Raw genomic sequence first — 144,179 nt, forward strand, 5'->3', positions numbered from 1 at the left:
AGTCATTTCTGAAAGTATTCGTATGGAGTGTAGCCATGTATGGAAGTGAAACATGGACGATAAATAGTTTGGACAAGAAGAGAATAGAAGCTTTCGAAATGTGGTGCTACAGAAGAATGCTGAAGATTAGATGGGTAGATCACATAACTAATGAGGAGGTATTGAATAGAATTGGGGAGCAGAGGTGTTTGTGGCACAACTTGACCAGAAGAAGGGATCGGTTGGTAGGACATGTTCTGAGGCATCAAGGGATCACCAATTTAGTATTGGAGGGCAGCGTGGAGGGTAAAAATCGTAGAGGGAGACCAAGAGATGAATACACTAAGCAGATTCAGAAGGATGTAGGTTGCAGTAGGTACTGGGAGATGAAAAAGCTTGCACAGGATAGAGTAGCATGGAGAGCTGCATCAAACCAGTCTCAGGACTGAAGACCACAACAACAACACATTTATTTACACGTCTAGTCCGTAGGACCAAATCGAGGAGCAAATCTCCAAGGTCATGGAACGTGGCAGTACATGAATTACAACATAAAGTAATAACAGGTAAAAATAAACTTATGGATTGACCTTTTTCGGGTTCAAAAAAATTTAAAGTAAACGCAATCAGCGATACAACAAAAATGAACTTAATTTTTTAAGGAACTCCTCGATAGAATAGGAGTGACCCATGAGGAAACTCTTCAGTTTAGATTTGAAAGCGCGTGGATTACTGCTACGGTTTTTGAATTCGATTGGTAGCTTACTAAAAATGGATGCAGCAGTATATTGCACACCTTTCTGCACAAGAGTTAAGGAAGTGCGATCCAAATGCAGGTTTGGTTACAGCCGAGTATTAACTGAGTGAAAGCTGCTTATTCTTGGGAATAAGCTAATATTGTTAACAAGAAGTCACAGGATTATGTCAAAATACCGAGACTCGTGAACAGGTGTACACAAGAGGTTCGTGAACTTACACCACTTACTGCCGGAACCGCCCGTTTCTGAGCCAAAAATATCCTTTTAGAATGGGAAAGGTACCCCAAAATATAATACCATACGACATAACCGAATGAAAATCACCAAAGTAGACTAATTTTCGTGTCGTGTCGCTCTCACTTCAGATGCCGTTAGTATAGTAAAAACGGCAATATTAAGTCTTTGCACAAGATCCTGAACGTGGGTTTTCCACGACTGTTTACTATCTTTCTAAACGCCTAGAAATTTGAAATGTTCAGTTTTACTAATCATATGGCCATTCTCTGAAATTAAAACGTAAGGTTTGTGTGTTAGAAACTGTAAAAACTGAGTCTTACTTTCATTTATCATTAGTTTATTCCCTATAAGCCATGAACTAACGTCATGAACTTCACTATTTGAAACAGAGCCAATGTTTCACACAACATCCTTTACTACCAAGCTAGTGTCATCTGCAAACAGAAATATTTTAGAAATACTCGTAATACTAGAGGGGATATCATTTATACGAATAAGGAACAGGAGTGGCCCCAACACCGATCGCTGGGACGCCCCCCCCCCCCCCCCCCAACCCATTTGACCATACCCCACCTAGACCCCACGTCACAGCCATTTTCAACATCGTGAGTAATGACCTTTTGCTGTCTGTTGCTAACGTAAGAGGTGAACCAGTTGTGAGCTACTCCTCATATTCCGTAATGGTGCAGCTTATGGAGCAATATTTTCTGATCAACACAATCAAACGCCTTAGTAAAATTTAAAAAAAAATATGCCTAGCGTTCGATACCATTTGTTTAACCCACCAAGTACTTCACAGAGAAAAGAGAATATAGCATTTTCAGTTGTTAAGCGACTTCTAAAGCCGAACTGTCCATTTGATAGCCAATCGGGTGATATAAAATGATTAATTATCCTGACATACACATCCTTTTCAATAATTTTAGCAAACACTGATGGCATAGAAATAGTTCTAAAATTATCTACATTATCCCTTTCTCCCTTTTTATGAAGCGGTTTTACTACTGAGTACTTTAATCCTTCAGGAAACTGACAATTCCTAAAGGAAAACTTACAAACATTGCTAAGTACAGGGCTAACATGTCCGGCTAGACGCTCCATCATAACCATGAGAGTCCTTAGCCTTCAGTGATTTAATTATTGACTCAATCTCCCCCTTGTCTGTATCACAGAGGAGTATTTCATACATCAATCTCGGAAAGGCATTTGCCAAGAGAGTTACATGATTCCCTGTAGAAACAAAATTTTTGTTTAATTCACCAGCAATGCTCAGAAAATCATCGTTAAATACTGTACACATATCTGATTTATAAGTAACAGAATTATTTTTACTACGAACTGACTTTATATTGTCAACCTTGTGCTGCTGACCAGATACTTCCTTCACAACTGACCGTGTGGTTTTAATTTCATCTTGTGAATTAGCTATTCTATTTGCATACCACATACTCCTTGCCTTCCTAGTAACATTTTAAGCACCTAAAAATACAGTTTGCAATGAGCTACTGTAGTTTGATTGTGACTACTTCTAACATTTTTATGTAATTGCCCTTTTGTTCCACATGATATCCTTACCCCACTAGTCAGCCACCCGGGCTGCTTATTACTGCTAGTACTCCGTTTAGAAAGTTCTAATGGAAAGCATCTCTCAAATAGCTTGAGAAATGTGTTAACGAAGGCATTATATTCATCATCTATGTTACCGGCACTGTAAACATCCTGCCACTCTTGTTCCTTGACAAGGTTTAAAGAACTTTCTATATCTGTTGGATTAACTTTCCTACACAGTGTGTAATTACATGTGACATTTGTTTGAGTACAAAAGCCTTTCAGTGTTAAAATTTGTGCATCATGGTCTGAAAGATCATTCACCCTTTTACTAACAGACTGACCATCTAGTAACGAAGAATGATTAAAAATATTGTCTATGACTGTGCTACTGTTCCCCTGCACCCTAGTTGGAAAAAAACACAGTCTGCACCAGATCACACGAATTTAGCAGATCTGCCAACATTCTTGCACCATCATATACAAAATTTATATTGAAGTCAACACATGTAACTAATTTCTGGTGTTTCCTACAAATTGAATCAAGAACCCTCTCTAGCTTGAGCAGAAATGCTCTGAAGTCAGAGTTAGGGGACCTATAAACAACAATAATTAGAAGTTTTGTTTCACTAAATTCAACTGCCCCTGCACAACAATCAAATATCTGTTCAGTAAAGTGCCGTGATACATCTATGGACACAGATGGAATAATTTTTTTTTTCTTTTTTGCTTACATAGCAGCTCCCCCACCCCACAAGGAACTCATTGAAAAACAGTCAGTAATCTGTATCCTGGTACAGGAAGCCTCTGAATTGTCAAATTATTAAGTGGTGCTCCGACATACGAATAATTTCAGAGTCAACATCTACAAACAGTTCACTAACTTTATCTCTAATACCTCTTATATTTTGATGAAATATGCTACTTCCTTCTCTACTTGGAAAAAATGGTTCAAATGGCTCTGAGCACTATGGGACGTAACTTTTGAGGTCATCAGTCCCCTAGAACTTAGAACTACTTAAACCTAACTAACCTAAGGACATCACACACATCCATGCCCGAGGCAGGATTCGAACCTGCGACCATAGCGTTCGCGCTGTTCCAGACTGTAGCGCCTAGAACCACTCGGCCACACGACCGGCCGACTCATAACAGTTTGAACTCCAGAGGGAAGCGCTGATTGGCACAAAGACCGTGCGCCATCTAATAATGTACTTCCAACCACGATGCAATTTCGATGCTTTGTGCAGCAATATTTTAGCGATACAGAAAAGATAAGATTCCAAAAGTGGATAGTACACCATCGGTAGAAACGTACTCGTCAGCAATCCAGTCCACTTTTGGCACTGTCCACTCTAACGACCCCAGCGCGTACGAGGAAAAGCAACTCCGGCACGGCATCGCACTATTTCCGCCCAATTTCAGTCTGACAACAGCCAGGTGAAGAAGTTTGCAGGCATCCGTTGGCTTCGCAAACGACACTCTGAGCCACGCACCGTGTAGTGGAACTCGTAAATCCATAAAATCGTATTCCACTGCTTCACACATATATTACATCGTCGTCAGCACTTAGCTATACAACTTCGCTCATTGATTCTTGTGATCATATGCTTCTAGGCAGAAACCTCGCCGAGAAAATCGTAGCCTTTCGCCTGTCAACTGTTTTGTTTCTGTCACTGACCTCTGTACCGGACTAGGAGGTTTCTGAAATTGCTGAGACAGATGTCCGACGATTGGTTCACATAATACGCTTTAGACATAAATTAGTTTCTATGACTAATTGACTTAATCCCTTTCATGATTCTCACACTTGTCAAGAAGGTTGGTAACGGTGGACCAATTTCTCGAACTTTATCCCTTCTGTTTATACATTTGGATAGGAAAGACACCTTCAACGCATTGTGCTTGTGCCACACAGATCACGATAAGCGGTGCGTCCAGAAACTTTTGGCTGCCTGGCACAGAATATCACATGTGACGGGTTCGCAGCTTTGATAAGTTATTTTATAAGACGTTATTTTCTTGTTTACAGCTGCAAATTTTTCTTCGTGTATATTTGCTACTGGTCAGTTTGGCCTTAGATCGTTGCAGAGCAGCAGTACACCGTACCAGAAAATAACATTGTTTCCACTGAATTATGTAAATGATATTATTTTCATAACATAAAGTCACAATGGTAATATTATTCCAATGTGCAATGCATTTCGAGTCCTGAGGGCCCATCTTCAGGTGCTTTCACTTTGCACATCAATTTCTTTTTTCTCAGTTTTAGGTTAATTAGGGACTCATAAGATTACAATGGTATATTACAAAGTGATACACTGTGAATATAAGTTCGCAAAACTAAAATAAATCGAAAAACAACTTACTGATTCCAATAGTAGCTACAAGGTTTTGAAGCACAGTATGAGTAAACATGTTTATGTGCGGTATATACGCTTTGCACTCAACAGCGCATTTGTAAACACAAATCAACACAAAAATAGACACAGCACAGCAGTCTAAATGTACTCGACACACAAAACGACTGTAAACAACTTGATCTACTAGAACAATTACAATTAATGTTACAAGAAGAAAACTCTTCCGAAAACTTCTTGAATGAACGAACGGGTCGAACAGCCACAGTTTTATGAGTAATTTCATAAGTTTATTTCTTCCAAAGGAATCAAATATTTAATAGTACAACAATTTGATAACTTACAGCCACGTTAGGTATATTCCCAAATATTTGTTTTAAAAATGAAATCCCTGTATAATTAATAATATAATAGCTTTGTATCTTCTTTGAAATAATAAAACCTATGTATTTGTGAAAATGCAGCATCTCTGTATTGAAATTCTTCGACTTGTTTCGATTTGTGTTTACAAATGAGCTGTGATGTGAAAAGTGTATAAATGTACATCAACAACTTTACTCATACTGTGCTTCAAAACCATATTTCCACTGTAGGAAACAATAAATTATTCTTCGATCTGTCTTAGTTTTGTAACCCTGTATTCACAAGGTACCATTCTGTAATATGCCATTGTAATCTTACGAGGACCAGACTCCCAATGCATCGTGCATTGAAATAAATCGCGATCGTGAGCGAAGATGATAATTTTTTATTTTTCCGAAGTAATACAGCCACAAAAGAAGCAATGACAATTATGGATAAAATTAAGACATTATTTTCACAACACAGTTGTATGACTTATAAGGGGCGTTCAAAAAGAAACGAGCTGGAGGCATAATTACAGAAACCAGCGCCTGTATGTTAGAAGTATTGACCCTGGCTGTTGAGTCACTTTTCCCACTGTGACACAACGGCGCTGAGTGGCTGTCTCATAAAACTCCCGGGGCTGCGACGTTAACCAGTTCCGCACAGACAGCTGGACGTCGTCGTCCGAGGTGAATCGTTTGCCCCTCAGAGCCTTTTTAAGGGGACCAAAAATGGCGTAATCACAGGGAGAGAGATTCGGTCTGTATGGAGGGTGGTCGAGAATCTCCAGTTTGAATTTCTGCAGGAGTGCCGCTACTGTGTTGGCCGTATGAGGCTTTGCTCTGTCGTGGAGCAGAATGACCCCACGGGTGAGATTGGCAGGTCGTTTTGATTTGATCGCTTGGCGAAGAGTGTTCAAGGTTTGCGAATAACGCTGGGCATTCACTATTGGCCCGTGCTGCTGGGAGTGGATCAGAAGGGGGCCATTTTTGGTCCCCTTAAATACGCTCTCGGTGGCAAACGGTTCACCTCGGACGACAACGTCCAGCTGTCTGTGCGGAACTGGTTAACATCGCGGTCCCGGGAGTTTTGTGAGACGGCCACTCACCGCCGTGTGTCACAGTGGGACAAGCGTCTCAACAACCAGGGTCAATACTTCTAACATACAGGCGCTGGTTTCTGTAATTATGCCTACAGCTCGTTTTTTTTTTGAACGCCCCTTATATTTTAGCGCTGTGTAATGTCTGAAAATGACGCTTACTTCGAAACCGTTAGTAAAGGACAAAGCAGAAAATTGGTGGCTATAGCGGAAAAGTTAACACCATTAATGGACTTGGGTAGATTATGAGTATGTAAGGTCGATTTGCACATTTAGCCCACACTCTAACCAGCAAAGGATAGAAGCAAACTCTAGGGGGTTTCGCTATAGTAATTATGAAGTTGTAAGTAGGCTGTTTAGGTTTTCTTATTGGTAACGCCACGTAGCGCTCTGTATGAAAATCACTGGCTGTGCTGTGTGCGGTCTGTGGCTAGTTTGCATTGTTGTCTGCCATTGTAGTGTTGGGCAGCTGGATGCGAACAGCGCGTAGCGTTGCGCAGTTGGAGGTGAGCCGCCAGCAGTGGTGGATGTGGTGAAAGAACTGGCGGAGTTTTTGAAATTTGTAAGACTGGATGTCATGAACTGTTATATATATATTATGACTTTTGATGATATTAAGGTAAATACATTGTTTGTTCTCTATTAAAATCTTTCATTTGCTAACTATCCCTATCAGTTGTTAGTGCCTTCCGTAGTTTGAATCTTTTATTTAGCTAACAGTAGTGGCGCTCGCTGTATTGCAGTAGTTCGAGCAACCAAGATTTTTGTGAGGTAGGTGATTTGTGAAACGTATAGCTTAATGTTAGTCAGGGCCATTTTTTTGTAGGGATTTTTGAAAGTCAGATTGCGTTGCGCTAAAAATATTGTGTGTCAGTTTAAGCACAGTCATGTATAATTTTTCTAAGGGGACCTTTCAAAGTGTGGAGGAACGTAAGACTAAGTTTCTTCAGTGTAAGCAATTTAACTAAGATGTAGTTTAAGAGCAGAAGTGCAGGATCTTTTCTTCATGTTTATCGTCTCTCCTTTATCAGCTTTTCCATTAACATAGTAGATAATTTTTTTTCCATCAATTTCTCGACTACTTTTTAAATTTAACTTCTGTTTTAACTTAAACCTCTTGTCTTACAAATGTAAGAACATTTATTTCCTACAATAATCTGCCATATGATTTATGATAGCTTATAGTGGCCTCCTTTATTTGTAACGATGGCTATTAAATTATGAATTTGGTATGATATTTCATTGTGTCTAAAGGAGGATCATATTTTAGGGCAGGAATTAATGTTTGAGAAACCTTCCGCTGAGGAACGTTCCCTCATGCCGTACTCGGGAGTTTGGGGCCCAGCGTTACCGACGGGCGGCACGTGAGACAACTCACACGAACATTCACTCTGGTGAATGACTGGAAAGCATTTGTCGGAGGAACCGGGTTAATTTTGGTCACTGCTACATCTCTGAAAACTGTCTTAATAAGAGTCATCAGCTTCGTTTTGATATGGAGGACTGTCACTTCTCAAACATATAATGTAATAAACGGTCTATAGCAATCCACTTTCACTCGGAGAATCTCGTACCCGGCTACTGTGCTGGAAAATCTACACAGCTAATCGTCAGTAGACTGCCTTCCACTGGGTCCTTTCAACGCCTTCATATTTTAAAAATATAATGAAAGCCCAGGTCACCCCGAATACTTCAGTTTCACACAAACAAAGTCGGCTTAAAGGAACTACAGCTTGTCAAGTCGGTCTGTTTGATAAAATACGCTGCCTGACAAAAAAGCATCCGGAAGATATAGTGGGTTGTCAATGTAACTTGATACACGTACGCATCATAGGAGGGGTGAGTATGTAAACGAGTAGTTGTGCAATTCTCAGTGACAAGTACAACGGGCACCAGAGTTCATTAATGTTGTCCGTGTTTAGTGTTGTCACCAGACAGACTTGGTGGGGTACATAAGGCGCGTGAAGACCGTAAGATCGTGGGCGATCACTATGAAGGCTACAGAATGCCACGCACACATGTGAGACAGCGTTATCAGCGCCTGACAGAGTTTCAAAGGAGCCTCATAACGGGTTTCGTTTCGGCCGACTGGTCGAATGGTGCAGTATCCAGGTTTGTGGCAGCGTACGTAAGAGAGGTGAAGAGCGTAAGATACTGAGTGATCCCTGTGAAGCACACGGAAATGCCGTGTACTCATCTGAGACAGTGTTTACCGCATCTAAAAGTTTGAAACGGGCCTCATTGTGGGTCTCCGTTTGGTCGTCTCGCCGAATTTGGCGTTTTTAGGGCATTCAGACGCGAGAGCGAGACGATGCTGGCCTTCAGGGGGTCGTGAGAGCAGACATACTCGTCGTCGACGTTACTGTCGAACACGTCTGACCACCACGAGGCAGGATCGCCGCACTGTGGACGAAGCCCATCCTAACCTCTTCACATCTGCACCTGCCATCTGAGAGCCACGTAACAGACTCCCTGTGTCACACCGTAGAAGTGGTCGGAGAAGAACGACAGCCAGACCAGGGAATTGGCGTCCCGTGCTTAGGCTGCCAGTAACACCGCAACACAAACGGCTGCGTTTGGAGTAGTATCTGGACTGCGAGGCACCGCCTGCTAAGGAACAGCGTCACGATGTGTTCGGCGACGTACAAAATGAGGATGGCCATCATCGGCGAGTTTGGTGGTGATCTGGAGTGTGGTCCCATTCTTCCAATGTTTTCGCGGGGCACAGCGGTATCAGTCGTTCCGCCATGGTGCGGGAAGTCATTGGGTATCACTTCAAGAGAAGGCTGGTGATGATGAAGAGAACTGTGACGGTACAATGCGCGTCATAGAAATCCTTCATTCTCATTCTCATGTGTTAGTTCTCATGTGACAATATCGTGTCATCACTTTTCGACATGTCAGCGCTCGTCCACACATGGCACGTTTCTCTATGAATTGTGTCGCGATGCTGACGTACTGCAGTGGCCAGCAAGACCCCTGGATCCGTCTCTCATAGCTCGGGCGTCAACTCTGCTCCAGTGCTCGTATCCAGCACATCGAGGGCCGGTTATAACAGTCGTGGCCCAGCTTGCCTAAGTGGAGGATAAAACGACAGTTCCAAAGAGCTGACGACTGTTACATTCACGGGGTTTCCAAACAATTACCGGATTACGCGATCTCCAAGAAACTCCAAAAAACTGTTTTAACATTCAGACCTTTCAACAAACAGGCCTGAGAAACGAAATGCAGGAAGTATTATTGGCAATTTCCTGCTGACACTAACAGCGCTTCTCTGGAAAGTGCAACTTCCTCCCAAGACTTTTCGCAAGTCTATATCCAACAGGTTCTGGAAAAACACCATGAGTCACAGGACAGTCACTTGGCCTTAATCCAGCCTAGGATGCCCCCACCTCGAGCACTTCAGAGGTACAGTAGGGAAAGACCGACGCAGTATCTCATGGCTGGACAAAGCTCTGCCGAGAGGATGACCTTACGGTGTGGTCACATTGTACTGACGTGGCAAAAGTCACGAGATACCTCCTAATCTCGTGTCGGACCTCCTCATGCTCGGCGTGTCGCAGCAACTCGACGTGGCGTGGACTCGACAAGTCGTTGGAAATTCTCCTGCAGGAATACTGAGCCATGCTCCCTCTGTAGCCGTCCATCATTGCGGAAGTGTTGCCGGTACAGGTTTTTATACACCAACTGATTTCTCGCTCGTGTCCCACGAATTCATGTCGCGCGATCTGGGAGGCCAAATCATTGGCTCCAACTGTCCCGAATATTCTTCAAACCAACTGTCAACAACTGTGGTACAATGACATGTGATCGTTTTTTCGGAACAAAGTCCACGAATGGCTCCAAATGATCTCCAAGTATCCGAACACGGCCATTTCCAGTCAATGATCGATTCAGTTGGATCAGAGTAACTACTCCATTCCATGCAAACGCAGCCCACACTCTTATGGAATCACCACCAACTTGCAGAGTGGTTGTTGACAACCTGGGTCCACGGTTTCGTGAGGACTGCGCCACACTCGAACCCTGCCATCAGCTCTTACCAACAGAAATCGGTACTCATCCGACGAGGTCAGTGTTTTGCAGTTGTCTAAGGTCCATCCGATATGGTCAGGAGACCAGGAGAGGCGCTGCGGGCGATGTGGCGCTGTCAGCACAGGCACTCGCGCCGGTCGTCTGCTGCCGTAGTCCATTAACGTCGAATTTCCCCGCACTCTCCTAACGTATACATTCGTCGTACATCCCACATTGATTTTTGCGATTATTTCACTCAGCTTGCTGGTCTGTTAGCACTGACAATTCTACGCAAACACCGGTCGTTAAGTTAAGGCCGTCGGCTACTACGTTGTTCAAGGTGAGAGGTAATGCCTGAAATGTGGTATTCTCGGCACACTCTTGACACTGCGGATCCGAAATAGAATCTCTCGTGCGGCTAGCTTCACCTACCATTCCGCGCTCAGAGTCTGTTAATTCCCGTCGTGCGGCTATACATTACGTCGGAAACCTTTTCATACGAATCACCTGAGTACAAATGACAGCTTCACCAATGCACTGCCCTTTTAGACCTTGTGTACGCCATCCTACCGCCATTTGCATGCGTGCACATCGCTACCCCACGACTTTCGTCACTTCAGTGTACGTTACACTAATTCGGAGTGTGTGTCGCCCGAATGACGTCACAAAGTGTTCCAAATTTCTCATTCCGGAATAGATGTGTTGCCCTAAATTCGATGATAAATCCTTAAAAAAGAAATGACTCTGGATTTCCTTCACCACATACTTATAAGGTGGCGCTAGTGGTGTGCCTGTAATGTTCCTTTATTTCCACAGTCCCCCTATCAGCATCGCCGCAGGGTGTCCGCGTCCGCACACCCCGGCGACGGGCAGCCGGCGTGGTGCGGTGCGACCGCGCGGGAATCCAGGCCAAGGAGCGGAGCGGTGGGACGGAACCTGCCGGCTGGCTGGCTGGCTGGCTGGCCGGGACTTTCACTGGCGGCCCGGGCTCTGCGCTGCGGAGCGGCGGCCAGCAGAAGGTGAAAGGCCGGCTCCGAGGCAGCCACCAAACACTCCCTGCTGCCGCGTCCGTGGCTGCCTGCCTGGCTCCCAGAACCCTGCCCGCCTCTGCCTGCTGGAGCAGCGCGTCTCGAAACACTGCGGCGGTCAAGGACGCCATGGGGCGTGGCTGGCTCTCCGGACTCTGCTGCTGCTCTGCCTGCAACGCTGCTAGCTGCTGACGTCGAGAGGTAAGCCCTTCTGCGGCACACAACCGCCGATATTCCGTACGCTTCCTGTTGTTTCTGCGCCCGTCTACACACGACCTCAATGTCTCCACTAATATGCTATTGATAATCATAGTTATCCTTAATCTAGGAGCCCTCAATTACGTCAGTTCCGACTGTTTACATTACGTTTGTCTTCACTGCAGTTTCTTTATACTTCTTTCATCCATCTGTTGTTCCCCGTCACTATTACTTACGCTGATTCTCTGTCCCCAGATGTAAACCTCTATTCAGTTACTTTCCATTTGATTTTACTTTCGACGGATAGCAGCATCCATTATGTATTTGCCTCGATCGGATCCGCAAAGGCAACGAGCAGGTCAGCAACCGTTTTCTAGCAATATTGCAGATTTCGCCAGTAAGCTGAGCGCTTTAAAATTTCCTTTTACCAAATGAACGTTCTGAACATTGCCTGCCGCCCCCCCCCCCTCCTCCCCCTACCAATTAGCAATCAAGGGTTGTTCTGTAGAGGATAATGAAGTCTGTAGAGCCGAAAAAAAAAGAAAACCCTCACGTTTTGAGTACACTGAAGCCATTTATCCTTAATTGCCATTATGAACGCAAGATGTGGCAAGACACACGATAATGCGATCTTCCACACCCGTGCACCGAGAAGACTAACCACGTTGAATTATCAAAGTGTTATTAATAAGTATTAATAACAAGAGCCTCACTACGCATCACCCTCTTCGATGCGGTATGCCTTGATTCTCTCCTGTTTCCAAGTGTCTTACTCAGCCAGTTAGTTATCGTGTTACCAAAAGTTTAGCGTGGCTTCTGAACCGTACTGCAACTTGGCGTCTTTGTAACACCAACAAATCATTCAAAGAAATGATTAACGACTCCTAGGATCGACTCGAGATTGAAATCTTCGCTGTAGAATTGTAGTCGGGCATTTACTCACAGTGTCGTAGAGCCACGCAGCATAATTAATAACATCTCCTGCGAGTGACTTGAGTACGTTACCGCAACGCGCACCTTCAGGGCATCTGTGATGTGTACGGATTAGAGTACTGCAGGATGACCCGCATATACGGCACGAAGCGTATTAATAACGGAAGGTTTGGCGTGCGACTGCAAAATGCCGGTTGACAACAACTGTGTCTTCACCCGCTCCTTTCTGCCATTTCAAGAAAAAAAACCAAGTTTACTACAATACCTAGAAATTTAGGCTATCACCAACCAGTGTGAAGCCTTTGTTAGAAGCAAATGACAAATAACAATGTCATGTTTAAAAGTATCGTACCCCTGATTTCAGAAGTCCTGTGTGTGTGTGTGTGTGTGTGTGTGTGTGTGTGTGTGTGTGTTTACGTTTCAGTAGATGTATGGCGTATTAGAACGTGTTTGTACTACAGTACTTAGCATGTTGTTTCCGAACTCCCTGAGTAAACGGATGATGTTCGGAGTTATACAAAATAAAAGTATGTGGCTGATTTGCGACTTGTAATAGATTATTTTATAACATCTACTTAAAACCTTTTGTCAGTTTTTTCCCTCGTACAACAGCCGTGCCGGTCATTGTGGCCGAGCGGTTCTAGGCGCTTCAGTCTGGAACCGCGCGACCGCTGCGGTCGCAGGTTCGAATCCTGTCTCGGGCATGGATGTGTGTGATGTCCTTAGGTTAGCTAGGTTTAAGTAGTTCTAAGTTCTAGGGGACTGATGACCTCAGATGTTAAGTCCCATAGTGCTCAGAGCCATTTGAACCATTTTTGAACAACAGCCGTTCTTGCTTCCTTCGTAACTACATAAACAAGTGTAATTATTTTATGCCTTTCTGTAAGCGTATTTCTAGTACGTCGCTATTAAAATCGTGACTACTGCCGCCTAGAGATTTAGGGCTAACTGTTCTCCTGTCAGTGACTGAGCTTTGGTTTCCTTCTAACTGCAGGAACTGCTCGTTCACGCTGACTCACAAGGCAACAGCCGTCTGCTCCCTTCCCCTTCGACTACCCACCACGCGTGCCATCAACGTCACATACATTAACGCTATCGTATTGGCTTCGTCTTGATTCCAACGAATCATTTTAATGCTATACTTTTCTCGTTAACAAATCTGAGATCTGTACTACTGCAACTATTTTTCACAACCAGTTTTCTTCAACTTGTTTCAATGGAAATTAAAATCTAGTATTTCAGCAGCATAGTTTCCCATGGATAGTGATTTTAATCATCCTCCGAAGCTTCTTGCTACGTTTTGAATGACTTCAAGATATTCTGGTGCATCCCTGACTCATGGACATGACGTGTTCCACACTCGTCCAGAGATTTTATTCTGTACCAAAATCAGTGCTGGGAAAAATTTGGAATCATAATTCGCTATTGCTTTTCAAAAATGTTCAAATGTGTGTGAAATCTTATGGGACTTAACTGCTAAGGTCATCAGTCCCTAAGCTTAGACAGTACATAACCTAAATTATCCTAAGTACAAACACACACACCCATGACCGAGGGAGGACTCGAACCTCCGCCGGGACCAGCCGCACAGTCATTGACTGCAGCCCCTTAGACCGCTGGGCTAATCCAGCGCGGCTATTGCTTTTCGATTCCCTTCCGAAATGCTTTAATTCCAATTCTGTACTTACAAGTAACTACTTGAGTGCGAGGTTGACGTTCAATGTTTAGTAAGGCTCCTTTGAAAGTTTTGTTTTAACAACTATGATAGGAAAAATACTAGCCGCTAATGACTAACCATCTCCATCAGGAGAGTGACAGAAAATGACGTGCTGAGAGATGCAGTGATCGACCTTATGTACGTATTACACTTCACAAAATGGACATCGTCGACACTGAAGAAATGTTCAAAACGAACCACTAACTTGCACCGTGCACACCAAAGGAAACATGGCACACCACAGTGATCACAAATGTTCGCATCATAAAATTCGAAGGCGATCTCCTCGGGAGTTATAAATCGTACAGAACGTTCAGCTAGGTATTCACTCTTACAGAATGCGTACAGAATCATATTTGCGTAACGGAGTGATGAGAACTGATGGAATGTGATGGCATGCAACCGAATGCGAAACTATAGTCTGTCGCGGAGCTTATCATGAAACTGGCCATCCCTAAAGGCTTACCTGCGCGGCGCCCCCCCCGTCGGAGGTTCGAGTCCTTCCTCGGGCGTGTGTGTGTGTGTGTGTGTGTGTGTGTGTGTGTGTGTGTGTGTGTGTGTGTGTGTGTGTGTGTGTGTTGTCCTTACCATAAGTTAGTTTAAGTTAGTATGTAGTTCGTAAGCTTAGGGGTCGATGACCTCAGCAGTTTGGTCCGATAATACCTTACCACAAATTTCCAAATAGAAATGTCGCACACTTTTCTGGAGGGATAGTTTGCTCTAAAGGAGAATGGTTTTTATACGCAGACCATGAATCAGAAGTTATTTTGATCAGTTACTGGCCCAAAGTAGTGCTCATACCATACTTGTAGTTCTCTTACGACCATTTTCCCACTCCTGCTTGCTGTGACGCAAATATTCCCTAATGCCCTTGCAAGATCACGCACACGAGAAAGAATTGTATGCAGTATAATTTCCAATGTTCTTTTCATATGCATGTCCTCTTTAAATCGCAACTGGTCGGAGCTGAAAACAAGTTCGTTACCGAACGATGGCACAAGTTTGTTTATCCGATGTACAAATTTTCGGGCTGATTCCGCTGTTCGCTACGCATCGTCAAGCTGCGCTTTGTTTGAAATTTCGTTATCTTACGTCTTCCAGGGCTGTAGCTCTGTTTAAGGTTATGTAACCAACCACTGCTTTCCTTGAAATCAATGTAACATATGTAAGTTTCATGTGCATAACGTAGTAAGTCACATCCTGTAAATTGTATCGAACATTCTTGAAAAGCGCAAACGCCAGCTTTTGTAAGAAGTGCGCCTTGTCTTCCCTTGAATATTCGTACTTTTTCTTACGCATTAGTCGATCATATTGCTACAGACTTATTCGAAATCTGTTTATAATTCTTTCTTATTATGCTGTGGATGATGTTCCATTTACGTAATTATGTTTAGTGCCCGCTCCTTGAATGACAATTGTCCTTTACCACGTTTCACTGGGGACGGGATTTTTGGCTACTTGGCTTCCGTTCGACAAGGATAGTGAACTGCATGGTTCGCCACCTCTTTCAATATCACTTTCAGTTGTTAAGCACGTATCGTCGTCGTTGTACTGCTCATGTACAGCGTCCGCACAGTCGAGCGTATACGGCCAGCACACATTGCACTGACTCATCTTGCAGAAACGCTAATATTTCGTCTGCCGCTTCTTTCTGACTCTTACAAATTCCTTGGGGTCTTTTCTGATGAAATGCCAACTTAGACAGCTGTTGTTGTAGATTTGCAGTGTTTACATTGTTTATCGTTGTCATTGCTTTGCTTTGTATCATCACCACTGACATTTTAGCACATTACTCGTCGATTAAGAAGCTCAAATCGCTCCAAGGCCTCATGCTGTGCTCTCCATTGGAATCTCCTGTCCTACCCCCTTTTGCCATTAGCAGCCCACATTGTGGTCGCATGGTGGACGATATGTGGGGCGTCGAATGCCGTAAACATCATTGGCCTTTTGCGACCTCGCACTGAAGAGATTCCTCGTGAGAGACAGAGAGTGCAAAACTCAACACAGAGTCCAACAACATACAGGCTAGCGTGCAGGCTTAAGTACGGGGCTCTGGCCTGTAACGTAGACGGTTATGGAATGCGGCGAGGGGGTTCTGCAGCCCCATAGCCGCCTTCTTCAGTCGCTGCATTTGCCTCTGAGCCGTTACAACGTCAACCATGCGTAGATACGATTACGTACCATCCAAGGCACACAAGTGTCAAAGAGCGGTTAACGAGAGTAGCGGTAAACATGGCACAAAAATGAAAGCATTCAACAGTTCCACAACTCTCGGCCAGCACCTGCTAGTTTTGGCATTGATGTCTATCCAATTTGCACGTTTATTCTTATTCTGAAATCATCTTTCATTTTCTGCATCATTATGATAAATTTCGACACTGTAGTTCACATCTCCACAACTTCGTGATACTTCTGTTCGCGAGTATTTCATCGGAAGTGTATGAATTCACAAACACTTTTGAATCTGTTCTGTCAAGCTACAAATGCCGCAGAAAATCTCCAGCCGCCAAATATAAGAGCGTTTTGGTGCTGGTTCTGCGCGCCACGCAAAACAGCATGCGGAGAAACCAGACGCGAAACCCGGTTGCTTTCTCCTTTACAGGCAGCGGAAAAACTGTGGCAGCTATGACGTTTACTAGACAAATATGACGTACAAATGTAGCTTTCACACCGGAGTGCTGGCGATCCAGCAACATACCAAATGTTTGCAGTTACCGGCTAACCTTATTCAGTAAAGGCAGACGGGCATTTCTAGTGCGTCACCAGTCGAGATTATATTCCAGCGTAGCTAAATATATATGGATACTCTGGAAATGACATTTAAGTACCTGGCTGAGGGTTCATCGAACCACTTTCACAATAATTCTCTATTATTCCAATCTCGTACAGCGCGCGGAAAAAACCAACACCTACATCTTTCGGTGCGAGCTCTGATTTCCCTACTTTATTCTGTTGATCGTTTCACCCTATGTAGGTCCGCGTCAACGAAATATTTTCACATTCGGCGGAGAATGTTGCTGATTGAAATTTTGCGAGACGATTCCGCCGCAACCAAAAACGCGTTTGTTTTAATAATGTCCACCCCAAATACAGTATTATTTCAGTGACACTCTCTTCCCTATTTCGCAATGATACAAAACGTGCTGTCCTTCTTTGAACTTTCCCGATGTTCTCCGTCAATCGTATCTGGTAAGTATCCCACACCGCGCAGGAGTATTCTAAAAGAGGGCGGACAAGCGTAGTGTAGGGAATCTCTTTAGTAGATCTGTTACATTTTCTAAGAGTCCTGCCAATAAAACGCAGTCTTTGGTTAGCCTTCCTCACAACATTTCCTGTGTGTTCCTTCCTATTTGAGTTGTTCTTAATTGTATTCCCTAGGTATTTATTTGAATTTACGGCCCTTAGATTTGACTAATTTATGGTGTAACCAAAGTTTAATGGATTTCTTTTAGCACTCATGTGGATAACATCACACATCTCGTTGTTCAGGGTCAATTTCCAATTTTCGCACTCTAGAGATATCTTTTCTAAATCATTTTGCAATTCGTTTTGATGTAGGTCCAAAACATGGTCTGTCTGTCCTGGGATGCAAGACGTGGATGTTCGAGCGTAATGGCGAGATAGCGTATGACGTACCATCACGGGTTTCGCCACATTTGTTTCCATTAAGCACCTCCTCATTAATGCAAATTCTTCTAAAGCAATGAAGAATAATCAAGATAAGATGAAAAGCAGCTGCCATCCAGTAAACTGGTGGCATAAAACATTTCACTAAACCAGTTTCGAAGATTTTGTTTGTAATGAGGTGGCTGCATTACATTGACAGGTGTTGAATATTTTGATCACCAATTTTCCATACTGATGAAAAAAATTTCAACTGAGAAATATTCGGAATGGTAACAAAATATCAAGGTCACATTCAATTTGAAAGCAGCAGGATAAATTTATGACTCGTGTACTTACAAACATAGTGACCATAGTGTCCCAGGTTTTTTTTAGTTTGCATTTTTTCTGCAACGCGGAACATGACACTGACATAGTTTTCATTGTTTCGCGTACTTTTCTCAGGATAATTGAAAATGTAGGATACTGAAAGACTTACCTCAAATTAACGCCAGGTGTTTCAATATGAACTTATATCATATGGAGACCACACGAGGAAAATATACACATTTGTTTACACTTGGCGTAGATACACGTTTATACAGAGGTGACAGTAATATCGATATGTAGCTGCCAATAAGAAATGCACTGGTTGGAAAAACGTAAGGACGAAGGTGATTTTCACATGATGTGTCATTGCCAAGTAACAAAGCTTCATGGAACTTGTACCATACATGGAAAGAACTGCTGTTGTATAGTACAGAAGGTGAATGAAAGAAATACACAGCGAGAAATGACACTTTCATTCAAAGACCGTAACTGTACCGAAGTGACCGCGATTTATGATGGTACCCCGGACACTGCAGATGGCGGGCCACGGCTCTTAGTGCGGTGTGTGATCACCGCGGTCGGCAGTGCAGGACCTGCACCGTGCCACCGTGCTCGCACGCTGGTGTCAAGTCTTGTGGCGGGACGTCCTGTCCCTCCAGCAGCGCGGCTGCCCTGCACTGGCTGGCCGATGGCACCTGCGGACGCCTCGTGTCCCCACCGCACCCCACACGTTCTCCGTGAGGTTTACCTCGGAGGGAACGGCCAGGACAGTCCAATGCCAAGTATCGCCTCGTTGCAGGAGCGCCTCCTGTTGCGCAGTTCGAGGCGGTGGCGCGTCGTCATCCGCGCAAATGAAGTCAGGGCCGAATGCACCACTGAAGAGACACACAGTCTCACAGTAACGTTGACTGGTGGATGTACTGTGTTCAAAGATCTGGCAGGTCAGTAGACCCGTGCACCGCCATGCCTCAACACATCACGATACCTGGATCACCAGAACGGTCATGTTCCACGACGTTCCTGGTTGCATTACGTGCTCTCAGCTCTCGGCACTTCCATCAATGTCAAACGTGATCGTTTTGGCAGTACAGATGTTTATGGTATCGGGAGTGGTAATTTTTCGTGCGCGTAATAACCTCCAAATCTTTGCTGAACGTAATTGAGTCACTGTACTCCTTCTCCAAGGGCGTTTTTTCGTGGGTACATTCTAACAGTAATCTGACGGATCCGTCAGGAGGGAGACAAAGCTCTGCTTTTGTCACTTCTCTGGGATATAGTAGCGGCCACACCACCGTCCAAATCGAAGCCACCTACGCCGCTGAATGCTCGCTAACATAGATGAACGGCATTTTGCAGAGGGCCACACCTTGCTTCATTTTCGCCAGAAACACTGTTCTTTTGGACGCAGCCTCCTTGTTCGCACCGGCAGGGCGCTGTCCCAGGGCAGTCGATGTGGGGCACACGCCCCTCCCCCACCCCCTCCCCTCATTCATCACCCCCCAAGTCAGTCACACGCGGTGCCCCACAATTTTCCGCTCTTTTTTTTTTTTTGGCTGTTTTGCCACCAGACCAGTCACGAGACACTTTCACCGCGCCCGCGTGTCAACTGTTTCACAAACTGCGATATTTCTTTCATAAATAGCCAACCAGTTCCTCAAAGAACTGCTTTATCTGTCCAGCTGAAAAAAATCCACCCCTTTCTCCATGAATGCAACGAGTGATGACACAGTAATCAATTATTGCAAACAAGGAAAACTCCAACATTGGTCGCATAAATTTGAAACCACTTTTTTATTGTTGCATATCGATTTCAATCACAGGCTGATCATCTTCAGTGTAAGACCTGGTCCAATAGACTCATTTAATCATGCACGAAATGTAACTTCAAACTTAGCTGCTCGTTGTGAAGAACATTCCAACTAACAGGTGAGAATCTTACCAGCTGGTTGACATGGTCTTTACAGTGAACGACTGTGTTTCAAATCGTATTTCGTGCCTGATTGTATGAGTCTACTGGACTTAGTCTTGCACTAAAGGTCATCGCTCTGCGATTGAAATCGATGCACAATAATAAAAAAAGTCTTCACGTTTTCGCGGTGCATTGAGCGCTCCAATAAATTTCGGGTGTTCCCAGTACTCCGGTTCGCAGAGCACACATCAGTGGTGACAGCAACAACCTGGAAGACGAGCTGCTAAACTTGGAGAGAGTGACTGTAGCCAACGGTACTCTCCACAGCAGTTACGTTAGGCACTACGAGTGAAACCAAACGTGGGCATAAGGAACGCAGAGGAAGACACGGAAAGTTTTATATCCATGGCTTTCCTACCGTATCTGGGGAGCGTATCGTCAAATATAGGATGGATTCTCAACAAGCACAAAGTATAAGCGATTTTTCGCCACCGAAGACAGCAGCATTTCTGGGTTCCATTAAAGATGATTTGATGCTTCGGAATCCTGGAATCCACAAGAACCCCTGTGAGTGTGGCCTTCCATACATCGGAAATAAGACACAAACAGTCCATGAAAGACGCACAGAACATCGTAAGTACAACCGGCTCTTACAGCCTAGTAAATCGGTGGGTGTACGAAGGAAATGGAATGGGAAATGAAGTCCCATGCTTCTCGACAGAAAAAGGGGAACGATGCGGGAAACCCGCACCGCCGTACTAGGCAAGGTCCTAATGTGGGTGGTTTGCCGTTGCCTTCCTCCGACCATAATGGGGATGAATGATGATGATGATGATGATGACACAACAAGTCAGTGCAAGTCAAAAACCCTGACCCCGTCGGGAATCGAACCCGGGACCCCGTGCTCGGGAAGCGAGAACGCTGCCGCGAGACCACGAGTTGCAGACATGGTGTACGAAACCGTCTAAATTTTATCCGCGACTTCATATTTCTGGGGCTCAAACAAGCAACTGAAGTTCTGTTGACGGTGAACTTAATTAACAGAGACAGAGGCTTCATCTTGGATAAACCGTGGAATCTGGCACTTTCTGTAATACACTTACAGCGACGTCGCCACAGTACCGTTCACAGTGACACATCGACATTCCAGCCTCGATCGACCGCGCAGCCACAGATGAAATTCATGTTGTACCTCTTTGCTGCCCATCAACATCTCTGGCGCCAGTCTGTGGCCGCATGCGCAGTGGCGTCGTCCGCGAATTTAGAAGGAAGAAGCGAGTGCTGAAGCGTCAGTCATTTGGCTCACTCTGGAGATGGCTGAGCGATAGACACCCCAAATATCAGAAAAAGAAGTGGAATTTATGCGGCTGCACCCCCGAAATTTAACGGAGCAATTAAAAAAAATGTTTCAGATTGATACTACCGATGTTGGAGTTTTCGTTGTTAGCAATACTTGTGTGGTAGTTGTGCACAGATTTCTCAATGGGCAGAAACAAAGGCTGGAAAAAGATTATCGTTGTCAGTTTATAACTACAAATAGTTTGGCTTAAGTTCTTCTATTCTTGTGTAAATTGAAAGGGGATGGGAGAGAAAGGAAAGGAACTAAAGATACCAGCTGGATCGGGATTTTGTACGAAATGAGCGGCGACAGTTACGTTTCATCTCCGGCGGGAATCGAAAATTAGCGAGCACAGACGACATGGACGGGGGGGGGGGGGGGGGGCTTCGGATAGGTGGGCATCGTGCCGAGGCAGTCAGCGCATTTGCGATAAACACTGCGTCCAGGTGGCTCTGCCGGTTCCCCGCGAAGTCCCTATGCAGCTTACATCGTCAGTCCCTCCCTTCTTCACCTCCCCCTTCAATTTACATAATATATATATCACAGCTATGCTATTCTTGTTCCGTTCTCGTAATAGCTACCTTGTGCTGCTGACATATGAGACACTGAAACATATTTGCCCTAAAGTTGCAAATCTTTTTAGAATGGAGTATTTTTTAACTTTGAAACCAGTCTTTCTCACACACAAACGGAATACTCACACACGCACTAGAAAATAATGTTTTTGTCTGGCATCTACTGTCGCAGAAATAAATTAAAAACATGTCGAAATTTCCCAGAACTGACCAGTGTTTTCAGGAGGTTCCCTTTGTCTTGGGGCAAATGCAAGAACTGGAAATCTCCTCCCAAATATTCCAAATTGAGACTTAGTGAGTCCCACTAATATCTCGTCTGGTATTTGTCTGAAACGAACACCTTCGGGTTAAAGATTCAGACATACATCAAAATAAAACCTCAAAACAATTGAATTTTCTGATGCGTCAAAATTGTGAACGTTAAATGTAACTGTAATAATCTAGCTTGATCCTTTAATTCGCATAAACATCGACACCTGTTACATGCGTGCAAAAAATATAAGTTTTGAGTCCCTAAAATTTTAAATTATTGAATGGCCTTAGGGGAAAATTGTTTTAAAATGAAAAAAAAAAGACTTCTTGTTACTTGTTTAGGGCGAAAAAGGGAAAAAACTCAAAGTTAATTATCGATGTAGTCTCGGATACTCACTTAAAACAGAGATTGCGATTAAACTACCTACTACATGAAGATTATGGCTAAATGGCTCTGAGCACTATGGGACTTAACATCTGAGGTCATCAGTCCCCTAGAACTTAGAACTACTTAAACCTAACTAACCTAAGGACATCACACACGTCCATGCCCCAGGCAGGATTCGAACCTACGACCGTAGCGGTTCCGGACTATAGCGCCTAGAACCGCTCGGCGACATCGGCCGGCCATTAAGATTACGTGAAGGGTCTAACACAAAAAATCGGTAATGTAACGGTTGTCCCGCAGTACGAAATCCGTTCCAAGAACAGAAATATAATACAAGCAACGGAACTTCTCTGGTGGGTTTGAGGGGTAGGGGGTGGGGAATGTCTGAAAGGCGTGACAGAGCGGGCACTACATGACAATATACTGAATCACGTTACCACCATCTTCTGACATACACTGGAGGGAGTCTTTAAAGTCCGCCTTATGCAAAACACAACGTATTTCGTTTTATTTGTACACAGGCATGTTTCTACACCTGTGTGTCATCTTTCCTCGGTCTCGATTTATTTCTGTAAAATATCGCAGAAATATCGGGGTTGTTCAGTTCTAAGCCTAAAAACAACAAAATGTGCATTTTGTTTCATTTGTTTCGATTACACACCAGAAACTACGGTATTTGTGAAAATGAATTCCTGCAGATTGACTTATTGTAAATCGTTTATCATTTTGAAAGCAAGTCGTCTGCAGACTACTCGTAAAGAAAGTTTCTTATTTTTGTAAATACTTTTTCGTGAGCAGTGGTTGTGTATGTTAAGGTGCTTGTGTTTTTCGCCCAGTTGTGAATGTCTGGCATGTTTTCTTTTTCAGTTTCGATTATACAGAATGTTTTTCACACCTTTCTATACTTCAGTCTCACCTGTTTCCACAAAATTTTTACACAAAAACGGGATGTGAGCAAACACTGAAGTCGCCATACCGAGAGAAAGGAGCTATGTTATAGTCGCCGCTCCTCGTTTTATTTCCGTTCAGTGTGTCACTAATATTGAACTTCCTAACATATTTCTGAGCCAGATTGCCATGCAGTCAGCAACCCTCGAGCCGTTTAAACATTATAGCCTTACAGCTGATTAGTCTCAGGAACAGAATGCAAGCATTCTCATAGACCATTTACTTCTCCCGTTAATACCACGGGTTCTGAAACTGCTGCTACTCTCAACAGGACTTTTCGCAAGTTTATCTCCAATAGGTGCACTTGCCGATATGGAAAGTCACTAGCTTTGTAGTCAGCGCAATACACCCCAACCGCAAACCACCCTTGGCAGATCAGGGGAAGAGTACCCCTGTAGTCACCTACAGCACGGCCTATGACCACCCTGACCGGATGTCGCCATTCACAGGCGAGAAGATGAATCCACGGGGTAACCACAAATAACACGTTACTGTGTCTATTCAACATTAGTTTCTGTTGCACTAAAAATCTCCCTCATGTCACGTCGTACTTGCCCACAAGCAGCATTATGTTTCCTACGTTTCGTGCTTCACTATGGAGCATTTCCTTAATTACTATTCACCTCAGACGTTTTCAGCCAACACGGAAACTGCAGACAGGAAGCGCATCTATTGTATGCAGAAGACGGGGAGCCCGTTCTCCATTCACGACCACTGGCTGTCTAACAAACTGAAAATGCAACACGAGCTGCTACATTGACATTCGTCGAGTACCGAATGCTGAAAGGCGATGTGTACTTAATGCATCATACATCGTTTCCTCTTTCTGGACAGTTGTAGCCCGAATGTAATGCGGTTCTTGGTTTCACGGACCATCTGAGAGTAAAAAATCTCAAGGTCCGTCTACGAACCTTCTCTTCCGTTCGTCAAATTTCATCAGGTCCCGATCTGATGAACAAAAGTCAAGAATAAATCATATGTAGATTTAGGAGACTGCCTCCTCCGAGGAAGAATTATACTCCCGCAGCATTCTGCCAACCAATATCGGTTCGCAAAGGCACGCAGGTTGATGGCGCGTTCCTGCAGTTCCGGAAGCCATTCGATATAGCTTCACACTATTTCTTACTAAGAAAAATAAGAACTTATTGCTTTGTAATTTAATTCAGAGCTTTCTAGAAAATAGAACATAACGCTTTCTTTCTAATGGGGCTAATTCGTCAGTTCATCACTTCCCTCACCAACTATGTTGTTTCCGTGGTTCCACAGTAGGATACCTTGTATAAACTGAAATAATTAGTACAAAAAGTTACGAATAAAATACTGTTCACCTCAATACGACACTTTAGCTTGCTTCTTGTCACACTACTTGTAAAATCTTGGCACCAAATGAGATACAGCTTCTCTCACTTCCATCTTCACACACAGTCCCCGAGCTGTATTTAGTTTTAATGGTAGCCACTTCCGAAGACCCATTCTCGCAAAGATAGGAGGTTGCAAAAGGAATTAAAACATTCAGTGCTTCCTTGCTGTTTAGTGAAGGGATTTTTAACCCCCGGACCTTTTCACAGGTTTCAGGAAAGTATTTTTCAAAATGAACATGGAGTACATATAAATAAATGTCCTTTAAATATAGAAAAAATATACGCGGAAAGGTATATCTCATTGTCGTTTATAAAATGCTGCAAACATGGAAAGTAGTCGATTTCTCCTCCATCGTTTATTTTTCTCTTCCAAAGAAGCAACTTTTTTTCAAGGCCGAAACTTTGTCATTAAGCTCAATGAAAATAGTTTCACATCCTTGCAGAAATTCATTCAGTGAGTTTAAATTCTCAAATATACCGCGTAAGTATGCGGTCTTTATTAGACAATCAGCGTCTACAAAGCGCTTCGCACTGATTTGAGATTCTTCTTCCAGGTGAGAACAGACTTCGCGCCTAAGTTCAAAATTGTGCAATGATAGTTTCTCCTGGACAGCCAAATAGTGCTGCTATAAAATACGAGAGATGTTAAGTTCAACCCCATATCTTGAAATTTTTGTCTAAAACATCTACCTTCCTCGGCACGAGTTTCAATGAAGTTCAACAGATTTATGACAATTTGCAGTACTTGATTCAGATCAACACTCAAATGTTGCAAAGCAAGTGATTCACGATGGGTCCATACAATATCAGGAGCTTTGCACTGGTAAGTACCTGTAGACTACTGTAACCGCCCCAACACGAGTCGCGCGCATCATTCCACACACCAGCACTGTGAGCCCGGTTCAACTGGTTTTCTGTCATGACGTCGTCCACTATTTGGAACAAATTTTTCCTGTCGTATCTGCATTTATTTCCTCACAAAAAAGATCTTCCATCATTTCATAATTTCTTTCATAAACTAATCGCATATAGGGAATTAAATGAGCGTCTCTAATGCTGTCAATGGCCTAATCAAGCTGCAACCAAAATCCCTTCTTCCAATTTTTGTATAACTTGTTCATCAAGATCTTCTCTTAAATCTTGAATTCGGCGACTAATTGCAGTGTCAGACAGAGGAAGGGGCAAAAGCTGTTTTTGACATGGACTCTAAATTGGAAATTTGTGGTAAGGACTATGGGACCAAACTGCTGAGGTCATCGGTCCTTAGGCTTACGCACTACGTAACCTAACTTAAACCAACTTACGTTAAGGACAACTCACAAACCCATGCCCGAGGGAGGATTCGAACCTCCGACGGGGGGAGCTGTGCGAACCGTGACAAGACGCCTGAGACCGGAGGACTGCCCCGCGCCGCCTGACATGGACTCTCCAACGATCGTGGACACCATGCCACCAGCAATCGGTAGAATTAATTCTTCTGCAATCGTATGGGCGTCCTTACATTTTGCTACTCGGCAAGCTACATTGCAGGACGCCAGAAGTAATTTATTCGATCATTTTCGCCTGCTTAGAAAATGATGATTATTGTTATTTCAGTTGACTGAATTTTCTACAAAATATTGACCTGGTTTCACCACGTAATTCTTATGAACACACTAAACAACGCTTTAATTTTCTAGGTAGCAAATATTCAACAGGAAGTACTTTGAAACACACAACACGCTGTGGACGCTCTTCACTGTTCATAGCAGTGCACGTGAAATATCTATATCTAAGCAGCTATCGTCGTACACTGAAGCGCCAAAGAAACTGGTATAGGCATGCGTATTCAAATAAAGAGACATGTAAACAGGCATCGTTATGTTGAACGTTGTGTTATAGTCAGCGCACGAGCGATGGGGCACAGCATCTCCGAGGCAGCGATGAAGTGGGTACCGTGAATGCCAGAAATCCGGTAAAACATGAAACCTCCGACATCGCTGCGGCCGGAAAAAAATACTGGAAGAACGGGACCAACGACGGGCGAAGAGAATCGTTCAACGTGACAGAAGTGCAACCGTTCCGCAGATTGCTGCAGATTTCAGTGTTGGGCCATCAACAAGTGTCAGCGAAACATTATCGATATGGGCTTTCGGAGCCGAAGGCCCACTCGTGTACCCTTGATGACTCCACGATACTAAGCCTTACTCCTCGCCTGGAGAGGATCTGGGCTTGAAGCAGGTATCTGCAACTGACCGTTAACGAGCATCTGCTGCTCCGAGTACGTACGCAGTCTTACCGGCAATCTTTCAACCCACGCCACACTCACGAATGGGACAGGGAAAAAGGGGCAAGAGGGGGAAAGATAAATGATAACGGCAGCAAAAGAGCCCTCCGCCAATTTTCGTTCCATTTCTGGCATACAGGGCACTAAACAAAGAACTGCAATGTATGTTCTTAATAGATAAACGTTAACATTAACTTAACATAAGGTATGTGAAAGTACAAAATACCGTATTATAACTCACAGTACATTTTCTGGGCGGGAACAGCGACATTTCGCAGGCTAACATCACTGGCTCATCCAGAGATAAAAAATAACGTCACACTTATAGGAAAAGTAAATCACACAACGTGACATATAATTAGTTGATATGCACTTTATGACGACACCAGAAAAGTATGTTCTGCATATTATATAACTTACATATTCCGGGTGCGCCCAAATGTGGCCCGTCCTCTTTCTTGTTAAAAATGCAATTAGAATACCATCTAAGCATGTTTCCACATACTTGTGTGTGTGTATGTGTGTGTGTGTGTGTGTGTGTGTGTGTGTGTGTGTGCGTGCGGAGGGAGAGTGGGAGGGGCGGGGGGGGGGGGGGGGGGGGAGAGAGAGAGAGAGAGAGAGAGAGAGAGGTTCTTCATGTGAAGCAATCCACACAGTGTCTTCATTGAAGGTTATTCGAACTTTATATTCTACGGCGGTAATGGAACATTAGCGCTTCGTTTGCTGTGTTACCTGTGACCAGTGAAAGTGTCCATAATAAGTTCACTTAGTGGTGTTAAGCACTGAATTCTGTGCTCAGCGTAAGAAATTCTTTCCCACGCGACCAGCTACGCCGGAGATACTGTACTGCCTCCGTTGTAATCTCGCCTTGTCACATAAATATACTTAGGCGGCGGTTACCTGGGTGTGACCCCACTGCGTCCCCGATGAGGTTCAAGGACCTTGATGACGGGACGAGTTCGTTCCCTCCGGCATTAGCATACACGTCACTAGCTAGTCTCCTATATCAGCCTCAGACGCCGTTTGTAAATAAACGACCGCTAACAGCTCCTCTCCTTGGTATGGCTGCAGGCTTACGACGGCTTAGCGAGAACTTTAAATACCTTCAGGCTGCCAGAGTGATAACAATGCCAGCTGTACGGAATACGTGATGAATGCAAAGAGCTTCAGAGTAAACGTTTCGGAAGTAGGAGAGTAACAATGCAGACCAGATCATCCAGAAGAGAAAGGAATTTTACGAGGACGGTAGGACAGGCTGGAATCTAACAGCCCCTTCAAGGTCAGAGTCAGAATACTAGCTTAAATGAAAGAATCCCGTAAGTGCAAGTATCACTCGCACACCGAGGGTTCCACGCAAATCTAACTACGTACACAGACAGTTCATCCGTCCCGGGAATCGAGAATTGCGACAAATTTTCCGTTATTGATATCGGTACTGACAAGGTTTAGGACATAAATTGCCGTATCTTTTGATTGCGTTGACTTAGAAGCTCAAATTTTCCACGTCTCCAAGGACCTTAGTATGCGATGTAAATTTCAACTTTATACACCTAACGGTAAAGTAGTAAAGGAGTTTTGCTATTTGGGGAGCAAAATAACTGATGATGGTCGAAGTAGAGAGGATATAAAATGTAGACTGGCAATGGTAAGGAAACCATTTCTGAAGAAGAGAAATTTGTTAACATCGAGTATAGATTTACGTGTCAGGAAGTCATTTCTGAAAGTATTTGTATGGAGTGTAGCCATGTATGGAAGTGAAACCTGGACGATAAATAGTTTGGACAAGAAGAGGATAGAAGCTTTCGAAATGTGGTGCTACAGAAGAATGCTGAAGATTAGATGGGTAGATCACATAACTAATGAGGTAGTATTGAATAGAATTGGGGAGATCTTGTGGCACAAATTGACCAGAAGAAGGGATCGGTTGATAGGACATGTTCTGAGGCATCAAGGGATCACCAATTTAGTATTGGAGGGCAGCGTGGAGGGTAAAAATCGTAGGGGGAGACCAAGAGATGAATACACTAAGCAGATTCAGAAGGATGTAAGTTGCATTAGGTACTGGGAGATGAAGAAGCTTGCACAGGATAGAGTAGCATGGAGAGCTGCATCAAACCAGTCTCAGGACTGATGACCACAACAACAACAGCTAACGGTTACTGAGACACAGGGTTCTTAAAAGTCGGACAGACAAACAGACAGACGACCAACAAAGTGATCATCTAAGGGTTCTGTTTTCACCGAATGAGGTATGGAACCCTAAAAAGAAAAAAAGAGGGGTAGCACTAACTGATTAAAGTAGCCAGCGCTCTCGAAAAAGATTTCTGGCATGCGCCTAAAAACCAGAATTAGGAAGAGAACGCCGTCCACCCTGAATAAGAATTCAATGTCTCAACAGCGATTCCTGCTCGCTGGGTAATCGCTGCAGTTATCACCTAAATAACAGCTTAATTACAAATAGTCTAAATCCACGTCCTAACCAGAATAACGAAGACGGTCTCAAGGTATCAACTTGACATGATTTCCAGAAATTCCGTGAAGTGGCAAGGCGTCGGTTGAGGTATAATAGGGCTGCACTGGAACTTCTCGACGTCGTTAATACCCAGTATTAAGAATCCCAAACCTTTTTACAGAGTGACTGAAAAAGAAAGAACAGATTTCAGTCGTTTATTACAAAGTATGAAAGATAGAAAAACATTGCGCATGTCACTAGATAGATGAAGGTTCAGGGTTTTAACACAGCTGCGCTGTTGTTTATTGGTAGCAAAATGGTGACTACACCACAAGAGAAGTTATTGTGTGTGCTGGAATTTGTGCGAAGTCAATCCATTGCTCATGTATTACGTGCATTCCGCCGTCGATTCAGCAATAAGCCGCCTCTGCACAAGTAGATTTACGACTGGCACACAAAATTCTTCGGGGCTGGTTGTGTATGCAAAGGGAAGAACACTGATCGCCCAGGCAAGTCTGGTGAAAATGTCGAGCGTATCAGAGATGCGATCATACGGAGCCCTCGGAAGTCCACAAGACGGGAAGGACAGGGACTTCAACTTCTCAAAGCAACGGCGTGGCGTCTTCTGGAACGCCGCGCGGTCTGGGGCGTCTTGCACGGTCCGCGCGGCTCCCTTCATCGGACGTTCGAGTCCTCCCTCGGGCATGTGTGTGTGTGTGTGTGTGTGTGTGAGTGTGTGTTGTCCTTAGTGTAAGTTAGATTAAGTAGTGTGTAAGCTTAGGGACCGATGACCTTAGCAGTTTGGTTCCATAAGATCTTAACACAAATTTCCAAATTTCTTCTGGAACGACGCCTGCAAATGAATCCTTGCAAGTTGCAGTCACTGCAGCAATTGCGAACCGGCCGCCATAACAGAAGGTATGAATTTTGAATTTTAGTTCTCCAGGATACGGCAGAGGAGGCATTTTCCGAAAGAGTTCTCTTTTTGGACGAATCGACGTTTCATGTATCGGGTAAAGCAAACTCCATAATGTAAGAAACTGGGGGTCACAAAATCCTGGGGTCGTCGTCTAAAATGAGAAGGACTCGTCGAAAGTGAATATGCATTGTACAGTTTCAGTTCACAAAGGTTATGCACCTTCATTCTTGAGGAGGGAGCTGTCACAGGAATGTCATATCTGGACATGGTGCAAAATTGGTTGTTTCCTCAGCTTCACGAAGATTCCACCGATTACATTTTTATGCACGACGGCGCACCTCGAGGAGCGATTTTATCTTAACAATACCATCCCAAAACGTTGGATTGGAAGAGGTGGACAACAAGATCTTTATCATTGCTTTTCGCGACCCAGATCACCAGGTCACACACCCTGCGATTTTTTTGTGTTGGGAGTATGTCTTTGCCCCACCTATGGCGCCTACTCTTCAACAGCTGAGAAATCGAATTGTTGAAGCTGTCAGTTCGATATACAGGGACCTGTTGAGTCGTGTGGAATGAAATGGACTGTCGTTTCTCGAGCAATGCATAGTGCTCATGTTGTGTGTATGATATCGTGCCTGTACAAACATACAACTTTGAAGCTTCTTCCATCCATTGACATGCACAATGTGTTTCTATGTTTCATAGTTCATCTGTAATAAATATTCAAAATCCTTTCTTTCTTTTTGAATCACCTTGTATTTCCTTCATAACTAAAATTCCAGTGATTCGTATTTCTTTCCATTTTATATTTACTGATAGATTTTTTAAATATATATTTGGGCTCGCATTCACATTAAATTTCTTAAAAGAAGTCATTTCACTGCTGGATGTTTTTTATTTGATATAGACGCTCCTTCATTTGCGACTGGATTATTTCGACCCCTTAGGCATTATCAAGCGAAATTGCACAAACATTAGGTTATTTGCTGCGTTTCAAGGCATGTCTCGATCGACACAGCAGTGTTGAAAAATCAACTTGTAATGGTGTCCCGCATAATGGTCAAATCACAGAGGTGAGGTTTTGTATCTATAACAAAGGAAGTGCGACGCATATGCGGATTAAGTCACCATACCACAACACATAACACATGAAAGTAGGTCAGTATACACCTTGAAATAAAAACGAACTTGGAGTGCTGCAGGCTTAAATTAATCATTCTAACACGCACAGAGTGAACCCGAGCTCCATAGAAGAAGTTTCATATGTTGTACAGAAAATATTTTTTGAGTATTTTGGTACAAAGGAACGGTGACATCGATGGCTCACTACAGAGTAATGCGCTTCGTCTGCTTTCTTACCCCCATTTATCTTTTTGTCAGTACTGCTCTGAAACTACCTATGCAACACTACATATGTCAACGGTATACGCTGTTTGTCTTGTTTGGAAACAAATCATTCCCTTGTTAGAATGACTGCATATTGCAGGCTTTTTCACTTCCGTGTGTTTTCACAGAGTTGTGATATTATACCTATAAATCAGAATTACAATATTCATCTTGCGCTTGGAGCTTTCTGTTTGTCCGGGTTCGCTCTCTAATACGTAGAAATGTGGTTATACCGAGAAGGATTTGTGTTTTCTCAATGCAAAATCACATTTCAGTGTTTTACAGTTACATTATTACTTCGAAACGAGCCTCCGAAAACCACGGGTCCCTTATGCCAAAATACTCGGGAAATACCCCTCTACAGCCCCCGATATTTCGTTGGTGGACTTCTGGTTCACCCCGTAAATCTTCGCTTTTGTAAGTTACTATGCCATTTCATAGGGATGAGTGCGTATGACTAATATCCCATACTAGCTGTACCCGGTGGACACGCTCTGCTGTGGCTCACTCTGCTTAAGTGGAAAAGCTGGATATATGTCCTGATCTCCTCCTCTCTCCTGCCTCTGTCCATCTGCCCCTCCCCCTTTCTTTCTCCACCTTCTCCTCCTTCCTCCAAGTCCATCACCTCCTCCCCCTCACTCTATCCATCCTTTTCTACCTCCCCTCTACTTCTCACTCCATTTCCACCTGTCCACTCTCTCTCCTTCTCTTTCAGTCCATCATCTCCTGCCTCTCTCTCTCTCTCTCTCTCTCTCTCTCTCTCTCTCTCTCCTCCAACCCCGTCTCTCTGCCCATCGCCTCCTTCCTGTTTTCTTGTCCATTTCTTCCCACTCCTCTGTCCATGTCCTGTTCCCCCCTCACTCTGAGTTTGAACCTTGTCTGTTACTATTGCAAATTCAGATTCTGTAGTACTATTCTAATCATAAACCAATAAGCCATAAATCAACTTTCCTATATCCTAACAACGTTTCTCTGTTAAATAGTGTACAGTCTGTATCTGTCTAATGTGTATTACAGTAGCATTAAAAAATTTGAAGTACGGTAAATGAGACAGATACGTTTTGAGATTTTTGATAACACTGTTTATATTAAAAATGTAGATATATTAAAGAATTAGTGTGCCTAAAAATACGCCCCTATTAGAATTCAACGATGTATCAAAATTTCAAAGCAGTCTGTCAAGAACCTTCTTCAACAACGAACCATTTAAGTTTTTATCGTATGTCATTTAGGGGAACAATTTCGAAGATTTTCATGACAACATAGCGTACGCTTTTCTTACATTGTAGTTCTTAATGACACTCTACACAACGTTCGATGCATAAAATTATATGGAAGAATGACCAGCATTGGCACGAAAATGTTTCAGTGCTTAACAAATAGTAATACCTTAATACACTGAAGAGGCAAAGAAACTGGTACACCTGCCTAATATCGTGTAGCACGTAGAAGTGCCGCAGCTGTACATGGCATGGACTCGAATGTCTGAAATACTGCTGGAGGGAAGTGACACCTTGAATCATGCAGGGCTGTCCATAAATCCGTAAGAGTAAGAGGTGTGGACATCTCTTCTTAGCAGCACATTGCAAGGCATCCCAGATATGCTCAATAACGTTCATATCTGGAGAGTTTGATGGCCAGCCGAACTTTAAACTCAGAAGTGTGTTCCTGGAGCCACTTTTTAGCAATTCTGGATGTGTTGGGTGTCGAATTTTCCTGCTGGAATTGCCCAAGTTCGTCGGAGTGCACACTGGACATGAATGGATGCAGGTGACCAGACAGGATGCTTACGTACGTGTCACCTGTAAAAGTCGTATCTAGACACATCAGAGGTCCCATATCACTCCAACTGGACACGCTCCACACCATTACAGAGCCTCCACCAGCTTTAACAGTCCCCTGTTGACATGCAGGGTCCATGGAGTCATGAGGTCGTCTCCATACCCGTACACGTCCATCCGATCGATATAATTTCAAACGAGACTCGTCCGACCAGACAACTAGTTTCCAATCACGAACAGTCCAATCTCGGTGCTGACGGGCCCAGGCGAGGCGTAAAGCTTTGTGTCGCGCAGTCATCAAGGGTACACGAGAGGGCCTCCGGCTTCTAAAGCCCATATCGCTAACGTTTTTTCGTTGAATAGTTCGCACGCTGACACTTCTTGATGGCCCAGCACTGAAATCTGCAGGAATTTGCGGAACGGTTGCACTTCTGTCACGTTGAACGAGAGACTTCAGTCGTCGTTGATCCAGTTCTTGCAGGATCTTTTTCCGGCCACAGCGAAGTCGGAGATTTTATGTTTTCCGGATTCCTGATATTCACGGTACACTCGTGGAATGATCGTAGGGGAAATTCCCAACTTCGTCGCTACCTCGGAGATGATGTGTTCCATCGCTCGTGCGCCGACTATAGCACCACGTTCACACTGACCTAAATCTTGAATACCTGCCATTGTAGTACCACTAACCGATCTAACAATTGCGCCAGACAATTGTTGTCTTACATAGTGTTGCTGACTGCAGCGCCGCAGTCCGCCCGTTCACATACCTCTGTATTGAAAACGTAAGCCTATTCCAGTTTCTTTGGCGCTTCAGAGTATGATCGCATACAAAGGTTGCAAGATTTATAGAACTTCTACTAGTCTACAAGCTCTGTGGGATACAGATAGGAGTAATACAAAAAAAAAATCTGTAAGAACTACAGCATTAGAAATGTACGTGAAGACCTCAGGAATTACGCTACATATGTCCCACCATTGCGCAAAGAGAGTGCCGACGTGTCAGTATAGAGTCCACGTGGAGAGTTTCGTACAGAGACAGCTGTGCTGCGGTGCGAATGACAGGTGCATCACGGTGTGCCATCGAAATGTCACGGCAACTGTAAACGTACTGCAAAGTTGAAGTACGCGGAACAGTAAGATTCTTGTGAACAAAACTTCTAAACTGCACACAGATTGATCGTGAAATTCTGACTGTATATGGACCACATGGAACGTAGAGAAATGTTGTCAACAATCTGAACAAGATTCCACAGAACTGGACTATGCTAATAGGGAACTCCAGATCTTGCTCCAAGAAACTGCCACATTTTCGGCAAGCTGAAAGACTACCTGACGGGAAAAAGATTTTCCAACGATGAAGACGTTCATACAGAGGTTCCCGAATAGCTCTGTGATCAATTAACGGATTTCTATCGTCGATAAACTAAGGGATTGGTAGAACGTTCCGAGCGTTGTTTGCAGAGACTTGATGACTGCGTGGAAAAACAGTGTCATGTATCTGTGTCACTTTGAAGGGTAACGCAGCATCCAGTAAAGCTTAATTGGCGTGCTATAATAATGTATAACTTTCTTTTTTCCCGTAATTTCACTCTTTTATTCTCTACATATTACAAAACGTTACGCTCCTTAGATCTCACTGCCTACTGCGGAAAATTGACGAAAATTCTGAACTGGTGTTTCAAGAGCTCCTATTAAGCTAATTAATGTGGAGCAGCAGAGAACTGGAGACGTGGCGAGAGAGAGTGCGGCATTTCACTGGGAAACGTTTTCGACGTCGGCAAGTTCTCGGCCGCGCGCCTGGATCCGCGGTTGCGTGAGGCGTTTCGCGACGGCGCTGAACCGTGGACTTAACAGCATACGCCACGATGGCCAGCCATTGCGAAACGCACTGCACCGGAGCCTGTTCGTACCCGCTGACCTCATACGCAACCGACGTAACCGGATAAGGAGCACGCAGCTAAAGCTGGGGGACAGAGGAGAAGGCCGTAGTAGGTCAGTGACATCGTAAAAATTTGAGAGTGAAAATTCGCCGCTGTAAAATTTTCAACTGGCAAGTTTTCTATATGAAACCCCTGTTTGCTATGAACGACACACAGCAGCCATGTCTATGGTGTTACTATTCATCGAGAGCCAGGTGCTCAATATTTACGACGCGCTTGACAGTTACGTTCTCTTCAGTTAGCGAGCATGGTACGGATGTTGGAAGAGTTAGTATTTATACATTGCGCAAAAAGTACAACTTTTCGAAACCTTGTAATTGTCTCCCACTGCGACGCATGAGACCGAAATTTTGCTCCAAGGCGCCTTCAACGTTCTTCTATAGTGATGCAAAAGCGTGCCGTCCTGTGACGTCACCCTCGGGCTCTGCGACGCTTCAGACAGCGAGGTGAGGACACGTGCGAAAAAAAAAAAAAGACCGAGGCTCAGAAGTTCATGTGAGCTGTGTTAACGGTGTCATATTGGCGCCAAATGTCGTCACAATTGCGCCCAACGTGGACGTGTTACACGATGGGAGCGGCGTCACAGCCTAGTCCTTATTTCACCATCTCTTTTGACGCGTCTCCGATGGAAGTCAGATTCGCGACACCCAGCGTAGAAATACAGCGGTTGATATAACGGTAATCAATGAAAACATTTCACACGCCCCGCCGCTCAGAATCTGGACGATAAGCCGTCAGGAGGCGACACAAAGGGCGTCAATGAAACCGTCGCTACCTTTGCGGCGTTGATTGCCACACACTTCGCGGTCAAAAACGACAGTGCGTAGTGCGATGAGCAACAGACCAGCATAACCGCCTTTCCTGCAACTTTATTTGTTACGAAGACGCGAACAACAGTACGTCTTTATTTAAACAGCATCCTACATTTCTTTTTATTCGGTAAACCATTTCCTCTCCTCTAAGACATCTTCAAAGAAATTATCACAGTCTACCACTCGCGAAAATATGATGTAACGCAAAACTGAGTTTGATTGTCTTGTATTAGTACATACTATAGCAACGCAGGGTATCGTAACTCGTCCACTTGTTGTAGATGACAGTAAATAACTGGAAACTCAAGGAAAATCCACACCGATTCTCACATGAAGGCAACAATCTAGTTTCTCCATATCGCTGGTATACATTGTACTTATACAAACTTGTTTAACGTCCCGTCGACAACGAGGTCATTAGAGACGGAGCGCAAGCTCGGGTTAGGGAAGGATTGGGAAGGAAATCGGCCGTGCCCTTTCAAAGGAACCATCCCGGCATTTGCCTGAAACGACTTAGAGAAATCACGGAAAACCTAAATCAGGATGGTTGGAGACGGGATCGAACCGTCGTCCTCCCGAATGCGAGTCCAGTGTGCTAAACACTGCGCCACCTCGCTCGGTACGCTACTCTGGGACGAAAAGGATGGCACAAGAGAGGAATCCGTGGCGGGCCGCATGAGGCCAGTCTGATGACTCAAAAGAAAAGTGTTTGCCAGAAATAGTCAGCATCATCACCTGGACGAACTAGTAGTTCACCAAATAATGCTAGGGACCTTCAACGTAAACGGCTAGGAGCCTCAGAAACCAACAGAGATTGTTAACAGGAACCAGATAGCTACACTGCACCACCAAATTGCATCTGTGAGATTCAGGATGGTCTGAGATTCACCGTTCCTTTGCACGTCCTCAGTACAGTTCATAGTCACTGCAGCGTGAACACTACTTCACGAAACTCACCAATATTTTCACGTAAGTACGGATCAATCTCACAAGAAGACATACATTCTGGAAATAAATTAAGAAGACAGTGGGAGTGAGGAAAAAAATATCTTACTGATCGTCATCATCTTACTTTTAAGTCAACCGGACAGCGGTAGACAAGTTTGCTCCCTTATTTCTTTGAGCTGGCTCCTCCGGCCCCGGCTTCCCTACCTCAAACTGTTCAGTGTTCAGTGGAGTATCCTCTATGTCCTGTTAAATTTTGGCAAGCTCTTACGGAAACAGACTGTTTAATACTGCAGAGCATCGTGGATCAAATACATCAATGTTTCGCGCAGAAACCTGCTGGAAGTTCGCCCTTAAAACTTGCAAACCACGGCGCAGCCCCCTCACCCCGATTTCTTTCCCCTTCGGAAGGGAGAAAATTAAGGGGCAGCCACCGCCGGCTCCTCCTCCAGGGAGCGTCTCATACATATCCCGTCGCGTCGGTCCCTCAAGTCATCTCGCCTCAGTTGACTGGGCACACTGCCGATAGCTGGGGGCCCAAACCGAACGTCAGGTTTATCGAGAAGGGTATATACCTACGGCAGGCGAAACCTTAACAGCGCGTAAGGGTTGGACAGAGACATGGAAATCCACGAGAAACGAATGCTTGAGCGTAAATGCAAATGCTAGCCAAGCCTTCAAGTTGCGCTTTTGTACAGTTTTTGACGACGTACAGACCTGCGCAGTGTCACCAGTCGTAGTGAGAACAGCGTTCTGAAGAGTCGTGAGTGCACTAGGTCTGTGCTAAGTGAATGCGAATGTGGGGAGACTGTTGGTGCTCGCGTAGTGCGCGCTTCCGTAAGTGACCGGTGTCTCGAGAGGCAGCGTGTCGAACACTCATAACGCATACAGAAGAAGCGGGAAAACGTCATCCGCCAAGTCACAACGCGGACGAAAGTCTGCACTGAGCGAAAGTGACACACGGTCATTGAAGAAGACTGCGCCGAAAGTCACTGCAGAACTGAACGTCGCACTCGTGAACCCTATCAGCGCCAAAACAACGGAAAGTGAGCTCCATAATCAGGCAACTGCAGGACATGCTGGAATTCCAAAGCCTCTCGCCACTGATGCAAATGTCCGCAACAGGAAACCGTACCGTGGTTCCAAGTCTTTAAACTTACACTACGGAGCAATGGAAGAATGCCATTTGGCCGAATGACTCTTGTTTCACACTGTTTCCAATTTCTGATCGAGTTTACGTCCAAAGAGTGTAACAAGGCGAGGATACGGTAATGATATGGCAACTATAGCGCGTTATTCCATGGGCCCCACGTTTACTCTACGTGGTCACTTTACTGTCAACGATTATGTGACCAATCTGGCTGATCAAGTCCATCCCATGGTACAGCGTTTCTTCCTCAACAGTAAAGCTGCGTTCCAAGACTACATGGCCCCGGTTCCCACAGCTCTCATCGTGCAGGACTGGTCTTGTGAGTACTACGATGAAAAGTCGCATCTTCCGTGTTTACCAGACTCACCAGATCTCAATATTATTGAGCCTCTGTCGTCTACTTTTGACAGAAGGATGAGTGATCGCTAGCCATCTCCATCGTCGTTACGTAAATTTGCCACTATTCTCTAGATGTAAGACTCCGCTGAAAACCGTATAAGAGCTGTATTTATCCATTTCGAGATGACTGGAAGCCGTTTTGAATGCCAATAGCTTTTCTACATCGTTAGAGGCATGCCAATGTGTTGTATTTTTGGTGTTTCCATATTTTCGTGCAGCCTCTATATTCGTTGCCTTTAAAGAGGCGAGTCGCAGTGAAGACGATATCCCCGCACCCCACCACCCTCCTTCACCTGCTGCAATTCATCTTCCTTTAAGTCTCTTCTGATGAGCGGATTCAGTTTCTTAAATTCGATTGTTCCAATTCTAACAGTGCTATGCACATGGGGTTTCACATCAGTGAGCAGTAAAGTTAACAAGTCAACGTCATTCGTTGAATATCGAAACATCCGCATACTGAAAACTGCAGATCATTTATAAACACCGTACACTAATTGGCACTAGTCATGATTACAACTCTGATAAAAAAGTTACAGAAAATTGAAAAAAGACATTTAGTACGAGAAAGATACGCTCCAAACTAATCACCACACGGTTGCTTAGCCTAACAATCATTCGCGTCTGACAGAAGCAAAAGTCTCCGTGTACGATGTTACTTTTCACAACTACGTATTTATAACTACATCTATAAAATATCTATAGTTTTAATAGACAAATCTGCCATACGAGTGATAAGGAGTGTTGAAATCCATTTCGTGTACTACTGCAGTTCCTTCTTGCAAAAATATACTTAAAGTTTTCCTGAAAATACCTTTGGTATCTCTACAAACTATTTTAATTTTTTATTTTTTTAAATTTTATTAATCTGAGACAATTATTTCCCATACTAAATATGATCCCTACAGCGTGTTACACTTTATTTCGGTGTTCGTCAACGCCATTCGATATTAGTACGAGATACTTCTTTTATTCCATATAACATAGTGTCTTTAGTGTGAGCTGTTACGCTTGGGAAAGCCTCAGGAAGAGTGTTTTCCTATATATGACGATGGGGCGGTACGAGCAGCTGAGAAATTTCCGCGGAGACTATTTTTCTCGCGGACTTACACTTGATAGTACAAAATTTTTGGCAGTCACGTAATGTTGCTATTCTGGGTCGCTAAATTCTAGATGGAATTCGACCTGTGAAAGATAAGAATTGTTGTAAGATTTTAATTAATCATATTAACAGATATTAATTAAATGCATTTAACAGACGGCTGATGTTTAATAATTCTGATACTGTAGGGTTGATACGTTCTATCGTCAACAGGTAGCAATTTCTTTTCCCGTCACTTTAATGATTCTTAAATGTTCATTTCAGTTGAATATGTACGTAATTTTAAGTAGATACTTTAATAATAATGGGTGCACTCTAAACAACTCGCTAAGATCTATAATCGCAACGACATTGGCTGCCTGCGAAGCTATAATTACAGATGCACATTCAGACCACTTTCCATCTCTTTACACGAAGTTCTCGCGAAGCTGATATTTTCTGTGGATCAATATAAGGCAACAAGTTACCGTATATGGAGGCAACGAACACGATGGTGTGCTAGCCTGATAACAGGTCATCGCTCAAATGCCCCTCAATTACAGTTAATTTAATTAAAATTACCAAACTGTAATTAACGTGCATACTCTCAATTCAGATGAAACCTGCAACCAACTCAGCCCAGAATACGATTAAATATATCCGAAACAGACACGCAAAGCAAATGTTACTTAATTTTAGATGTTGTTGTGGTCTTCAGTCCTGAGACTGTTTTGATGCAGTTCTCCGTGCTGCTCTATCCAGTGCAAGCTCCTTCATCTCCGAGTAACTACTGCAACCTACATGCTTCTGAATCTGCTTAGTGTATTCATCTCTTGGTCTCCCTCTACGATTTTTACCCTCCACGCTGCCCTACAATACTAAATTGGTGATCCTTCGATGATTCAGAATGTGTCCTACCAACCGATCCCTTCTTCTTGTCAAGTTTTGCCACAAATTCCTCCTCTCCGCAATTCTATTCAGTACTTCCCCATTAGTTACGTGATCTGCCCATCTAATCCTTAGCATTCTTCTGTAGCAACACATTTCGAAAGCTTCTATTCTCTTCTTGTCCAAACTATTTATCGTCCGTGTTTCATTCCCATACATGGATACACTCCATACAAATACCTTCAGGAAACACTTCCTGACACTTAAAACTACACTCGATGTTAAAAAATTTCTTTTCTTCAGAAACGCTTTCCTTGCCATAGCCAGTCTACATTTTTTTATTCTCTCCACTTCGACTATCATCAGTTATTTTGCTTCCCGAATAGCAAAACTCATTTCCTACTTTACGTGTCTCATTTCCAAATCTAATTCTCCCAGCATCACCTGATTAAATTCTACTACATTCCGTTATCCTCGTTTTCTTTTTGTTGATGTTAATCTTATATCCTCCTTTCGAGACGCTGTCCATTCCGTTCAGCAGCTCTTCCAGGTCCTTTGCTCTGTCTAGCAGAATTACGATGTCATCGACAAACCGCAAAGTTTTTATTTCTTCTCCATGGATTTTAATTCCTACTCCAGATTTTTCTTTCGTTTCATTTATTGCCTGCTCAATATACAGATTGAATAACATCGGGGATAGGCTACAGCCCTGTCTCACTCCCTTCTCAATCACTGCTTTCTCTAAGTCTACAAATGCTAAAACGTAGGTTTGCCTTTCCTTAACCTATCTTCTAAGATAAGTCGCAGGGTCAGTATTGCCTCGCGTTTTCGAACATTTCTACAGAATCCAAACTGATCTTCCCCGAACTCGGCTTCTACCAGTTTCCATTCGTTTGTAAAGAATACGTGTTCGTATCGATTTTAATACTGAAATTTTTCTGGCGGAAAAGCAGTATATTCCAGTTTTAGTTTTCTATAATATGATTTCTCCTACACAAAAATGAGCAGCATAAAACTTAATTTTGTAGTTTTTACATGAACAATATTGAATTTGTGTTTAGTCATGTAGGAACCAGCTATATCAAATTTTTAACAAAATCTCAGATGCCAAAATGTGGTAGGTACCGATATAGTCATGAATCATCAATTTACAAACACAGGTACAGACATCTTTTTAAAATATCAACTGCTGCAGAAAGCGCGCTGGACCGAGCCTACACTGAGTACCAGTTTATGTTGGCAACGCTAAAAGAACACATTTATACCGCACCATTTTGCTTTGATATCCCGGTTGTAGTCGACCGCGTGTGGAACTGCTTGCTTTGTCCTCTTGGTAGTTGTATCGAGATTAACAAAAAAGTACTAAAACAACGTTTTTTACTTAGCCTACAAACTTGTCACAGGTAGAAATTTCAACAAAAATTAAGCGTTACGCAGATCTGCGTTTTTTGAGGGACTTTGGTCGTAAGTGGCACTTATAATTTTTTTTTTAAATGAACAGATCACCTTACTTACTTGTTAGACCATTTTACCTGTACTATCCACACACGGAAGCATGTATGCAGGCTAATCCTGCCAGATTTCATTCATGTCCCACCTCTCTCTCTCTCTCTCTCTCTCTCTCACTCACTCACTCACTCACTCACTCCTCCTCTTCACTCTCGTTCTCTGACCAAGCCTGCCTGCCCTGTGGTATACGTATAGTCGTGTTAACTACATTACAATTCATATTTGCGAACTTTCAGTGATAAAAGCCACATGCAGAGATCGTATTATTTTGTGGTTTCGTGTACTGTACAGAGATATAATTTGTGAAGATTGTTACATAGTTTTGATTTTATTTTTTGGCATCGTGAAGTGATGAAAATTATCCTTTGTCTTTCAGGAAATCAATACAGTTTTCCAAATGTTTCTTGTGCTTTAGTTCTGTTTGTTCACTAAGAATTTCGTCTGGAAATGCGTCTGCGTGTATGTAAATTTCGAGTATTTCCAAAATATCATTTATGTTTGGTTTGGGTATACGATGTAGAACTTTCATTGCATTTTGTGTTCACACAAGTTGAACGAAACAAGGCAGTAAACTCTCTCGACTTAACAACAAGCAACAAGAACAACCGCCATAAATTTGAGAAGTGTAGAAAACCTACCATGACAGACATTACAGTTTTATTAACAGTCACTTCTACCACCCGTTTCCACGTAGACTTGCATTCCTTACATCAATGATTAACCGAATCTTGAACTTACCACTTGATATTGACGCACTACAGAAAGAAACAGAAACATTACCATAGATAGCACTACCGAATGCTTTTAATCCAACAGTAATCTTGAGACTATACAATCAGTACATACAACAAAACACAGGAAACATAAATACAGACAGAACTCTGATAAGAAAGTACAATGAGGAAAAACAAAAATCCCAATTTCCTCGTACCCAGACACTTATAAAATCACATGTGATGATTGTAACAAATTTTACATAGGACAGACAGGTAAGACGTTCTCAATTAGATTTAAAGAATACACGCGAAATTGTGAAAGTAATCAATCCACATTTTATACACATTTACGCGACTATAAACACGTATCACAACAAACAGAAAATGCAATAAAAATTCTACTTTGTGTACGGAAAGAAATCTAAATAATATTTTGGAAGAGCTCGAAATTTATATCCACGAAGACGCATTTCCAGACAAAATTCCCAACGAACAAACAGAACTGAAGCAGAAGCAACATTTACAAAACTATACTGATTTCCTAAAAGAGAAAGAATATTTTTCAGCACTTCACGATGCAAAGAAATACGAATATCTATTTCTTATGCAGGACTCTGAGAATCACTGATGTATGTTCGACACGCAAGTCGCCGAAGAGGCGTCAACTCTTTTTTTTTTTTTTTTTTTTTTTTGGACGAGTCATTTTTCCCGCCTACATGCCCACATGCCCACTAAGGTAACGTGGACAAGCTCCTGGCGAAAGAGAAAGCTGAAACGGTAGTAGTAACTCTGGACGCGCTCGCGCAGACGCACACAACGCACACATAATATGCGTGTTAGGCAGATGTGAACAATCGACTAACACATTAAAAATCATCTAGATTTTGTTCAAGTGCACCAGTTGACAAGGGGACCTTATGGACTGATATGCCTTCTTCGATTTTTCTTTTTTTTTTTTTTTTTTTCATTCTTACAGAATTTGCAACTGTGTATCCAGAGGCTCAGTTTCCTAAAAGATGTAAGACGCAGTTATCAAAAAAATCCAAAAAAGTAGCCTCATTCTGTCGAACAAGCTGTATTGAAGGTGTCCATGGTATTCTGCTAATTATTACATCATTGGGTACTTGAATTCCGAGTTTTGCTGCGATTTAGCACTGTTCTTAACATGCGTTAGTGCCGAATCCCGTCTTCACACACCGGTTGCGACCTACAAGGAGGAATCTCAGATACTCCCAATTTATAACAGGGGTGGGTATATATAAGCGTCTTTTATTGCTATCCTATGTTTTACAGTAACTGTTGTAGGACATGACCAAACGCTGAAATAAATTTTCGGAATTTCATGATACACACTCATTTGGATGGCAAATCTTTATTTTACAAGGAGTTTCAGTCTTACAAGTGCACAGAGTAAAAAGTAAATGTAATGTACGGAAAATGCAAGCTAAGTGAGTGGATTCCATGATATACGGGGACTGGAATTATCAACATGGAAAAACATTCACTTACTTAATATTTTGTTTCTTTGAAACGTCTGCAGTCCTGGAGGACTGAAATCCCTGCGCTCACAGTACCATAACACTTTGAAACAGCAACCAAAACAGCTGGCGCCGCCCTCAGATAAAATCAAGAATCGAGTGTTAACAGTAGAGTTGAGCCAAACCTATGGTAACAATGCATCGTCATATGACGCGGTAGTTAGGTGGTGCAAGCGCTTTCCAGAGCCGTCAAACGAGTCGGAATCGAGAAGAACAAACTATCTGATCAAATCTCTGTGGAGAACCAGCGATCGCAACGACAGGCCGTGATGCTCTAAAAGTGGTGTGTCACAATAGAGACGGCAGTGGAAAAGGTGAAAATAAGTCATGGATCACTTTACAGGATCCTGTACGACAATTAGAGCACGAAAAGGCTGCCGTCCGGTTAGTCCCAACTCGTTCTGGAAGGGACGCAAGTCACACATGCTCCTTATATGGGCTAGACAAATTTTGCTTCGTCCCCAAATTCTCCTGACGTGGTACCCTGTGCCTTTTTCTTCTTTCCATGGCAAAAGAAACCATTAAGTTCCCGGCATTTCTAAAATGACGGGAGTGATATTTTGCGGGTGGAATGGTTCCTGAACTTCCAGAATGCAGACTTCTACCCTTCGTTCACAATAAGAACAAAGCTATTGTAAACAAAAGCAGACTGGTAACAGGCCAGCTGAAGTAGCACACGCACACTCGTGTTGTTACGCTCTTGGAAGTAGGTCCTACTCATCTACTACATATCTTATTACCAAGTTAAAAACAGAATTTTAATATATTGTAGTGTATTAACAGTGGTCAATAGTTTCGTTGACCATACTTTAACTTTGTAGTATTTATTGCAAAAATCGTGTACGGTCGCAGTCTCTGTAACGATAATTGTGCTCTGATTATCGAACTGTTGATATATACTGCAAAAATCGCTGACGTTGCATCCTGCTCCGTAGCGGAAAACGCGCACGGAATACTGTTCTTAAAATGTTTTACACAGGTTTACAGAGAACAGCGTCTTTGAAGTTTTCTGAGGAATTTTATTTACCGAAGTTAATTCGATTCTGTAAACGAGATGCGTTGCTGAACCGGTAGTGTTGGAGCATTGTAATTGGGTATTCTATAGGGAGCATTGTAGTCATGTACTCTATGGATCGCTGGTTCTGATATAGTTTTGGTCTGTTTATTCGATTTTTTTGTTTTCATTCAGTTCAAATACCTACATCATTTAAACATAAAAATCATCTAATATATCATAACTAATCATATTTTATTAAAAATTCACGTCTTCCTATTTGTAATTACATATCGAATGCTAAATTACAGTTTTCATTGCAAATATAAATTCATTATCGCTATTTTATAAAAGATTTTTAAAAAAGAGTGTTTAATTAAGCAAACATAACAAAATTTAAAAATCAGATACTCTTTATTTGTACTATTTACACTGTTTTATACCAGAGATGTTGCCTCACTCTAGGCGTGGTGATAAGCGCAGTAGGAAAGCGGAAAACAATTTTCGCGGCCTCGGACGCACCGTACAGATGCTGCATTTTTGTAGTTGCCACTGTACCACTGCAATCTGAGCCCAGTAGAAATGATCCGGATCCTAAATAAGGCATTTGTCGAGAGAAATAATAAGACGTTTAAGCTGGAACACGTACTGGAACTGATGCACGGAAGTCTATAGCTCGTCACCAGATAAAGAGAAAATGCGGAGCTTAGATCGTTTCGTGGGTTCTATTCTTGATCACCTCGTCGTCAACGTAGCGTAGCACATCAAAATTCCAGTATTGAAACGCGTTTCTCTTATTCGGATGTGGAACGAGTCCAGACATTACCAAGCAACTGACTGTAAGTAATAGCCTCAGCGGCTTCCATATTTACTATATGGCGAAATCCCTGCAATAAGCTTTTACGTTACAAACAGCTCACACAGAATTTTTTGTTAGGAATTTCATCACTCTAGGTTCGAATTACGGTACTATGTCAGCAAAGGAACGAGAGCTGATGTTTTACATCTGGCTTCCTAAGAAGCGTATTGCTGGAGTTTTACCGTGTATTATGTCATTCCGTTTAGAAATTAAAGACATCTGAGGCTATGCTGTTTTTCTGTTGTCGTGTATTATCGCTGAGTCAATGTGCACATAACGTTAAATGCGAACATTTTTAGGTTAGGCTTTACCGTGACTGTTACTGACATTAAATGAAACAACAAGTTCACTGTTACCAGTCACCGTTTTATTTATTTCCACGACGCGTTTCGAAGGTTTAAACCTCCATCATCGGGTGGATTTACATTAGTAAGTATTACATTTGTGTGTGTGTGTGTTCTGTTATGATTTTTGGAGGAACTTGTGGCACTGCCTAGTGGATAAACAAGACACTATTTCAGCATACGGTTTAGGATTACTTTTGACAAAAAATTAAACTGATATCTAATGGTAAACATTAAATAAGTAAACAAGAGTACCTTCAGTGGTCACAGGTTCCTTTTGCTGTCGTAACACATCACACGTATACTGCCACATTTGTAAACAAATATGGCGTCTGGAATCAGCTGGGTGCAAGGTTCGTATAGCAGAAGAGAAGACATGATCGCAAAGTGCAAAGAATATACATTGTAACAACATTATTGCAGAATAATTGTTTTAAGCATTTGGCGGTGTTTGTTTTGAGGTGTCAAATATATGTGTGTGTACTTCAGGTGGTATATAAATCCAATTCTGACAAGTTAAAACAGCTAAACATTCATACTCGTTTATACAATCAGGTGAAATGTTAAAATGGCTTAAACTTCATACTTGTTGATAATAATTAGGTGAAATGTTACAGACTTTAATTACAATGATCATATTGCCTACAACAGTAAAATCATACATACATTACACTCTTTGATTGGGATTAATAAACAGATGTGAGGTGAGGGGCTGGAGGCAGAAGGAGAGGTAGAGAGAGGGAAAAAAAGTGTGTGTGTGTGTGTGTGTGTGTGTGTGTGAGAGAGAGAGAGAGAGAGAGAGAGGGAAGAGTGATTACATGAGAACAAACATTTACATGACAAGGGGTCTTAAGATTGCATGTTGCATATATTAGCTGCCTAAAGGTTGGGGTAATACATTGGTCAGTGCTATAAAATATGCAGATAGATATACATTTGTGCCAGTAGTTGATGTACATACAGTTTCAAGCTGACAAGGGGTACAAGCTGTTAGTGTGATGAATTATCTGTGAATGAGGTCAATCTCCTGTATTCTTTGCAGCTGTCAATATTTATGATAAATGTTAGGTGTGTGTGTGTGTGTGTGTGTGTGTGTGTGTGTGTGTGTGTGCGTGCGCGCATTTTTAAGAGTGTAGGCAGTTGTTGAAAACGGAGATGATACTATTGTAAATATTGTCATTTTTGTCATTTAAGATGGACTCTGGTTGTTTCATTTGATGTTTGTATATTTGGAGTGTTTCAAGGATGTCTAGTTTTCTGCCTTTTGGTAGGACATGTAGGATGCTAATACTTGTGTTGTTAACATGGTGTTTTGTTTCGTGCAGGTGGGTAGCTATTGCTGATGTGTGATATTTTTTGTTTTTTAGTGCTGCCATGTGTTCCTTGAACCTAATCTCAAATGATCTGCCTGTCTGGCCTTTGTAGAAGCAGTCACAGTCCAAACATTCAATTTTGTACACACCTGTGTGATGAAGTGGGTTTCGTGTGCCGATGTTGTGGGGTAACTTCTGTCCAATCTCGATGTCAGTTGTAAAGGATATGCTTATGCCTTTTCGTTTGAAGACATTGGCAATCTGGTATGAAATGTTACCCAGAAAGGGGATTGTATGGAAGATGTTATTTTCTTTTTGTTTTTTGCGTTGTGATTCCTTTGCCATTATTGAGTGTTTTAGGGTGTCCACTATGGAGCTGTTATAACCATTTTCAATAGCTGTTTGTTTTATTATTTCAATTTCTTGGTCACATTTATCTTCTGAGAGTGGTAGTTGGATAGCTCTATTAATCATGTACCGGAATGCTGCCATTTTGTGGGCTGTGGGGTGACAAGAGGAGTTGTGAATTGTGGTATGTGCTGTGGTAGGCTTCCGATAAATTTCAAACTGATGTCTGTTATTGTTTATTCTAATGGTAAGGTCTAGGAAATTTATACTGTCATCTTTTTTGTGTTCAACTGTGAATTTTATGTTTTAATGGGAGTTGCTGAAAAACTGATTCAACTCACTGATGTCATCTTCAGTGCCTTTGATTAAAATGATGGTATCATCTACATATCTGTAGTAGTAGATGATATTTTTGAGGAGGTGGTGATCGGAATTCAGGATTTTGTCTTCTAGGTTACTTATAAATATTTCTGCTAGCAATCCGGAAAGATTTGAGCCCATTGCCAGACCATCTGTTTGTTTGTAGATTTTATTGTTAAATTTAAAATAGTTGTGTGAAAGTGTGAATTCAAGCAGGTCCATTAGTTCATTAATGTGAGTTGAAGGGATTTTTTTTGTGTTTATGTAGGTTGGCATTAATTATCTGTAGTGTGGGATCTATTGGCACAGAGGAATATAGGTTTAGTATGTCAAATGAGGCAAGTGTGGCTCCATCAGGTACTTGTATGCTTTTGACATATTGTGTGAACTCTGTTGTGTTTTTAAGTGTTCTCTCATTACTGAATGTGTATGCTTGTTTGAGAATTCTGAAGGGTATTTTATTGAGCTTGAATGTTGGGCTGTTCCTACAGTTCACTATGGGCCTGATGGGGGTCCCATTTTTGTGGTTCTTTGGTTGTGATCTAAGGCAAGGTGCTTGTGGGCTTATTGTCACAATGTTAGTGCACATAACGCACAGCATAAAACGATCCTTATTCTGTTACTTGAGTGTTCTCGAGGCAGCAAGAGATCACTCACTGGCAAAATGTGCCGAACCGAAGAGTCGATATGTAGAGAAGGGCGACCCATCTCTATAATCGCAGCTGGATTATTTAGAGGTGCTAATAAAAACGTTGTGAGTATCACGTTCTCTATGATTATTTCACTAACATTGTCATTCACTGTGAATTAGTATTGTTACCTCATACATGACCTTAGGACCAGTTTACAATTAGGTGGATTAGCTGCGATAGAATCTAACGAAAATTATATAAAATATTCTTTCGTTGTCGTCCCGTCGGAAGTTCGAGTCCTGCATTGGGCATGGGTGTGTGTGCTGTCCATAGCGTAAGTTAGTTTAAGTTATATCAAGTAGTGTGTAGGCTTAGGGACCGATGACCTCAGCAGTTTGGTACCATAAGACCTTACAACAAATTTCCAATTCTTTCGTTGTTTGATGCACACTGAAGTTATATATCTACGATGAGTCGTGTTTCAGCAATTTTCCATTTGCAAATAATTCCGCAATATACAGATGTATCGTATAAAATTATAACAATGTAAGTGTGATGGGTTACGCCTATGTTGGTAGATATTTGCGTTTTTTTGGGTCAGAATTTGATGTCTTGGGGCGTCCGTTGATATTATTTCTTAGTTTCTGTGCTGTTTACGTTTATGAGACTTCTGTATATTGTGCGCACTTCTTTATTTGCACTTACGTTTGACAGCACAATACAGTCCAATGACACATATCGAGGGGCGTTCAACAAACAGAGCAACACTTTTCTTCTGAAAGCATATTGTTTTTATTCAGGATTTCGAGACACCATTTTATTCCCCCTCTTTTGGCTACAGAGCCCTGTTTTTCAACATAACCTCCGTTCAATGCGACGGCCCTACGCCACCTTACTGAGACGGCCCATATGCCTGTGTGGTACGACTGTACTGGCTCACATCGGAGCCGACGTCTTTCTGCGTCAGTAACCTCCCCGTCATTCACGCACTGCTCATCGCGGAGCACATCCTTCATTTGGCCAGATACATCGAAGTCTCAAGGTACGACATGCAGCTGAGCAGCGAGGTGTCTGACTGTGATCAGTCGATTACCGCGAATCAGAGTATTCGCACGTTCCAACATTGCAGGAGTCACAGCTGTGTACGGCCGACCGACAAGCGGTGGGTAAGGGGGGGGGGGGAGGGGGAGTGCGGCTGGAGAATTAAAATGGCCGTTTTTTTATTTATAGGATGCACAAAAGTCTTATTAGATCAGAGGGAACTGATAGCTATCCACTCACTTGTAGAAGTGTGTGAGAATTCTGTAATGAAGAGAAAACTGTGGGCAGGACGCTGTCTTGCCCTCCTCCACCGCACGCCTATGGTCGGACGCCTCTCTAGAAAGCGGTGGTCGCTGGCGTGCGGCTGCTTGCGAAACTAAACTAACTACACAAGCGGTCTCGCGCGCTGAGAGGTGTTGCATGTCGACACTCCAAACACGAAATATCGAGTGTAATTCGAAACAGCTGGCGTACCTAACAACAATAGGAGGTCCAGGGTAGTTGTACGTTGCAGCTCCTGCCGTGTCTCCAGCTTTCAGAGACGTCTTCGGTGGAAATCGTCAACTAATCAGAATGAGGCACGTGGCAATATTACCAAATAAACACCAGCTACCTGGTGTAGAAGTATGAAACACGAATTTGGTTGCAATAATTACGCGTCTGTTGTTTCAAACTGATAAACAATATTTTATTCAAAATAATCTCCATTGCTATTTATACATTTCTCCCACCTCTCCGACAGGCTATGTATGTCATGCCCAAAAAACAGTTCTTGTTTTGAGGCGAACCAGTTACCGAGCCATTTTCGTATATTTCATGCGAATTGAAGCATTGTTCAGCGAGAGAGTGTCCCAGTGCTGCAAATAGATGATAATCGGACGGACCCAAGTCTGGAGAATAAGCCGCATGTCCCAGTATTTCCCAACTGAACGCCTCGATGGTTTCCCTGACCTGTTTTGCTGTGTGTGATGGAGCGTTGTCAAGGAGCAATATGATTTAGCGTTGCACTTTTCCATATTCCGGTCGGTTTTCACTTAATTCTCAATTTAAATCGACCACTTGCTGTTGGTAGCGATCAGTGATAACGATTTCACCAGGTTTTAGCAGCTCACAATAGATGACATCCTTCCGATCCCACCAAACACAGAGCATTGTCTTCTTTCCAAAGCGATTTAATCTTTCAGTGGATGCCGATGGTTTGCCTGGATTCTTTCGATTTGCTTGCCGTCTTTCATTCAGTTCATTCGGAGCCCATTTTCCCACTTTCTGCACGTTTCCCATAGCTTTGAACCGAAGAGAAACGGCTTTCTGCGTCACACTCAATTGTTCAAATGGTTCAAATGGCTCTGAGCACTATGGGACTCAACATCTGAGGTCATCAGTCCCCTAGAACTTAGAACTACTTAAACCTAACTAACCTAAGGACATCACACACATCCATGCCCGAGGCAGGATTCGAACCTGCTACCGTAGCGGTCGCGCGGTTCCAGACTGTAGCGCCTTTAACCGCTTGGCCACTCCGGCCGGCCACTCAATTGTTCCGCGAGCTCTTATTGAGTTCGAGTATCATCTTCATCCAATAACGCCTGCCAATTCGTTGTCTTCAAACTTTTTCGGTGGTTTCCCGCGGTTGTCGTTTCTCACGTCAAAGTCACCACTTTTAAATTTTTTAAACCATTCGAAACACTGTGTTTTCCCTCGAGTATGTTCGCCGAAAGCTTCGACAGCATTCGATACGATTCTGCAGCAGTTTTCATCAAATGATAATAGAAAACCAATGCTATCTGCAGATCGTAGTCCGTAGGCACAAAACCTGACATGTTTACGGGTTTGCATCAGATACCGATGTATGGAACTTGGGTTACTGTGTGCTGACACTCTTTCTCAGCCGTTACAGGAAGCAGATGGCGCTGGAGACGCGCTCTCACGGGCCCTACACTGACGGCTAGCACCATCTATAGGGAAACTGCGGTTTCATACCTCTACACCTGTCAGTTACTCGTTTCTATTTCTATTTGCGAGAACAGTTTCATTCCGGTATGCCTGTTTTCAAGATAAAATCTGGGTTTGACACATCGAACGGAGTATCAAATGTACTCAAAGCTAACTTAGTGCATCATGTTCTTTGTTATGTTTGGGTCATGGCTCCAAGCGCGTTTTATCTGCTACTTATTTAACGACATATAAGTTATAACCGGTTACAAAACGTTTCTTTAATTATCTCGACCAGCTTCACGCTGTGCACAAAATTTGAAACTGACATCTCCGGTGCAATTGTCTGTAGCATCCACACAGTAACGTTTACAGCCTCAATTTAAAAACCACTTATGTTCGCCTATCATCCATACGGCTGTCATGGCAATTATATTCATAACTTTCAGTTTCGGATATTTGGGACTTAAATTTATAATTCCGCACTATACAAGAACAGTTTACATAATCGTTGACTAGGCAACGCTACAAAATGCAAGTACAACAAATTACCGTAAATTATGACCCCATGTCAAACCACCGGGCTACGCCAATCACAAACGTCCATAAACAACGCTCTCTCCAGGCAGTCATACCTCTTAGCGGGAGCTAATTTGGTCATGTGACTAGATAGTTAAAGGTAGTGCTCTCTCTTTCCTCACAGCGCAAGCATGGAAAGTGATCACGGAAAATGCTTGCTGTTAACATAATTAAATTTAATGAAGTAAGAAGTGGATGGCAATTACAGAGTTTACAGAAATATGGGGCGGAAGCTGCAAGGAAAATGTTGAAAGTTCGACAGGTCAACGGTATGAATATTACCCTGGAGGGAAAGATGCTTAGCGTATTGGTACTCAATAATTTGGTAGTAAAAGGCACACAATAAATATCCCACTCAGGATATGGACAAATGTGTATATTAGGCAGAATTTCTACGATATTATGCACAATACAAAGGAATACCAATTTTACAAAAACTTCACAGCTTTTGTAGGAAAGAACTGAACGTGGATACTGTGGACACTAAGAAAAAATTATTCTATCTATGACAATTAGGTGCGAGATTAACCGTGGCGTTATATGCAGCTTTAAAAAGGCACACTGAACTGAAGTTTTACGAAATCGTAAAGCATCAATTTTAAAGGAGACACTGTGAATACAGGTAGATAATGTATGTAACAACCCGAAATGCTGGTCATAAACCTCCATTGCAAAAACTTTATAGGTGTTATCTTTTTGACTGACAAACGTAAAAACATGGCAGGATAACTACGCAATCAAAAGACGTCGCAATACCTCTTAATAAAAGAACTAAGTTAAACTGCATTGTAGAACAGATCAAAATGAAAAAGTTGCGTATTAAAATTCGAACCGTTTAATTGACAACTAACACGATTACCTTCCGATGAAAAGAAATAATTACAAGATTAACAGCGTATTTTCACACAACAACAATATAGCTTAGATGGTTAATTTGTTGCAAACGCATAAAATATATTAGCTATACTGCCACATGTACCCATCTTCCGACGGATATGTAGCTTAATCAGAAAATCGTCACACGCTGCCTTGCTAATATCGCCCCCCTCCCCTCCACTCACTCTACGCAGAAGTCACATCAAGTCATATTTACGTGGAACCTCGTTGTAAAAAAAATGTTTCGGTAATGCGTGATGGGTGTATAATAATTTATCGCGTGGAGATCGCTTGGTTCACATTACCAGTTTCGGTAATTCATTGCTATCATCAGATGTGATACATAACCCACATTCAGTTTCGTCATGAAATGCAGACTCAAGTTATATGTATTCTGAATACCATGAAATGTTATAAACTATGTCAATGAAAAGAAATTCTGTACCTATTTTCTCAATGACCCAAGTGTTTCAACAAGTATTTGATTGTGGTTCGTTTAATCGTTTATAAATTATACAAATATAAGGGTTTTTAATACGGTTGCTTATATTGTGGTGGACTTAGCATACTAATTGTTTAAAGAATTTAACTTTTAGTATTAGCTTAGACCAAAAAGGAAGGATCTTGGGATATGACAGCCTTTGCAGTTTGCATTGATAGGCGGTGTAGATGATTTCATGGGCGTTTCTCTGGTAGTTGGATGAACGCGTATGCTTCTTTCTATGCGCGCAGTGTCATCAGAGATGCTCTGTCGTCTGGACGATTGCTGGGGCCATCTCTGCGACATGCGCGGGCGACGATGCTTGCTGTCAATCGTGAGAGGAGGAGTCACGGTAGTCGGAAGTGGTGACATGGGTAGTAAGTAATACGGCATAGGCCGAGTGGTACGGTTGCAGTTATATTCTGAGGAAGTGGAACATGCTGACTTACTGATTAATTATTTGAGTTGAGGAAAGAGATTGGAGAGTTTTGAGATGAATATTTTATTATGATTATTTAAATGACTAGTAGAAGAGGATTTAATATAACGTATGTTGTACTTTGTACTGTATTGCAGTAGCTTGTAGTTATGCATTCTTGGTTCAGACATGATACGTTCAAATATGTGTGAATTCAAAAAATGGCTCTGAACACTATGGGACTTAACATCTGAGGTCATCAGTCCCCTAGAACTTAGAACTACTTAAACCTAACTAACCTAAGGACATCACACACATCCATGCCCGAGGCAGGATTCGAACCTGCGACCGTAGCGGTCGCGCGATATGTGAATACGTAAGGGACCAAACTGCTGAGGTCAACGGTCCCTTGACTTACACACTACTTAAACTCACTTATACTAACCTATGCTAAGACAACACTCACATCGATGCCCGAGGCAGGACTCGAACTTCCGGCGGGAGGGGACGCGCAATCCGAGACGTGGCGCCTCTAACCGCGCGGCCACTCCGTGCGGCGGTTCAGGCATCCAGAGACTTGCGTATAGGGGAAGATAAACAGCCATGCGTAATTTTCAATTTGTTGAAATATATAATGTCATTCTTTTTTTTGTTGAAACGATCTCATTTGATGTTAAAGATTACTTACCTTTGTCCACTCGAAAACTGTATTTTTTTGTATATTAATGTTTGTGAAGCAAAGAAAGAGATAATTTTTCCACGCGGAACTTTTGTAATAAGAAAACTAAGTATATCTGATGTTATAATTTATCCCAAGTCATTGTCCGCCCGAGTCCATACCAAAATATGATTTATCAATTTTATTTTTTCAACGTTGTTATGGAAAAAAAAGAGAGAACGCATTGCACGAGGCGCGTCTCAGTAGTTAGCTGTAGCTCAGCAAATGCGACGCGCGTTTCAAGACACGAGCAGTATCGTGGTGTTTCCATTCTGCAACTGGTAAGCCAATAATAATAATAATAATAAAACGGAACATTGAGTTTTTCAGAGCCAATTTATCAGTTTAAAAGTTTACCGATTCACAGTGTTAAATTCAGACATTATTCTTGCCATTACGAATGTTTAAATAAACAGGGAACCAGATAAGCACTTTCAAGTTATTTTCTCGAACTCAGATTTTACAGCACTTTCTCGCAGTCGAATTCTGACGTGAAAAATATACGAATTCCTACGTTTAAAATCAACGTAAGCTTTTATTTATTTTACTCTTGCTTGTGCTTATAAGGAACTACCTTTAAAAATCGCATACGGCAAACGTAAGTCCGTACAGAGTGCGCTCATATTCACCTTGCTTCGCCTATGGCCTGAGACGTAGCACTGGGTATGCCATCTCACTGCGCTCGCGGTGGATGATTACAAGATTATGGCGAGGATTCAGGAAGAAACTTACGTAGGCAGATGTGAAGTTTTATTTAAAATGAAAACTGCATGGGATCACGAGCTATATGAATTTTGATTGAGCGTAATGATCAGAATTGACGTTAACCGGCAGTGGCCGTGAGAAGCTGTTGTCTTGCAGGAGGGAGAGGGCGCACAAAAAGCGTGCGCCATCTTGTGGGGGGATCTGAGTGTGGCGTCGGGACGTGTCTGGAGGCTGGCCGACAAAAATAAAGACAGGGCGTAGTTTGCAGGGGCGAGCACCCCCTCAGCTACGACTAGCTGGAACAGTCCAAGGCGGTGCAGAACGAAAAGGAAAATGAGTCCATCATAAAACTAGGTCTTATCAAAGCTAGGAAGAGGGGGAAATTATTTCATGCATCATTCTGAGTGTCCCTCCAGTGGATTTAAGCCGTTATAGTATGAGAAGTATTAATTTTCCTAATGTGGATCGTCTGACGTCACGGCAGCAGTGCGGTGTCGACCCAGTGTTCTTGGAGGATATGCTGGTTGTTGGAAGAGGTCGGACGGGGGACGAACGGCAGCTCCGCTTCTACAGCGTAGTAAGCTTTGCTTTTGCTCATGACGAGTTTACAACGTCCAATCAAATAAAGACGCGTAGTCAGTGAATTTTATTGGTGTCGATAAAGTATATTTTGATTGTCTCGGTCAGCACAGTCAGCCTAGCTGTTTACTGCCTCTGACCGTATCACGGCTGATGGCCTCTAGGTCGCGACGGTGGGTTACGTCATTTTATGTCTTGGAGAATATCGTGTTACCATGGGGTACCAAAAAACACCGGAACTATTTTTCAGAAACTATGTATTTTCAAGTTGTTTGTAAAACAACCTTACCCCCTTCAAAACACTTTCCATTACAACTAATACATTTGTCCCACCAGTGCTTCGATACATTTTTGGTAGTCATCTTTAAAAGTGCCTGACAGCTCCTCCCTCGTTTTTTTTTTCTTCACTTCTTCAATGTTGTTGAATCGGTGTCCTTTCATGCCCCTTTTTCATGCAGGGAAATGAGAAACAGACGCATGAAGCCAGGTCATGCGAGTAACGTGCGCGGGGTAGCGGAACCATGCCATTTTTAGCCAAAAACTGTCTAAAAGAGATGGTTGTGTGTGCAGTTGCGTTGTCCTGTTAGAAGAACCATTCTCCTGTCTGTCATCAATCGAGTCTTTTTTTGACGAACACTGTTGTCCAATCATGTTAAAACTTCTTAAAACTGTCTGTGAGGACAAGCTCTCGAATTTTTTAAACTTTTTCGTCGATTCAGGCAGTTGATGGACGTCCAGAACGACGTTTGTCATCAAACAACATGCCGCCATTCGTACACTTTAGTTTCTACCATAACCTCATCTTGATAAGCTGTTTTCAACATTAAAACAGTTTCAGCAGCATTTTTACCGTGTAGAAAACAAAATTTCACAGCTGCACGTTGTTCACTTTGAACTTGCCATCACAAAAAACGAAACAAGAACAAAACAGTGCCAGCAAAAACAGTCACTGCAGATGAGGAGAACGAACAGGCGGGACTGAACTGGCAACGGGTTGCACTACACACGCCTAGCGCAGACGACAATGTTATTTCGCTTTACTTTGGTACCCCCACCTACTTATTGCCACCAAAGTCCCGTGTTGTACAGAGCATAAATCATATGCAGCGTATCATAGAACTATTGTGGCAGCTTAGGGTTGTATGTTCATACTCGAGTGATTGTTTTGTTCGTGGCGCAGTGTCGTGCTGATTAGAAGTAGCTGCGGTCGGCGGAGCTCCCTCCGTGAATCCTGATAAACACACTTGTAATTCCTATAACGAATGTACATGCACAAAACTGGAGAACTCTGGACCACGACAATGCATTACGATTTTTCGAGGTTTGTTTGCTCGTGTACTAACCTCTCCCGGGGCGTTGTTCTGCTATTCGTCATCAGAGTTCATTTGTCGTAGCGCAGCGTACAAAAAAACTGCACTGTGGGTAAGGTAAAGTAAGGTTAAGAGATCGAGAATGTGGGGATGGATTGCTCGAGGACGCAGTACTGACAGATAGGTCTGCATTGCGACTGAGTCACGTACCGCTGCGTGGCTTTGACTTCTGGTAGAGGCAGTTTCTTCCATAGTAAGTGATTGCTCAGGGTTTGGTAGCGACATAAATCGATATATTTTGTTACGAGTAGCACAAAAAGGGACTAAATCAAATCAATTTCTAACACAGTAGGCTCTAACAAAGATACACGCCTTAGTTCGCCACCCCCTCTCGCCCCATTTTCAAGACCCCCTCTTCCACTTGTTTTATACACTGAAGAGCCAAAGAAACTGGTAAACATGTCTAATATCGTGTATGGGCCCCAGCGGGCTCACAGAAGTGCCGCAGCACGACGTGGCATCGACTCGACTCATGTCTGAAGTAGTGCTGGAGGGAAGTGACACCATCAATCCTGCAGGGCTATCCATAAATACGCAAGCGTACGAGGGGGTGGAGATCTCTTCTGAACAAAACGTTGCAGGGCATCCCTGATATGCCCATTAATGTTCGTGTCTGGGGAGTTTGGTGGCCATCGGTAGTGTTTAAACTCAGAAAAGTGTTCCTGGAGCCACTCTGTAGCAATTCGTGACGCGTAGGGTGTCGCATTGTCCTGCTGGAGTTGCTCAAGTCCGTCCGAATGCACAATGGACGTGAATGGATGTTAGTTATCAGACAGGATACTGACGTACGCATCACCTGCCAGAGTCGTATCTAGACGCATCAGGGATCCCGTATCACTCCAACTGCACACGCCGCACACCATTACAAAGCCTCCATCTGCTTGAACATTCCCCTGCTGACACACAGTGTCCATGGATTCAAGAAGTTGTCTCCTTACCTCTACATGTACATCCGATCGATACACCTTGAAACGAGTCTAGTCCAACCAATCTCGGTGTTGACGGGCCCAGGCGAGGCGCAAGGCTTCGTGTTGTGTAGTCATCAAGTTATCAGGGGTACAGGAGTGGGCTTCCGGCTCCGAAAGCCCATATTGATGATGTTTCGTTGAATGGTTCACAGGCCGACACTTTTTGATGGCCCAGCATTGAAATCTGCAGCAGTTTGCAGAAGGGTTGCACTTCTGTCGAGTTGAACGAATGTTTTCAGTCGTGGTTGTCCCATTCTTGCAGGATCTTTTTCTGGCCGCAGCGGCGTCGGAGATTTAATGTTTTATCGGATTCATGATATTCACGGTACATTCGTGAAATGGTCGTACGGGAAGATTGCCACTTCATCGCTACCTCGAGAGATGCTGTGCCCCATCGCTTGTGCGCCGACAACACCACCACGCTGAAAGTCACCTCGCTGCCGACCGCAGTGCGGTATTCTGCCTCTTTACGTATCTCTGTATTTGAAAAGGCATGTCTCCACCAGTTTCTTTGGCGCTTCAGTGTATAGAAAGCACACAGCTGTATTTTAATTTCAGTGTTTTTTACAATGTGACGACATGATGGATGTTTCATTGGCATGTTTTCTACAATTTCTTTTATATTCACTCAAAGATAAAAAGAATAAAAAATCGAAGCACTACGCAGAAATTACCCGAGTGGGACGGAAATCGGTAGATTTGATGTACACGTACAGGCAAGCAAGTGATGCCAATTGCAGAATAAATTGGATGGTTTATTCAAGATGTTAAGAAGCTTCAAAAACTGGGCGGTGAAACGCGTCGGCTCGCCCCTGGTCCTTGTGCGAGCAGAGTTGTTCGGCTTGGCACTGATTGACAGAGTTGTTGGATGTCCTCTTGCAGGATATCGAGCCAAATTCTGTCCGAGTGGCGCGTTAGATCGCTATAATCCTGAGATGGCTAGAGAGCTGTGCCGTAACGCTCCAATCGTTCTCAGTTGTTGAGAGAACTGGCGACTTTGCTGGGCGAGGTAGGGTTTGGTAAAGACGATAACAAGCAGAAGCAGCTCTTCGATGTATGGGGGCGGTCATTATTTTGCTGAAATGTAAGCCCAAGATGGCTTTGCATGAAGAGCAACAATACAGGGCGCAGAATACCGTCGACGTACCGCGGTGCTGTATGTAAGAGTGCCGCAGATGACCACCACAGTGGTCTTGTTATGAAACGAAATGGCGCCCCACACCGTAGTTGGGCCATATGGCGGGCGACAGTGAGGTTAGTATTGCAGCCCTGGCCGGCGTGTCTCCAGACAGGTCTTTGCTGGTCATCAGAGCCTAATTCGAAGGGGGCTTGTTGGTGTACAGTGGTCAACAGTAGTCGGCGAAAGCCTCCTTTCTGTGAGCCTCCTATTAATGTCCTTGTTGTCAGTGAAGCACCAACTGCATGTGATAATGATGAATCTACGGCTTCGAGTGCCTCTCTGGCGACTGCTCGGTCCTCACGTTCTGTCATCTCTCTAGGACGACCGGCCGCTTTCTTCTTGGTGCTGTGTTCGGTCACGGTTCATCCATTTCTTCCAACATCGTCGAATAGCGGCACCGCTCCTATTCAAATGTCGAGCGATTCGCCGGCCACTCCAACCGGCTTCTTTGAGCCCAACCACACGTCCTCTTTCAAATGCTTGCATTTGCGTATATCGTACACGCACTTGTTTGTGAGGAATAGCTACTGTCCAACTGAGTACACCAAATCAAACTGGAAATGATTTTATGCCCTGATATCGACAAGTCACCTGCTTACTATGCTTGCCAACTACGCTTGAAACTGTGCTGAAGTGCGTCGGCCGCCAAAGTTAACGATTTCGTATTTCCCATCTATACATGTAGGAATATCAGTTTGAGACCAATTTGCAGAGCTCCTTCGCGGTGAGTCTTTGTATCTTAGAGTGTATTACGGCTAAACTGTCTGTGCAGTAATTAAAACATTTGAAAACTAATAAAAAGCCGAAACTGGTAATGTGAATTAGGTGATTTTAACATAACGATTATATTAACATGAACAACCTCGCAAGCTTCCATTTGACAATACGACGACTCTGTAACAGCGAGAATGAGAATTGATTTGTATCTTCATAATCCAGAAACATGTCGTGGCAATGTACTGGCTCCATTCGCTTTTTTTCCTCCTTATATATGTTAAAGAGAAGGAGTGAGATGACAGGAAAGTGCCACGAAAAGCCTAGAGTGTGTTGGAGAGCTTTAGACCGCGTGACCCGCTACGCTCGGGGAACCTCACGGCCACCTGTTGCAGATGCCGCCGACTCTGCTGTCGATGCTGGGCGGGGCGGGCGCCGGCGTGGGCGTGGTCAGCCCCGCCACGTGGCTGATGGCGCCGCTGCTCGCCATGGGCCTCACCGCCTACTACCGCTACGCCTCCGTCGACCCGGAGACACACCCCATCAACGCGCGCACTCTGCTGCCGGAGTACGACTTCGTCGTCGTGGGGGGCGGCTCCGCGGGGGCGGTAGTCGCCAGCAGGCTCTCCGAGGTGCGTACACACAGCTGTAACTACTCTCTACTCCACGCTTATTGCTGTTGTAATGGACTGAGGTGACAGACGTCGTGGGATACCTCCTAACATTGTGTCGGACATCCTTTTGCCCGCCGTAGCGCAGCTTGTAAACCAGGCTTCGCACTCAATAAATCTTTGGAAGTACCCTGCAGAAATATTCAGCCATGTTGCCTCTATAGCCGTCCACAATTGTGAAAGTGTTGCCGGAGCAAGATTTTGTGCACTAAATTACCTCTCGGTTTGTCCCATAAATGTTCGATGGGATTCATGTCGGGCGATCTGGGCGGCCAGATCACTCACTCGAACTGTCCAGAATTTTGTTCAAACCAATCGCTAACAGCTTGGCCAAATGAGATGGCGCTTTATCATCCATAAAAATTCCATCTTTCTTTGCAACTTGACGTCCACGAAAGGCTGCAAATGATCTGCAAGTAGCCGAACATAACCATTTCCAATCAATGATCGGTTCAGTTGGACCATTCCACGTAAACACAGCCCACAGCATTACGGAGCCACCACCAGCTTACACGGTGCCTTGTTGACAACTGGGGTCCATGGCTTCGCTGGGTCTGTGCCACACTCGAATCCTACCGTCAGCTCTTATCTATTGAAATCGGGACTCATCTGACCAGACCGCGGTTTTCCAGTCGTCTAGGGTGCAACCAGCGATGAGGGCCGCTGCAGGCGGTGTCGTGCTGTTAGCAAAGGCACTTCCGTCAGTCTTCTGCTGGCACAGCCCGTTAAAACCAAATATGGCTGCACTGTCATAACGGACTCTTTCGTCGTGCGTCCCACATTGATATCTGCAGGAATTTCATACAGTATTGCTTGTCCGTTATCACTGACGCAAACGCCGCTGCTCTCTGTCGTTATGTGAAGGCTGACGGCCACTGCGTTGTTCGTGGTGGGATGTAGTGCCTGAAATGTGATATTTTCGGCGCACTGTTGACACTGTGGGCATCGGAATACTGAATTCCCTAACGGTTGCCGACATGTAATATCCCATGCGTCTAGTTCCATCCACAATTCCGCGTTCAAAGTCTGTTAACTGCCGTCGTGCGGCTACAAATCAGTTCGGAAATTTTTTCCATGAATCACCTGAGTAAAATGGCGGCTCCACCAATCCACTGCCCTTTTACACGTTGTGCACGCGATACTACCGCCGTCTACCACCTGTATATGTGCATATCGCTATGGCACGACTTAAATGTATGTCACCTCAGTGTATTAGCTATATTTTCTAATGTTGCTCGGTAACAGTCATACAGCATTTTTTAGAGGAACACACCGCCATTTGACAGTTTTATTGTTTATTTAAGTACAACCCACGTTTCGGACTTTTATGCCGTTTTCAAGTATTTCATCATATAACACCAGAATAATCGTGGGGCATGATGTACTCTCACGATTATTTACTGAACATTGATTTTACATCTGGCATTGCATGGGGAGCCAATGTATTTCTTATGACCAGCTTTGAGCCTGACAACATGTCAAGTGTCCTGCAATGTATGTTAAAGACATTAAATCAGATACTTGAAAATGACGTAAAAGGCCGAAACCTGGGTTGTACTGAAATAAACAATAAAACTGTCAAATGGCGGCGTGTTCCTTTTAAAAAAACCTATGTTTTTGTTTGTAAGATTTGTAACATAAATGCCGAAACTGGTTATCTCTTTCTACTCATTCCCAACATAAATTCTTGTGCTTGAGTACCAGCTCGCCTGGTGATTAGCTGAGAACTTGCACGATTTTCTAGTGGGCCGAATTCCGTATAGCCCGCTCACCTCCTTGGAACAGTGAAAGAAAATCATCAAAAGACGTTCGCTGACCCTCTTCCTACTGACTACTTCCTCGGCGTCCGTCTCGCCCCATCCCTCTGGCCCTCCTGCTCATGTTTACCTGTTTACCTGTTTACCGCGAGTCGCAGTTTGCGCTCCGCTCCACCTGGAGCCAGTGCCAGTGCCTCTAGTGTCGCCCTCGTGCCTTCCTGGTGCAGATTCCCGGCTGGAAGGTGCTGCTGCTGGAGGCTGGAGGGGACGAGAACGAGGTGACGGACGTGCCGTCGCTGGCGGGCTACCTGCAGCTGTCGCAGTTCGACTGGAAGTACAAGACGGCGCCCGCGGGCGCCGACTCGCCGTACTGCCTCGCCATGGTCGCCGACCGCTGCAACTGGCCGCGCGGAAAGGTCTGTAGGCGCGCGAGTAGCAGCCGCCGGAAGGTCACGCCACTGCCCTAGGCGGAACACGGTCTCATTCCTTTACTGGCGGTACTCACTCATTAGCTACGTTTGGGATACGAATCCGCAAAACTGTGGCAATTTGTGCGTCGGAAGCAGAGAAGGCAATGGTATACGGTATCAAAGATACCACGAATATCGAAATTCTGTAGATATAGTATCGATATTAACACATCGACAGCCGGCCGCGGTGGCCACGCGGTTCTAGGCGCTTCAGTCCGGTACCGCGCGACTGCTACGGTCGCAGGTTCGAATCCTGCCTCGGGCATGGATGTGTGTGATGTCCTTAGGTCAGTTAGGTTTAATTCTAAGTTCTAGGCGACCGATGACCTCAGAAGTTAAGTCGCATAGTGCTCAGAGCCATTTGAACCATTTATCGAAAACTTACTCCATGTTATGTCGCACGTCGATGCTCCATACGGCCAGAAACATCTGAAGTTTGAAATTACAATGAAATCCATACCATTAGCTACTTACAGGCGTTGATAAATATTAACGGTATCAGTTGAAAATGTGCACCCCGACCGCGACTCGATCCCGAGACCTCCTGCTTATATGACAGACACTCTATCCAACTGAGCCATTGAAGACACAGAGGATAGTGCGACTGCAGGGACTTACCTCTGGCACGGTCCTCTTGAGACCCAAATTTCCAGCTTACTGTCCACACACACTACATTTGTGTGCCCCCGCCCACTATACTCATTACTCGCGGCAGTCAATCTACCGATTCCCGTAAGACATATAGACAAGGCTTACCGGACAATGATCTTCTTCAGTGCGGGTGCACTCATGTTGCTCAAACTCTTACGGGAATCTGTAGATTGTCCTCCGCGAGTAATGAGTATAGTGGGCAGGGGCACTGCAAATGTAGTGTGTGGACATTAAGTTGGAAATGCGGGTTTCACGGAGTGCGTGCGAGAGATAAGTCCCTGCAGCCGCAGTATCTTCTGTGGCTCAGTCGGATAGTGTCTGCCATGTAAGCAGGAGATCAAGGGTTCAGGTCCCCATCGGGGCGCACACTTCAATTGTCCCCGTTGATATTTATCAACGCCTGTAAGCAGCTAATGGTCTGGATTTCATTGTAATTTCATTCTTCTAGAGCTGCAAGATCACCAATACTATCTACATCTGAAGTTTGACCATGGCCTACTACGTTTCTGAAGAAACTCGCGCCTGACGGACGAAACAAGTGAAAATAAAAGTTGTACGGACTTTGGGCTACTGGACAATCTTATTTGTCGAAAAATAGGTGCATCGTTACTTCATGAAAATCCAGCGTCTGTAGGTGGGAGATACCGACAGGACAGTACACTTGGCTGCGCCCTTTCGCGACTAGTTTAGGACATTCTGTCGTGTAAAATAAACATACAGAATAGAGAAGCAATGCAAATGACGATAAGGAATAAAAATTTTTACGTAACCGATCGCGAGAATCGTCTGTGTCGAGACTGGCGCGCGAGGTTATGGAGCGGTATGAGTACTGTACAAAGAGTGTGAGGCGTCACCAAAACTCATTCTCTAATCGGTTGTTGCTGTGGTAGTTGTACTATAAACAACTAGCTGTCAATCACTTGGTTACACTGTTCCAAGTACAGATGCAGGAGATCAGAGTGTTTCGAAAGGATATATTCCTCATGACGGCGATAATCAACAACACACATGCTGAGGTGACAAGTCATCGGATACCTCCCAATACCTTGTCGGACCTCCTTTTGCCCGGCTTAGTGCAGCATCTCGACGTTGCATGGACTCAACAAATCTTTGGAAGTCCTCTGTAACAATATTGTGCTAGGCTGACTCAATAGCCGTCGATAATTGCGAAAGTGTTGCCGCTGAAGAACTTTGTGCACAAACTGTCCTGCCGATTACATCCCACATATGTTCGATGAAATTCGTGTCGGGCGATTTGTGTGGCCAAATCATTCGCTCGAATTGTACAGAATGTTCTTCAGAGAAAAAGAGTAGAATTGTGGCCTGCTGACATGGCGCACTGCCATCCATAAAAATTCCACCGTTGTTTGGAAACAAGTGGTCTCCAAGAAGCCGAACACAACCATTTCCAGTCAATGATCGGTTCAGCTGGACCACAGGACCCTGTCCATACACGTAAATACAGTCCACACCATCATGGAGCCATCACCAGTTCGCACAGTGCGTTGTTGACAACTTCGGTGCATGGCTTCGCCGGGCCTGTGCTACATTCGAACCCTACCATCAACTCTTACCAACTGAAATCGGAACTCATCTGACAAAGTCACTGTTTTCGAGTCCGTCTAGTGTCCAACCGATATAGTCACCAGCCTGGGAGAGACGCTGCAAGCGATGTCGTGTTGTTAGCACTGCACTCGCTGCACTGCACCAGCGGATACCTCCGTAATTCGTCCCACATTGACTTCTGCGCTTATTTCACGCAACGCTGCTTGTCTGTTAGCACTGACAACTCCACGCAAACGCCGTTGCTCTCGGTCGTTAAGTGAAGGCCGTCGGCCACTGCGTTGTCCGTGGTGGGAGGTGACGTGCCTGAAATGCGTTCTCGGCACATACTTGACACTCGAGATGTCAGAATACTAAATGAATTCCCTACTAACGATTTCCAAACTGGAATGTGCCATTCCGCGTTCCAACTCTGATAATTCTCGTCGTCGGCGATAATCACGCCGGCAATCTTCTCACATGAGTAGCCTGAGTAGAAATGATAGCTTCGCCAAAGCACTGTGCTTTATCCTTCTGCACGCGATACTACCGTTATCTATATATGTGCTTATAGCTAATGATTTTTGTCAGCTCAGTGTTCATTTTCCATTTACCTGTTTTTGAGAACCTGTGTATCAGTTGTCCACTTCAAAAACTGGAGTTTATACCGTCACAGGACGGCCAATCTCTAGCCAGGTACAGTGGATATATTGGCAGAATCTGTTCTCGGACACGAGTGTTTTCTTGTAGAGACCGTGTAGAGACTGTACTCTGCCGACAGGTGTTGGGCGGCTCCAGCGTGCTGAACGCAATGATCTACGTGCGGGGCAACCGGCGCGACTACGACCGCTGGGCCCAGCTGGGCAACCCGGGCTGGAGCTACGACGAGGTGCTGCCGTACTTCAAGAAGTCGGAGGACCAGCGCAACCCCTACCTGGCCAGGACGGCCTTCCACTCCACAGGGGGGCTGCTCACCGTGCAGGAGGCGCCGTGGCGGTCGCCGCTCGCCGTCGCCTTCGTGCAGGTAGCAAGCAGGAGTCTCTACTCCTCTCCCTGCTCTGCAGTTCACACTTGCGTTTTGTAGCAAGAACTCCGCAAGTAGCTGTATCTGAGCCGCAGCTGCTTTCGTAGTCTGTCGCCAGGTCATCAGATTTATATCTGCACAACAAGAAATACATAATGATAATAACTCAACACCTGTCCATCAAAGTAATACCAGAACCATAAGCACATAATTGTCAGAATAGATAAAAACACAAAAATGAACTTACAAAGACTAAAACTTGGTACGTAATATGGCAAAGAATGTAGAAGCCCCAAACTTCTTAGTTAAAACCAAAATGTCCGTTCGGAATCCTACATTCTTCGCCAAGTTGTGTTTGCATGTACATTTGTGTTTTTATCCATTCTAATAATTTGGTGCTTATGGCTTTCCTATTACTTTATAATGTACAGCGCTTCAGTCATTATCGATGTGTATTTCTTGTTGTTCAAATACGCACCTGACGATGTGGCTACAAGCCTCGAAAAATGCAGTGCCTTACTAAAACCAGTTCAAAATATAGTTGTTTGTGGAGTTCCTGCTACAAATTTGCTACCACAGCTGCGGATGTCGAGACCACAGAGTCATTCGTAATTCACACTTACGTATTTGGCAGGCGGTGTATGGAACGATTCGAGGCCTATTTATCGACCGTTCCACTCTCGAAATGCAGACTGCAAGCTCTGGCTACTATTATATTTCTTCTCCACAACATTTTCTATGCGACAATTCGAATTTAAGGTGGTCCTATTTGTAATCCATAAGTATTTAGCTGAATCAACTATCTTTCAATTTGTGTGATTAATAGTGAACCGAATTTTAACGTATTTTGTCATTATTATTTTTAGTTCTCAGGACCTCACATATCTTATTCTTCAGGGTTTGTTGCCATTTTCACAGCTTGCAAATGTCCTGCCAAAATGATTAAGCAATTCGTTTGGATCTTCTGGTGACTTTACTACACGGTAAACGACATCATCATCTGCAAACAGTCTAATAGGAAGCTCAGATTGTGGCCGGCCAGAGTGGCCGAGCGGTTCTAGGCGCTTCAGTCTGGAACCGCGTGACCGCTACAGGCGCAGGTTCGAATCCTGCCTCGGGCATGAATGTGTGTGATGTCCTTAGGTTAGTTAGGTTCAAGTAGTTCTAAGTTCTAGGGGACTGATGACCTTATAAGTTAAGTCTCATAGTGCTCAGAGCCATTTGAACCATTTTTGAGCTCAGATTGTCTCCTATATCCTTTATACTTGGTGGCCAGAAAGAGTCGGAAAAGCTTGCAGGGTAGGTTGTGCTAAGAAATAATTGTCAAGAAAAAATCCCATAGGTTGCGCCTGTTCCGAGATAACTAGCATTGAAGCTAACCAATCAGCCTGTTGCACGCTCAAATCCAAACAGCCAGAGGTATTTCACAATATTCGTACACAGCATATGTTGTAATTGATATCAATGATACAGGTCTATAACTCAATGGATTACTTCTGTGACCTGTGTAACTTTTTGGTCTTTAGTTACAGCCCTTTAGTCGAGAGAGTGGTCGAATATGATGGCTAAAAATTTACCTATTTCATCACCATACTGCGAAAGAAACCTAATTGATGTACAGTCTTAACTGAAAGCTTTGCTACACCGATGGTATCTACACCATCCGATCAAAAGTATCCGGAGATGCCAATGTAAGGCGGAATTGAGCACTAGATGTGAAGAGAGGCGGACTTGCTAGTGTAAAACGATTCGGGGTGGGGGGGGGGGGGGTGAGGGGGGGAGGGAGGGAAGTGTTGCGTTGTCATTGGAGAGGCAGTGAAAGCAGAATGGGGTGGTCGGGAGAGGTCAGTGACGTAGAACTTGGACCGGTCATTCAGAGCAACAAATCCATCAGGGAGAGTCCAACACTTGTAAAGCTACACCAGTGAGTTGTTGGATGTGAAACGGAAACATCAAGACTTCATGTACTGACAGACAGTCACCATCCATCATTAGGAAGGGTGGTTATAAAAAATCGCATGAAATCAGTGGAAGGAACCCATCGTGAGTGCAACCAGTACAATCAATGTGCGTAGGGAGTTAAAAAGAAGTCACTCGTACAATGTTCGAGGAGCTTCTCACAAGCCACACATTTATTAATAATCGAATAATCCCAAATGTGTAATTAATATTTCAGCCATAGCGGTCTGTATGCAATACGTTGCGACCTTATTTGCTGCTGTTCGGTCGTACTGTTCATTTACCATCACTTCCCTCATCTGAAGGTCACTGACAGCTATCAGTTCTGTTTATGGTAACTGGCGCAGTTCATTGCAATCAATCCTGCCTCGCACTAACATTACTGGCGTTCTCTTTCACGAGTATAGACGCAACAGTCTCGCGACACAGTTGGCTGCTGCTCTCGCAACACTGTACACTATCGAAAGTATCTCCACTTTGGTGCATTATAACAACACGAAAGTTGTAGTCTCACTAAATTAGAATATGCACGGAATTTTGTTCAAGTTCACGTTTGTTGATCCCGTAACAGGAGTGGTGCGGCTGATTGTTACCTAGACTACACGACACATGAATACTCAAAATGCACTTATCATAATTTACAGATACTTTTGCTGACGAACACCAATATAAAATCACTACAGTGAAAGTTTTAATCGTTTTTGACATTTACAAGGTAGTGCACCAGTGTTTCGGAAACTTCTCTAAATGGTCAGCGTAAATTTGCCTGCTCTAAGGGTTGTTATTGGGAAATAAACTTCTGAAAGTCCTGGCAGTAAGTGGCACTTTACCGAGTAGTACTGAACGACGGAACAGCAAATGGCTGCATAAAGCTCCTGAAGCTGATTGGCTGAAAGGCCTGAAAGGTCGATAATTTCGCGCGGCTGTTTGGAGTTCGCGACGTCGAGAAGCCAGGCAGTAGCCCTCAAGGAGTGCGAGGAGGAGCCGCGGCCCTTCAAGGTGGATGTGGTCAGTTCAGTGTTGCTTGCATGGAGCTGGGAATGGGTGATCCTCAATGTTCGATGAAGCTCTGCCACAACGGAGAATCTTGAAAGAGTTCGCAAATGCATTCACTTGCGCGTGCGTTGAATTCCCACAGTCTTCCCTGGTCGTGTAAGCTACTGTTGCGTTTTTGTGACTGTACACATAGTCAGTAGGCAGGGGCCTTACGTGAAAACTGGGACAGAGTAGCCAGCTCGAGGTGATGTTCGACGCACGAAGTGGACTTTGCCAGCTACAAGTCAAATCAATAAATTACAGATGTGTCCGCGGAAACTGGAAGTTTGTTTTCCTGTGGCTTTTACTTGTTGACTTCGAACAATTTCGTGTTTTTTGTTGTGGAGATTTTTGATGCAAGGGGCGCTGTATGAACTGTTGGCGGATCGGAATCTTTCCTAAAGGCAGTTAGACAGCTACAGGGCTTCTAGTTATCGGCTTTGGAACGCTGAGCCCCGAACCTCGAATCGGAGCGAGGCTGGTAACAACTATTTCGAATGATTTAATAGTGTAGCACTACAGAGGCTAGCTAGGTTGCAAGTAGATGTTTTCGATAAATGTGCGGAGCAGTACGTCGTGCAGTCGGTTTCGCAGGCCATACAGCGCTAAGTTTCTGGCTGCAAACCCGACTGGGATATCTATCGTTCGAACCCACTAGAGATCCGGTGACGGACGAAAGCAACGTTTGGGGGGAGCCTCTGCTACTACTTGCGCTTGTGCACTGCCTGCACCAGGCCTGGCCTGGCCTGGCCTCAGACTGTGCCGTACCGCAGCTCTGCACTTTGCCCACAGGGGGGCCAGCAGCTGGGCTACGAGCACCGCGACTGCAACGGCGAGCGCCAGACGGGCTTCATGGTCGCCCAGGGCACCATCCGGCGCGGCTCGCGCTGCTCCACGGCCAAGGCCTTCCTGCGGCCCGTGCGCCTGCGCAAGAACCTGCACGTGGCCATGCACGCCCACGCCACCAAGCTGCTGTTCGAGGGCGGCCGCGCCGTCGGCGTCGCGTTCATGCGAGACGGCGTCCAGCAGGTGAGTGCCGAGACACACGAGTTACGTACGTCTACATATAGAGGGGGGAGGGGGGCGGGAATAAAACCGGCCTGGAAAATGTTCCATGCACCTTAAGTTAGGCAACCCAACTTACACAATTTCCTTCGACAATTAATTTTATTTCAATCACTTTAACATGTATACGATATTGCTGTGCCTGTGTTATTCCGAATTACGATACTAGGTTCCTTCGGACGTGCATGCGAAGTGTATTCGCAGTTGCGGATATGGACAACCATCAGCTCTTTAATGGAATGATAATGAAATTTTGTGCCGGACCGGGACTAGAACCCGGATTTCCCGCTTATCGCGACCGGTCGCCTTACTGTTTGGCTGTCCGAGCACGACTCACTGCCAGACCCAAACTTCCATACGTCGTCAACGACGCGTCTACGACCTGTACTCGTCCTACTCGTACATCCGTTACGTATGTTCCCGTACAGGAGAGACATTTTACTTGAAAGTCACTTGCCAGGTGTCGGCGGATAAATACGATATTGCAGCGTCTGTGTTACTCTGAATTCTGGGTTCAAGTACCGGATAGGCACAAACTTTCACTGTCGTCATTCCATTACATAGCTGACGGTTGTTCGTCTTCGCAAGAGTGAATGTTTCATGCACTTTAACATATGGTTATTTTCATTAATGGCGTAGTCAGAAGTAACAATATGAAAAAAAGGAAAATTTTTAGCCGTTTCCTTTTCCCAGGGGATTTGTTTTGTGACGGGGGGGGGGGGGGAGGGGGGGGGGGGTTAGGGAGTAGGATATGCATGATAATTTAAAAGTTCCTCCAGGGTTACGGAACACGACTGCGCAAAAAATACAGTACACAAAACAGCGGACAGAGCGTCTCTCCAAGTTTGCATTTCACACTACAAGTGCTCAGTGTTGACTTCGTTTGTGATGCGCCAAGCATCGATGCATGAGTCCAAGTTGTTGTACGGGAAGGCCCGGAGGCGGACCGATACGCGAATCTGGTAATTACGTTGCCTATCTGCAGGTGCGAACTAATACGATGTCACAATGCGGTGATAGAGGGTTAACAATGAAACTTGAGAGTAGCACAACCTGTAGGTGCCATCTGTAATTGTAAGAATTCTGCCAACCGTTAGTAGGCTTTCCTTTACAAATGGGGCACTGATGCGCATACAAACAAGCAACCAATTGCAGTCCGTTCTCTGAAAACTTATCGTGAGACCGATCGTCTCGTTGGTAGTCAAAAGGATAACGTGCAAGAAACACTTTCCGGGCGAGTTTTATGTTACTCGTCCCGTACATTAACACTTCAAAAGCGAAATCACGGTGTGTAGCGGAGGGTGTTTTGATACCACCTACATTTGGGAGCGGTGCGTACAAAGAACGGCTATCGATAGACTTGCCTAACAGTTCCAGTTCCGCTGGTTTTCTCGTCGCCATAATTTTGCCGGACATACTTCGGAGGGATTAATAGGTTTCCCCACACTTCTTCGAACATCTTAATATCACTGGCGTTTACTGAACATCTCCGTAATGTGTAATTACGGAAATGTGGTTCTGCCTTGAGCAAAGACAAACACAGTTCTTAATAATCCAAACATGTTTCGCTGTAGTTTCGCCATCGTCAGTCGATTCATTTATTTTCTTACAACAACGTACTGATGTTTATGTGACTAATCATTATTTGCAGTGCCAACGGCCTTGCCGCAGTGGTAACACCGGTTCCCGTCAGGTCGCCGAAATTAAGGGTGTCGGGCTTGGGTAGCACTTTGACGGCTGGCCGCCCGCGTCTGCCGACCGCTCTTGGCAACCGGGTTCCATCCACTCAGCCTTTGAAGCCAGCTGGGGAGCTGCTCGACTGAGAAGTAGCGCCCCCTGTCGCGGACAAACACACCGGCTGCGTGCCCCTCTACATCCGCATCCAGTGACGCCTATCGGTCGAGGATGACACGGCGGTCGGCCGGTACCGTTAAGCCTTACGAGGCCTGTTCGGACGGAATTATCATTTGCAGTACATTTGTTCAAGTTGTCATTTTTTGTCGTTTCCACTGATTCACGGTTCTGTGTGAACTGTACTTTATAACAGGGATTCATATGATCCGCCATTGTAACACAGTGCGTGTTACTGTTGACAGTGACTTTTTACCAGTAGCGCAATCGAAGAGTGACGGATCTTTTCGCCTGTTCACGCGCAGTACGTTACATTTATTCGTGTTCACGGTCAACTGCCAGCGCTTACACCAATCACGGATACTCCGCAGGTCGTCCTACATATCTCTGCAGTCCTCTGACGTTGCTGTAGAAAACAGCATCGCCTGCAAAAACCCTCAAGGTGCTTCCCACGTCATACAGTAAACCATTTACGTATAGTGTGTACCTATCACTCTCCCTTGAGTTAGTCCCTCAACGTCAAAGCACTGAGTTGTATATGTTAGAAAGTGCTGAATCTAGTCACAAATCTAGTCTGATAATCGGTAAACTGGTATTTAGTTAATTAGCCTTTGCCTTGCAGATGTTGAGTACCGCATCAATGCAGTCCGTTTCGGAAAATCTCTATTGATTTTTACAGAGATTTTCGTCATCCGAATACGTCATAACACGCGAGCACGAAACGTGTTCCAATACTCTTAAGCAGACTAATAGCAATAATATAGGCCTACAGTTAGAAGGATCCGCCCGAAGAGTATTTTTAAAAGCTAGAATGACCTTCCTTTTTCTTACCTTTTTCCAGTCGCTTGGTACTACACGACTTACGGTTCACTGCTGCTAGCAGCGGAGCGAGTTCCTTCCCGCAGTCTCTGTAGAAGCTCACACGTATCGCATCCGGTGTACACGTCTCTTCGCCAATGATCGATTTCAGTTGAATGTCTATTCCGCTATCACTTATCTCACTGTATGCTATTTCGACCTTCGTCCGACAGGTGGAACTTCACTCCAACATGGCGCTGTGAAACAATTCCGTAATACTGAATTTAGTATTTCGGCCTTCTCTTTCTGCAAGCTTCCATTTGGATGTCAGCAAGGTCACTGAGCGTGTGAATAAATATATGATTTCAATCCGCTTAGTGTCACAATGTAGGACCTCAAATTGTGTCACTGTGCTCCGGTTACGCTCACTTCGACTTGAACTTAGTTATGCCACCTAGACGTTCACGTCGCTTAACTCTGTCTTCAAGCTCTCTGTGCCTCCGTAGTAACAATCTAATGCGACTATTGCAGCACGCTGGGTCTTTAGCATCCACCACAACTTCGTTCGGCATATGCTGGTCTAAGCATAACTGAACGACGTGATCAGGTAAATGACTGGAGTATGCACGAGTCATGCGTGTCGGGACTCCAACTTAATTCTCATAGACGCTGACAAAAGAAAACGCCTATTGACTCGCGTAGAACTTGCTGTAATACTGCCTTCTTTAAATCAGCGAGGTCGCGTAAGGAACTGAAAGCTAAATGTTGTGGTCAACGTTCTCTTAATAATGTTTACTGCCACTGCAGCGAAATTTACTTTTTCATAAGGTGGACAGTATCGTTCAAGCAGGGTATTACTTCATAAAGCGACAACTTTACCGCGGTGTGGAAAGCGTGTCGTAGCCTGAAACAGGTTCCTAACCAGGAGTTTCGTCTCTCTGAACGTTTTCTCTCACTGTTGCGTCATCATCGACTGTAACGTATATTATGAAGCAAGTAAGAAGCTTCTTGCTCATCAAACCGAGCGACGTGCCGCAGTGGTTAGCAAAATGGATTCGCAACGTACAAGATGGCGGTTCAAACCCGCTCCCGACCACTCGCATTTAGATTTCCCCGTGACTTCCCTAAATCGCTCCAGGGAAATTCCGGGTTGGTTCATTTCAAATGGGAACGGTAGATTCCCTTTAACGTCCGTGAAACATTCCGAGCTTGTGCTCCGTGTCCAATGACATCGATGTCGACGAGACGTTAAACCATAATTTCCTTTCTTCTTGCTCCTCACCTTGTCATGCAACTACTCGGTGCAACAATTCATCATCATCATCATTTAAGACTGATTATGCCTTTCAGCGTTCAGTCTGGAGAATAGCCCCCTTATAAAATTCCTCCATGATCCCCTATTCAGTGCTAACATTGGTGCCTCTTCTGATGTTAAACCTATTACTTCAAAATCATTCTTAACCGAATCCAGGTACCTTCTACTTGGTCTGCCCCGACTCCTCCTACCCTCTACTGCTGAACCCATGAGTCTCTTGGGTAATCTTGCTTCTCCCATGCCTGTAACATGACCCCACCATCTAAGCCTGTTCGCCCTGACTGCTACATCATTAGAGTTCACTCCCAGTTTTTCTTTGATTTCCTCATTGTGGACACCCTCCTGCCATTGTTCCCATCTACTAGTACCTGCAATCATCCTAGCTACTTTCATATCCGTAACCTCAACCTTGTTGATAAGGTAACCTGAATCCACCCAGCTTTCGCTCCCATACAACAAAGTTGGTCGAAAGATTGAACGGTGCACAGATGACTTAGTCTTGGTATTGACTTCCTTCTTGCAGAAGAGAGTAGATCGTAGCTGAGCGCTCACTGCATTAGCTTTGCTACACCTCGCTTCCAGTTCTTTCACTATGTTGCCATCCTGTGAGAATATGCATCATAAGTACTTGAAACCGTCCACCTGTTCTAACTTTGTTCCTCCTATTAGGCACTCAATCCGTTTATATTTCTTTCCCACTGACATTACTTTCGTTTTGGAGATGCTAATCTTCATACCATAGTCCTTACATTTCTCATCTAGCTCCGAAATATTACTTTCCAAACTTTCAATCGAATCTGCCATCACAACTAAGTCATCCGCATATGCAAGACTGCTTATTTTGTGTTCACATATCTTAATCTCACCCAGCCAGTCTATTGTTTTCAACATATGATCCATAAATAATATGAACAACAGTGGAGACAGGTTGCAGCCTTGTCTTACCCCTGAAACTACTCTGAACCATGAACTCAATTTACCGTCGACTCTAACTGCTGCCTGACTATCCGTATAAAGACCTTTAATTGCTTGCAAAAGTTGGCCTCCTATTCCATAATCTCGTAGAACAGACAGTAACTTCCTCCTAGGAACCCGGTCATATGCCTTTTCTAGATCTATAAAGCATAGATACAGTTCCCTGTTCCACTCATAACACTTCTCCATTATTTGCCGTAAGCTAAAGATCTGGTCCTGACAACCTCTAAAAGGCCTAAACCCACACTGATTTTCATCCGATTGGTCCTCAACTAATACTCGCACTTTTCTTTCAACAATACTTGAGAAGATTTTACCCACAACGCTGATTAAAGAGATACCTCTGTAGTTGTTACAATCTTTTCTGTTTCCATGTTTAAAGATTGGTGTGATTACTGCTTTTTTCCAGTCTGATGGAACTTGTCCCGACTCCCAGGCCATTTCAATTATCCTGTGTAGCCATTTAAGACCTGACATTCCACTGTATTTGATGAGTTCCGACTTAATTTCATCCACCCCAGCTGCTTTATTGCATTGCAATCTATTGACCATTTTCTCCACTTCCTCAAATGTGATCCTACATCCATCATCATTCCTATCCCATTCTACCTCGAAATCTGAAATATAACTGATCGTATTTTCACCTACATTGAGCAACTCTTCAAAATATTCCCTCCATCTGCCCAAGGCATCCACCGGATTCACCAGCAGTTTTCCTGACCTGTCCAAAATACTTGTCATTTCCTTCTTACCTCCCTTTCGAAGACTGCTAATTACACTCCAGAATGGTTTTCCAGCAGCTTGACCTATAGTCTCCAACCTGTTTCCAAAGTCTTCCCAAGATTTCTTCTTGGATGCTGCAATTATCTGTTTGGCTTTGTTTCTTTCTTCAACATAACTTTCTCTGTCTACCTGAGCTCTAGTATGTAGCCATTTTTGATACGCCTTCTTTTTCCTTTTACAGGCTGCCTTGACTGTGTCATTCCACCAAGCTGTTTGCTTCACCCTACTTTTACACACTACTCTTCCAAGACATTCTTTAGCCACTTCTAGTACTGTGTCCCTGTACCTTGTCCATTCCTTTTCCAATGACTGTAATTGACTACATTCAACTAACTGGTACCTTTCTGAGATCGCTGTTATGTACTTGTGCCTGATTTCCTTATCCTGAAGTTTCTCCACTCTTATCCTCCTACATATGGACCTGACCTCCTGCACTTTCGGCCTCACAATCCCAATTTCAGTGCAGATTAAATAATGATCAGTGTCATCAAAGAATCCCCTGAATACACGTGTGTCCCTCACAGCCTTCCTGAATTCCTGGTCCTTTATTATACAGTCAATGACAGATCTGGTTCCCCTGCCTTCCCAAGTATACGAGTGAATGTTCTTATGTTAAAAAAAGGAGTTTGTGATTACTAAGCCCATACTGGCACAGAAATCCAAGAGTTGTTTCCCGTTCCTGTTGGCCTCGATATCCTCTCCAAATTTACCCATAACCTTTTCATACCCTTCTGTTCGATTTCCAATCCTGGCATTAAAATCACCCATGAGCAGAACACTGTCCTTGTCCTTTACTCTAACAACTACATCACTGAGTGCGTCACAAAAACTATCCATCTTATCTTGACCTGTCCCTTCACAATGCGAATATACTGACACAATCCTAATTTTCTTGCTAGACGCTGTCAAATCTATCCACATCAGTCGTTCGTTTACATACCTTATTGCAACTACGCTGGGTTCCATTTCTTTCCTGATGTAAAGCCCTACACCCCATTGTGCTATTCCTGCTTTGACTCCTGACAGGTAGACCTTGTATTCTCCCACTTCCTCTTCTTTCTCACCCCTTACCCGAATGTCACTAACAGCTGAAACGTCCAGCCCCATCTTACTTGCAGCCTCTGCCAGCTCTACCTTCTTCCCAGAGTAGCCCCCATTGATATTAATAGCTCCCCATCTCATTACCATTTGTTTGCCAAGTCGTATCTTAGGAGTCCCTGGTTTGTCAGTTAGAGATGGGACTCCGTCACCTCCAAAGGTCCGAGGTGTTTTGCTCTGATTGTTGCCCGCATCATATTTAAAGTACCAGGGAAGCAGGTTGCTAGCCTTACTTGCCCCGAGTTCCATTGGGTTTTACCCCTAAAGGTTGAGGGACCAACCGGTGGATTTGGTAGTCTTTGCCGTATGAGCACAAAGGTGACCACGACTCAGAATATGTCCGAGATGCCCAGCCTTCTTCCAAAGTAACTGGTATCCCGATTGTCGGGACCACTTACTTGGCCACTCATACGTTGCCCGTGGTTCATGAACTAGGACATGACTACAGGAACCCACACCATGAACCATTCATTATATACCAAAAACCATATACTCCTTACTCTTCATCACCCATAAAATGAGTACTTTTTCCCGTTCTCTAAGAAGAGCTGTCCGACCCAGGGTACATTGAGATACTTTTCAGCCCAGTACCAGGCCAGCTGAGTGGAGGCACACTGAGTTCCATTTCGGATTGAAGTAGCAGTACTGGCGTTTGCCTTATGCCACCCCCCCCCCCCCCCCCCCCCGCCGACTTGCTCGGATACATCAGTGGAGTGTGCCTCTGGTGTTCACGGCATCGGTCCTCGACGGTACGCATCGTCTGACCAATATACGACTTGCCACATTGACACGGAATCTGGTACACGCCGGCCTTCCTCAAACCGAGGTCACCTTTGGCGCTCCCCTCCAATGCACGAGTTTTATTCGGAGGACAGAACACCGTTCCGACCCGGTGTTTCTTCAAAATGCGGGCGATTTTCCCCGAGAGCGCGCCTGGCGCCTGTATATGGAATAAACGCAGTGCCTACCTCTTCCCTCGTGATTTCATCCATCTCCACAGGTTGTGCTATAGTGGTTGGGCGGAGAGCACGTTGAATCTGCCACTCTGAGTACCCATTTTTTCGAAATACAGTTCTCAGATGTTCCAATTCCTGGGGTAGACACTCTGCGTCAGAGATAGTGCGCGCCCTATGTACTAGAGTTTTAAGTACCCCATTCCTCTGTGAAGGGTGGTGGCAGCTGTCTGCGTGCAAATACAGATCAGTGTGCGTTGTCTTCCGATACACCCCATGACCTAGGGTACCGTCAGCCCTTCTCTTCACCAAGACGTCAAGGAAAGGTAATTTACCCTCCGTTTCAGTATCCATAGTGAATTTGATGGTGGGGCGTATGGAGTTTAGATGTGTAAGGAAGTCAAGGAGTTTATCCATACCATGTGGCCAGATGACGAACGTGTCATCCACGTAACGGAAAAGCAAGTAGGTTTCCATTCGGATGACGACAGGGCTTCCTCCTCGAAGTTCTCCATGTACAAATTCGCTACCACCGGTGAGAGTGGGCTACCCATGGCGACTCCCTCCGTTTGTTCGTAGTATTCTCCATTAAAAATACGTGGAAATCAAGACATGCCTAAAAAGTTCAGTGGTCTTCTCGTCAAACTTCTGACTAATCAATTCTAGTGACTCTCGCAGGGGTACCCTCGTAAACAAGGAAACGACTCCAAATCTCACCATGATATCTGACTCACCATGATATCTGACTCATCCAACCTGAAGGTTGTGTATTATACGGCACAATCCCCGTCTGCCCTTCCTATCTTCCTTCTACCCACCTTCATGTAGATAATGAGTTTGTGGTCAGCATCGCATGGCTAATACTTACTCACTTATTTTGTTAAGTAACAGCGTAGCAGTTCATTAGTTTGAAGTATGATATAAATCTAATCCCTCAGGTGCTCTCGGCATGTCTGATTAATGATGTGCGTTCGGGAGTTCTGCCGGCTGAGTCGGTCGTCTAAAACCTGTGCGTGAAGTGGAAACAACAACTCGCACCATTAAGACATAAATCGATAATCGCGAATCCTAGAACCAATCCTGTGCAAAGGAATAGAAGAACTTCATCCCTATTCTTGTGTAATGTACGCACAACACCTGTCTCGAATAATCTTGTGACCACTTTTCCTCCCTTCCTAGCTTTTGTGTCCAAAGTCGCAGAGTTCGGGTTCCGACATGAATTCTTTTACCCAGAGACTCTTATATGGGACTACTCTCCGACAACAGAGCACTGGTTTGAAGGAAATTCCTCTTCTGAATAATGTTATAACTGCCCACTGGTACTAAATATTGAACCTGCGCTCCAAGGTCACGTTGATGGAAAATTTAATGATGGACGACCAATAGTTCACTCCATTATACGGCTAGACCGACAAAAGTCCCAGGATTACATGTGCTGCGTAGAATGTGTCTGAATACGTGGCATTACGAGGGAGTATTTGTCCTAGAGATGGTTGCACGGTTGCAGAAATCAGAGCCAATAAAAAAGAAAATTAGTTGGAATGTTTCGACACGAACCTGCGTCTCAGAACAGACCTATCCCGCTCGTCTGACATTACAAGCCTGTTTTCTTGACAGCTAAAACATAACACAATACCATAAGCTTGAAAGAAGAAGACACGGCGCGCTGAAGTTCCAGTATGTCTTTACTTAATGCGACGACTAGTTGCGGTATCATTACACATCATCTGGTCAGCGTAATGGAGCCATTCTTGCTATGGCGATCCATTGTCACCAGGTGCCATGTATAACTAAACATAATACGCAGTTGCACATGTACTTGTGCAACTGGTGCCGTGTGTGACATTTGTCAGTTTACAATAAAGAGCTTAATTAAGAAAAAATTAAAAATGCATTTGTAAGCTGCAGGCCTACGTATGGTACACAAGCGCCGTACAACCAACTGTTGTGCGCGTGACTGGGACAAAGGCTTTGTTTGTAAACTTTAGAAGTGTCACATACTGTGAAAATACGCGCACATAAACAACTGCGTGCAGTGTTTAGTTATTCGTGGCATATGATTACAGCGGTTTCCCAAAGCTAACCAGTATGAATCAGTTAAGCTGATCTGATGACAGCGGTACAAAAACTCGGCTTTGAATTGAGTGAACTCCTATGGCAGTTTCCTGCTGTTCTTGTATCCATTTCTCAAATACTTACAGCATTTAAGCGCCACATGCAAGATGTATTTTGCCGGCCGGAGTGGCCGTACGGTTCTAGGCGCTACAGTCTGGAACCGAGCGACCGCTACGGCCGCAGCTTCGAATCCTGCCTCGGGCATGGATGTGTGTGATGTCCTTAGGTTAGTTAGGTTTAATTAGTTCTAAGTTCTAGGCGACTGATGACCTCAGAAGTTAAGTCACATAGTGCTCAGAGCCATTTGAACCACTTTGAACCACGAAATATTTAGTCCGATACATTTGTGTATAATTATTACTACACGTTTACAAAAACTATTAGAAAATTTCGTTATTGAAATAAGTTACTAATGAGATACCGTATCACAATGTGGCAGTATGTAGTACAATTGACAAGCTCACTTGTTCCACGCCACAGTGGAACACACATCTAACTACAGTAAAGTAATCAGACTTGACGGTGCAACTAGTGAAGAGCCCAGTGAATTTGTGTTTGAGGAGGAAGGTCTGTTGAACCTCTGGGATATTACTGTATTGGCTAGGTTTGTAAGCAGAAGTGTCAGACTGTTGATGGAAGTCCCCTGGTATGTAGTCACTACGGTTCATACGCATTGCAGGAGAACCCAGCACAAAGAATGGTAGTTCAGGATTGGTATACAAGCCATATGTGACATTATGTGCATCATGATAACGTCTATCTTACAGGGAAAGGATATGAAAGAAGAAGATGAAATCAGATTGAAGGTAAGGAATTCCAGGAAGATTACCAACGGGTGAAAACGAAAATGAGTGGAGGGAGGTGGATGAGGTGATGGGAAGAGACTCACAGTTGAGGGGATGCTACAAGTGTCTAAAGTTCATTGTGTTCTTTCTATTCGCTGTGGTCAGTGGGATTGGTCAAAAATGTTTCTACTGAACCCAACAGTATTCTCCTAGATAAGCTGAAATATGGTATCAGAGGTCTAGCTGGTAATTGGTTTTGACCTCTCTAACTGAAAGAATACAGTGTGCTGCTTTAAGAAACTCAGGAAGTGCACACATGAAACAACAACTTCACAATAAGGAATAATCACTAAACGTGTACCACAGGGATCGATATTGGGTCTGCTCTTGTTATTTATAAATGACCTTGCATTTGAGGCAGACTCTCAGTCGCAAAGTGTTCGGAGCGCGTTCCGACTCTGACGTGGACCATTGCACTGTGTCCGCAGGCGGTGCGGGCGAAGCGCGAGGTGGTGCTGTCCGCGGGCGCCATCAACTCTCCGCAGCTGCTGATGCTGTCGGGCGTGGGGCCGGCGGAGCACCTGCGCGAGCTGGGCATCCCCGTGGTGCGTGACCTCAAGGTGGGCCACAACCTGCAGGACCACGTGGGCCTCGGCGGGCTCACCTTCGTCGTCGACAAGCCCGTCACCTTCACCAGGGCCCGCTTCCAGGTGCGTGCGTGCCAAACAACGCCACCGCCCTCCCGGGACACTTGGAGAGGTCTTTATCATCCACGAACCAAAAACCAAAAACTAAGAAAAAAACTAAAAAAATCTCCTCCAACTATCCGTCACGCCACTGACGGCAAAATGTCTGCTTATTTGGACTTACGCTCCATTACGTAAAAAGAACAGCCGTCTTTGGATTTGTACCGCTACTCTGTACTTCACTGTATGTGGCAAAGCACGTAGGAACGTCGCATTACGCACAAGATGTCAAATTAAATACCTCTCTGCCGTCTAGTTTCCAAATTTTACTTGGCTACCAGTTTCTACGTTTTACTACGCCATCTTCCGACCTCTGACCGACGTGTAGGCAGTTATACAGTCGGCAGATGATCGCTATAGCAAGCAGAAATCCACTAATACCAGTTTTGCTGGCCTCTGTTTTGTCAGATCCGAGGCAGAATCTTCCTACACGTCGGTCAGGCGCCGGAAGATGGCGTAGTAAAACGTAGAAACTGGTAGCCAAGTAAAATAAATTTGGAAACTAGACGGCAGAAAGGTATTTAATTTGACATCTTGTATCGAAAACCCGAGTCCCGCAACCATCTCTCAAAAGATGGACATACAGTCGTATTACGTAGTCCGTGTTTTCAGAGTAATGAATACCTTCATAATTTGCACCATATTTTCAAACGCATCTTTGCTCCATCAATGAGCAGTGATCAATTGTCACAAGGCGCCACTGTATAATTACAGATGTGCCATTTCGGAGCTTAACTACAGGGTGCAGAAAAAAACACCCTGATAATGTCAGATCAGGACAGCGGACATTGAAATGATCCTGCTCTCAAATATTATGTATTTAATTTGAAAATTCAGTTTTATATTTCGCTTTTTCTCAATGCTCGATGCGAGTATTTGTACGAAATTTTTTTGAGTGCAAAACATTTCGTTGAAGAATTTATGCTACTTTCCTTCTGTTGGAGGTTTCCATAGTAATTGAACAATTTAACACTTTTTTTTCGTTGCAGAAAGTAATGCGATGACTCACTTGGAAATTTGTTGCATTCTTACGATATTACAGATAGCTTTCTCCTACCTAATACTGTGTTTCAGCATTCGTCGTTTATTCGTAGCTTGTTCTCCTTTAGATAACTTTTCATTAACAACTACCGGTCGAAGTCGCCGTCACTTATAGAACATTTCGACAATCTCAACAATCTTAAGTGCTATTAAAAACGATGATTTAAGCAGTTTACACAAAAGACTTGTACAAAATCTTTTAAGCGTGACAAGACGCACAGCAGAAAACATAAAAATATTTTTCGGAATTATTTTTGTGAAATAGAGATTCTTGGTGTGTCAGATATTATATGATGATATTTTTAATAATCAGTGTTAACAATATGCAAATTTTGAACACAATTAAATTAACATTTCATTTGTAGTGGCAGTTCAAGTAATCAATCCTATTTAATCTATACAAAATACAATATCCGATCTCGTATTTAAAGCTAGTAATTAACTTATATTTGCTTTACGAACAATTTCTTTTACTTTATTTTTAAGTCTTAAGCAAGAAATTCTATGAAAGTATTTTATAATAGTGCCTCAAATGTCGTTAAACAAAACTTAGTATAAACTGAAAATCAACAAATGACCATAAATATATAACAACGTAATAAAATGACAATGTATCGTGATGTCTAATAACCAAGTGTGTTGTGTACTAAAAAGGCGAGTCTCTGGCTGTTACACTAGAACGGTGAATCGAGCGTTTTCCAGGTAAACAGAGATCGGAATTCGACCATTGCGGAGTTTGTGGTCAGAAAAGAGCAACTTGTTGGTGGAGAGAACACAAAAATGTGTACACTTAGCCTAACGTGCCTCAGATAGTATCTATTACGCTAAGGACAACAATTATTCCTTAAATTAGCTTGAAATTTTTATTTAAGCCGCACAATGAGTAGTAGATAAATTTTAAATACCTATCTTAACCTGATTTCGCTAGACTAGATTTTTCCGTGATTTGCGCTGGGAGTATCATACCTTCATTAATCTGTGAAGATAATATAATAAGTTGCGCTACAGAGGGGGCACGGCAACAAGACAGTCGGCATGCAGTACTGTAGCGTGCAGTATAGGCAATAATGAAATCGAAAGGCCACGTGCTTCAGTTTTTGCTGAGCATGAATGAGTTTGTACTGTAAAACGTAGCCGGCCGAAGTGGCCGTGCGGTTAAAGGCGCTGCAGTCTGGACCCGCAAGACCGCTACGGTCGCAGGTTCGAATCCCGCCTCGGGCATGGATGTTTGTGATGTCCTTAGGTTAGTTAGGTTTAACTAGTTCTAAGTTCTAGCGGACTAATGACCTCAGCAGCTGAGTCCCATAGTGCTCAGAGCCATTTGAACCATTTTTTGTAAAACGTAACGGTATATTAAGATACTGATGAAAAACAAAATGGAAATAAACTTTTAAACATTATAGTTTTTCCATATACTTTAACGTAAATGTCTGAAACATCTCAAGTTGGTGTGTTAAAACGATTATCGCAGCCTCATAAACTCTTGCTACTAGCTCTTCACAGGTGCCAGCTACCGTGCGCTCGTCGATGGTTGGCTGCCGATTCGTTATCACAGCTTCACAACGGTGCGTTTCCGACTTTATCCTGCAGACCTACCTCTCTTGTACTTCCCTTACACTGCGCTGTTCTTATTATCAAATTTTTGTGAAATCCGTGAAAATTTCACCACAAGACCATTACGGGTTATAGTTAGATGTTTTGTGCGGCCTGATGCTGAACTTACAACACCGAATTTCCGTCAGCAGCCGTTCTTTGACGATGCAAAGTTCACTGAAGGCGGGCCAAAGCCACAAGTTAGTCAGCGAGGAGAGGCAATACACACTGTAACAAGAGTGATAATGGGTGAACAAGCGCAGTGCGCTTGTAATGTGATAATTTTTGTGTTGCATACTAGAGAAATAACGCGCCAGACTAATAGTAACTGCGGCAGGAAAACTATGACTGTAGGTGGAGACTACTGTGCAGAAATATTTTGAAACTATTCAAGAGCACCGAGCGCGACGGAATAATGAGACATATTACACATACACTATATTCGCATATTATTAAAAAATATTCGTCTTTTAACAGTTTAGATGGTGGCAGTTAGCAAGAAACAGAGCCGTGTAACTCATCAAGACGAGAACGAAAAGAATACTTGCAATAAAGCTTATAAACAGAATTCAAAATTTTTGGTTGATACATTACGGCCACGGCCTACCTGTTGCTATGAGCTTAGCTCTTGGTCTGCTGTCACGCTTTAGTCAGGCCTGTGAATTTTTCTGTCATTTATCGCATCGCTCAGCTCTAGCAATCATCTGTTAAATCGAGAAGTGCCAATTGGGCATTGTGATTCGGAGACGATGTTGAACTGGAATGAACTCAGCGGCATATCGCCTGCAATTGTACGGTGCCTAGTACTGCACTGAGGTATTAAAACAATCCTTTAGGTGGTAGACAACTTTATCTTCAACATTTGGTCGCAAAAAAAAAAACGATTGAAAATATTGAAACCGCAGAATTTTAGTCGCCGTGGGAAACAGGAAATGAAATCCGCTGTTATTGAACAGTTTTACGGAAGAAAGGAGACACACACGCAACTGGTTTCGCAAATTTTAAGTTGCACCTTCTGGCGTATATCTGTACAGAAATAAATTAATACTTTGATAATGGGGAAATGAAGTTATCTGAGATATTTTAAAGCACTGAGCGAACAGACCTAAACAAAGAAGAAATATTCGGCATTTAGTTAGGAAACTAGGTGTGGATCACCTATGCCCCACAAAGCATGGGCTCAGTGTAATGTAATAAATAAATTTGTAATTTGATACCAAAAGATCGTTACTATCACTACTATGTCCTATAGTTCGTGGAGCTATTACAGAACGTAGCAGAGTAACATTTGGCGTGCGTAGGCAAAGTTCTCAGCCTTCTTCAATCGCTAAAACCACATTCAATTACGCATGTTCAGTCTATAAAAGCGAAGGAATAAAATTAGGTACTAGAACCTGATCCTTGGCTACAAAACAGTTGGGCAGAAACTAAAACGTCAAAGACCTGGGGATATTCCCATATAACACAAAACAAAAACGGCATTGACCTGTGTTAAAATGACGGTGATTTGTCATAACTTGATCAATTAAAATATCTTCCTGTGCGCCTATGTCGAACGACGGACAGTGACCCTCGGTAAATGTTATCCACGGAGGTGTTGGCTCCCGGAGTCGATGAAGAGTAAAAATGACGTTAGTGGAGAAAACTAACAAAATTAACGTTTAAAAATACATCGAATGAAATTATTTTTAACATGCTTTAGGAGGCCACCATTACTGAAAGGAAGAAAATTATATCGAAGGCCAGACTTACCAGAAGCCGACACGCTTGTGTTTGTTTGTCACCAACATAACAGTAATACTCTCTGCATGCCAACAAGGGGCTGGAAGGAATCCTGTGGAGCCTATCGCCACGTGCTCGGGCCTGACTGGTGTCTGCGGCTTGCAGACGGTGCCCGTGTTCCTGGAGTACGTGCTGAACGAGCGCGGCCCGCTCACGTCGCTGGGGGTGGAGGGCGTCGCCTTCGTCAACAGCAGGTTCGCCAACCACTCGGACGACTGGCCGGACGTGCAGTTCCACTTCGCGCCCAGCTCCATCAACTCGGACGGCGGCGAGCAGATACGCAAGGTAGCAGCGTGCACTGACTCATCCCACTCCACTGTACACTATCTGACCAAAAGTAGCCGTGACTGACCGTCTGATGTCGCTAGATACGGACCCGGTAGCATGAAAAGAGGTAGGGAATATTGTGTTGTCAATACAGAAGCTGAATTGTTCGGTCGGGAGAGCTCAGTGGCTTCGAACACTACGTAGTCACTGGATATCACCTAAGTAACAAATACAACCCTTCAACAGCTGCCCAAGTCGATTGCTGGTGACGTCATTGTGAAGTGGGAACGCGAAGGAATAAGCCGAGACTACGCAGGCCTCATTCACGTACATACAGACACGGAGCGACGAGCACTGTGGAGGGTGGTTGTACAAAAAATAGCTTGAAATCGGTGGAAGAAATCACTCGTGAGTTCCAAAGTGTTACAACGACTCCAGCTAGCACAATGATTGTGCGTACACATATTTTTAAAATAATGGGGTCAATGGTCGCGCAGCTGCTTGTAAGTCTCACGTTTCTGCATTCACTTCTACACGGCGCTGAAGGTAGTGCAGACAGCGAAGTCGGCGGACAGTGGACGGCTGAAACCGACTCATCTGGAGTGATGAATCGTATTATAACCTCGGAAACCCGATGGAAGGGTTAGGGCTTGCCTATTGCCTGGAGGACGTTTTCTGCCAGCATCTGGATTTCCAACAGTGAGGACGGAGGCGTGGTGTTACGCTATTGGCGTGTTACTCGTAGTACGGGCGTGGTTCTCGTACAGAGCTTAAGAAAAAGATAAACGCGAACGATATGAACACATTTTTACAGCATTCTGTACCACTTGCAGAAGAGTATCAGCTCGGAGACCGTAATTACTTTTATCAGCATGACAATGCAGCCTGTCATAAAGCAGTATCTGTGAGGAAATGGTTTTTGGACAGCACAATTCCTGAAAGGGCTGGACTGTCCGGAACCCAGAGCTATTTTCGGTTCTTGTAAGAGAGTGTACCGCCATTCCTCCACAAACATTAAGACACCTCACTGAAAGCGTCTCCACCAGAGCTGTAGCCGTCATAAAGGCGAAGGGTGAACACAACCCGTATTAATATTTACTAAAAGACGTCCGGATACTGTTGATCAGTTGGTGTATGTTAAAAGCCACCAGCCAGTAACCTAAAACTGAGAGATTCGCGTTGAAAGCGGTAGGCCTGGAACTCTACACAGAGAAAAATCTTAAAGCTGATAACAGTATATCACTGACGTACACGTTAACGGTTCCCTGCCTTTGCAAGACTGGGCATGCCCATTGTATCTGTACACATGTAAATGCAAGTTAAACTGTTTTTTATACGGTCTATGAAAGTTTCGAAAAATTAAATATACAATATTTTCGCATTTGCTTTTTTGTCAGGGAGCAGTACCAATCACAAGACATGGTGTGAAACAACATACCTTGTTTTTTTTTTTTTTTTTTTGTTTGTGGTTTTAGGGCGCAAAACTTCTATGGTCATTAGCGCCCAGCCCGTGACGTAGAAAACAGGAAAAAAAAACGAAATTTAAAATCAGCAGCAATGGAAACATAGTCAGAAAATTGGAGAAACTAAAGGCAGAAGGAATGCTTAAAAGTCCACTATAGAAAGGGGTTGGTTGTCCACAAAAAAAAAACTTCAAATGACTGACGTCATTTCACTGTCACTAATAAACTGTAGAACGCGGTCAGCTGAGCGCGTGTCATCTGCTAAAATCGACGATAGATCAGGCGATAGCTGTAGACGGGAGCGTAACGGATTAAAATAGGGGCATTCAATTAAAAGGTGTCTGACCGTCCACAGCTGAGAGCAGTGGGGACAGAGTGGGGGAGGATCACCGCTTAAAAGATGTCGATGACTAAAAAGACAGTGCCCTATCCGGAGTCGAGCTAAAATTACCTCCTCCCGACGACGCGTTCGGGAGGAAGAGGTCCAAGCGCAAGGAACGGCTTTCACTTGCCGCAATTTATTGTGGGGAAGTGTTGACCAATGCGCATGCCATAAATGAGTAACTTGGCGACATAAACCGCTCCGTAGATCGGTAAACGGAAGAGACTGAAGAGCTGGCCGAGGAAGAGAGACTGCAGCCTTGGCCGCTATATCGGCCGCCTCATTTCCACAGATACCAGCGTGTCCCGGGAGCCAGAGGAACGCCACTGAGACGCCCCCCAGGTGGAGCAAGCGCAGACAGTCCTGAATCCGGTGGACCAGAGGGTGCACAGGGTAAAGAGCTTGGAGACTTAGGAGAGAGCTGAGAGAATCTGAGCAGATTACGTACTGTATCCGCTGATGGCGGCGGATGTAGTGGACAGCCTGGAGAACAGCGTAAAGCTCTGCAGTATAAACCGAACACTGGTCGGGAAGCCGAAAGTGATTTGGGGTGTCGCCAACAATATAGGCACTCCCTACACCTAACGATGTTTTCGAGCCATCGGTGTAAATAAATGTGGCTTCCGTCATTTGTGCACATAGAGCAACAAATGCCCGACGGTAAACAAGTGTGGGGGTACCATCTTTGGGAAATTGACATAGGTCTCTGAGCAAGTCGATCCGGGGACGGTGCCAAGGCGGTGCTGTACCCCAAGTTGTCAAGAAGGTTTTAGGAAAGCGGAAGGAAAGAGAATGGAGCAGTTGACGGAAGCGGACTCCCGGGGGTAGTAGGGAGGAGGAGCGGCCTGCATACCCGACATCAAAGGAGGCGTCGAAAAAAAGGTTATGGGCTGGATTAGCAGGCATGGAAGACAGATGGCTAGCATAACGACTCAGAAGGACTGCCCGCCGATTGGACAGCGGAGGTTCAGCAGTCTCAGCATAAAGGCTTTCCACAGGGCTGGTGTAAAAAGCTCCAGACACTAAACGTAATCCACGGTGGTGGATAGAGTCGAGACGCCGAAGAATAGACGGCCGAGCAGAGGAGTAGACTATGCTTCCATAATCCAATTTCGAGCGCACTAAGGCGCGATAGAGGCGGAGAAGGACCACCCGGTCCGCTCCCCAAGAGGTACCATTCAGGACACGGAGGGTGTTAAGGGAACGCAGACAGCGAGCCGAAAGATAGGAAACGTGGGAGGACCAGCACAGTTTTCTGTCAAACATAAGACCCAAGAATTTAGCGACGTCGGAAAACGGAAGGTTGACAGGACCTAGATGTAAGGAGGGCGGAAGAAACTCCTTACGTCGCCAAAAATTAACACAAACGGTCTTACTGGGTGAGAAACGGAAGCCGGTTTCGATGCTCCACGAGTAGAGGCGATCGAGACATCCTTGAAGACGTCTTTCAAGAAGGCTGGTCCTTTGAGAACTGTAGTAGATCGCAAAATCGTCCACAAAGAGGGAGCCCGAGACATCAGGAAGGAGACAATCCATAATTGGATTAATGGCGATGGCAAACAGTACAACACTCAGCACGGAGCCCTGGGGTACCCCGTTTTCTTGGGAGAAAGTACGGGACAGAGTAGTGTTCACCCGCACCCTAAATGTGCGCTCTGCCATAAATTCGCGAAGAAAAAGGGGCAGCCGGCCTCGAAAGCCCCAAGAGAACAGTGTGCGGAGGATGCCTGTCCTCCAACAGGTATCGTACGCTCTCTCCAGATCAAAAAATATTGCTACCGTTTGGCGTTTCCGGAGAAAATTGTTCATGATATAAGTGGAGAGAGCAACAAGATGGTCAACAGCAGAACGATGCTTTCGGAATCCGCATTGGGCTGGTGTTAAAAGACTGCGGGACTCCAGCCACCAAGCTAAACGGTAATTCACCATACGCTCCAAAACCTTACAGACACTACTCGTGAGAGAAATGGGGCGATAGCTAGAGGGGAGATGTTTGTCCTTTCCAGGTTTCGGAACGGGAACGACAATAGCTTCCCGCCATCGCCTGGGAAAGGTACTGTCGGTCCAAATTCGATTATAAAGGCGAAGGAGGTGACGCAGGCTATGGGTTGATAAATGCAGCAACATTTGGACATAGATACCATCCGGTCCTGGGGCGGAGGAGCGAGAAGTAGAGAGTGCATGTTGGAGTTCGCGCATGGAGAAAACAGTATTGTAGCTTTCGCGATTTTGAGAGGAGAAAGCAAGATGCCGCACTTCTGCTGCACGTTTCTTCGGGAGAAACGCTGGCGGGTAATTTGAAGAGCTCGAAATCTCAGCAAAGTGCTGACCCAATGAGTTAGAAATTGCGACGGGGTCCACTAAGGTATCATGCGCGACAGTGAGCCCAGAGACCGGGGAGAAACTAGGCGCGCCTGAGAACCGTCGAAGCCGACTCCAAACTTCCGAGGAGGGAGTGAAGTTGTTAAATGAGCTAGTAAAGAATTTCCAGCTTGCCTTCTTGCTATCGCGGATGACGCGACGGCATCGCGCACGGAGCTGCTTATATCGGATACAGTTGGCCAAAGTTGGATGGTGACGGAAAATGCGAAGAGCACGTCGCCGCTCACGTATTGCGTCACGGCAGGCCTCGTTCCACCAAGGAACTGGAGGGCGCCGGGGCAATTCGGAGGTGCGTGGTATTGAACGTTCCGCAGCTGTGAGAATAACGTCGGTAAAATGTGTGACCTCATCGTCGACGCTGGGAAAGCGACGGTCATCGAATGTCGCTAGAGACGAAAAAAGTGTCCAATCGGCTTGGGCAAACTTCCAGCGTCGCGAGCGCATATATGGCAGTTGAGGCTGCAGTCGAAGAACACATGGAAAGTGGTCACTCGAGTGTGTATCATCAAGGGCGAACCATTCGAAGCGCCGAGCTAGCGGAACAGTACCGACCGCAAGGTCCAAATGGGATAAATTTGCCGTGGAGGCAGACAAAAATGTAGGGACCCCAGTGTTGAGGCAGACTAGATCCGCTTGGTGGAAGACGTCTAGCAATAGTGAGCCACGTTGACAAGGATGTGGAGATCCCCAAAGCGGGTGGTGGGCATTGAAGTCCCCAACCAGCAAATAGGGGGGTGGAAGCTGATCAAGAAGATGAAGGAGATCAGCTCGTGCCATTGGTGTAGACGATGGAATGTATACCGTACAAAGAGAGAACGTGTATCCAGAAAGGGAAAGACGGACGGCGACAGCTTGGAAGGAAGTGTTTAAGGGGATTGGGTGATAATGGAGAGTATCATGGAGCAGAATCATGAGTCCTCCATGGGCTGGAGTGCCTTGAACTGAGGGGAGGTCATATCGGACGGACTGAAAATGAGGGAGAGCAAAGCGGTCATGGGGACGCAGCTTTGTTTCCTGAAGACAGAAGATGACCGGCGAGTAGGATCGTAAGAGGATCGACAATTCCTCCCGATTGGCGCGAATGCCGCGGATATTCCAGTGGATAATGGACATAGGGTGAACAGAAAATGGAGGAACGGCACCAAGGGTGCTGTCAACTCAACGACTGCTCAGAGCTTGCGACCGACAGCATGGAATGGCATTCAGTCGAAGGCAGAAGATCCTGATCCATAGGTTGGTCAGGAGCAGCTCCTGCCACCAACGATCGGCCAGTTGACCGGCCACCAACAGTGCGCCTCGGCGACACAGAAGATGGCCGAGGGCGATTTCCGCCAGGTGGTGCTGTAGATGGGACACGCCTTGGCGGAGAAGGAGAGGAACTGTGTTTCTTCGTAGCCTTCTTGGAGGTATGTTTAGATGAAGGAGGAACCGATGGTTGTGAAGTTGCAGTACGTAAAAACTCTTCACGAGAATGCTCTTTTTTTGTAGACTTGGCGTCTGACTTTTGGGCTCGAGATTTAGCAGAACCCGACGAAGGGTGAGCCATAGAGTGGGCAGGCGAAAGAGGTGAGGTTGAACGGGCGATCTTTGCGCTGGCCGATCTGACGACCGTGGTACTAAATGTGAGGTCGCAAGTCTGCGTGGCCGCCTCCTTTGTTGGCCGAGAAGAAGCAAGGACAGCGCTGTATTTTCCTTTCTGAGGCACGGTGGGCTGTCGACTGGCGAGTAACTTTCGAGCAGCAAAGGTCGACACCTTTTCCTTCACTCTTATTTCCTGGATCAGCTTTTCGTCCTTAAAAACAGGGCAATCTCGAGAGGAAGCAGCGTGGTCACCCATACAGTTGATGCAGCGAGGGGATGGAGGTGGACAAGCACCCTCATGGGCATCCCTGCCACACGTAACACATTTGGCCGGATTGGAACAGGACTGGCTGGTGTGATTAAACCGCTGACATCGATAGCAACGCGTAGGGTTTGGGACATAAGGGCGAACGGAAATTATCTCATAGCCTGCTTTGATTTTTGATGGGAGTTGAACTTTGTCAAAAGTCAAGAAGACAGTGCGGGTTGGAATGATGTTCGAGTCAACCCTTTTCATAACCCGATGAACAGCGGTGACGCCCTGGTCAGACAGGTAGTGCTGAATTTCTTCGTCAGACAATCCATCGAGGGAGCGTGTATAAACGACTCCACGCGAGGAATTTAAGGTACGGTGCGGTTCCACCCGGACAGGGAAGGTGTGGAGCAGAGAAGTACGCAGCAATTTTTGAGCCTGGAGGGCACTGTGTGTTTCTAACAACAGGGTACCATTCCGTAATCTGGAACAAGACTTTACAGGACCCGCAATTGCGTCGACACCTTTCTGAATAATGAAAGGGTTGACCGTGGAAAAGTCGTGACCTTCGTCAGACCGAGAAACAACAAGGAACTGTGGCAACGATGGAAGAACCGTCTGTGGCTGAGACTCAGTGAACTTACGTTTGTGAGCAGACATAGTGGAAGGTGAGGAAACCATTGCGGAAGAATCCCCCATGATTACCGGCGTCTCCGATGGCGCGCTCCTCCCTTGTGGGGGCCCTCACCGAGGGCACACCCGCCTTAGGTGATTGTTCACACCTCAGGTCACACCTCCCGACATACGGACGGAGGGACCAATCGGCACTTTCGGAAGGTATCAGCTCGGGTAATCACCCCTCCCTGGGCCTGGCCTTTACCAGGGGGTACGTACGTGTCCTACCTGTCTACCCGGGGCGGGGAATTACGCGTTACCCCGTCACCGGCTACGCATGGAAGTGCGTGGGTTGGCCTTCAGACACGCACAGGGAGGAAGAAAGAGAAAGGGAAAGGAAAGAAGAGGGGGTCTCAAACGCCGCAGCGGAGAAAAGGGTAAAGAGAAGAGGTAAGGAAAGGAGATGGACAAAGGAAGGAAGAAGACATACAAGCAAGGAAGAAGAAGAATGCGGTACATTTACAAGCGTCCGTCTCCGGACGTAGGCGCAAACCATACTCCCAGAGGGGGAGAAAATGAAGGAAAGAGCAAGAGGTGAGGGGGGGGGGGGTGAAGACAGGGGATGGGGAAGGATGCGGAAAGGGAAGGTATGCAGCCCGGAAAGGAAGGAAGGCCACATTAGCTCGGGGCCCCGTGCTCGCTACGCACGTATCCACAAAAGAGTTGTGGATCCCCTGGGGGGAAACAACATACCGTGCACTAGGAGAAAGAGAAATGATACACTGAAGGTAAAATCCTCTAGATTGTTAGGCCCCCTCATGTTTCATTACAGTTACTTTTACACGATCGACGTTTCGACCTCTCTGCTGGGATCTTCTTCAGAATCGAGTAGAACAATCTATAGAGGAACTTCGTGAAAAACTAGAAGACTTTGCCGCGAATGAGCACGGCCGGAAAGCCTGCAGATTTACAGAAATGATAAAGATCATAACCAGCACAAACTCTTTTGATATGCCGTCAACAGTGCGTCTGCGCAGCAGAGTTGAAAAACTACTGTAAGCTACCGTAGACTATCGTAAGGAAGGGCAGACTACCGTAGTTTTTCTAGCACCTTTTGTCAGTTAAGGTCGTACCCACATTACCTGTACGTATGGTGTGTTGCATACCAACGGGGGCTTCACCTCATACCGATCGCTTTCTTTGCGTATGCGATCTGTGTTTTACTCGATTTCCCCTAGAAACTGGAAGCGGTGAACTGTCTAGAAAATGAATGATGATATATAAAGTACCGGGTAACCTACAGAACGTTTTTACTCTACCTCCTATCTGTCACTTAAAAGCAAAGAGTATTTACGGCAAAAGTGAAATTGTCTATATTTAACTCAGGTTTTATGCGAAAATCGTTGACTTATAAAGTGAAACAGAGAGATGTTGTAGCAAAAATAAACAATACAGATTTATAATATAGCGCTAGAAAACGCAGTTTCCGGAACAAAAAGGTAAAAACAAGTCGCAAAACAAAAATATATCAAACATCGCTTCAAAACGTATTTGAACTTACGCAAACACGTCTCTGTTTTTCGTAAACAACTTCCGCATTTAGGAATAATAGCTGGAAACGCTTGCCTTTGATCATGATGAAGGATGTGCTATTGAGTACAAAATAATAAGAATAAAGTATATTCAAACAAAAAACAAATACAGGGTGGTCCATTGATCGTGACCTGGCCGAATATCTCACGAAATAAGCTTCAAACGAAAAAACTACGAAGAAAGACTATTACAGCGCCACCTATCACAAAGCGATAAAGTGGTCCAACTAAAGCATTCATATTTCTTTACCCCGCGAGGGATTAGCCGAGCGGGCTCAGGCGCTGCAGTCATGGACTGTGCGGCTGGTCCCGGCGGAGGTGCGAGTCCTCCTTCGGGCATGGGTGTGTGTATTTGTCCTTAGGATAATTTAGGTTAAGTAGTGTGTAAGCTCAGGGACTGATAACCTTAGCAGTTAAGTCCCATAAGATTTCACACACATTTGAACATATGAACATTTCTTTACGTACTACACGAATATGTATAAAAATGGGGGTTCCTATTTAAAAAAATGCAGTTGATATCCGTTTGACCTATGGCAGCGCCATCTAGCGGGCCAACCATAGCGCCATCTGGTTTCCCCCTTCAAGATAGAAAGTTTCGTTCTTTGTAGTTTTTGCGTTTGACACTTATTTCGTGAGATATTTGGCCCAGTCACGATGAATGGACCACCCTGTATAAGTCGTCGGCTCTCTTACACATCCATTTGTGTTTCTTTCCCTACCAGTGCTAACAATACTGTCGCTACTCCTACCATTTACTACGTCATTTATGTAGTGTGTTTTGGTAGAGCGCAGCTGTACTCGGGAGCGGCGGACCAGAGCACCACAACTGGTGGTGACTGCAGGAGCTACGAGAGTGACAGGACTCACACAGTCGCGCGCGTTGCAGATCCTGGGCCTGCGGGACGGCGTGTTCAACACGGTGTACAAGCCGCTGCTGAAGGCGGAGACGTGGACCATCCTGCCGCTGCTGCTGCGGCCGCGCAGCGCCGGCTGGGTGCGCCTGCGCTCCGCCAACCCCGCCCACCACCCGCTCATCGTGCCCAACTACTTCGCGCACCGCGAGGACGTCGACACGCTCATCGAGGGTGAGTCTCCGGCAGCCCCGGCCAGCGGATAGGGTGTCCGCGTCTCGAAATACGGCACTCTGCTGTCGTCCTATGATTGACTGCTGGCCTTTGACCGCTCTGCTGATCTAACGCATCGGTATCAGTGAAGTGTGAGTCCACCAAATCCAGAAAGCCGTGGAATCATAGACGCTGGCACTCAGGTTGGTACTACGTGCCTTGTCTTCTGGAAGAATTCGATACACTTCCACACTGTCGTTTCGTGAGTAAAACACGAGCTACTGAATATCGGACTAGATTTGCGACTGCATTCGTGACGTCCTTGCGTATAGAACTCAGCATGTGACTCGTTAACGGATAAATTTCGACATACTTAAAGTTGATTTCAGGAGTACCTCAAAAAGTATGTTATGACAGTTACTGACCTACATATATACAGGGTGAGTCACCTAACATTACCGCTGGATATATTTCGTAAACCACATCAAGTACTGACGAATAGATTCTACAGACCGAACGTGAGGAGATGGGCTAGTGTAACTGGTTAATACAAACCATAAAAAAATGCACGGGAGTATGTTTTTTTAACACAAACCTACGTTTTTTTAAATGGAACCCCGTTAGTTTTGTTAGCACATCTGAACACATAAACAAATACGTAATCAGTGCCGTTTGTTGCATTGTAAAATGTTAATTACATCCGGAGATATTGTAACCTAAAGTTGACGGTTGAGTACCACTCCTCCACTGTTCGATCGTGTGTATCGGAGAGCACCGAATTACGTAGGGATCCAAAGGGAACGGTGATGGACCTGAGGTACAGAAGAGACTGGAACAGCACATTACGTCCACATGCTAACACCTTTTTATTGGTCTTTTTCACTGACGCACGTGTACATTACCATGAGGGGTGAGGTACACGTACACACGTGGTTTCCGTTTTCAATTACGGAGAGGAATAGAGTGTGTCCCGACATGTCAGGCCAATAGATGTTCAATGTGGTGCCATCATTTGCTGCACACAATTGCAATCTCTGGCGTAATGAATGTCGTACACGCCGCAGTACATCTGGTGGAATGTCGCCGCAGGCTGCCACAATACGTTGTTTCATATCCTCTGGGGTTGTAGGCACATCATGGTACACATTCTCCTTTAACGTACCCCACAGAAGGAAGTCCAGTGGTGTAAGATCAGGAGAACGGGCTGGCCAATTTATGCGTCGTCCACGCCGACCGTGGCCTGTGTTTGTTACAACACGCAACTGAACGTCGGAGGTTTCAAGCGTCAACTTTAGGTTACAATATCTCCGGATGTAATTAACATTTTACAATGCAACATACGGCACTGATTACGTATTTGTTTATATGTTCAGATGTGCTAACAAAACTAACGAGGTTCCATTTGAAAAAACGTAGGTTTGTGTTAAAAAACATACTCCCGTGCATTTTTGTATGGTTTGTATTAAACAATTACACTAGCCCCTCTCCTCACGTTCGGTCTGTGGAATCGGTTCGTCAGTATTCGATGTGGTTTACGAAATATATCCAGCGGTAACGTTAGGTGACTCACCCTGTATATATCCAAGGAGTCGTGAGGCGCTGTTTCTCTGGTGTGTCAGCAGACATTTGCAATTTCGTTTTTGCATTGTGCACCTGCAGTCTGCCCAACAAATAGTGTTCATCACGTTTTTCATGCGACGCTCAGTGTCGGTGGGAAGCGTCGGTTTGTTTCCAGTCCCAAATAAACTGAGTTTAAAAGCGGAATTGTAAGTGCCCGTTTGATAGAGCGGTCCCAGATTAGTCTAGTCCGATATTAGTCCTACCGATATGTATTGACAGAGGCAGTAAAATACGGAGAACAGTCGGTACTCCAGCAGCGGCACTGAGTCGCCGCTGCATCGCTGTTTATTATTTATTACTGTTATCATCTTTTACTGTCCTTGCGATAGAAAAAATATCGAATTAGACTAATCTTGGAGCGGTCTATCGAATGGGCACGTATAAACACCGATTCAACAGTAACTGTAATGGGAAACACACTGACGCTTTCTATTGACACTGGAAGTCGCATGGAGGACGTCCGGAGCCGTAATTATTTGGGCTGACTCCAGCACCACAACGCAAAAGCGAAATTGCAAACATCTGCTGAAACACTAGAGAAAATGCGCCTGACTAGTGCATAACCTGGGAAACCGCATGAGGCGATTTGCAGCCCATGCTGCTTCCTGCAGGAAGCTGACAACATCAGAAGCCCGAAAGGTAGTACAAGAAGAACTATGGAGTGTTGATGAACGGTGCAGGGATTCGCACTTGAAGCTGAACGTAAATAAATGTGACGTACTGCTCGAAAACAGGAGAAGAGATCCGTTACTGTTCGATTACGCTGTTGAAGTGTGCGTGTGCGCCTGTGAATTCCTAAGAGACCAAACTTCTGCGTTTATTGATCCGCTGTTGATGAAAAATCAATGGAAGTAGTAATAATCTTAAAATACCTGATAGTTATAATCTCAAATCAGTAAACAAGAAATAAGGCAGAGGACAATACAAGAAAAACAACTAATTAACAAGTTGAATTCCATTCTTTTCTGAATTAAAATTAAGAAAAAAGGCAAAAAAGGTTATATGAATCAATAATACAAAGCATCTGTTTATATGGAGCGGAAGCCTAGGAACTAACCAAACAACATAGAAGACCTGAAGCGCTCCAAATGGAATTTTTGCAATATGTTGTCGAGTATCGAGGCGAGAGAACATCCCAAATACGGAAATCACGAAGCGAATTAAAATTCCCACGTACATCTCTGAAGAGGAGGGAAAACGGAGGTTAAAATGGCATGGGCACGCAATGAGGCTGGCAACCTTCAAACAAGAGAAAAAGCAGACACTGTACAAAATGGATAATAAACTAGAGAAGGATATGCAAGGAATAAATTGAAAGAAGATTTATACAATGATCTAGAGATTTCAATACGAAGTTGCAAGAGAGGGCCTCAAGATCCGTAAACAGCTCGCAATACACCCAGGAGTGCCACCCAGAGCGAGTTAAAATGGAATGACCAAGTAAACCAAACAGCAGGAAAAACAGACGCCAGGCTGAGATTCATTGGAAGAATCTTACGGAAATGTGAGTCACGTACAAAAGAAGTGGCTCGCAATACACTCGTCTAACTGCTTCGTGGATATTACTCATCAGTCGGGGACTCTTACCAAGTTCGAACAGCAGAAGAGACAGAGAAAACCAACGAAGAGCGCCTCGTTTCACCACGGGACCGTTCAGTAAGGGTCACAGCCTTACGGAGATGCTCAACAAATTCCAGCAGCAGACGCTACGAAAAAGTCCTTGTGTATCACAGAGATTGCTGTTGAAATTCAGAGAGCGTACGTCCGAAGAAGAGTTAGCCAACACACTACTTCATCCCTCGTACGTCTCGCGAAATGAACACAACGAGAAAATTCGAGAAATTAGAGCTAAAACGGAAGTTCACCGACAAACATTCTCCCCACGCGCCATTTGCGAAATGAACAGGGAAGGGCGCATCAGATAGTGGTACCCAATGTAGCATGCGGAGTGTAGATGTAGGTCAACACGTACAGTTGACTATGGTGTATATATATATATATATATATATATATATATATATATATATATATATTCTTTCGCAGTTTGTATGGACGGTGTACCAAACTTTTAGCGTACAAATTGTACAAAAGGCGGATAACACTGAACCGAGCATTTGGAAATAAGGTACCAACGGTTTTAATTGAATATGCCACTGGGTAGGAGGTTTGAAAGAGCAACGCGTATGACGCAAATATTTTTAAACTGATGATAACTCATAAGAGAAGACAGCCTACCGCATAGACGGTGGTGGCGATAATTTGAAACGCAATAGCTTACACAGTGGTCTGTGACGTCTACAGGGTGGAGTAATGGCTGTTCAGACTTGATGACTGGCTGTCCAGTAAAGAGGAACTTGCTGACATGCCTGTAAAGCCAACAGAATTTGCAGAAAAAAGTTTCACAGCAATTGCCATCCTCACTGGACGAAATTTATAGTCGAGTGTATAAACTCTACGGCTTTTTCTATTCGAGATACGAGCAGTCTTCGGTGCACGAAACCGAATTAAAAACTGAAAAACTGCTTAGTAGGCTAGCTGCTTGCCTCATTGTGCAACACGCAACAGTGGCATCTGAGAGCCACATCTTATACGCCGTTTGTATCGCACACACTGAGACCGGTGGTCGCCACTTTGAACGGTGGCTGTGTGCTTACGCTGTCGCTACTTATCCAAGACTATCCGTGACGCAAGCAGTTTCCAACTTCCCAGACGACCGAGGTGAAGGAATTAGACAAGAGGTGTCCCACATGTTGCGTCAGGCCTCACTGCGGTGGGGAATGTTTCTCCTGGAGAAAGAAAGTGCTGTCACTCACTGCATTCGAGAAGATAATTCAGTTGTTTTACTAGCAATTGAAAATTTACAATGCTCCTTTACCGTGCTGATTATGTGAGCAAAATGGTTTTTTCACTCGATGAACTAGCCTATAGAAAATTACGGAGTGACTTCAAAATGACTGAATAAAAACGAAGACCCTCCCGCTTTTGCAAAAGAGCTTACTATCTACACATGTGATCAAGAAAATTTGTACGGGTGCGGCTGTTCCGCCACGTTTATATGACTTGCCGAAATTCCACAAAGCAGATGTGTCAATACGTCCCACTGTCGGCATTGAAGGTATCCCCATCTACAGCATGCCGAAGTATTTAGGGAAGTTTCTTCATCTTTCCATTAGAAAAACTGATGAGCATATATCCAACTCTATGGCATTCATACGACGACTGAGTTGCCTGCATCAACCAGATCTGTTCAGATTTGACATTGGGTTATGGGCGTTCCACTTGAAGAGCGCTTGGGCTTCGGAAGTGAAATAATGAAGCTCTGTCATCATGTGCCCACTTCAGCTTACTGCTTATTTAATGATCAGGTTTATGAAGAAACTGACGCACTGGCAATGGGAAGCCACTTATCACCTGCAGTTGCACACTTATTTATGGAAGATTTTGAGAACACGACTTTCAGGGTGACGTCTTTAAAACCAACCTGATTTAACAGACACGTGGATGTCACGTTTACGGTCTGGCCAAGTGGAGCGGTTGTACTTAATCACTACCTGGAACATTTTAATTCTCTTCATCCCAGCATTCTGTTTATGATGAAATTTGAAACTGTTGAAAAGTCACTTTCTTGGGTGTGATGGTTAATAAAAAGAAGCATGGAAACCCAGGATACAATGTTTGCCACAAACCTCAGCACACCAACCCATATATGAACGCAGTCACCTGCCGTCCGCTGCATTAACACAGTGGGGTCCTGCAGACACTGGCACCAACAGCCTATGCAGCCTTCGGCACTGACAGCTCGCCTCAATCGGAGTGATTATTTTAGTAAGCAGATTCGCTATACTTTGGAGTATGGGCCATCACTGAAAACACGGGAAGATGGATGCAAAACAGTTATTTTCCTTAATTATACTGGAAACATGTTCTTAAATTGAGAATTTTTTTTAAAATTAACTTGCAACCTAGAATTGAGTGATACTAGGCTCTATTAAATATGGTTTGCAACTAACGAAGCTCAATGTATAAGAAATGGAGGAGGTGTGTGTGTGTGTGTGTGTGTGTGTGTGTGTGTGTAACATTACGTCACAGAATCCTTCATCAGTCTGCAGTGACCAGATACTGTTTAACTGAGAGGCATTGGATGAAACCTGCGGACACACAGACACTTGCTGTCGCATCTTATCTCAGTAATTGGAGTGTGTCCTTAGGGATACTATAGAGATTAGACTAGCGGGTCATCTCATTAAGAAAGGCAATGGGTTTACTTTAGACCGGATATGGAACCATGTTTTGACATGTATCGCCCCACAACGCCTGTGGCGCGGTCATCAGCATATCTTGTCGTTAGTGTCAATTGTCTGGATTGCGATACAACGCTTCTCCCAGCGTTAACGAAAAAGGACTTCCAGGAAACAAGGGAAATAATGTTTGAACCTAATAACACTTCTATGACTTAAGTTAGCGTATTTACCAAAGAAAAATCACCAAATAGCCTTATATTTTCAGAACTTTTTATTTTATTTACACGAGAAGTTTCGGCACTTCATTAATGCCATCTTGAGGCCCTTATACACTTCATAACTTGAACCACCAATACCTGGATTCCGTGATTTTTATGACATGACAACTGTTACCAAGTCTTCGAAGTGGACACTCCACGTGAAATTCACGGAATCCACATATTGATGGCTCCAGTTACGCATGCATAGATGTATCTGATTCTCCAACATGCAGTGCATAGGGGCCTGAAAATGGCATTAATGAGATGCCGAAACTGGTCGTGAAAATAAAATAACAAGTTCTGAAAATAGACAGCTGTTTGGTGATTTTTCTCTGGTAAATATCTGACAGGACGCTGTCTCGTATCCACGATGGATCGACAGAGATTAAGTCAGTGAACTTTCCGAAAATCTGTATACTAGACACAGACTGAACTTTTGTGCTGAGAGGGCAACACCCTTATCAGATTGTTCGTGCCTACACTTGTTGCACAGACTGGTGGTGTCTTGCAGGGATCCGCATCGCGGTGAACCTGTCGTCGACGCCGGCGTTCCAGCAGTTCGGCTCTCGGCTGCACAGGATCCCGCTGCCGGGCTGCGCGCAGCTCGCCTTCGCCTCGGACGAGTACTGGGAGTGCGCGCTGCGCCACTTCACCTTCACCATCTACCACCCGGTCGGCACGTGCAAGATGGGCCCCGCCTCCGACCCCGACGCCGTCGTCGACGCCCGCCTCCGCGTGCACGGCGTGCCTGGCCTGCGCGTCGTCGACGCCTCCATCATGCCGCACATCGTCAGCGGCAACCCCAACGGGCCCGTCATCATGATCGGCGAGAAGGCGTCCGACATGATCAAGGAGGACTGGAAGGACTTCAGGTAGCCGGCGGCCCAGCTGGACGGTGGAACTAGGCCTCCGTTGAGGACCGTCCACTAGTGCACCGATTAACATTTCCGGCTTTCTCGAAAAATCATCTCTTCGGTGACAAGAATGACGCTGTGTTTAAAATCTCGTGCAGCAATGTCCCCACCGCAGTCTGAAGCCAGCTCGATTTTACACCCAAACCGGACAGTATTTTTGTATACCGATCATCACAAAGCTGGGGCGAAATAATCGATTTAACTTCAGCAAAGTAGTCAGATGTACTTTGAGTTCACTTACGACCTAACGCAATACTTTTCGATGTAACTTATTTAGTATATAGAAATGTGGCATATGCTGTGTAATATTTTCGTAGTTCACAAGCTGCTTCGTGTTTGAGTAAAACTCGAGCTTTCGTTGATATTGCTCACCTTCAGCGCCAGGAGATGACTGAATGCTCCGTACTGACGGTCTCTCTTCTGTACTAGTAGTCTACAGAGGTTGGTTTCTGATCCCCTTCCGTCTCGTAATTCCGGCCGGTTTGGATAGACTGAAGGGGGGAGGGAGTTTGTATTCTCTTCACGGTCCGTTATTTCCCGCATTTTCGCACGCAAATCTCGCGCTCAGATGACATCACTGCTCCAGTGATGCCCCAGAGCGCTACTATATAAGATACAAATATCGGTTCCGGCAATCTATCGGTACCTGACGATGAACACATCGAATGTATTCGAATGCTTAAGTCTTAACTCAAACATGACGAGACTTGAAAGTCGAGAAAATGTTAGACATGTACGCCACTGCGAAAGAGTCAAAGACACTGATTGGACATATGCTGAATTTGTCTAAGTCCAAGTGCGAATCACTTCTTTGGAAACGCTGAACACTGTTTCTCATGACTTCTTCGTGAGTTTTACGTAACAAGCGGTAGCAAAATGTTTGTGAGAAATTTAGTTAACATTTGTTAACTTCGTTAGTCCTACAAATTTCTATTCTGGTCATGATTTGATGTTCTATTCACTTACGTGTCATAGCAAGACATATTCCTTATTTTAAGTGCCATTATATTTACGTAAGTACTTAAGGACATAAAAACTCTATATCATTTTGCAAGCGATCTCTAAGGACTGCTAACTGCTACAGTGTGCTCGGTGAAAAGTAATGAAGAGCAATCGCATCTTCATGCGAGCTACAGTGATGTTTTTCCCGTTAGTTGGAATTATTCGTGTGCTCGAAATGTTCGCTAATTTATATGCAACCCATATTGACAAGAAAGAACAATATTGTTTCATATACTCACAGAACTATTTTGAATAACTTTTGTTAAATCATGTATAAATGTAAGCCATCCAAGAAATATCATAACTATTCACTGTAAGAGGTAAATATTCGTGTACGGTGAAAAACAAACTGTCTGCAAGGAGGCAAAAAGGAGCAAACGCACTAAATTGTATTTTATTATAAATTAGTTTCGTTTCTGGTTGAATAAAGGAATGAGACAACACACACACACACACACACACACACACACACACACACAGCACAAAATACGAGGTACAGTATCTTTATTTTTTTATTTTTTTTATTTATTGTTCCGTGGGACCAAATTAAGGAGAAGTCTCCATGGTCATGGAACGAGTCAATACATGAAATTATAACACGATATTAGAAACAGATAAAATGAAATATAAAAAAACATATTCAGGTGACAAGTCGTAAGTTTAAATGAAGAAAATCAACAATGTAACACTGGAATTTGCTTAATTTTTTAGCTCTTCCAGGAGCTCATCGACAGAATAGAAGGAGTGAGCCACGAGGAAACTTTTCAGTTTAGACTTAAAAGAGTTTGGGCTACTGTTAAGATTTTTGAGTTCTTGTGGTAGCTTATTGAAAATGGATGCAGCAGAATACTGCACTCCTTTCTGCACAAGAGTCAAGGAAGTGCATTCTACATGCAGATTTGGTTTCTGCCTAGTATTAACTGAGTTAAAGCTGCTAACTCTTGGGAATAGGCTAATATTGCTAACTACAAACGACATTAAAGAAAATATATACTGTGAGGGCAATGTCAGAATTCCCAGACTATTGAACAGAGGTCGACAAGAGGTTCTCGAACTTACACCACACATAGTTCGAACAGCCCGTTTCTGAGCCAAAAATACCCTTTTTGAATCAGAAGAATTACGCCAAAAAATAATACCATACGACATAAGCGTATGAAAATATGCGAAGTAGACTACTTTTCGTGTTGAAGTGTCACTTATTTCAGATACTGTTCTAATGGTAAATAAACCAGCATTTAGCTTCTGAACAAGATCCTGGACATGGGCTTTCCACAACAGCTTACTATCTATCCGAACGCCTAGGAACTTGAACTGTTCCGTCTCGCTTATAATATGCCTATTCTGTCTGATCAAAATATCGGTTCTTGTTGAATTGTGAGTTAGAAACTGTAAAGACTGAGTCTTACTGTGATTTAGCATCAAATTATTTTCCACAAGCCACGAAATTATTTCCTGAACTACATTATTTGTTACTGTTTCAATATTACACACAAGAACCTTCACTATCAAGCTGGTGTCATCGGCAAACAGAAATATTTTTGAATCACCTGTAATACTACAAGGCATATCATTTATATAAATAAGAAACAGCAGTGGCCCCAGCACCGACCCTTTGGGAACGCCCCATTTAACAGTGCCCCATTGGGACTGAACATCACTACCACTCTCAATATTGCGGAGAATTACCCTCTGCTTTCTGTTCTTAAAGTAAGAGGCGAACTATTTGTAAGCTACTCCCCGTACTCCATAATGGTCCAACTTCTGCAGTTTTTTTTGTGGCCAACACAGTCAAAAGCCTTCGTTAAATCAAAGAAAACACCTAGCGTTCGCAACCTTTTATTTAATCCGTCCAAAACCTCACAGAGAAAAGAGAATATAGCATTTTCAGTTGTTAAACCATTTCTAAAACCAAACTGAACATTTGACAGCAAATTATGTGAATTTAAATGCTCCAGTAACCTTGTATATACAACCTTCTCGATAACTTTAGCAAACACCGATGGCATAGAAATAGGTCTAAAATTGTCAACATTATCAATGTCTCCCTTTTTATAAAGTGGCTTCACTACCGAGTACTTTAATCGGTCAGGAAACCGACCACTCCTAAAGGAAAAGTTACAGATATGGCTGAGAACTGGGCTAACATACATAGAACAATACTTCAGTATTCTGCTAGATACCCCGTCATATCCATTAGAGTTCTTGGTCTTTAGTGATTTAATTATTAACTCAATCTCCCTCTTGTCAGTATCATGGAGGAGCATTTCAGTTAACAGTCTCGGAACACTTTTTTCTAAGAGCGCTATATGATTCCCTGTTGGGACTAGATTTCTATTTAGTTCACCTGCTATATTCAGAAAGTGATTATTAAATACTGTACATATATGCGACTTATCAGTAACACGGACATTCCCACTACGCACTGATTCTATATCCTCGACCTGTCTCTGCAGACCAACAACTTCCTTTACGACTGACCATATGGTTTTAATTTTATCCTGAGACTTAGCTATTCTATCTGCATACCACACACTTTTTGCCTTCCTAACAACATTTTTAAGCACCTTACAATACTGTTTGTAATGGGCTGCTGCATTTAGATTTTGACTGTTTCTAACGTTTTGATATAATTGCCACTTTGTTCTACAAGATATTCTTATCCCTCTAGTCAGCCACCCAGGCTGCCTGTTTGTGCTACTACCCTGTTTTAAACGTTCTAACGGAAAGCAACTTTCAAAGAGCATGAGAAAAGTCTTGAGAAAAGCATTATATTTATCGTCTACTGTATCAGCGCTATAAACATCTTGCCACTCTTGTTCCTTGATAAGGTTTACAAAGATCTCTACAGCAACTGGATCAGCTTTCCTAAACAGCTGATGACTATATTTAACACGTGTTGCAGCACACAAATCTTTTAAAGTTAAAATTTGTGCATCATGATCTGAAAGGCCATTCACCTTTTTGCTAACAGAATGCCCTTCTAGTAATGAGGAATGAACAAAAATGTTGTCTATGGTTGTTCTACTGTTCCCTTGCACTCTCGTTGGAAAGAATACGGTTTGCATAAAATTATATGAATTAAAGAGGTCTACCAGCAATCCTCTTCCTTGCACAATCACTTATACAATTAATATTGAAGTCACCACATATAACTAACTTTTTGTATTTCCTATAAAGTGAACCAAGAACCTCCTCTAGCTTTAACAAAAATGTTGTAAAATCGGAGTCTGGGGATCTATAAATAACAACAGTTAGAAGTTTAGCTCCGTTAAATTTAACCACACCTGCACCTTTTCAGTGCAGTACTTTGAAGCATCAATTGACTCAAATGGGATGCCGTTTTTCACATACATGGCTACTCCCCCACACCGCAAAGAGCTCCTCGAAAAGCTGCCAGCCAACCTGTATCCTGCCATCTTCTGAAGATGGCAACGATATTTATATCCGATACGATTGAGTTTACCGACATCACGTAAACATTATTTGTGTGTATGAGACCTGGTGTTTAATGTCATGGTTTGTATACAATACCCATTTCTTATCATCACATTGTTTACTGGTGATTTCGTTCATATTTTCACGGGCGGTTCATTTCCCCTGGGCGCTGGGACACAACCTTACCATCACCACTTACGAAGTGGCATCTTGTAACTACATTCTGCTTTCACTTCTTAGTAAAAAGTACTCTTTCTTTTGAACGAAGAAATGCCTCGATATAGTTTTACACATACAGCACTGACCTGAGTTAAAAGAACTACAGATATTGAACGAGACCTCACGTCCATGAAACCTTTACAGTAAACAGGTGCAGACCAATGTCATTCCTCTGATAAGTAACCTTATCTATGTAAATATTTGATTTTGTGATGTATGTACATAGGGTGGACAGAAATAGCGTGGAAAGCTTATAAGGGTGTCGTAAAATAGGTTGTGTTGAGAAATAATTGTTAAGGAAATAATTCAACGCTTTGCGCCCGTTCCGAGTTGAGCATTCAGCTTAGCAAATCAGGCCGCTGAGCGCGCAAATTCTAGAGGCCCGCCAGATACAGCTAGTGTCAGCTGTTCTCATGGAGACTGTTCAGCCTTTGGCTCGGGTTCAGTCCTCACTACTGGCCACATCCACTTTTTGGATCGCTCTCATCTACATCTACATCTACGGGATTACTTTGCTATTCACAATTAAGTGCCTGGCAGAGGGTTCAGTGAACCACATTCAAGCTGTCTCTCTACTGTCCCACTCTCGAACGGCACGCGGGAAAAACGAGCACTTAAATTTTTCTGTGTGAGCCCTGATGATCATTTCGCTCTATGTAGATGGATGCCAACAGAATGTTCGCAATCGGAGGAAAAAACTCGCGATTGAAATTTCATGAGAAGGTCCCGTCGCAACGAAAAACGCCTTTGTTTTAATGATTGCCACTCCGATTCACGTGTCATGTCTGTGGCACCATCTCCCCTATTTCGCGATAATACAAAACGAGCTGCCATTCTTTGAACTTTTTCAATATCATCCGTCAGTCCCACCTGATACGTATACACCACACAGCTATACTCCAGAACAGGGCGGAGTAGAGTAAGCAGTCTCTTTAGTAGATCTGTTGCATCTTCTAAGTGTTCTGCCAATGAATCGCAGTCTTTGGTTTTCTCTACCCACAATATTATCCATGTGATCGTTCCAATTTAGGTTATTTGTAATTGTAATCTCTAAGTATTTAATTGAATGTACAGCCTTCAGATTTGTGTGACTTATCGCGTAATCGAAATTAAGCGGATTTCTTTTAGTACTCATGTGAATAACTTCACACTTTTCTTTATTCAGGGCCAACTGCCACTTTTCGCACCCCTCAGATATCTTATCTAAATCATTTTGCGATCCATTTTGGTCATCTGATGACTTTACCAGACGCTAAATGACGGCATCATCTGCAAATAATGTAAGAGGGCTACTCAGATTGTCTCCTATGTCGTTAATATAGATCAGGAACAATAGAGGGCCTATAACACTTGCTTGGGGAACGCCGGATATTATTTCTGTTTTACTCGATGACTTTCCGTCTATTACTACGAACTGTGACCTTTCTGACAGGAAGTCACGAATCCAGTCGCACAACTGAGGCGATATTCCATAGGCACACAGTTTGGTTTGAAGCGCTTGTGAGGAACGGTGTCGAAAGTCATCTGAAAATATGGAGTCAATTTGACATACCCTGTCGGTAGCACTCATTACTTCATGAGTATTGAGAGCTAGCTAGTTGTGTTCCGCAAGAACGATATTTTCTGAAGCCGTGCTAATTACGTGTCAATAAATCGTTCTTTTCGAGGTATTTCATAACGCTCGAATACAGTATATGTCCCAAAACTCTATTGCAACTCGACGTTAGTGATATGGTCCTGTAATTCAGCGAATCACTCCTATTTCCCTTTTTGGGTATTCGTGTGACTTGATCAACTTTCCAGTCTTTAGGCACGGAACTTTCTGTGAGCGAGTGGTTGTACATAATTGCTAAATATGGAGCAATTTTATTAGCATATTCTGAGCGGAACTTGACTGGTATACCATCTGGACCGGAAGCCTTGCCTTTATTAAGTGATTTAAGCTGCTTTGCTACACCGAGGATATCTACCATGTTTCTCATCTTCGCAGTTGTTTTTGATTGGAATTTGGGGGAATATTTACTTCGTCTTCTTTGGTGAAGGAGTTTCGGAAAACCGTGTTTAATAACTTGCTTTGTTGGCACTGTCATCAGTGACTTCACCGTTGTTATCGCGCAGTGAAGGTATTGATTGCCTCTTGCCACTGTTGTGCTTTATATGTGACCAGAATCTGTTTGGGTTTTCTGCCAGATTCCGAGACAGAGTTTCATTGTGGAAATTATTAAAAGCATCTCGCATTGAAGCACGCGTTATATTTCGAATTTCTGCAAAACTTTGCCAATCTTCAGGATTTTGAGTTGTATTAAATTTGGCATGCTTTTTTCGTTGCTTGTGCAACAGCTATCTGACCCGTTTTGTGTGCCATGGGGGATGAGTACCATCAAGTATTTATTTATGTGGTATATATCTCTCAATTGCCGTCGATACTATCTCTTTAAAATAATTCCACATCTATTCTACGCTTACCTGATCAGATCGGAAGGAGTGGAGACTGTCTCTTAAAAAGTCGTTAATAGCATTTTTATCAGCTTTTTTAAATATATGTACTTTGCGTTTCTTTTTGATGGTTGTGGGTGTACGGTATTCAGCCTAACAGCAACTGCCTTGTGGTCGCCAATCCTTGTATTCGTCATGATACTTCCTATTTCTCCAGGATTATTTGTTGCTAAGAGGTCAAGTATGCTTTCGCAACCATTTACGCTTCGAGTAGGCTCATGAACTAATTGTTCAAAATAATTTTCTGAGAAAGCATTCAGTACAATTTCGGATGACATTTTATGCCTGCCACCGGATTTAAACGTATATTTTTCGCAGCATATCGAGGGTAGATTGAAGTCACCAGCGATTATAATTGTATGAGTGGGGTACCTATTTGAAATGAGGCTCAAGTTTTCTTTAAACTGTTCATCAACTATCTTCTGAGTCGGGGGGTCGGTACAACGATCCAATTAATAGTTTAGTCCGATTGTCAAGTATAACCTCTACCCATACTATTTCGCATGAACTATCTACTTCAATTTCACTACAAGGCCAACTACTTCTAACAGCAATAAATACTCCACCACCAACTATGTTTAATCTATTCTTTCTGAACACTGTTAGATCGTTTGAAAAAATTTCGGCTTAACTTATTTCAGGCTTTAGCCAGCTTTCTATACCTATAACGATTTGAGCTTCAGGGCTTGGAGCTCTGGTCTTACCCAACACAGCTACGCCAATTTACAGCTAGAATACCGATCGTTTCTCAACTACCTTACCGTGTTTTACCTGCCCCCTTTTAGATGGACATCCTTTCTGTGTTTTCCTGAGACCCTCTAACCTAAAAAACTTCCCAATCCCTTGCACACAGCCCCCATTACCCGTTTAGCCGCTTCCTGTGTGCAGTGGACTCCTGACCTATTAAGCGGAAACCGGAGACCCACCACCCGATGGTGCAAGTCAAGGAATCTGCAGCCCACACGGTCACAGAACCTCCTGAGCCTCTGATTCAGACCCTCCACTGGGCTCTGCACCAAAGGACCACAGTCGGTTCTGTCGATGATGCTGAAGATGGTGAGCTCCGCCTTAATCTCGGAAGCAAGACTGGCAGTCTTTACCATTTCCGCTAGCCGCCCGAGCAAAGCGACACACGTCATTGGTACAGAGATGGGCCAGCAACTGCACTTGGCTGCACCCTGTACTCATCATGGCATCCGGAAGCACCCTTTCCACATCCGGAATGCCTCCCCCCAGTATGGACACGGAGTGCACACTGGCTTCCTTCCCCCCCCCCCCCCCCCCCCCCCTCCACCTTGGCAGCCATGTTCCTAAGGGGCCCCACTACGCGCCTAACGTTGGAGCTCCCAACTACCAGGAAACCCACCCTCTGTGAATGCCCAGACGTTTCTGGCCAAGGAGCTTTCTCTGGAACAGGGTAGACGACTGCATCCGGCTCAGAGACTTCGTCAGCCACAGATAACGCCCGAAACCTGTTCGTCAAACGAACTGGAAGGCCTACGATGGGCCCCATGGAAAGTCTTTCGCTGCCTGCCAGACTTTGGAATGATCTCCCACTCGACCACGGGTGAGGGGTCACCCACAGTGCAGGCAGGACCTGGGGCGGCCACGGCAGTCGATCGATCGAGGGACACGTGGGTCGTGCTCGACGTCCCTCGCATCCCCGCGTCCTACCCCCCACAGTGATGCCCCTGGACAGCAGCCTCAAGCTGTGTGACGGAAGCCAATACTGCCTGGAGCTGTGAGCGAAGGGTCACCAACTCAGCTCGCATCTGTACCCAGCAATGACAGTAACTATCCATTTCTGAACTCGCTCCTGATTGAAAGTCGTTAAGACATGTAGTAAACAAGTGGGGTACTCGCCGCATCAGCAGCAGCGACTCGCTGTGCTCTCTAACCGGCACTGAGCTGTTCTAAGCAAATCAAACGATAACCTGTACGATACGAGGGTCGATAGAACGGTCGATAGCAACGGCGGTACTGTATGCTACAATGTTTTTAAAATGAAGTGAAAGGTTGCTCCTAGTAAGCACTCAAACACGCAAGAAATTTCAAAACTATACTAGTAACTACAAAGGTAACTGAAACGAAGTTGCACCTGTTTGAAGCTCATAAAAATATGTAATAAACAAACAAACGGTGTATTCACCTTATTAGCAGCAGGAACTCGCGGTGCCCTCTCACTGACGGTCTAACAAACACTGTACAAGTTTAAGAAACAAAACGAAGAACACGCTTGGCGACACCATCTCTGGACCTGCGCGTGCAGCGGCCTGTTCGGCTAACTTCAATGCCAATTAACTCGGAAACGGCGCAACGCAACAAATTTTTTTCTTAACAATTATTTCTCACCACACTGTAGCCTGGAACACCCATACAACCTCAGAATATTTCTAAACACCCTATATATAAGGCGCCGGTTGATACCTGGTCACTGTACTTGCCCCTGTATCCTTTATTAAATCCTCTGGCCCTCTGCAATATCTGTTAGAGAGAGGGCAGGTGATTCTCTCGAAAATGACAAGTGTAATCTGGTGATGTTAAGATTGGCCGCCAGCTACATGTTTATTCATGACGAGGGGGCTAATAGCAGCATCAGATTTCACCCATAAAACACAAAGACGGGGAAAGCACTTCAGAAGAACCAACATCAAAGCAATGCAGGTAAGTGTCTGATCCACAGAAACGCAAGGAAAAGCAATAAAGCACTACGATATAGAACGAGGAGAGTTAGATGTGAGAGCGTGATATACTGGTCTTATTTCCAATCTAGCTTTTTTTTCTAATCCTATAGCACGATATAATATGAAGACCCCAAGTTACAATATGTACCGTTCTTAGTTCTAGGTACGCTACAGTGAACTGTCACTAAGTTGTCACCCAAAATACTACGGATGGAACAATGTGGAGGAACATGAAGAAAGATGGCCACTGCAGCTGTTCCGTGGTTTCGCCTCTTGTCAGATAAACATACATCGTGCACTGGTGACGGGCTTTGAAAATTACTCGGCTGATTTCCTTTCGCATCCTGTCTCCAACATTGCTTGTGCTCCGTCTTTGAAAACCTTACGATCGACGGGACGTGAAATACTATTTTTGGCGATTATTATGTTGGTAAGGTAAAATGAAAAATATAGCATTTTTAACTCTGTGGAATCATTTTCGAGTTTTCGTGCTTATTCTATTTTCAAGATTTTCTAGCGATCGTACTATTTTACAGATTTTACACTTACACACTCTCAGCTGCAGTACAACTTTTAAGATAACTTTGTGAATGACGTTTAAGCGAGTCGAATGGTATGTGCCAGCGGCATACCGATCGAGGTCCAGGCTGGCTGCACGCCGGCAAGTTTGATCCACGTCACTGTAATCTGTCAGATGAGTCCCTATTTCAGTTGATGAGAGCTCATCGTAAGGTTCGAGTGTAGTGCAGACCCCAAGAAGCCGTGGATCCAAGACATTGTGCAAACTGGTGATGACTCCATAATTGTTTGGGCTGTGTTTACATGGAACAGACTGGGTCCTCTGGTCCAAGTGAAACGGTAGTTGACTGGAAATGACTTTGTTCGGCTGCTTGGAGACCATTTGCAGCCATTCATGGATTTATTGTTCCCATGACAATGCGCCGTATAACTGGGCCACAATTGTTCGCGATTGGTTTGAAGAATATTTCAGACGATTTGAGCGAAAGATTTGGCCGCCCAGATCACCCTAAGTGAGTCCCATCGATCAGTTATGGGACGTAATCAAGAGGTCAGTTCGTGCAAAAAATCCTACAGGGGCAAAACTTTCGTAATTATGGACAGCTATAAAGGCAGTAAGGCCCAATATTTCTCCAGCGAACTTCCACACTTTGTTGAGTCCACGCCCATATCGAGTTGCTGCATTACGCCGGCCAAAAGTAGGTACAACTCAATATTGGGAGACATCTCATGACTTTTGTCGCCTCAGTGTAAATTAAGAAGTCTGGAGGATGTGAAACAGACGATATGACGATGATGACAGTGATGAACTAGAGGATTAGTTTTATACCCCTTCGCGTTTGTGTTTTGTGTGTATACCTCACAGAGATATTTCAGTGGTGTATCAATGAAGAAAGGGAAGTATGGGAAATAACTGAACTTTAAAAAACTGTGAAACGCAAAAGGGGACTTAAAAACCATGCAACAGCCATGACCGCATGTAATATTTCTTTATTTAAGGCGACCGGTTTCATCAGACTTTGCTCTCCTCTTCTGGTCTTAAACTTTTTGTTGTAAAAAAAGTTCGTTTTACGCTGAAGCTGAAGCTGAAGCACAAGACGTCAAGTGGACAAAAACCAGCATTATAAAGATTTGTCATCGCTAAACTGGTTTCTATCCACTTGACGTCTTGTCCGTGAGGTTCAGCGTAAAATGGACGTGTTTTACATCTAAACGTTTAACACCTGAAGATGACAGAAAAGTGCTGAAACCGGTTATCTTAAATAAAGAAATGTTCTACGCGATCTTGGCTGCTGAATGGTTTTTCACAATGACAACAGATCGCCTTTCAATAATCTCAAAATAGGAAAATTCAGTAAAGTGGGAGGTCAACAGTGATATATTTTAAGCAACATTGGTGACCGCTTGTACAATGAGATATTCAGCACACAAATAGACGTAGGCATTTTTAAATGAATCTCTCGGGCACGGAACAGTTCACAGGTTTGAAAGCGACTCGACAGAAGGCGCCAGACGACAGTGGAGAGGGACGTGCTTGGGGTGAGCAGGCTGTGGAGGGTGAGAGGCGCGGAATGAAAGGGCCGGCTGTGGCAGGGGAGGGCGGCCGGCGAGATAGGGCACGCCGCGCAGGAAGCGCCCTCCGCCAGCCACCGCGCGCAGGCAAATCAGTCGGCGCCGCTCCCGCGCCTCAGCACTGTGGTTCCGACACGGCCGGCTGACGACTGCAGAGCCGCTGGCTTAGCAAGGGAGTCCCATTACTGTTGCGGCAGTCCCCTCTCCAAAAAAAAAAAAAAAAAAAAAGGAAAGATAAGTTTCCATTTATCTTCATTTCGCTTTCTTTTGATACTACACTACTTACTCTTCCTCTAATGGCGGTCCTATCTATATCCGTATACTTGGGTACGCTTAGAACGGATATATTGTAAGCATTGTTCTAAACGCCATCTACTTGTACCAGATGTATTGTCAAAGAGACAATATAAATGAATAAACAAAGTACGTAATGAAAGGCTGCAGTGACATTCATTTGCGACCTGCCTTGTCTTTCAAAGTCGTCATCGTATCCTACTGAATCTGAAATTTACAGCACTTCGCTTTAACGCTTCCTTGGGTTTCCCGCTTCTCTTTTCAACTGGCGCTGGTTACTGTATCCCAGCCTCCTCCCAAGATCCTCAAAGAATGATTTCTGGGGTCTACATCTGTCTATTATACCTGGTATTTTACCATAAAACTGCAAGGATACACTTTGTAAGACATAACTTTGTCGTCCTCCTTTCTGTTCCCTCGAACAGTTGGGTTTTCCTCTTCCTCTTCTTCTTCTTCTTCTTATCGTACTCCTCCTCGTCGTCGTTCTCCTCCTCCTCTTCTTTTCCTCCTCCTCCAAGACTTGCTGACTTGGGTATTCGAACTGACCATCGTTAATGAAATTATTGGAACACAGTCATGTAATTAAGTATGGAAGAAACCCAAATTGTCCCACAATGTAAATAAATGTTCTTCACTTCACTCCACCACTATCGGTTTACAAGCTTCTGCGCTGATCAGATGTATCCGATTCGCTTAGGGTACTTCGGACATGTGTGTGGAGTGTTCGTCTTAGGACCGTGTCTTACTGGCATCAGTAAGGTGCACTGCAAACTGGGGACCCACAGCATCACTCACGAAGTGATAGGTTGTTACGTGCATGTACCAGGTACATTTGCTGATGACACTGATCATGTCTCCGTACATTTCGTGGTATAGTAAAATGCAAAGAATTTAACTGCAGTTAGAAGCAACTGCATTTCTCACATAATTTGTTCTCCTGAGTCCAGCTCGCCCTGATATTCTCTTCCACATCCCACATCCAAATTTTAGTGTTATCATGTAGGACATTAAATAGCATAATTTACTATAGCCCGAATACAATAACTTCCTGACTGGCAGGCTTCATTGATGCCGGCGTACAGCCAGCTTGATCTGCGATCCTCTTGCCGTCGGTCCATACCACTTGATTCGCTCCAACGTCTTTCACAAAGCTATTTTTAATCGAAGTATAAATATACTGACAACCTTCCATTTACATTTTAGGACTCATAAAAAGTACCTTCACCATTCTGCGTAACATGTCCACTGCAATGGTTCCACTTACCCACTTCTGAGCATTCTGGTACGTGCTGTGAAAGTACCACTCAGGCGTGCACAACTCGAGGTGGAGCGAAGGACACGTCTCTAAGGGTGAGGCGTGTTACACGGCCACGACCAGTCTACGCCCCCGACGTCTGTCTTCAAAGTTTACACGCTGCCAACCACGAGCTGGTACTCTCTCTTATCTAAGACATTCACTCTGGAAAACGTTACTGTACGCGCGAACTTACAACGAAGAAAACAAACAATCCAACTGTCGGTGTTTTACTGCTTTTAAAGCAATATACCACAAAGTCCAAACTCACATCCACATTTCGACTGATTGAAAGGTTAAACCAATCATCTCCGCACTGGTTTCTAAAAATGAAGGATACTGAGTGGAACGCTTTACTGTTGCTATGAACACTAGATTCAACATACTGCAACCGCTTTTTAATAACTATTATGCTATTTGTCAAGCAGGAAAATGATATAGTCTAAGACCTTGGTTTCCTATAACTCTGACACATTTTCATGTCTGACAGGTCCAGAACCAAACTCCAGGTAATAATTTGCAGCGTACACATCAAAACGCAGAGATGACTAATTTGAAAATACAATTAAAAGTTCTCATATTTTATGAACGGTGCATTCTATTAGGGCTCAACAAGTCTTTTTGATAGGTACTGGTAATGCATCCTACCTACTGGTATACAACAGAAAATGGTGCAAATACTGTTCAGTAATCGCACATATTTTGAAACTTTGGACGGTAGATTTACGTAAATAAAGGCATGGTACCAACATCTGTGCTCGAGTCGATAAACAACACCGATCTTAGATTGTAGCACATTTACTTGATTAGCACCGTATGGTGATTAGTATGAAACATAGTCCTTAATTTGAGGAAGAAATTTCTGAGTATGTACGTTTGGAGCACAAAATTTTATGGTAGTGAAACATAGACTGCAGGAAAACCGGAACATAAGAGAATGGAAGCATCTGAGAAGCGGTTCTACAGAGGAATTTTGAAAACTACGTGGCCTCAGTTGAAAAAAGCGTTTAACGCCAACACGCAGTTTTTTTCTCTGTTGTCAAAGTCTACAATTATTTGAGACTTAATACAAGAAAGCTCAAAAACCAAATTTTCTCCGTAAGATTTTTTCAAATGCAGCACTACTTAAAGAATAGATTAAATTAGTAGTGGAAAAAATAAGCACTGGTAAATGTATTTGTTTCACAAGTTAATTGACAGCGTCAGTCAGAACAACTGCTGCAGTGCAACAGCCAAGTAGGGTTAGTAATTTATATCTCTGTATATACAAGGCAATGTCCCGACTGACTGACTGACTCACTCACTCACTCATTAACGCCCAGCCCAAACCACTAACTATAGAAACTTGAAATTTGCAGATGGTTTTGATCTTATACTATAGGCGTCGTTTTAGGAGTGATTTTTCGAAATGCTTCAACTTAGGGGTTAAACTGAGGATGAAAGTTTTTTTTTAAAAAAAATATGTCATGTTAATGCAATTTTGAAATTAGACCTACGAAAAACTGGCATTAAGTTCCTCCACGAGAAAAACACTTGTTCACGTCTTTGTAAATTTAACACCTATGGGTGTCAAATAGTGGGTAAAAGGGTTTTTTGCAAGTATATGATTATTAAAGTATTTTTAAAGCTACATGTATAAAAATTGGTATTAGACTTTTCGGTTACAAATAAAGAAATACCTGTTTCAGTGTTTTTGGAAATTCAATTCCAAAGGGTGAGAAACAGGGGCTGAAAAGTTTTAAGAAAATATTTCGTTATATTGAAAAATTTTTGAAGTTAAAACTACGAAAACTGATATTTCATTTCTCGGTTAAATATAAAGAAATATATAAGCGGATGAAAATTTCAATGGAAATATCACCGCAAGAATGCAAAATGCATGATTAACAAAAACCTTGGACTCCAGCTAACAGAATCGCCTTTTTGCCAGCAGCAGAACCAGGAAAGTCCACGCTTTTATGGCTTTAATTAGCGTGAAATGCTTATAAGACGTTGCAATCAGTGAGCAACATAAAAATTTGATTAAAGAAAACAAAAAAATCCGTGCGAAGCAGCGGGGCTATAAGCTCACACTGTATATAGCAGACTGCGGTGTGTCATCGTGCTGAATGAATCGAATGCACACTGATTCCGTATTCTAATTTTATCACAAATAAAGAAATAAAAAACGAGATAAACACGAATATTTTACAGGTTACACTGAGTCGCTGCGAGACATTTCTCCCGCCATGGGTAACAGGTCAGTCTACTGGTCCTAACGCAGCAACAACGAAGACAGTTATGTATGCTGGAGAAAGCTATAACACGTCTGTCATAGCTGTATTTAAAGAAACCATAAGCATGTGCACAATATTTAGACAGCAAAAGTATCGTTACAGTCCTCACAACCGTTTTGAAAACTGAGCTCCAAGTTTCTACGACCATGTTTTTCCTACGAACTCTCACATTCGCATGGTGCAAAAACAGAAGAAGAATTTAAAAAAAACTGGAAAAACATGTTGTGTAATTACGTTCTTTATTGTGATCAAAGCACCATTATGTATTTTTTGTGATTGTAATAAATCATGTCACTGGAAACTGCCTGAGGCTTACAAAACATATCTTTAAAAAAAATTTTTGAGAGCACTAATAGCTTCCGTATTTAGGAAACTGAGAAAGCACAGTGAGTCATCACAGACAGCTGTGTTCAAAGGACTGAAAGTAAGATACTTGTCACGGACTTGGCTTGGTGTGATTAGTCACTCTTAATGAACATGGGAGCGTGTACTAGGCAGCGAACGTGCACACAGTCACCATTACGGAAACAGGTGGCCGACAGCGAGCAGCGAAAGCACTCAAAGGGGTCTTCTGCCAATGAGTTTCACTCTCCGCGCTGGAGAAAGTGTTCAGAGGACGGGACGAGCAGCCCGCAGGGACATCTGTACGCGGAGCGGTGAACTAACGTCACCCTTCATGCTATGACGCATCGGCAACATGCGAAGCAAGTACAGCGCATGACACGGCATACACGTGCATCCGATTTCCATTACAGTGTAGTCTGTCTCTCTAGAAATGGTTTCAGGTGAGCAGTCGAAACAAAACACAAAGACGCACATGTTACAGTTTTAGGCCTAAAATAGAAAAACAGCCATGAACCTACTAAAACGTATTTTTTTACAGATAGAAATCGAAACCCACAGAAGATGACACACACGTGTGGGAACATGTTTGGGTGTATAGAGAACGAAATACATCGTGTTCTGCAGAAGACAGAGTTTTATAAACCTGAATTTAATTAGCAAATACGTAAACAAGTCAACAAGTGCTTCCAACTCCAACAAGACAATTACGTTTCAGATTAAGTTAATTACTTGGGAAGTAGGTGAGCAACAACCGTTGTGTTGTAGCTGAATTAAAACAGCTTTCCATCGCCAGAGCTCGTAGGAACTTTCCTTGCAGATTTTCTTCCACTAACAAGTGCGAAACCAAAGACGTTGACTGAGTAAATGGTCGCCTCATCATCAGGTAACTATTGTAATACAACAGGACAGTTGGTTACATATTACATACGAAATATTCACGATTGACGTTATTATGTCTCGTGTGTCAACTGGATTGCAATTACACGGTCATATTCCGGCTTTTTTCAGGTTTGTGCTGACTGTTTCTTTCTGTGGTTTACAGGCAGTTACGAAGTACACTACGCTGTGTGTAAGAATTTATTCCCGTGGATGGGCAAAAAAAGGAGTCTTGCACACGTGTATATCAGTGTTTTCTGTACCAAAAGTTACATTCAGATTCTAACGTAACCAGAAAAGAGGCAGTAGTTAGCAGATCGAATTCCTTAAAAGCTTCCTAAGAAATGGTTCAAATGGCTCTGAGCACTATAAGACTTAACATCTGTGGTCATCAGTCCCCTAGAACTCAGAACTACTTAAACCTAACTAACCTAAGGACATCACACACATCCATGCCCGAGGCAGGATTCGAACCTGCGACCGTAGCAGTCGCGCGGTTCCGGACTGAGCGCCTACAACCGCTAGACCACCGCGGCCGGCCCTAAGAAATGTATTTTTGTGAACATCACATATCGACCTAATAGTTTCCTGTTCTGCGATAAATTCGTTTTCGCCTAAGAATATGCTATATATCTTAATTTTATTCGATTCTGTGTCCACAAAGTTAGTTATATTCTTACGGGGAAAGTTGTTCAACGTAAAAGTTTTAGTGGATATGCACACCCAAGATGTGTAACTCTCTACAAAGATTATTTCGCAGTTGGCGGATCTCTATATTGAAAGGTAGTGTACTTTTAGCAGCATTGAACTGCGTGAAATATTTACTATTTTAACACGTTTTTATTTGCTCGCTTTCTTGTCTGTTTTAGGTACAAATTTTACAACTGATTTTAAATTATTTTAAAATGAGCTAGAGACTTGAAATTCTCAGTATAGCTCATAACACGATGGCAATCCAGTATTAACCAGCTTTCATGTCTGGTATAGAGATGGGCAAAGTCGTTCATCCTTGGGAACTAGTTCATCGGTGATCGCTCTTTTTTGGAAACCGTTCATTTTTACTCGTTCACCGTTCACTGTGCTTCGTATATGGTTTTTATGAACAACTGAAAATTAGCATCATAGGTGACTGAAGACGGAAGGCGCCGAGAGGGGGCGCTTGCTTCCCCCCTGAGTACAGAGTTTTTATTCATAACAGAACTCTCATACACCTGCACACTTGTAATTTTCGTGATTCTGTAAAACATCTCGTTTAGCCAAATGTAGCGTTATGTGGCTGATCGCAGGGAAATAACATAAGGTGGCGCACGAAAAACCGGCCCCGAGTACAGACTACTCGCCAATTACGCACGATTTGTTGACCGCTACGAGCAGAATGGATAAACATGGAATAATTAGGCAGTGAAGAAATAACAAATAAGCTAATGCAAACAATTTCTAAACAAGAGATTACGATTTTTCGTGCGCCACCCTGTACCACTGAAATAATATTGTAGGAGTTATTATTTTCTCTCTACAAAATGTGGCACCATACACTCGATTACGAAGCGCGGGCTACATTCGGTTGTAAGTCGGTCTGTCTTCCATAACGATGAACATGCTCTTTTACTTTGGATCAAAAAAAGACGGAAAGTGGCCACTCGTGCCTGCCTAACGGACGTCCTTTGCATGTGTAACAACAAAAAGATCTTTTGGTTTTTTTACAAGTATTTCTTCTGCTGTTTATCGGAATAGTGAAGTAAGCTGATACGCCGTTTTGTTACCTGAAAAGGTGTATGAATTACATACCAAGTAATTTTTGTGTAATTTAGGTAATTATATAATACATTTTAATTACCGGTAGTGGACGCTGAATAGAATACGAAAAGAACCAGAACTTCCGAGTTCAAAACAAGTTTGAAACAGATCTAGAATGGGCGTGCGAAGCGAACGAAACGAACAACAACAACTCGGTATTAAACTTACTATGAGCAGTCGCCAGTGGAACTGCGACGAGTGGCCACGCGACGAAGGACGAGTCCGGCCGAGCGAGACCGAGACAGGCGGGAGCGGGACCGAGACAGGCTGGAAGCTGGGACGAGACCGGCCGACGTGACGTTGCGGGAACGAGACCGACCGTTTCCCGTTCCCTGGAACTACAAGTAGAAAGCCGCAACCGAAGTGGACTATGAAAGACCGTCCCTTAGCATTCGTTCCTCGCTCGTTCCGTTCATCTTGGTGAACCGTTCCTTTGGACCCGTTAGTTCGCGAACGACCCATCTCTAGTCTGGTGTGTGGGAGAAGGTACATTGTTTACCACCATTGCTACTCCCCCCTCCCCCTTTTTCCTGTTCCACTTGCGAATGTTCCGTGGTAAGAAGGTTGCTGGAAAGTCCCCGTGTGATGCCGATTCTCTTTAATTTTTAGCTTCGAGGTCTTTTCGTGAGATAATCGTAGGAGGAACCAGTGTATTCGTTGACACAGGTGAAAAGAAAGTGAAATATTCCTTAAATTTACCACATGTCTGCTGTAGTCTCCTAAAATGTTTGAAATTGATTGAAAAACTTGACACTCACAAGACTAAAAAGCAGAAAATAATTATTTCAGTAAAGAGCTTATTAAAAATAAAAGGTTTTTAAAACGGACAGACGATAGTGATTTGTTTTCTGAAGATGGCGTAATAAGCAGAAAACTAGTTCGAAATAAACAAAAATCAGTAAAACAAAAACTTGCGCACTTTTTATTCAGCCTTAAAAAAGTAATTTCTTCTAGACCAATACAGACACCTAACCCCATTCAGGTAGTTCCGAAAATTTGTGCTTGTGAATTTTTAATAGCTACGAAAACACTTATAGAACTTAAAACGAAAAATGTGGGGCGCGTGTAATAGACAATAGTAAGGAAGTGCACTACTCATGCGTCAATTACGTACTGCATGCGCCCTACATCTCTCGTTTTAAATACGACAAGTATTTTCATAGGTATTACAAATTCACAACCACGAATTTTCATGAATATCTGAATCTGTATGGGCCAAGAGCAAATTATTTTGTACTTTTTAGTCCGTTTTAAAAAGTGTTATATTTGGAAGGTTTTTATTTAAATAATTATTTCCTCATTAAGTCGATTTCCACGGCTTGATAATAATACCCGTATCATCAGTAAACAAAGACTAATTTCGCCTAATGAGCAGCTCAATAAACGTGACAAGTGGTCCAATGATCCCAGTAACAGAACATTACATTACATTAATGATCTCAAGCAAATGATGGAGCTTTACTTAACAATCGTAATGATCCGCTTTTCTTCCTAAGAAGATGCTTTCGCGATAGCTGCAGCATTTACATTCCATTTAGTTTTTTAAGACGCAGTAATATGTTGGTTAACGTTTATAACACGATCTAAAATCACTGACGCAATTTTTCAGCACTGTCACAAGAAATAAGTTTTTATAACACCAAGTTGCGATCACCACATGAAAGTTAAATAGTAATCTAACAATAAATAGGAAAGTAAAAACGAAAGTCGTAAGAAAAATGTGAAGCAGAGCAATCTGTAACTTGGTCAGTGTTACCAGTTCCTCCGTGGTCTGAGGGTGTTGACTCCACGTTTGTATGTGCAACTACTGACGAGCAACTGCAGTTAGTAATAAGTACTTTATTAAGGCCACCACCGGTTTCAGCCTTTATATACGGTCGCTTTCGAGTGGAACCGAAAACTGTCTTGAGGAGAAGCAAACCATTTGAAAATGCCAGAATGAGATTTTCACTCTGCAGCCGAGTGTGCGCTGATACGAAACTTCCTGGCAGATTAAAACACAGTCGTGCTTGGGTAGTTCAGTTGGTAGAGCACTTGCCCGCGAAAGTCAAAGGTCCCGAGTTGGAGTATCGGTCCGGCACACAGTTTTAATCTGCCAGGAAGATTCATTTGAAAATGGCCTGGTATATAGGATGAAACCGGTCGTTGCCTAAATAAAGTTCTTATTAACAACTGGAGCTGCTTTTCATTAATTAGTCAGTTTTATTTAAGCAGTGTTAGCTACAACGTATTACCTGATTACGAAATCATTTATTATATCTCTCAGTCTCTAGGCGCACAAAAAGCATCATGACCTGTTACGGCTTCAGAGTCCGTCATTATCAGATTCATGTTTAAAAAGGAAGAGAAGGATGAACAGCAATATCCTAGAACGCTAAATTAAAAAACCAGCACCTTAACTCCGTTGTACAGTGACCTGTCAATTTGAATCTGTTTTAAGTTTATTTTAGCAGGAGTGGGTGCATAATGCTAATTGTGTTTTAATGTCAAATTGTCTGTTAGACGCTAAGCCTTGCGTTGAATGGTGCACGTACCGGGCCTTACAGCTAATAGCTTGCGCTTGTAACAAAATTCAACTACGAGAATACATGGAGAAATCTAACTGCGAGAATTCTAAGAAAATCATGTCCTATCTGAAACTTATTGTTATCACAAAATTTGACTGTGAACTCCGATAAAAACTGATTACTTCGAAACTAAAGTTTTTAATTATAGAAATAATCTGTTTTCTACACTATTTGGCTTCCCTGCGCCAAACTGGATAACGCCGTGGAGATCGCTCTCGTAGCTACAGCGCTTCATTATATAAGAGGAGCAAAATCTAACTACCGAGACACGGAAAGGTGAAATTCGTTCTCTAAAAACACTGATATCATTATGGTTCATAATTTTTGATAACGGTTTTAAATAAATTGAAAATTAATTGACTTCTTGGATGTGTCAATGACTCTGTGTAAAATGAACTCAATAGCAATCTCATATCATTTGACTTAATAACATGTAACGAAACTTCAATAATAGTTAAGCTTTCTCTGAAATCAAGTGACTTGAATCCAAGAATTACAAAAATTAATCTTCACATGTACAACATTTCCTTACACAAAGTTCTAAAATCTAATTGTTAGATCTATTTTCTCACAGCGGTCGATAAATCGTAAGAAAAAGTGAAAATATTCTTGATCTACATGTCTGACGAACCAAGAACGCTCCATTATCAAACTACTGCCGCGAATAAAACTGACTTAATCATTACCCGTATTCCATTCTTCATTCTTCACAGATAGTATAATCGTACCAATGTAAAAACTGCAGTCCACACATAAATCGGGAGCGCGTCTTTGCACAGCAAAGATCACCTCTGACTCAGCCCCGTGCAGCGCAGTTCTTCTGACGAGGCTGCGCGCGCACGTCCAAGCCATTCACATTCGTGAATTCTGAAAATGGCGACGGTGTGGCGCCCGGGCCAGCGACCTGAGGACAACGGGCGGCTCCGAAAAGCAACGCTGATTGGACAGCCGCTGGGCGTCCAGACAGCGAAAGGGAGTGACGGTGATTGGGTAGTTCATGAGGAAACTGTCACTACTGGATGGGCCCTGGCTCAGAGCGCCAAGTCCATCCGATAGCTACAGAAATTAGACACTGGCGTTTTGGCTTCGAAGAGAAGCAGTCGCTTTCACTCCCGTTCGTGCGATGGAGTAACACAGTGGAGTTTTGTATTTTTTGTGTTTGGTCCGGCAGCCCGGACGTTAGTTTTGCACTACGCGATCGTGTGGGGCAGTCGCAAAAAATGGTTCAAATGGCTCTGAGCACTATGGAACTCAACTGCTGTGGTCATCAGTCCCCTAGAACTTAGAACTACTTAAACCTAACTAACCTAAGGACATCACACACATCCATGCCCGAGGCAGGATTCGAACCTGCGACCGTAGCAGTCGCACTGTTCCGGACTGCGCGCCTAGAACCGCGAGACCACCGCGGCCGGCGGGGCAGTCGCAGCTGCAACAAGACGCCGACCCACATCTCTAAACGATGAGAGGGCCGCCTGTGGTTTCGACGTTGCAGACACCAGCACAGAGTCAATACCCGCAGCTTCGGCCGTATTCAAATCGCACCTGCTGAGATGCGTACAGAATGGCCAGTTGTGGGCAGTATATGCAGTGGCGTGCGTGCTCAGTGTAGTTTTCTTCCGTATGTCAATAGCCCTCATGTTGATAGGTAAATGAACTAGAATCTCATGCGCTTTGTCAGACATAGGAGAGGTACCAATCCATATTAAAAACTGATAAAAAATAGTACTTTTGTGTTAGATATAATTTTTATTTAAGTACAGTGTGCCATAATTAATCAGGAGGAATCACCTCATCACGCATTCTGAGATGTTAATGTAAAATCCTAGTAGAAATAAAATTTTGTTTAATTCTGCTCAGTATTTCTGGCTTTCAATAAAAATTACCCACCAGTTTTCACAACTCAGTCATTCTTTTGGGGGATTATTATTTGTATTAAACTGGTTCTTCTTATACGTGCGGCGTGAGTCCTCACCTGGCGTTGTTCTTCAACAGGGGCAAGGGATTAAAAAGTGAGATATTGCCCATAGGAGTCATGGCAGGGAGACTCTCTGTAGAATTCCGGGTTAGCATAGTGCACAATCTGCACACCAACTCAGAGGACGCATCCCAATACTTTCGCAATTATGGACGGCGATAGAGGCAGTATGGCTCAATATTTCTGCAGGGGAACTTGCAACGACTTGCGGGATCCATGCGGCCACGAGTAGCTACAACTACGCCGACGAAAAGGAGATCCGACAGTATATTAGGAGGCGTCCCATGACTTTTGTCACATAAGTGTTTGTGATGTAAACACGATATTATGACAATGCCACGGGGTAAAAAAAATGGGTTTCTAAATGGCTCTGAGCACTATGGGACTTAACATCTGTGGTCATCAGTCCCCTAGAACTTAGAACTACTTAAACCTAACTAACCGAGGGACAGCACACACATCCATGCCCGAAGCAGGATTCGAACCTGCGACCGGAGCGGTCACGCGATTCCAGACTGAAGCGCCTTTAACCGCACGGCCACACCGGCCGGCGCCACGGGGTACCCCAAAGCCGTACAAACAATACACGTTAATTTACGTCAACCAATGATGGTGCAGATTTAGAACTCTGACACAAGTTGATTGGTTGGTTTGTGGAAGAGGACAAAACAGCGAGGTCATCGGTCCCATCGGATTAGGGAAGGGTGAGCAAGGAAGTCGGCTTTGTTCTTTCAAAGGAACCATCCCGGTATATGCCTGAAGCGATTTAGGGAAATCACGGAAAACCTAAATCAGGATGGCCAGACGCGGGCTTGAACCGTCGTCCTCCCGAATGGGAGTCCACTGGGCTAACCACTGCGTCACCCCGCTCGGTTGAAACAAGTAGTGGAAACGAAATACACTGTGAACTTGTAACACTTGACTTGTAATTGCAATCGATTTCGAAACCAATAACGCGAGAGCCTATTCTGAACAATCTACAGTCAAAAAATATCTCTGTTTTATTCGATCCTTTCCAAATCCTCATGACACATACGCACATAATGAGGCAATAAGAGCAAGCGTTAATAACAAACAACAACAAAATAACAAAAAAGTGTTGTTTTAAATCAGTATGACGTACACTAAACTAAATTAAACTCCGTCCGAAAACGCCTTGAAGGCCCAGCGTTACCGACCAACCGTCGTTTTATCCTCGGCGCACCGGCATCAAGGCATGCGGGTAGGGAGGGGCACGTGGTCTGCACGCCGCTCTGCCGGCTGTTGTCAGCCTTCGTGACCGCAGCCGCTACTTCCCAGTCAAGTAGCTCCTCAATTGGCTTTACAGGGTCCGAGTGCAGCCCGCTTGCCAACAACGCTCGGCATAGCAGAGCAGCGCTTAATTTCGGTGCTATGACGAGAACCGGTGTTTCCACCGCGGCAAGGCCGTCGGTATGTCTAATGTACACTGCCTGAAAAAAAAGGTGACGCACCCAGACGGCAAGGCCAACTGTCAATGTAACTTCCAACACGTATCGGCGGGTATGTAAATAATCAGAGTTGCAATTTCCTGTGACGGGTAGAAGGGCTACCAGATTTTACTACTACTGTTCTTATTTAAAGTTGTTACCAGGCGTGGTAGGGTCAGATGTGGAATCGTTATTGTGAAGAACATGGAGATGCCTCATACACATATCAGACACCGCTATCAGCACCTCTCAGATCTTGAAAGGCGTCTCATTGTGTGTCTCCATTTGGCTGGCTGGTCGACTGTTTGCAATATCCACATTTTTAGGGCAGTCGAATGGCAGATTGGTCCGATGACGGACTGCTTGGGACGCAAGGGCAGGATGCTGGTCTGCGGGGGGTTCAGCATCGTGGTCATCACCACCCGTAATAGTTCCAAATCTTCCCACTTCCAGTCTCGGCACGTCCCGAATGATGATAAGTACAACACAAACACCCAGTCTCCGGCCGGAGAGAACCCCCGACCCGGCCGGGAATCGAGCCCGAGAACCCGTGCAACGGCAGGCATATTCGTCGGCCACGCCTGACCACCGCAGAGGAGGATCGCCGTCTTGCGCAGCAAATACATCGTAAAACCCTGCACGTCTGCAGCACCCAGGCGAGATCGTTAATGGACGCCGTACGACATTCCGCATTCCGCGTCATCTCGCTCCGTCGGTCGGCGACAAGCGGCAGCGGGGCTGGCGCACTGCCGTCCCACGCGTGGGCCGCCACCAGCACCACAGCACGAGCGGCTGCCTCCGGAGTAGCTCCACGACCGGGGATGAATGGCGTGGCAGCAGTGCGTTCAGCGATAATCCCGGCTCTGCACTATCCAGTGCGGCAGCGACCTGGGAATGTTTTGGAGAGGTACTCCAGGCGTCCCTGTGTTAGGAGCCATCTGGCACGACCTGAGGTCACGGCTGGCAGTGACTGTGGGAACTGGGGAGGCGAGCTGCACGTCACGGACATCCTGCTTCCACGTGTGTTACGTCTCTCGCGACGGTAACGTGGTGCCATTTTTCAGTAAGACAATGCTCGTCCACACACGGCAAGGGTCTATTAACTGTCTCCCACTGGCAGCGAGACCCTGGCAGAAGATGAGTGGAACCAGTCCGGACGTCAGCTCCGCCCCAGTGCCGGCATCCTGGTCATGGAGACGCAGTTGCGACAGTCGTGGGCCAGACTGACACAGCAGAGAACTGCTTTGCGAAACCCCAATCAGTGCACGCATCCAGGCCAGAGCGGGTGAAACGGCGTGCTGATAAGTTGCTTCATACTGCAAACTCTATATTTTAATCGCTGAAATAACAACTTTTAACATGGCTGATGTTTGCAGCAACCGTATACAAAAATTTGAAAAATATGTAAAAATCTGGCAATCGGGTGCATAGATTTTCTATATACCTCGACCAGGTTTCGTCACCTCTAAGGGTGACTTCATCAGAAGGTAAGGTAATTACATGAAGAACATATCGTCGAAGATGTACAGTGATTTAATTTAATTAAATCACTATACGTCTCTGACGATATGTTCTTCATGTAATTACCTTACCTTCTGATGAAGTCACCATTAGAGGCGACGAAACCTGGTCGAGGTATATAGAAAATCTATGCAACCGGTTGCCAGATTTTTACATATTTTTCAAACGCTGAAATAACATCACATACTATCTTAACCTCCCTTTCTGGGTGCTTCACATTTTCTGTCAACCACTGCATTTTGGAAAAAGACGTGAGCTCGTGAAATTGGATTTTGTGTCCCACGATTTGTAGGCAGCGTTTCGCTCAGTCGTTGTCTAGTCGACTTGTGTATTTGATACTTGTAGGGATTTATTCCTCTGTAGAATCGATGCTCTTTGTAAGCAAGTGTACTTGTGTGTGTGAAATCTTATGGGACTTAACTGCTAAGGTCATCAGCTTACAGACTACTTAACCTAAAGTATCTTAAGGACAAACACAAACACCCATGCCCGAGGGACGACTCAAACCTCCGCCAGTGTACGTGTGATCAATAATAATGCATCGTGTGTTGAGTGTGATTTCCGGATTTTGTCAATCTGTGGGTGAATGAGACCTCTACTTGCTGTGGTAGCGTTCATATTTTGAGCTAAAGTGTTTTTGTTGTTGTTGTTGTTTTTTGGGGAAGGAGACAGACAGCGTGGTCATCGGTCTCATCGGATTAGGGAAGGATGGGGAAGGAAGTCGGCCGTGCCCTTTCAGAGGAACCATCCCGGCATTTGCCTGGCGTGATTTAGGGAAATCACGGAAAACCTAAATCAGGATGGCCGGACGCGGGATTGAACCGTCGTCCTCCCGAATGCGAGTCCAGTGTCTAACCACTGCGCCACCTCGCTCGGTGCGTGTTTTTGTACCATTCTCATTTGCTCACGTTAACCGTTTTGTGAAATCACTTTGTTGAGAAGTTGTGACAACTACTGAATATATCGATTTTACGTGAAATTTGTCTGTGTTCCCTACATCAGTTCTCCTTGACAATCCCGTTTATTACTTAACCCAAAAAATTTATCCCTTATGAACATCTTAAAGGGTTACATCCCTTGCCTCTTTTATTTTTATTAAGTCAGAAACTGACTTTATTTCTAGAAAATGTGGCCCATATTACTGAAGGGCAGAAGTGAACTGATTTTTGCACGTCCCAGTACGAACAAGAGAGCACGACGCTACTATTTATTTCAACTGGCGGTCACCGGTACAACTGTTTCGGTTACAGTGATTTCAAGTGAGTCGAGCAGCGAGAGCATATTAAAAGAGATAAGGGAAGCGTCTGAGTAGTCACGTTTCGTTTCTGTAGAGCTCTGAGACCATGAAAAAATGTATTATATTCTGTGGGACTCTGTAACTTGTTTCACGATCACGTGTCAGATATCTTCCTTCATGTTTAGGGAGTTCAGTACAGTCAGGTGCATTCCTTTCATTACTTTACATCGGTCAGACAGCAGTAACCTTGATTTCTTTTGGCCTTAATAGTTTTACGTATGCGAGTCTGGTGTCCAATGAGCTTAAGACAAAGTACACTTTAATAGTCAAATTTCAAATATTCCGTTGCGTAACATTCACGTTGAGAACAGTGTAACTTTTATTTACATTCGATTTCATATGCAGCTTCAAAAATCATACAGGTTATATTTTCACTATGTGCTCTCGAACTACTAAAATCTGAGCTAAGATGTGGTTGAACAACCCACAACGACAACCATGTGTCAGAGCAGAATATATCTGGTATCGTAGTTACTGTACAATTACAGTACAACGACCGTCAATTAGCGCTGCGCGTTTCGCATCATATTCTCATCATTAGATGTATTTACTTTGAATTACGAAGCCATCATTCATGCAGCATTCAGAGAGAAATTCCGTGAGAACTACTGTATGCGTATCTCATAAAGAAACATTTAAATGAATGCCATGCAACATTAAGGTACTGAATCTTTCACATAAGCTGGGGAAAGCATGTGGTACTTTGTTACACGTATAGCAACGACGGATCAAAGGTTACATATAACATCTACGCATCAACAAGTTAGGACAAGAGATTTGTTTTCAGATATAGCGAATTTTATGTAAAGATACCTGTTCAGCACATGTGACAGGTATCCAGAGGGGCTGTAGCTGGAAAATAGTTCAACACTTATCTGAAGAAAACCAGCCACCGCCGTCACCAAATATAGTAAAGATAATGAATTGCTTCTTTCGCTATATTTTCCTTAACACAAATAACGTGTTAATCGTGATGCTTCTGTGATGCTGCATCTCCGGGGTGAGGTTTCATAAAGGATAAGCCAGTTGGGAACGTGCTTTTTATTGAAGTAATTAAAGTTCTTGGGCAGCAGTTTTACATTTCGAGTAACTGCAGATACGACGTTGAAGACAAAGACCATTTTCTAACCCAGCGCGAGTAAATATTTAATCGGCATCTCATGAAACTTACGTAACTCATAGCTTTTTTAGTTTAACAAATCAAAATTTATTGCAATAAACTTTGACTGCTGTCAACAATATTCATAAATATTTACATTTGTTAATTCGAACTATACAGCAAAGGACTTGGAAAAGCAGTTGAACGGAATGGACAGTGTCTTGAAAGGAGGGTATAAGATGAACATCAACAAAAGCAAAACGAGGATAATGGAATGTAGACGAATTAAGTCGGGTGATGCTGAGGGAATTAGATTAGGAAATAAGACACTTAAAGTAGTAAATGAGTTTTGCTATTTGGGGAGCAAAATAACTGATGATGGTCGAAATAGAGAGGATATAAAATGTAGACTGGCAATGGCAAGGAAAGCGTTTCTGAAGAAGAAAAATTTGTTGACATCGAGTATAGATTTAAATGTCAGGAAGTCGTTTCTGAAAGTATTTGTATGGAGTGTAGCCATGTATGGAAGTGAAACATGGACGATAAATAGTTTGGACAAGAAGAGAATAGAAGCTTTCGAAATGTGGTGCTACGGAAGAATGCTGAAGATTAGATGGGTAGATCACATAACTAATGAGGAGGTATTGAATAGAATTGGGGAGAAGAGGAGCTTGTGGCACAACTTGACTAGAAGAAGGGATCGGTTGGTAGGACACGTCCTGAGACATCGAGGGATCACCAATTTGGTATTGGAGGGCGGCGTGGAGGGTAAAAATCGTAGAGGGAGACCAAGGGATGAATTCACTAAGCAGATTCAGAAGGATGTAGGCTGCAGTAGGTACTGGGAGATGAAGAAGGTTGCACAGGATAGAGTAGCATGGAGAGCTGCATCAAACCAGTCTCAGGACTGAGGATCACAACAACAACAATTCGAACTATATAAAACTTAAATGGTTTTTACGCGAAGAACAAAAAATTGCCGATTACTTTCTTTACGCTCTTTTTTTCCCCTTTCCGCCTCTTTAGTTCGCAACATTTCAGCCGGCCGCGGTGGTCTAGCGGTTCTAGGCGCTCAGTCCGGAACCGCGCGACTGCTACGGTCGCAGGTTCGAATCCTGCCTCGGGCATGGATGTGTGTGATGTCCTTAGGTTAGTTAGCTTTAAGTAGTTCTAAGTTCTAGGGGACTGATGACCACAGATGTTAAGTCCCTTAGTGCTCAGAGCCATTTGAACCATTTTTTGCAACATTTCATCACGTAATTATTTTAGGAATCTTGTGCTGTGTGCTGGAGATTAACGAAATACAGAGTGACAACAGAGAAAAAGTACATAACAGAGAAACAATGTTTCATGATTAATATTCTTTACAGTAAGGAACTTACTGTGGACGGAAAATGATGATAGTCACGTACCCTCTTACTGTCGTGTATTCGAGAAATTCAACTGATAGATCTGCAACACACAAGGCACATCGGCTGTGCGTACTGCATACCTAATCCTCAGTAGGCGCTCAGTCATGGTTAAATGTGTTCCCACTGGGGTCGCAGATTATTTTCATTCTACGATAACTAGTATAGTGGACAATCGACTCGATGACTTCCCAGTAAGGGGCTCCGGAAAAGTTCCAAATCATGAAAAGTTCAATTTTTACTTTTTTGCATTTTAAAAATCTACAGACTTTCTCCTTTCAATTGATATATAATTTATTCCGTTCAGAAGACTACAACTTTTTTAAGATATTTTTGAAATACGTTCTGAATGGGCGTTATCTACTGTGGCGCTGTTAAACTGCTGTCAAATGTTGTACTCATGAATCTACTTGTTCGTCATGTAAATTTTAGTGATGTGCGAGAAGATAAGTGTTACAAATAAGTGTCGTGGCTAATCTGTGATAGTTCGAGCCCGCACTCGTGGTCGTGCGGTAGCGTTCTCGCTCCCCACGCCCGGGTTCCCGGGTTCGATTCCCGGCGGGGTCAGGGATTTTCTCTGCCTCGTGATGGCTGGGTGTTGTGTGATGTCCTTAGGATAGTTAGGTTTAAGTAGTTCTAAGTTATAGGGGACTGATGACCATAGATGTTAAGTCCCATAGTGCTCAGAGCCATTTTGATAGTTCGATATATATCGCTCGCTCGATTGTCGTGTGTTTCACGTTTATTTACTCTTTTGCAATCCTGAAAATATTCGTAGTGAATTATGTTCATTGAAATCTCTGTTTCATTGAAGGATAATCATGGATGAACATAAAGTGAGTAGAAATTCTCTGAAGGTTTTTAAGAAAAGGAGATATGTAGCGAAGCCAAAGGTAGGTGTTATTACCGAGAACAATAACGACGATAACCAAGCGTGTGAACCTCACCTTGCTGGTATACCTGCCCACTGCAATGAAAGTGAGAAAGAAAGTACTTTGGAGAGGAAGTTTGGTTAGTGAAAAGTATGAATGTTTTATGGGCAAATCAGATGTGAATAAAATACTCGTATTTGGATTGAATATCTCTTATTTTTATGTCTTTTGTTATGTATATTTCTTCTTTGGTGGTTTATTATAGAGAGGATTATATGGCAGGAGAAAAAATATAAATCGTTTTATTATTATTGTTTTAATATTTATTCTTTCTACAGGGTTTTTAATTATTAGTCCTGTCACTTCTCAACGGAATTTTTGCAAATTGTATAAGATGTATTCAGTGTAGTGAGTCGGTATGGAAACACTACAAAAATCACGTCGGACTTGCCGGTGAAATGGAAGTGATGTGTGGTAAGTGTTCATACATGACCACCTTTTGGAACAATGTTGCAGCAACTCCAAATGAAGAAAATGGTAGAAAAATCTATGAACACAACATTAGATTTGTTTACGCCTTGAGTAAAATTCGTAAGGGTGCTACTGCAAGTGCAGTTTTCTGTGGCATGATGAATCTTCCAGATCCTCCAACCAAGTTTACGGATTATAATAGGGTCTCAATTAGTAAATGTCTGTACAGAATCTATGAAGAATGCAGTGGAAGAGGCAATAATAGAAAACAGTGGTTACAGAGACTTGACTGCAGCATTCGATGGTATCTGACATGAACAGGGACATATCTATTCATGGTGTAGTATCTGCCACCAGTATGTATACAGGGAAAGTTTTAGATGTAGCAGTAATATCTAACTATAGTAGGTGTACACTTTAAAATAATTGCACAACTAACTGCAGTGGCAGTAGTGGAGGAATGGAAGTGGCTGGTGTTGCTAGTATAATTCAAAGTTCTGTTTCGGGTGATAAAGTGCGATATGTGAATTATCTTGTTGACGATGATTCTAAAAGTTTGAAACATATTCAAGAACTGAAGCCGTAAAGTGATGATGTTGGAGTGTAGAAATTTGAGTGTATTGGACACGTTCAGAAACGAATGGGATGAAGACTTTGGTGCCTGAAAGCTTCGTATAAAAAACAAAAACTCAGCTATGGTAAAGTGTTGGATGGGAAGGGAAGGTTAACTGACAGTATAATTGACAAAATACAGAATTATTATGGAATGGCTATTAGGCAAAACACACACAGTGTGGATGAAATGAAAAAGGCTATTTGGGTTCTTTTTCTTCATACATTTTCAACCGATAAAAGTCCCGATGATTACTTGTGTCCCAAAGGAGAAAACAGTTGGTGCAAGTGCAACAAGGGATTGCTAACTCGTAAAGTGCACACTCATAAACACAGCCTGCCTGATGAGGTAATGGAGGAGATAAAACCCAATTTCAGAGACTTAGCAGCATCCGAACTGTTGAAAAAGTGTATTTATGGAAAACTCAAAACCCCATTTAAAGTGTAAATAGTGTTATATGGTCAAGAATCCCCAAGACTGTGTTTCTTGAAATAGAAACACTTCACTTTGGAATGTATGATGCTGTTGCTATTTTCAATGACGGCAATGTTGTAAGGTGACAGTATTTCGAAATATGGGAATGAAGACAGGTTTCAACAGGGTACGAACGGTGCTAGCTTCAGACAAGAAACGTCTTCGGGCTGCTGACAGGGCTGTAAATAGCCAAGAAATACAAGCCAGAGTAAACATGAGGTGGACAAAGAGGAAGATGGAGGAAGAGTTTGCAGAAGATGAAGATAATCCATCCTATGGACCTGGAATGCACTGAAAAGGTAATCCAAACTTTGTCGCTGGATTCCCAGAAGTTTTATTTTTTCATACAAATTACATGTTTTATCAGGATCTGTCAAACAAATTTGCTTCAAATTTTCAGGAAATGTTACACAGCCCCTTCTGCGTTACTTAACACAGCCTTTTCCAGAAAGCTGTATATTGTTTACAGAGACAAGTGCTGTGTGGGCGAGCATTGCCCTGATGAAAAAATGGTGCCACGTGAGGACGTAGAATGTATGTGACGTACTGTTGTGCCATCAGAATTCTGTCAACCGCTACCAGAGGTGACCTGAAGTCAAATCGATGGCTCCTCCCCAATGGTCGCCATACTCGCCGACGACAGTCACTCGTGGTAGAGCAGAACTGCTATGCATCGCTGAACAAAATTCGACGTCATTCACCAGAAGTGCATGCTTCCCAGAGGCGGCACCATTCCATAAACAGCAGTTTGTGTGCTGGTGGAACGGCAGGTCACGCATGGGACGGTAATTCTCCAGTCCGGATGCTGCTAGTGTGCGACAAGTAGTGGGGAATGAAGAAACAGTACGGTGCAGGCAGTCCACTGCTTGTTCTCGGACGCCAGGCGCTGATGTGGAGGGGTAGTGCAGTACGGCGACTCTGCCTCGTGGTGATCCGACGTGTCGAGCGGAATCCTGAGGAGGGGCATGTCTGCCCCCACGGTCCCATGCATTCCAACATGGGGCGAGTGTCCTCACATTCGAATGCCCACAAGTCTGGATGTTGCAGGATTCGACCAGCCAGAAAATGGAACCCACAATGAGGCGACTTTTAAACACCATCGTCGGGTACTGATAACACTGTCTCACATGAGTGAGCCACAGCTCCGTGTCCTTCGTGGCTATCACTGACCATCTGACGCTGTTCAAGCCCCTTATACACCCTAGTAGGTCCGGTAACAACCGCTAAGCACAACCTGCACTCATGCGTTCTACCTATTTACTTGTCAAATTGAGTTGCGTCTGTCATCATTTACGTGCACGTCCATGGTACGTAGGTGTGTGCGCAGTAACGTCTGACCATGAGTCCACGGTTCTTCACTTTTTTCGTCGGCCAGTGTACTTTGGAAGCATCTTTCAAAGCTATAGCAGAAGTGAAGTCTAATTTTAAGAAGTATAGTCACGAGGTAATTTGAGCACATTGTAGCTGCACACACACATACTGAGAAACATATCGCTTAGGACAATTGCATATTTAGTGTTTTCTTTGGCGCAAACACACAAAACGTTTTATATCATTAACCGGAATCGGCCACTATTGCTCCACTGCCCTTCGTCAGAACAACTGAAAGCAGCATAATGGTTGCATCAGAGACAGACAAAGGAGAGAGAGAGAGAGAGAGACAGCTGTTAAATGCTCAAGTTTGGAAGAACGCCAACCGCAAGAGATGAATTATGGTCTGCACAGCATAATGAGCAACTCGTGTTCCCACGTTCTAGAATCTAGAACTGGCCTCCTTAATTGGGCACAGAGTACGTTGCAGGAGACATAAAGATGCAGCGGATAAAACAGTCCGCGACACACAGCCTGCCTCCGTAGATTTCACTCGCCAACTGTGAGACCCTTTACGCGTCGGTACGGGAATAAGCGCGTGGAACCGGAGCTGCCAGACGCATAATCTTACCAAGAAGAACTGTCCAAACTCGGCTCCTGGACCAACAATGAAAGCAAGCGACGAAGATCTTAGTTGACAACTGAAAAGTGCAAATAAAATAAAACGACTGTCTGAAAAGTGGAAAGCAACATCTACCGTGACGCAGTCCCTACCATTGTTGCTTCAGTTCCTCGAAGTTTCTTTCTAGACTGTCTCTTCGTGTCGCTTCATTGTTCCTTTCACTGCGTTTTGCAGTCTCTTCATCCTCTCCCAGACCGCCAGTTCCCCTTTTTATACTGTATCTTCTCACAAAAATGGAAGGCCTGGGGCTCCCTTTATATTCTTATATGGTTACTCAGCATATTCTGGATTCTTTACAGTTTTCAGAGTGTTATGTTAACAACAGCTTCTATTCCATTTCCTTAATGGCCTCATTTCCTGTTGAGATTCATATTCAGTCAGAATATACGCTTACTGTTCCACAGTTGCTAGATTTCAACTTTTCTCCACGTCTGAGTAACCCCGCTCAGCTTCTAGAAACTACTTTTTTTAGCGCTGCTGATAAAAGTTCTTACTCTCTATAGCTAACAGTCAGGTACACTGAAACTGTTGATGAATTTCCGAACTACGCACACACACACACACACACACACACACACACACACACACACACACACACACACCCGCGCGCGTTAGTCCTTAATATTTTGGTCTGAGATATATTGCCACAGAAATATATTAAATGTAGCTCCTACCTTCCAGTTCCGACCTAGGTTGTCATTGCTTGAAATTTTGCTGTGGGACTGGTAAATCCCTCCAAAATATTACGAACTGTGGATCCATCCACCGAACTTCCGACTGCCTGCGATTTGGCTGGAAAAATTCGAGCTCAGCAATGGGCTGGATATCGTGCTTTGGACAGAAAAAAATAAAGAAAGCAAGAATTAACCGTATTTCAGTAATACGGCTCCTTCATCCGGTGACTTTTCTCTCTCTAACACTTAATATTTCGTATTACTATGAAAAAGAACTGAATGACTTGGAGAGGATTATTGTTCTTTATCTTGGGAATACACTATGAAACCGTCCTCACTTTGAGGGATTGCTACTGAATGGAACATATATTTGAATAGGAGACAGTGTTGCACCAAGAAGACAGTGTACACGCTATGTTTTTGGTCGGTACTTCAATCTGGTATCTGGATTTAGAATCAAGTAGACTTTTTCTAGTTTCGTTGTTAGATACGAGGATATGTTTTGTGCAGAATTTGTAAATATTTCGCACTCTACACATTTACGTGCTGAACAGTATATTAAAGCTATTTGGATTATATTGTTAATCCTTCAGGTACTGAATCTTATGGTGAGTAAAATGCTATGTACCTTTAGATTTATATAACACATGGGCAGTTAAACCATACTTCGTCAGTGGTGCACCATGTTGCACCTTGAAACAGTAGAAGGTCTTTTACCATAGAACATGTGATACTTGCACATGAATTGAATTTCCTTAAAGTCTTAAGAGCTTTACCTGTCTCGGAAAGGGAAATTTGTGTGAGTTTCCAATAGCTTCTGTTTCTAAATGTGTTTAATTTGTAACTGATTTTTGATATTACTTCTGTTTAAACTGACTTCGCTTACTTATTATTGGTTTTTAGTAGAGTAATGATGTAACAGGTAGACTCTTAAATACAGTATTCACAAGATTTTGTCGATAGCAATATTTTTAGATTTCAACAGAATATTGGTTCCTACGTACACGACGATGTTGTACCTTCGAATATGTTTTCACATTTGGAAAAACTCAGTTTCCTGGAGTAAGTTTTTGTAATTTGAGAAAAAGACTACAGCCCATAAAAAGTGGGTACTAACATTTAAAAATGGAATACGAACACATCGTACCCCAGCCAGAACAGAGACACAACTCAAGAATGTAGTGCTTGAGAAAGTAATTCTGTTGTTGTGGTCTTCAATCCGAAGACTGGTTTGATGCAATTCTCTATGCTACTGTAATCCCGTGCAACCTTCTTCGTCTGCGAATAAATAAAGCAGTCTACATCCTTCTGAATCTGTTTACTGTATTCATCTCTTTGTCTCCCTCTATTATTTCTAACCCTCCCCCGCCCCCCCCCCCCCCTACACACATACCTACACACACACACACACACACACACACACACACACACACTTCCCTTCAGAACTAAACTGTTGATTCCTTAATGTCTCAGCACGTATGTCCCATCAACCGATCCCTTATTTAGTCAAGAATTAATTCTATAAAACTTATACTGAAATAGTAGAAGCTTCCTTTAAATTTCAAGTAACCATTGTTGGGAGTAAATCCCATAATATTTTTCGTGCACATGGAGGCACTTCACACGTATTTTTCAGTGACAACTAAAAACTTCCTTTCTTTGACTTTGCCGGTGTGCGATATATTAAACTTCTGTTATAGGACTGTCTGGAGGCAAAGGCTGTAAAGTGTACCAAGACGCAACATTCTCCCCAACCTTCAGTCTCATAATAAGCTGTTTGCTGTTTGTTCTCTCCGTTTCTCCAACCACCGTACTCCACAGACAATACATTAGAAAGTTGTTGGAATTGTTGTAACAGCACAAAGGTGAGCATTCACACGTTCGGAAAATATCGGAGACGTATACTGATAATTGAAACACACGTTTCTGACTATACTGCTTATTGTAGAAGTTTCTTCATGGCGTTTTATAGCGTGGGCTGATTACTCTTGCTCATTATGGATAGAATCAAAACTCTTTCGACTGACTGGTGACCTATCATCGGTGTTACACTTACTTCGCGAGCACTCCGTTTGACGATAATATCACAATAAGTCTTTGTTTCTCGATTGAGGATACTTTATCGCCATCCTGATGGCGATTTGGGAATTACTTATTTCTCAGGCATACCAAGTGTTCTGATAACAGCAAGCAAGTCGTCTGTCGACGAATGTGTAAATTCGCAGTGGTAACGGTACTTTTACAATAAAACAAACCAAGAGCAAATTGTGGCTGGTTGCTGCTACTCGCTGTAAACATTTTAATTTACGTTCTTGCGACGTTTAGGTTAACACCGTCGCGATGGTTCTGTAGCGTGAAAATCACTCTCAGACTGATGTGTGTCTGAAGGTGTTGCACGGTCTAGCAGTTTGTACTGTTCTTAAGCAGGGGTAGGCGAAAGGGTGAAGCCTGATGCAGCTACATAACAAGGGGACTCCCTCTCTGTGATACCCCCACCCGACGGATGAAATTTGGAAATTTGTGGTAAGGACTATGGGACCAAACAGCTGACGTCATCGGTCCCTAGGCTTACACACTAATTAAACTAACTTAAACTAACTTACGCTAAGGATAACATACACACCCATGCCAGAGGGAGGACTCGAGCCTCCGACGGTGGGAGCCGCACGAACCGTGACAAGACACCTTAGACCGCACGGCTACCCCGCGCGGCCCCGACGAACGGATCAACGTGTAGCCGCATGTGCTCAATCCTTAAAACGCCGCGGAAAGTTTCAGCATTTCACCAAGGGCAGTGGTGCAGTTCCCGTCATAGAGAACTGCGCGCTACTAACGCTTGGCCCGTTGCCGTCCACATACTGCCGGCGGAAACGTTTTCACCACCGGAGTTTCTGGCGGCTTACGCCCTAGTCGAGTGCCACAACACAAGCGCGAGTTGGAGACATCGTTTACCAAGATACGTTATCTCTTGTCTGTATATAAAACGGACAGGATGTTGACCGAAAGTATCGCGCTCCTGATTATGCATAGGACAAAATATTAGCAGTGACAGAACTGAAATGCAAATTTTGTTCACTTGTGATAATTCACTAAAACGCTTACAAACTTCAAAAACAATTCCGTTTTGACGATGAAGAAATTAAAACCACGTGGACGCTTCAATTTTCATTTATACATTGCACACCCACTGTTTACGGCACACTGGCTGTATTAAAACTGACAGGCTAATTATTGGCACCTTACAATAACTAGCAAGTGAATGAAGAAGATTTGATAACCCACTGAAGGACGTGTCGAATATTCAGTGAACTAATGATTAAGGAGTTGCTAATTAAAAGGATATGTATAAAATGGGTAACGCCTCCTATTTATACAGCAAGGGCGTTGCGATTGTTTGGTAATACACCATAACTAATTTATAGGCCAAACTAGCGCTTTATGTTTTAGTGGGCACGTCAGCTTAGGGACGTAGCATACTGGCGCGGTTTTGAGTACCCGTAAAGCTCTGAGCAGTTTACGGTGTTCGAGCCTCTGGCAGAGAAACTCCTCTGCGGTTGAAACGTCTGACTGTCACACATGCCGCCGCCCCCGCACGACTTGCGGAGGGAAGAGATGTCGTTTGCGGAGACTGTACGGTTAAGTACCTCAACTCTCTCTGTCACGGACACACTTTACACTTGGCAGCTAAATCAGACGGAAAACCGCAAGCGAAGAGTCCAGCAGCAGAAACCACTACCAGATTTTTTTCCGGTGTTGAGAATGCAAAAATAGCAACAATTTACGGGGTAGCTCATTAATTCAAGACAACAGACAGTTCTAAAGCTCCAGTTACGCTGCAGTGCCGTATTAGCAACAAATGCGTGTGCAACAAAGAGAACAAGGAAGTGCCAGTTAAAGCTTTGTTCGAAAATGAATTTTAAACGATGTGCCACTGAAACCACGGAGCCTGTGGATTCGTTTTTCTCTCAGCCTGATTAAGTTTCTAGAAAGATTAACATGGCCTCAGTACTGCGTTCCTTAAGCGTCCTCTAGCTGTGCCTTTATGCCGTGCCTCAGTGCTTTACACGTACACACGCACTGTCGGCACTTGTCTGTCAGTTATGGACAGGTAATTACGTCCTATTTACACACAACAAAACGGAGTGCATATTGTAAATTTTTTCACTCCATCGTAGTACCGGGAGACTCAATAATCCGTGATGAAGAAACCAGTCACACTTTCACAGCGCATTGCAGATTAATCGCAGGAATACGTGATTTTTAAATGGCTCAAATGGCTCTGAGCACTATGGGACTTAACATCTGAGGTCATCAGTCCCCTAGAACTTAAGTACTTAAACCTAACTAACCTAAGGACATCACACACATCCATGCCCGAGGCAGGAGTCGAACCTGCGACTATAGCGGTCGCGCGGTTCCAGACTGAAGCGCCTACATCCGCTCGGCCACACCGGCCGGCTACGTTATTTTTATTTTGCTTATTTAATCTGATCATATTTGTGCCTTCAGGCGCTCTGTTACACCGGAACAGGGTTTTAGACGTACTTCACTTTTTGCATCACGGTTATTTTGAGAATAGTAATAGTTTTACTATGACACATAATAATAAAATGGTTCTTGTTGTTGTGGTCTTCATTCCTGAGACTGTTTTGATGCAGCTCTCCATGCTACTCTATCCTGTGCAAGCTTCTTCATCTCCCAGTACCTACTGCAGCCTACATCCTTCAGAATCTGCTTAGTCTATTCATCTCTTGGTCTCCCTCTACGATTTTTACCCTCCACGCTGCCCTCCAATACTAAATTGGTGATCCCTCGATGTCTCAGAACATGTCCTACCAACCTATCCCTTCTTCTAGTCAAGTTGTGCCACAAGATCCTCTTCTCCCCAATCCTATTCAATACCTCCTCATTAGTTATGTGATCTACCCATCTAATCTTCAGCATTCTTCTGTAGCACCACATTTCGAAAGCTTCTATTCTCTTCTTGTCCAAACTATTTATCGTCCATGTTTCACTTCCATACATGGCTACACTCCATACAAATACTTTCAGAAACGACTTCCTGACACATAAAATCTATACTCACTTATAACAAATTTCTCTTCTTCAGAAACGCTTTCCTTGCCATTGCCAGTCTACTTCGACCATCATTAGTTATTTTGCTTCCCAATAGCAAAACTCCTTTACTACT

At 43.8% G+C, this 144,179-nt stretch overlaps 1 protein-coding gene across 1 annotated transcript; it reads left to right on the forward strand.

The window, feature by feature from the left end:
- The first annotated feature begins 11,392 nt into the window (after positions 1-11,392).
- LOC124711525 (glucose dehydrogenase [FAD, quinone]) lies at positions 11,393-105,063 on the forward strand. The gene is made up of 9 exons (XM_047241651.1): positions 11,393-11,569; positions 61,510-61,746; positions 63,770-63,958; positions 66,987-67,229; positions 71,016-71,252; positions 82,450-82,671; positions 87,229-87,408; positions 96,548-96,746; positions 103,358-105,063. Exons 2-9 carry the CDS (start codon positions 61,510-61,512, stop codon positions 103,720-103,722), a joined length of 1,872 nt encoding a protein of 623 aa, XP_047097607.1. The 5' UTR covers positions 11,393-11,569; the 3' UTR covers positions 103,723-105,063.
- Positions 105,064-144,179: the final 39,116 nt, after the last annotated feature.

Source organism: Schistocerca piceifrons, chromosome 8 (assembly GCF_021461385.2).
Source record: "Schistocerca piceifrons isolate TAMUIC-IGC-003096 chromosome 8, iqSchPice1.1, whole genome shotgun sequence".
In the NCBI taxonomy this organism is placed as follows: Eukaryota; Metazoa; Arthropoda; class Insecta; order Orthoptera; family Acrididae; genus Schistocerca; species Schistocerca piceifrons.

What these genes read in the sequence shown, in the direction of transcription:
- LOC124711525 (XM_047241651.1), top strand. Translation starts at nt 61,510, where the DNA reads ATGCCGCCGACTCTGCTGTCGATGCTGGGCGGGGCGGGCGCCGGCGTG. An exon ending in TCGCCGTCGCCTTCGTGCAG is followed by an intron (nt 67,230 to 71,015) that starts GTAGCAAGCAGG and finishes CTTTGCCCACAG; the next exon opens with GGGGGCCAGCAGCTGGGCTA. An exon ending in CGTCGACACGCTCATCGAGG is followed by an intron (nt 96,747 to 103,357) that starts GTGAGTCTCCGG and finishes GGTGTCTTGCAG; the next exon opens with GGATCCGCATCGCGGTGAAC.